The 144,179-nt window shown below is 36.1% G+C and overlaps 1 protein-coding gene and 1 long non-coding RNA gene across 2 annotated transcripts; both read left to right on the plus strand.

The window, feature by feature from the left end:
* The first annotated feature begins 4,287 nt into the window (after positions 1–4,287).
* On the plus strand, positions 4,288–119,178 carry LOC124642391. Its single transcript, XM_047180798.1, has 8 exons — positions 4,288–4,545; positions 85,601–85,941; positions 94,572–95,047; positions 97,110–97,211; positions 104,649–104,757; positions 106,284–106,430; positions 113,997–114,131; positions 116,507–119,178. The coding sequence occupies exons 2-8, from the start codon at positions 85,725–85,727 to the stop codon at positions 116,641–116,643; spliced, it is 1,323 nt and encodes a 440-aa protein (XP_047036754.1). The 5' UTR covers positions 4,288–4,545; positions 85,601–85,724; the 3' UTR covers positions 116,644–119,178.
* Positions 119,179–128,353: 9,175 nt separating this feature from the next.
* On the plus strand, positions 128,354–129,368 carry LOC124642398. Its single transcript, XR_006985762.1, has 3 exons — positions 128,354–128,523; positions 128,654–128,767; positions 128,852–129,368. It is a non-coding gene; the product is annotated as an uncharacterized LOC124642398 (long non-coding RNA).
* The last annotated feature ends 14,811 nt before the right edge of the window (positions 129,369–144,179 follow it).

Consider the following 144,179-nt stretch of genomic DNA (forward strand, 5'->3'; position numbering starts at 1 on the left):
ATTAGTAATTGCATTTGCTTTGAATTGAATTTGCGGTCAAATGCAGCGTGTGCGATTTTGCAACGTAAATTGGTTGCATTGACTTGGTAACTTTGGAGACACACAATTTGTATTACAATGGCATAAATTGCGTTTGTGATTGATTTTTAATAATATGAAATTAATAGTTGTAAATTTTCCACAGAACATTAGGTTCCTTTTGCTAATTCATTAGAGAAAATAAACTTTTTCTTGATATGCCCTAATATTCGTTACGTACATTGATGAATATTTTAAGTTTCTTTTTTGTACAATGATTTTCTTTTTAGTATAATGCTTTCCTAGAAGGTCAAATCTTTAAAAGGTTTTCTTTGAATAGCGTTGTAGGATTTTAAACCCAAAAATTCAACAGTGGTCAGGCGGAAAAGTCCGCGGTAGTACATAAAAAAGTGCCAAAAAACGGGTTCCCATACATTTTTAATACTATTAAAACAATAAACAAACCGAGTCGTATTGACAAAAGAAATATGAAACCGGGAAAAAACGATCGCATTAATAAAAACAAAAACAATTTTATTATTAAACGGTTTTATTTAGCTTACCCTGTTTGTTTTATTTATTATTTATTCTTTCTTGGGTCAAATTTAGTAATTCAAATTTAAGTACCTTGCTGTTGTCAGATTGATCTGAAATTTGGTACACACCTTTAATTCCGATGACAATACAATATAATAATATCAATAACATTGTAAATCCAAGATGGCCGCCGGTACAAAATGGCGGATTACATATTTTTTCCACAACTCCCTCAATATGGGTATCAAATGAAAGGGCAACTCAAGTAGAATACTGTCAGCAACCTCAGCGGGGCCCAACAGGGCAAAGGCCTGCCTGGGCTGCGGGATTGTCCTGGTACATAAAAGGCATACGACGAAACACAACTGTTTTTAGTCAGTAAGAGTCTGGCACTCCCTCAGCGCTGCTGACCCAAATATAGAATGAGGAATATTCGGTAGGCATTTTCATTAAATACTAAAAACTAGAAAATAAAAAATCGGTAAAAAAACTTTTAAGTTAAACGGTTTTATCTTATGTGCACTGAAAACTAGAAAATAAAAAAAACAGTTACTTACCTATAAACCTACATAGGTGGTCCCGGTCATATTAGACTAAAATAAAAACGTGGGGGCCCTCTGAAATCCTACCTATGGCAAAGCATATCTTTATACTTTGGTAGATCGTGAGCTCGGCGTTCGCTGGTGAAGCCGCTACGGCTGATTATTGATTGTCAAAATCTCCAGTTACGATTATAGTAAGAAGAAATCCACACCTATTATACCTCTAGAAGAAAGTATTACAGCAATAGTTACGGAATGGGCCCCACGTTTTTATTTTAGTCTAATATGACCGGGACCACCTATGTAGGTTTATAGGTAAGTAACTGTTTTTTTTATTTTCTAGTTTTTTTATAACAGAAACCATACCCAAATCAATCAATCAGATCATCAATATTTACTTAGAAGTAAAAAGAAAAAAATATAAACGAGACCAAAACTTGTTTGTGGAAAGCAATAAAAAAGTTTCAGAAACTTTCTAACAATTCCCTGAAAGAAATTCGCGCTTGTTATTTCACTAGATTTTTTGGGCATACTCAAGTACTAAAACCATATATTTCTGATGTTTATAAATGTACCTATATCTCACTTTTCTGACAGTTGTGTTGATAAATAAAGTGTTATATGAAAAAGTTTTCGTTTTTCTTCAAAGGAAAACAGACTGTTGGAAAATACGTGAACAATATTTTCCTGGTATTGTTTTGTTTACTCGTACATAAAGTTGGATAATAATATTCCCAAAACACATTAATTTTATTATTCACACATTTTTAGGTACTCTATAAGACCCATATGCTGAGTTGAATCTCACACTATGATGATAAAAAATCATCATGCACTTAAGACGCACTCGAAGACAAAGGGGTTGTATGCTAGGATCTGCGCATGGAAACATTGAGTGAATACACTCAAACTTGCTCTTGCAGTATTTTTTTGGTTCTGTTCCCAGTTTATTTGGGCATGTTTTCCGCTTCTATGTCTCTCTGTCAGCCATCATACTAATATTCACTCCCTTTTTGTTCATGTCTTCCAGCCAGTCTATCTACTTTTCCGTCTGTCTCTCCCTCTCCATCCATTCACTTTTATACTTAGCATTCTTATTGTTCCTCATACTTACTCCAGTTCTTCGAAATATAGCCTTCCAGGCATTGACTTTAGCTTCGTAAACCTAAGTCATTATTTATTATTAAATTATACAAGAAAATCAGTGTATCAAGTTGCCTAATAATTTGCTACATAAATGGTTTTGTTAACATGAAACACAATATCCCTAGAGAGTCTAAGCTACGCCTTATAGACTGCAAAGCATGATCTTAAGACCCTATTTTTAAGAAACCACGTAAGAAGACCTTTCAAGGAGCTCCTAAATAGAACGAATAATTTCGATAAACCCATTTTTAATAACGGATGCCGAAAACTGACCCTGATGGGTTAATCCTAATTTGATCCTTATTAAACCGGCTGTCATCACAATTTCTTCCACTAATAGACTTAAAACAGATCATTAAGATTATCATAACAGGAAAATGCTTTCCTGAAAACTCCATGGAGAAAATTCATTGCCATGAGACAGAATAAGCCCTTAAAAACATTTGCCATACAAGAATAAAAGTAAAAAATTAAATTGTATCAAGAAAGGCCCGCTTCCAAGTAATTGTAGGTACGAAGGTCTTTTTTGAGTTCCGGAGCGGGGACGAAAAAAATTGTTCAACGGAATCTTTTGTTGAAGATTTTGCTAAAGGCTCTAATGAACCATGCTCTCTGTAGACTGGGAGATAAAAATATGTTTATTTTTTCAGTAATAATACAGCCATTTTGGAACGTTTTTTCAGATGTAACTCGAAAGATTTTGTCAAGGTCCCCTTTGATGCTGGTATTCGTTTTTGTTGCTAAGCGATTTGAAAAATCTTCGGTTTTTGAAATATAGATTTTAGATTTTTACACTCTTGGCATACACATAATGCTAAACTTCATCTTTATCTGTATAGATTTTTATATTTTTAATTGCGTCGGTTTCCAGTCTAATGTCTAGTCGTATTTTTACCAGTGCTCAGCATGAAGCAACTAAAGTGAAATCACTTATTATAATGTTATATTTTTATTCATTCTTGCAATATAAAAAAAGGCGTTCAGAGAGAAGATGATTTTCTTTTCCCTAAAAATATAACGCTTTCAGCCCATTGCACCCTCTCCCCAATAAAATAAACACCATCCATTAGAATTAAATGACGGAACAGAAGCATTAGTAATACAAACATCGTTTAGAGAGCATAAACATGTAGAATGTTCCAAAAACTGCAATAGTTGGATATTTTCAAAAAACATGCTCTAGTTGCTATAAAAATAATACCGAAATAGTAAGTAATTAGTACAAAATTAAAAGAAAATATCCCTTAATTTATAATAAAAAATACGGAGCAGTACGAAACTACAAACAACGTCAAAACAATTTTGATTTTCATACTCAAACCTGAAGCAGTTAGTAAAATGACTGAACGAAAACAAAAAGCTACCCTTAAGTGAGCATCTTCCATTAAAAGAGTCGACACTAGTAAGAAAGCTTTTAGACAGGTAAAACGCAGTAACTTGTCTAGGAACAACATAAATGTGCACTGTCTTTCTCGCTAAGCGCTCTCCTAACCCTTGATCAAAGCGAGAAAACGAAACACGACAGAGTTAAGTGCACTCCTCAACTGGTCAAAGATATTAAACGCCACAAAGAATTTTCCTTAATATTTTCCCAAAGAAGTTACAGTTTTGAATTACAATTACCGAAAAATATCAATCGAGATTTCTGTAAAATATCACTCTGTATAAAATTTCATCTGGTCAGCTCAACAGCGCTTTGAGCTCCCAAAAATATTTTTTCCGCGGTTTAAACCTCTATAAATAATCTAAAGCTAAACTAAGGTAAAGTGTTAGTATACAATGGCGTTTAAAAGTAAATAAAATCGCCATTAGTAGTACCACAAGTCATGCATAACATAATGTAAGAAACCATTAGTACTGTCCAGAATATTCTTTAAGAACCTATTGATGTCCATACTGAATGGCCTGAGACTTCCGTAGTATTTTCGTGGCCAGTTTAGAAGCCCATATAGATTTCATGACTACCCCTCCTGCTTTAGTAATGTTCTCTCTGTCCCACGCTACTACGTAAAGATACCCCAGTGCGTTTTCGTAGCTCAATGCGAACGGACGCTAACGGTCGTCACCCCAAATTGTGGGAGATCGCGATAAAATTTTTACATCGAGTGTGCAAACCATTTTTTTGCGGAACAATTTATTATTGTGATTGTTAAAGCGAATGGTTTTTTTTTTCTTTATTTATTTTATAAATTGTGAAGCGTGTAAATAATTAATGGAGTAAGATTTTTGAATTATTAATTGCAAGTGAAGTGACAGGATAGTGGTGTAGTGGAATAATATTTTTCTAGTGGATTTTTCAGAGGTAAATATTTTTTTTTTATAATATATTTTTAAATTAAAAAACGAGTAATGTGTTTTTCGTCAATTACAATAATGTACCTACTTTTATTTTTTCGCGTGTTTTTTGCGATAAAATGGAAGTAAAAGAAGATAATTACAATGAAATGAAATTATTTTTTTTATGGTTTATTATGATCAATGGCGAGATTATAGTGATCGGTTTTATGGATTTTATATTTTTAAAACCTGATTAATGATAATTAAACATATCTTAATACTTAAATATAAATGAGTGTATTCTACATTAAAATATAATTAATAAAAAAAAAACTAAAACTTTTTCAGCAAAGACACGAAAGAAGAAAAATTATTTTAGCCTTAATTTTTAAGTAGGAACGCGTAAATTAATCTGTTATCTTCCCGTCGTGCTTAAATTCAACTTAAAGCAATTTAAGGTCGTCCTTTGTATAATTAGGAGTTTTCTCTTCTTTATCGCGAATTTTGACGGATCCAGCTCTTATTATCAAAGTTTTAGTTAAAATTCTCTTTCGTAATAATTTATCCTGGTTTATTTATTATTTTAATTTATCTGTTTTTAACCGACTTCAAAAAAGGATGTTTATGCGCGATTATCTTAAGTTTAGCTGTTCCAATTTTGATGCGGTTTTTATTTATCCCGACGTATTTTTATTACCTATTTTATTTTATACCGTTTTTGCCTGACTTAAAAAAAAATGATATTTATGCGCAATTATCTCATGTTTAACTGATCCGATTTTTATGCGTTTTTCAGCATAGTGTTTGTCAGACTTAGGAGAAGATTTTAGATAGGAATATTTATTGAATTTGAAATCACAATTTCGGTTTTTTTTTTTGTAAAATATTTTTTGCAACACTCGTCAATAAAACGAGAAGGTACCTACGTAACATGATTGTGATAATATATTATTCGTACAGTTATAATAATAGGTATGACGTCACGAAGCTGATGTGGTTATAAACCTTGAAGGTAAGGCGGTACTTTAACTGCGCATCATAACCATCAAACTTACTGTGTTTGACTTCGTTCCGCTCCCCCATGAACTTAAAAAAGCAGTAAAGAAATGTTACGGGGGTTGAATCTAGCAGTGCATTGTTCAATAAAACAAATCGTAGGACATGTAGTTGAGGTAAGAATTATGAAAAAACCGCAGATAATAGATAGTAATCATACATTATTATAATAAAAGATAGTAATAATACATTATTACTATCTATTATCTGCGGTTCCACCAGCGTTCTGGACCAAAAAATTCTACTGCGATAAATCAGTTACCTGATATTCATTGATTTCTTTACTCAGTCTTGATATTTATTTCTAGCAGATTAAAGTTAAGTCACGCGTTCGAACAAACAAAGAAACTCTCCGGCTTTATTACATTTGTATTGATATAAAAATTGTTTTTGGTTTAGTGGTTAAAGCATCTGCCTTTCAAGTACTATGTACGAATGAGTTTTCATTCCTTCTTTGTATGAGAGCCTATACTACCGCGGACTGTTCTTCCTGAAGACTGGTGAATTTTACGTTTAAAATCCTACGGCACTATTCAAAGAACACCCTTTATAACTTCCTAGAAAATCATATATATTATCGTTTACTTTAAGTCTTTAGGGCAAAGGAAGAAAGTGTTTTTTTTTTTTTCAAATAAAAAAACTAAAAAGAACCCAGTGGTGGTCAAGCGGGTGTATCCCCGATGGTCCGATATAAAACAAAAAACAATGATAGTAAAACAATTGAAGACGATACTGTTATTGGTAGGTATATGTATAAGGTGACACAATTGTCCTACGTTTTTACTCCTTATATTTTATTCTACTGCGATATCAAGATAGTTTTGTCTAGACCTGTAGTAATTGGCTTAGAAGCCGCCTCTAGTGGAACTAATGAACTTAGCTATTGCACGGTAATTGCAAACACATTGCTTGCAAACTGGGTTTTTATGGATTCGCCATTAAAAAAAGAGTGATAAAATAGAGACATATTGTTGGTATTTTAGGACTTTATAACCTTCTTTAGTTTCACCTTAAGGATTTTAAGTGGTGAATATTTTATTTATTTATTCTGACGCAGAAATTAAAACATGACTGTTATTGAAAGATAGTCACCCGAGTTACCCGAACGAACTATTTCTCGCACCCGTATAAAAAGTATATTTTTGTCCCTTCTTAGGCTCTTAAGTAGTCTATCTGTGTACCAAACGTTATAATCGGTTTGGTTTGAAAGCCGCACACATATGTAGTTCATTTAGTATTGTTATTAAGGATTACGATAACTTATCAAGAGTTTGAAGAACGCATTCGCAATCCTAAATCTTGCTTCATACTTCATCTTTGCATAAATTAAAAAACCTTTCATTTTAAATCGTAAAGCAGCTTTGTTTAAATGGTAATTTGAGCATAAAGACTTAAAAATAAGTTATGAATAAGATTGCAGATTCAAAATAAGATTGGTATAAATAACTTACTCTGCGTCTTTTATCTAATGAAAATCTTTTGCTCAGTCGAATACATTTTGTAGCTGATTGAGAAATGCTTTCAAAATAATAACAATTTCCAAATCATTTGTGTATCGCTTTAAGAGATGAACGACGTCCCATCAAAAAAAAAAGAAGAAGAAAAAGGGACGAATATTGACGAATTTTTAAGAAGTACATGAATACCAGATATTTTGGTAATGTTACCTAAACTTGTAATTTCGTTTCATCTTCAATTATGGACAATGTTTCTTTGACTTTGGCAATGAATCGTGTTTTGTTTTCTTTGTAAATATTAGCTTCATGTCATGACGTGGGGCTTTTGTTTTAAATAAAATGGTTTTTGTAAGTATCTTGGTAAAGGTTGTCGTTTTTTGAATGTTTCTTTTGACTGGCCACAAAGGTTGATTAGAATAAGAGTGATTTTTGATGTTCATACTTATACTTAGAAAGAAACATTTAAATGAATTTACGTAGCATTGCTACTCATCTTTTATCTTCCATTTTTTATTGAATATCTTTCATTGTGAATTGTAAATAAGGAATATGAATGTTAAATTGCCTGTGGCATCGTGTTTCCTTTTGTAGAACGTTGCTGGTACAAAGCAATACAAAAAAGAAATAACATTTTAATAAAAGAAATAACATTTTTCTACTGGCAACAATTTGACTTGATATTTTTTAAATAAATAATAAATGCGGTTTTTATCGAATCGACGGCCATTACAATAAGTATTCATTTACAAACATGTTAGTTCAAGCAAGTTGAGATTGCCATAGCTCTTAGGACAAGCTTGGTGATAGTTGACTATAGGTATTAAAATTAATTCTTTGACACAATTTATACTTCACTTTTCTTTATTTTTTGATGATAAAATTGTTTTTTTTTTTTTAATACAAAAACTAAGTACATACATGAGAAATATGTGACGTCACAGCAACATTTTGCGTTTTCATAGAAATTAAGTACTTAGAAAGTGACTGTTTTTGACAGTTCAATGAAAATATTGTATTTGTCTAGTTGTCTACCGTTTTGTTCACTAGTATGTATGAGAAGAGGCCTACAAACAGAAGTGGGACAGATTAGTAAAAGAAGAATGATGCGTTAGAACTACGATCGTCTTTTATTACAAGTTGAGGCAAAAATGTCGACACTTTCAAATATGGCGTGTGCCGAAACACTAAATTATATAATAAAATATCGTTATAAAAACAGTTTTCTTTTCATATTAGTCGAAAGCACCATTTTAATAGTAATTTTCTGCTATTCATTTATGTTACAAAAGGGAATAGGTATTTTGATCGGCGAGATTGATAGAGACGCAATTTATGCGGTATTTTTATGTAGGTAATAAAGTTTTTTACACATAATTTTTAAAAGAAAACTTTAGGCAATTCACTATGAAAACAATTATCTAATTTTTCATTTAGATACGCTTAGAAAAAATCTGAAAAGGCCTTAATAGATAGGAACATTCTAAATAAAATAGTACGTTGGCAATTCTATAATGCACACGCAGACGAAGTCGCGGGCAACAGCTAAAGTATTTCTAAATAAAACGTTAAAATTAGTACTTCATTCTCAACTCTATTAAATAAACCACTACCCACTTAAGAAAACCAGCAAACTTAGCAAAAATTTAAGTCTAAAACCGACCATGTTTGTTCCTAAAATTCACATTCCAGAATATTCTCGGAGCGACTATTCTCCGTATGAATAATAAGCTAGAAGCCTAACATATAACATCTCACATATCATTTATGCATACTGAGAAAATTCTAACCTGTAGAAATGGGCCTGTAATACTGTTTTATGTGGATGTAATGGCTAGGTCAAGAAGGGATAAGCCTAAAGGTGGATGCATATTTATTCGAGTCGAACTCACCGAGCGAATCAAAGTCAAAGCGCCTTCGGAGAAATCTTTAGAGTTTTTCTTTACAGCTGTCATTTAAACTGTCAGCGGTGTTGTCAATTTCATGACTTTGTCTGAATGCGTCCAAGATTTTTAGGTTTAGGTAGGTATAAGACGATGGATGGATTGTGTGAAAGTCAATACCTATGGCTAGAAAGAATGTTACTTCTCAGATGACGGCAGACAGAAGAGTATGGAAGAAGAAAGCATGCTGCATCGACTCCAAATAAAAAATTCGGATAAGAGCAGGAGGATGATGATAAAAATGACGCAGGCTTTCTATATTATAAAAGATTTCATGTAAATAAATCTAAACTACGTTTCGTTTTCCACATTTGGCTTGAATAAATGTGAGTCGACCTTTACTTTACCTGGCTGAATTTGTGACCATTGAATACGTTTGCAGATTATACCTTAATGTCGGTTAGAAGGCCAACATGGGCGAACTCAGGTCTTACAAATAAATAATAAATTATACTCGTTTGCTTTAATTCTGAAAACTGGTGACACGTTGACAGAGCATTTTTTATGAAGGTAAACAACTTTTAGTTGGTTCTAGAATTTAGGGATTAATGTGACATTTCTTGGACGTCAGATTACCTTTATTTTTCATTGAAATAGGCTTTACTTTATCGTGTTTTTAGGATTTATTTAGGTGTACGCCACAGGACTCGTGTCCTAGTGGATAAAAAAGTAGTGGTGGCCTAGTGGGTAAAGGACCAACCTCTCAAGTATGAGGGCGCGGGTTCGATCCCAGGTCAGGCAAGTACCAATACAACTTTTCTAAGTTTGTATGTACTTTCTAAGTATATCTTAGACACTATCTATTGGCTGTGTTTCGGATGGCACGTTAAACTGTAAGGCCCGGCTGTCATTGAACATCCTTGGCAGTCGTTACGGGTAGTCAGAAGCCAGTAAGTCTGACACCAGTCTAACCAAGGGGTATCGGGTTGCCCGGGCATCTGGGTTGAGGAGGTCAGTTAGGCAGTCGCTTCTTGTAAAGCACTGGTACTCAGCTGAATCTGGTTAGACTGGAAGCCGACCCCAACATGATTGGGAAAAGGCTCGGATGATGATGATGACGCCACAGGACTCTGGACTGAACTTCAAAAATATATTTTCTGCTCTATTTCTTAACGAAGATAGTGATTATGACGCCTACGTTTTTACGCTCTGTAGTTTTTTGTAGGCGGTAGAGATTAATTTCGGTTTCTTAAGCATGAAAATTTGACTTGAAAATTATTTATAATTTACAAATAATTTCTTCGCTATACCTATTATACAAGCTGTTGATTTGCATCCGTGCCATAGTCAAGGACGTAAATATGCTAATGATTCTCGACCCAAATCAACGAAAAAATGGGTAGGTAATTTTTTCATGTTTTTTTCTTATTTACGTATATCCGTCAGTGTAACCCAGCCGTACTTTAATTCGGCGCGTGTGTTACTAGCCTTACTACCGCGCTGCGCACTCACACAAACGCAAACGATACATGCACAAAGCATACGCAACGATCGTTCAATAAAAATCGTAGATCATCCAGCCTACCCAAATTCACCCAATCACAGTGCGAGTACTCCCACACACTCGCCTCGCCGCTCCCCGCGTGCCCTTGAAGCCGGAACAAACAAGCGCCGACGGCAAGCAGTGTGTTTGATGTCGCCGCCGCTGCTGCGTACGTGCGCTTTGAATTCCGCGACGTGTAGGTACAAAGTGCGAGATGACGGAAAACTACACGAACACGAGTTGGTGGCGATGGTCCGCCTGTATGCCATCAGTGACAACAGTGTACTAACAGCCATCCATCCTCCGAGCCTTTTCCCAATCATGTTGGGGTCGGCTTCCAGTCTAACCGGATTCAGCTGAGTACCAGTGCTTTACAAGAAGCGACTGCCTATCTGACCTCCTCAACCCAGTTACCCGGGCAACCCGATACCCCTTGGTTAGACTGGTGTCAGACTTACTGGCTTCTGACTACCCGTTACGACTGCCAAGGATGTGCAATGACAGCCGTACATACCTATGTTCCGGGAAATGTTTACCGACCGGGAACCCTCATCACGGAGGGTCATGCTGGTCATGTGACAGACTTATGTGCTAGGACCGTTAACTTAGTGCTTTCGACACATTAAAAACGAATGTGATAGTGTTATGTTAGCTGAAGGACAACCAGCTACTTCGTCGTGCTCGATTGTGCCAAGAGTGTGAAGGTGACAGCTTTGAACAGTACCTCCGGGTAACTAAACTAGGTAATTTATTTATTTGTACATTTTGTAAATACGTAGTCAGCTTAATCAATTTTATTAGTGTAAATAAGTTGATTTCTTAACCACGCCAATAATACCTACGAGCCCAAAGAATCACCTCGTGCCTACACTTAACTAACACATCTTTCAGTAATTTAATCGAAAAGTAAAAACAAAATTACTACGAAATCTTTACGCTGAATGTTAAAGCAAACCGAAAATGTTATCAATCAGCTGTTAACAGGTCAGTGAACTTTCCTTTAGCGCACTAGTATTACGTCATTAATAAGATTTCCGTGTTCCAAGGTCCTAAGACCGTTAAGAAGGAAGCAAAATTTCTAATTATTAACCAATTTAATTCAAAAATAAAAACTAAATCACTGCGAAAACTTTATGCTGAAAGATAAAGCAAAACGAACATTTTATCAATCAGCTGTTAACATGTTAGTGAACTTTCTTTCGCGCACTAGTATTGCTTATTACTGTAGTTAATAAGATATGTGTGTTAAAGGACATTGTTCAATTTTGGCCTAAGAACCGATGTGAATATAAATTATACTATAATTTTTATTTATTTTTATATTGTTTGAAACATATTTTAGTATTCCACGGACACTTCAAATAAATAAATTCCAAATAAAAAGTAGGGTCACAATTATTGATGCCTTATAAAATGTTTCCGTCAGCCAGTGCTGCCAGTTTCGGAAGTTTTCGGGATTTCGGTAAATACGGATCGAATTGAGAACCTACTTTCCGAAGTCGGTTATTAAAATTAGTTGGTAACACTTTATTCATTTAAATACCTAAACTGACTAGCTAGAAAAAAGCTAGTATTCTGTATAATGTTTTAAGATGGTTTTGAGCGAATCGCGAATTTCTAGCTTGGCATTCGAGTAGGATTATAGTTTTCGTAATTGGCAACACTGGTGTACTTCAGTCAGTTTGCTAGAAGTCAGTTTGATTGGTTTGATTGCTTTGCGACTATCGTTTCTTTTGTGATTTTCTATGCGTTTCATGGTTTTATTCTAACAACTTTGGCTTGATTACGGACTCCGATTAGATTGCGTACTTGGTAGACTCGGCTTTGTGTAAAGAACTGGATTTTACTAGCATTTTCGGATATTGCTGTGTCTGTGATCGAATTTAGTTATATTATAATTACAACAATGGATGCAGAATATAGTATATTGTATAAATTGTGGATCTGCTGGAGGTTCTTTGGTATTAGAAAACGAAGATATACTTCGTTGCATACAACAATGGACTGTTCCCCGTATGGTAAGTGGTCTACGAAAGTGTTTTTCTAATTTTGATAAGAATGTTACTACCTACTTATGTTTTCATAAGCACACAATTTCTCGGTTTTCAAATCAATTGCCACAATTGCAAGTTACTTGATATTTACTAATGATTTTTTGTATTTATTATTACAGGTTGAAGCTCATGACCTTATATGTACGACGTGTTGGTCTGAAGCAGTCGAGCATAATAAGATGCAATGCACTGTTGGACGCAATTGTGTACTTTGTAAGAAGCTCCTACCATCAGGCATACTGTTGCAATTGTATCGTTGGGCGTAGAACAGTGGGCTGTTGTGCCCACATAATGACTATTATCTGGTATTTAAGCTGGGCGAGATACCAAAGCTCAGTTCTTAGATATATTATTGAGAAATATTGATGATTAAAAACCTTTAATTGAATATAAATATTGTTTTTATTGCACATCCTCGAAAACCTCTTTCATTGTTATTGGTAAACCTTACTTTAACTGTTAAATTATTTTGTGTGGTAATGACATTTTTAGTATGGTCTGTGCCTTCTTGGTAATAGACCGCGGGTTCGATTCCCGCCTTATGGCATGTAGATAGCTAGGTAACTGTCTAATATAAAAGTAGTAACAATCATTTAAATAAATAATTCTCCATCGTAATAATATCGATATTTTATGAATTGTGGTGAATGGAACTCTTCCATTTTGGAAACTTATGCGTTTTATCACAAATCCAAAGTGGATTCACTATATATTAAGAAACGTAACGTTGAAAGCAAAAGCGTTTAGGTAGTTGTTTTTCATAAAAATTCTAAGCATTTATGAAAACTAGTCACACGCCCCGTCTTCGCACGGTGGCAATGTAAAACCTTGGTGTAAACCTTCCTCTTGACCTACTCTATCTATTAAAAAAAAATCGCACCCAAATCCATTGCGTAGTTTTAAAGATCTAAAGCATTCAAAGGGACAGACAGAAAATGCAACTTTATAAAATGATCATTGTCAAAGAATTATCTTAAACTTGACTATTTACTATCTCTTTTCCTAGTATCTAGTAGAGTAGTCTTTTCCTAGATCTAGAAGAGAACATATAGAGCTGTACATAGTATTGTTGATTTTTTGTATAGTGTAGTTTGATAATACTACTCTGATATTTCACGCAAGCTTGGTTATTTTTTATTTATAACCTCAAAATATTAACTTTTTTCGTAATTATTTTAGTTTCCTGAAGTGTCCGTTCGTGAAAACTTATTTCCTAGGATTCCATATAATTTTAAGAGTTTATAGAAGTCACTTTCCATTCGAACGGTTCTTAGGCAGAACATGTATGGAGCCGGAACAATGTCCTTTATGCTCAAAAATTAGTAAGTAAAGTAAATCGAAGTTATAAATGAAGGTGATTTTCGAAACTTTAGGTAAAATGATTGCTATCGCGTATCACTCGGTCTCGCTCGCTCGCGCTGTCATGTCGTAGATAAGACACTCACACATCGACACTCACGCACACACGTAGACATTAGTTTTCTCTGTCTACGCACACATAGCTGCCATCACGCACACACTGTGGCCGCGGGGCAATTCTGTTATGATTTGTGTTTAACCGTGGGCTAAATTCTGAAATACCATGAAATTACAACATCAAAAAAAGCAGCGCATATTAGCTTTTTCCCACCTACCGTAATTCAAATCGATTATTTACGTATTTAATTTTAACCTCCTTGACTATGGCACGGATGCAGATCAACAGCTTGTATTTAGATTTCAATATTGACCTGGTCATGAATTATTGACGCCATTTTTGTTTTGTTTGGTTCTGAGTTCCGCAGAAGCATTAGCAAACAAAAAATAAAAACACATTTTATACACGAAATAAGTCGTGTAACCAAATAATAAATCAATCAAAATGCCGTGGAAACTTAAAATGCAAACCAAAGAACTTAAACGCTAAATAATTTGCAAAATTAATACAATTTCGTGTTTCACTATGTGAGGCTATTACTTTTTTATTCTAACTATATGATTTCACCATCTTAACATTTTAGGTACCTATACCTTTTATTATACCTAAGAGCAGACTGCAAACTTTTAGTCGACCGACAGTTGGCAGATTATTTTTTAAAGAAAATCATGAGTTCAATCGAAGTTTTTAGTCGGTCTGATACCGGCCAAATATCTTACTCTGTAATGTGTGCACTACCATTCATCTTCGTACTGATTTGTGAGCCTAAACAAACTGTCGGCCGACTAAAAGTTTGCACTGTGTTGGTACTCTAAGGTATAATAAAAAGGGTGTTGGTTGTTAGAGTTATTACTTAGAGGCATTTCAGTTCAACGGCTTGTACTAAATTATGATTATCGCGTACTAATTCTTATAAATTGGCACCCGTTCTCACGCAAAGTTTTTAATAAGTTTTCCTTTATAAAGAAACAATTTTAAAGATTGAATCTTAATCGTTTATTTAATCTTTTATACTTAATTTTAGATAAAGTCTAATTTATCCAATATCTTCGATGGTATTTTCCGATTAGCAGAGTTAAAAATCCTGGTCCTCAGATCACTGTAAGAAAGTTATCAATCACTGTTATCGTATAAAATTACCATCAAAATTATCAAAAAAAGAAATACTCCAAAAACTCCTAGTTTTACTTCAATATCGGTCCTTCAAGACAGTTCACCCTTAAAACTCTAAGAGAAAGCATTAAGGCAACCCCTAACCAACTTGACTACCTTGGTACCAAGTTGGTCCCCTCATGTCCAGTAAGGGTCACAACCGGAGAGTCGCTCGGTAATTGCTCCGCCGTCGCCATCACGATCGTTAGGCTGATTGGTACCAGTTCAGGGATCATTAATTTTTGCCCCTGCATTTTATTTTTGCATTTTCTCTCCCCGAAATAAGAGGAGCATTACGCAATGTTGCCAGTTTTTAATGTATAAAATTAACGCTTGCTGTGTTGGGTAATGAAGTTCATGTGATTTTTTTTATTTTGTATTTTGTATAATTGGTTTTTCTCTTGAAGTGTGATTGGTAAACTGTATGCATCATATTATACTTATGCATATTGTGTACATACATTACTTAGTACTTCATTTTTGTGCCGGTTTTAAAAATATAAGATACCTACGTTTAATAGATTTTGCCAACGTTAAGAATTGTGATTCATGAGGAAAACAGAAAATTCCAAAAACTGCGTCAAAAATATCTACACGAAATGAGTAATGTGAATCGGTAACCCCTCTTTTATGTTGTACGTCAATAGGTTACATAATTATGTTTTTTTCCACGTCTAAATTTAAATTCGAAGCCGTTATGGAAAAAAAATTACTTTTACCTTCGTACCACAAAAACTTTTAAACGTCAGTTGAACACTTGTCTAAAATAATGTCAGATTATGTCGTTGAAATAATTTCTGTTTTGTAGCCACATTTTTCTAGACAATTGTTCAATAGATGTTTAAGTTTTTGTAGCAACTGGTCTATGTTATGTATTTGTCAACTCTTTCTCAAAAATACTACGCTATATAGTATTCTACGTAAATGCACTCAACAGTCTTCTCGAAACTGAGAAATAAAACGTGACCAAAGGCTTTTGCTTTGGTCACAAGATAAGCTTTGCTATCAAACGTGACAATGCTACCAGTGTTTAAACTTACTGCCCGAGAGCTTCACGGAGATAATATTTTGTTGTTTGTCTTTTGTTTTGGGCAGAAAAAGAATTGAATTTATTTTATACTAGCTTGCATCCGTATTTTGTTGCTACTACTTCGTGCACCTAGATTAAAATCTTCATTCTGTTAAGGGGCTTTTTAATACTGACAGATTCTTACAAAACATGTACCTCTTTAGTTTTAGTTTAGATTATATTACCTATTGCATAGTCAAACAAACAAACACTTCGATGTTTATAATAAAACAGACTTTTTGTTAGGTGTCAAGTTTATTCTATATTCTGAGAACTCCCTTAGTAGATACCCAGAATTATTCGATCCTTGTTTGAAAAGTTATCACCTGAGCTTACTCGTCCAAAATGCTTGAACACTTCACTTGATTTTAAATACTTCAGCGAGACTTTCAGCTTAGTAACACTAGGTAACTAAGTGAAGGTTTTTTTGTTACAAGTGAAGTATGTATAGATCAAAAACATATTTTTCTTCCCAAAACCCCTGAGATAACAGATATAATATCAACGTAATTACACTACCAAAAAAAAATAATATTACGGTTAAAACAAAACCCCTAGGAGGTGGAGCCTCCACAAAATTTACCGATACCCAATTACCCCAATTATTTCCAAAAATCATAAATACAGTTTTCGTTTCGTTCCACGTTGCAACGTGATATTGCTATAAAAACGTCACGCTCAACATTTTGCAGAACAAACGAACAATGGAATGCGTAAATTGGAGTACACTGCTGTGCAAGCAAAACGGGTCCTTCTATTTTACATGGCCGGTCCATTCTATGCATTCTTTAAATGGAAATGAACGACACACCTGTGTATCTCGGTGAAAAAAAATTGTTTTAGTTTGTGAATTTTAAAGGTGTACACTCGGAGGCAGTTTTTTTGTCCTAGCTGTGTATGGTTCTGTGTTACAATAATTGTTTATTTTAACGCAAAGAAGTGTATGTGACTCATCCAAATTATTTAGGTATTTCTGTTTTCTCAAAAAAGTTATCCCATTCTGAATTTCGTGCTCAAAGAATCACCTATATGCTAGAGTTTTGAATCTGTATTTGGGAATTCGATATTGAGTTCCGCTTTTCGAAACTACGTTGCTTATGTTGAAAATGTTTGTACCGTGAAAATCCTGATCAAAACTTTCGATAATTGGACTCCAGTCTACTTTAGTTCATTGCTGCACCAGTTTTTAGAGATCTGTACCAAATTCATTTTTTTCTATAACGACGACGATATCTGAGGGCACGGCAGTGCCCCAGCCGAGACTCGAGCAAAGCGGGCACGGCCGTACCATCTTTTCTCGAAGCGTTTCGCGGCTATTTCAGCCCCCTGTATCTTCCATGTGAACAAAGCTAGAAGTTTAGGTTTTCGATGACCAAGAGTAAGTATTAGAACAAGCTCAGTCTCAAAATTACAAGACATTTGAATAAATAGTTTACGAGTTATGAGCGATCAAAGTTACACCATTTTGTCACTGATTCACTCACTGACCGATCATCAAAAGTCTAAGGTACTTCTAGCAAACTTAGAACCTTAAAATTTGGCACCAAGATAGGTTATTAGCTACATATAAAGGGAAAATTATAAAAACCTTAAAACTTAATAAAAAAATAGGAAACAAATTTATATTTGCGGTTTTTCAAGAACATTGTGTATGAATTTTGACTGCATTGATAACTTTGTTATTTATTTATGTACAAAATGTTACTATTTGTTTTATTGTTACGTAGTGGTATATTGTTATTATGTATTAAATATACAACATATGAATAAAAAAGCTAGGTTTAAATGAAATGAATAATGATAAAATCTTTCATATTAATGCAGTGCGATAAACACTGCATGTTCGCTCGATAGATGGCGTTGTCCTGGTCTAAATCGCGCTATGGTTTCGTTACATAGCTTAGTATAAGTAGTACTTAAAAAAAAATCAAATAATTTCATGTGATAGCGTCATCTACCTCTGAAATAAATCTCTTTTATTCTAAAAGATATTCGATTAAAAAATTCGACAATTTCGAATTTTTTTAGGTTAAAAAAAAATATTGTTTACGTGCTACTTTAGGTGTACATATTTAGTTTGTTATATATTTAGTTAGTTGCATGTCAGTTAATTTAATTTGTTATACCTATACTTAGAGAAGAAAGAGACCTACAAAAAATAAATTAGATCCCACCAAAAACATTAAATGTAAAAAAAAGCCAATCCTCTACGCAATTCCTCCACCGTAAAAAGTTTTGAGATCGCATAGAAGCCAAGTCCTGTTCTACTTTATTTGTAATAATAAATCAATATTTTGTGACTATATCAATAGTTTTGTTCACATTACAATAATACTGTCTTGGCCATGAGCACAAGTTAAAAGTCGCTCCTTGTAATAATGTGTAAATACCATTGTATTGATAAATTCTATATGGACATGATTTTACTATTGGACTGATTATGGACTGATTGGAATTTGAGATCACCAAGGACTAAACATGCACCAAGGACTATACATGTGCAGTTCATTGATGTTGGATGATACCGACTGTCGGTCATTTAGGAACAATTGAATAAACTAAAAGCATTTAATTCTGTGATATTAAACTTCATGTTTGACTTTCACCTCTCCAAGATATGCTGTATTATATTTGTAGTTTATTGTGCTCATGGCCAAGTCAATATTATTATAAAGTGAACGAAACTATTGATATAGTCACAAAATATTGATTTATTATTACAAATAAAGTAGAACAGGACTTGGCTTCTATGCGATCTCAAAACTTTTTACTGTGGAGGAATTGCGTAGAGGATTGGCTTTTTTTTTACATTTAATGTTTTTGGTGGGATTCTTTCTACAACCAAAGAAAAGAGATATAAATCAAAGTAAAAATGGAAAATAACAGGAAGGTAAAATATCAGTTTTCCACACAGCACTATAGAAGAAACTAAGCATAATTTCGATTGCATATTTTATAAGGGGTCTGTAAAAGTAAAAAGGCATTCATTCATACTTATTCAAACGTATAGCATCAACATAAGAAAGAAAAATCGACATCAAAAATATTTTCAAATATAAATCAGCTAAAAAATATAGTGCGGAACCTTAAGCGTCCAATAAAATGACCGACTTTAGTCTTTCTTAAATGTTCAATACACTGCAACTCCGTATTCCGTATAATACGAACGTACGACGTTTTTTTGTTTTATTTTTTATTCGTTTTTCCTGCTTTTTCATACGACGTTGAGTGCAGATGGCTCCAAGCCAGTACGATGGTGACCACGACGGTTGCTTTTCAATATTCCGCGAGATGAAAAAACGTTAAAAAATATTTCGATTCAATAGTTTTGATGAGAATTCCGCCTTGTGGCATTCTTTGGTCAACAAGAATGAAATGTTTTAAAGATTTTTTTGATTTTGATTGAAACAGGGTTTTTTAAGGGGTCAGTTTATTTGTCCAGAATTTTCTGTACAGCCAAACTGATTTAAAAGTATATTTCCCACTTTTCTACATACGTGAAACTCGAATTGTATCTTGTTGTCCAGATCATTGCATTGCATGCATTGCAGAACATTTGGATCTGCAAATATGCTAAGCGAGCATATTATTATTATTAGGCCTTTCATAAAATTAACCAATAGAAGCTTAGATATATAACACATCTTGCTAAGGAAGGCATTTTTAATAAAATTAATCAATTGAAGGTTCGTTATATGCAGGGACCATTTTGGTTACCCATTGAAAGGGTTTTTGATAGGGTTTTGACAAAGTGTTGTTTTAGAACCAATTTCATATTTGTTACACTTTTTTACGAAAACCCTTATCAATGGATAACCTCTTTCAAACCCTTTCGATTTGATACCTGTGTATTCAAAAACCCATTCTTAATGGGTTACACTTTTTTGTCGTAAGACGTTTTGAACGGGTTACCCCTTCAACGACTGTAACACAGTAACCCATTGGGACTACAAATATTGTAATTTTATATCTCGTGCCTTTACTTTAAAGTTCTAAACTACAATACGGCCGTTGTGTCTTGGCGAGTCTGAACATAGGCTCTGCGAACTTTAGCGCATCAGATCGTCGCTTGAGCTGCTGAGGAGTCCGTCTGTCACACATCACCTGGCACTAAAGATAAAGAGATGCGTCCGAGACATCAGAGAGGAGGGCAGAGACGTGAAATTCTTCTGGCTGAGGGCCCACGTGGGATCTCCAGGGAATGAAAGAGCGGACCAGCTGGCCAAGGAGGACAGAAAATACAGCGGATTACAATGTACTCCGCTGTATTTTCAAAGTTCTCGTATCGTATCAGAATGTGGCAAGCGCGATATGAATCCTGCAGCACAGGAGCGGTCACAAAAGTGTTCTTTCCAAATGTCCTTGCGGCAAAAAGAAGACTTAAAGAAGCTGTCCTTACACCGACACACATCCAGATCCTAAGCGGGCATGGAGGATTCTCAGCGTATCTCCACAGATTCCAACTCAAAAACAGTCCCTCGTGCGTCTGTGACCCCAGCTGCGATGAAACAGTCTGGCACCTGCTTTTCGAGTGTCCAAGGTTCTGCCACGACAGAATGGAACTGGAATACACGATCGAAACCGAGTCAGTCCACAGTCCACACGATCATGGGGAAACCGGCTACTAGGAAACCATTAAACTAGCCATAGTCGCAGCTGCGGCCAACAAAACGGACCCTACACTACACTCGCTACGACCACTACACCTACAACCATACACACCACCACCATACAACCACATTTAACGTCAACAACAACACAGACAAGAACCACTCAACCGACAACCACAACACAATCGACAACAACACTAACAACAACCACTCAACCGATAACCACACAAACTACAACCATACACGAAACATCTACAGAACAGACACCTACAGAACTGACAACCAGACAAACGACTATCATACAATCAACACACACAGAATTAACAACCACACAAAGGACCTACTAACACCAACTCACAACCAGCGCAAACACAGAAATCACCCACCAGTCAACAGTCAGCTCCAAGTACCATGCCCATCGCACAGCTTTTGGCATTCGGAGGAGACGGAGTGCCAGGCATAAGACTGCGTGGAGTCGCCTTGTTTATGAACAGGGAAGCGGAAAAAATAGGCATAAGCTTCTGCATGGGCTCGAGTCGAGCTGGAGCTCGAATAACCATTGCACCAGGCCTCGCCGCCCCGTTCAACGGTTGCACCACCAAGACAACCAAAAAAGGCAGCAAGTACCATGCACTGCCTCAATTGAAAGTAGCCTCTCACCGATGCCGACTATTGCGATTCAAATGCAAGACGATCGCAATACTCGAGTGGAGAGAGGAGACTCCATTCATTCAGGTGTGCTCACTTCTGCAAAAGATCGCAGAGGCAGAAGAAGAAGAAGCGCCACCCACGGCTCGCACCATAAGCGTCGACGCGATGGCAGTTGAATAGAAAAGGGGTGACGTCGCAGACCGCTTCGGCTGTTTAAAAGCCTCGGAACACCATGAGGTGGTAGTATACGAGGACAGAGGGGAAACCTTGAATTTCCTTTAAGTCCGCGGAAACCCTACAGCGCTGCGGGGTTGTTCGAAAGAGATACCGCGGCCCTGGCACATGAAAGGCCTACGACGGAACACGACGGTTTTTAGTCAGTAAGAGTCTGACACTCCCTCGCCGCTGCTAACCCACAGCATTTGATGATTTTTGACGTCGTTAAAAAAAAAAAAAACAGCCAGCGTCCAACTGCGCAAAGCAGGTCTGAGAGAGCCAGCCCCGGATCTAGGGGGGGGGGGGGCAAGCCGGGGCCCATGCCCCGGGCGGCAAATTCAGGGGGCGGCAAAATCAGGCAGCTGCCTGATTTTAACCATAATAGTTACCTACAGGGCTGTCTTAACCTATGGTGCAGCGTGTGCGAATAACCCGGGCGCCTCGGTCTCAGGGGCGCCGCCGGACGCCCCACCCCACCACCAGGAAATTTCGATGAAATTACACCCGTAGTTTCAAAAAAAGTCGCCTTCGCTTTGTTTAATTGATCATTTTGATTATTTTTCACTTTTAACATCCTCCAACTAAGTGAAAAAATTCTCGCTCGCTACGCTCGCGGCTAAATGGCTATTTATGTACTGTTTTTCAGATGGTTTTTTATTTTTATTGACGCACCGAATCAACGAACGCAAATGGCACTCGCTCTAATCACGGTTTCTTTTTATTTGTACATAATTCCTTGTTTCATTTTGTGAGTCTTCAAACAAATAACTTAAAAAAGTTCGCGCTCGCTACGCACGCGGCTACTTGTTCCTTGACAATGTAGGTACTTTTGTGTCGTAAACTCAAAAAATTTGGCGCTCGCTTCGCTCGCGCAATATTATATAACCATTACCGGTTTACCTTGTTGACTCCATAAATCAAATCCACGCTGTATTACCTTTTATAAGTCAAATGTAGCAAAAAGATATTTATGGAGTCCTCAAAAACAAAAAAGTTTGCGCTTCCGATTGCTTGTTACTTTATTATAGCGCTTTTTAAAACTTATTAACTTTTTGTGTACCTACATTAATCTGTCTCGACTTTCATAAATTAATCTGGCCTACTGTTTGAGCCTACAATGATTTGGAAATTTTTTTTAAGCCCTTTACCTACCAAAAAAGTGACTTTCTTTGGTGAAAATAAACATAATTAGGTAGGCAGGCGGGGTGGCATTTTTCAGTATTTGCCCCGCCTAAAAAAAATTGAAGATCCGGGGCTGGAGAGAGCCCAGCAAAAACCGCAAAGGAGCAAAGGAATACCACCAGCAAAGAGGAGCACGCTCGTGCGCGGAATCGCCTTAAAGCTATCGGTTCTTTCCTGAGCACCATTCTCATCGGTCAGTCGCAAATCACCAACAGCGAAACAGGAATCAGCAGTGGAGCGGTTTTTCCGAAAAAAGCCCAAAGAGCCCGAGTCGCCGAAGCCTAAGCCTACAAGAGCGGACAAGGGGCAGGTCGCCCACCGACTCTCGCGATGTGTTTGGCATCACGGACCATGTCAAAAACGCTTTCCTGGAATACGTTGCACTTGTAAGGGCCACAAAGGAGGTAAACCTTAGAAATTGCAACAAGATCATGCTGACCTTCCGTCGAGAAAATGAGGGTCTGCTCCGGGTATTACTGAAGGACGCAGAGGCGGCGGTAGACGACAACGCCAACTCCCAAGTCATTGCAGGGGAAATGACGGGGTCGTACATGGCCGCCTACAGCGCAAAGAGCGGTTTCGTGGCCCTGGACGAAGAGGCAACGGAGCGAACCGGCAAAATAAAATTCCTGACGCCACACGATGACCCGATAGTGGTTACCGCCAAATGTACCAAAATCATGCTGGAGGATAGTATCCTTGAAATGGCACAGACCGTTTCTGGGACCTCAGACAGCTCAGCATCGATGGAAGCTTGGGCGGTACCCAATATCAGATGGGTAAATGGGGTGCCGGGGTGCGGCAAAACTACCTGGGTAGTGAAACACTTCGACGAGAGGAGGGATGTCGTAGCCACCACGACAACTGAAGCGGCCAAAGATCTAAGAGGAAAGCTTGCGCACCAATTGGGCGATAGAGCGAAGACAAAGGTGCGCACTATGGCCTCAATTTTAGCCATCGGGTTCAATCCAAATGAGAAATGTCACCGTTTGACGGTAGACGAAGCTCTCATGAACCACTTTGGGGCCATAGTCATGGCAGTAAAGTTGTCTGGTGCAAGCGAGGTGGTCCTCATCGGAGACGTGAATCAGCTACCAAATTTGGACAGGGAAAATCTTTTCCCTTTAAAGTATACCCGTCCATATCTGGTGGCTGGCATCACACAGGAGCTGCTCTGCACCCACCGTAACCCAGTGGATGTGGCCTTCGCACTCAGCGTCGTTCACTCCAAAACGTCGCTGTCTCATGTTCATTCCCTGAGCTTGAAGGGTTTAACAGGAGCGCAAGTATTACAAAACACCCTATTCCTGGCTCATACGCAAGAAGAGAAATCTTTTTTTATTAGCCAGGGATACGGGTCCGGTGAAGGGTCGCGTACCTTAACCATTTACGAGGCTCAGGGACTGACATACGACAACGTCGTCATCATAAACACTAAGTCCAGGAGGCTCCAAATTCATGACCGCGTCTCTCACGCGGTAGTCCCTAGTCGCTAGCGGGAAATGAGACCAATCCCCAATCCGTTCCTGTCCCATAATCTTGTGAAACTAAGTCCATGCGTATAGTGTTAAGTATTGTGTAATAATAATATATACATAAATACGTGGTGGACTCACATAGTCTTAAGACTAGAAGTCAGTAGACATAAGTTTTTGTGAGGCCAAGACGGCGAAAATTATAATTAAGTAAAAAATGTAAATAAAAGCGCGGACCCCCAAGTCTGCGGTAAGGTTTTATTAATAAAAAAATAAAAAACTTTAGCGCATTTACAATCGTGAAAAAAACTGTTATTTTCATTTTTCAATTAACCCATGTATTTATACACAAAACAATCATAAGCACTAAATAAAAAACTAAACATTACTAATAAAACTCAACAACAGTAACAACGAAAACTTTTGTAACCGACTACGCTCAAGACAATATTATAGACGAGTAAGAAACAGTTATGAAAAATTGTAAATGATTCCAAGCTTTCAAGGTCAAAATCTATTCCCCTTCTCCTATGTAGTTTAAAATAATTTGATTTAAAACCCTTTGAAAACCCCGAAAAACCCTTTCAAAGGGTTATCTACTTCAATTGGATATCATACATGAGCCGGTAACATCTTGTACTAGTTAACTTATTGAAGGGTTACCCTAACGTTAGGGTTTTGAAAAGGTTAACACTACCAAGAGATAACACTTTTATTGACTGCAGCCATATAACCTGTAACACTTTCGAAATAATTAACTTATATTCGGGGTTGTACGGTCCCTGGTTATATGACACATCTCTGCTTGACCTTCCTAAATTTCAAAACAAGCTGCAAACACCAAATAATTTGTTTGTCTTTTTTTACTACCGAAACAATCTTCCATGTCCATGCAATAAACGCTAAAGTATTTTCGTCTTCATATTCCGCTGTCAAATAACAGTCTAATATACGTCTTTCATACAAAATAAGCCAAAAGTCAGAAGGTCACTCAGTCTAGCTGTTATTAGCAAAAAAGTCATACGCGCTCTCGTAGTTGCGTGGGTAGTAATATAATCATGATATTATTCTTCTTGTGACTGTGCCTATTATAATATAATCAAGAAACAAAATGTTTTTTGGACTCTAACGTCGCGTTCACAATAGTTGATTTTTGTCAGGTACTGAGAGTATACCTGTGACATATTCCGATTGGAAAATCTGCCATGCAGTTTCAAAGCCTCTTGTTGTCAATTGTTTGCTGAACACGCGACACCACTCGAAAAATCGAGTCGATGTCGATAATCGATGTCGTTCGGAAAAACTGAGCGGAAAACCCACTAGTGTGAAAACGCTGAAAATTTTGACGTTTATCTATACATATAATAAATCTGTAGAAAAGTAATTTTTGTACATTGAAGAAATTGACAAAAAAAATAGCCAGCATGTTAAAGGATAACTAACAGAACCCATTTCCATCATTTTTGTAATTTTTGTCTGTTTGTCTGTTTGTCTGTTTGTCTGTTTGTCTGTTTGTCTGTTTATCTGTTTGTTTGTTCGGGATTCACGTAAAATCTACGAATTAATGCAGACAATGCTTATATACAAAAATTCTACGTAACTTGGGGTATTATTTAGTTTTTGTTTCATCGAAATCGATTCACTCTATCAAAAGATATGATTAATTTTGTGAGTTCAACATGTAAAATATTACGACACGCAATCTATTTGTCAAAACTGTACATTTGAATGTTGTACTTATATTAGTTGATCGGCCTATTATTAATCTTTACACAGAAAATCACACCTTTATAAGTAACTTCGGAAGAAAAAAAAAAAGAAAATTTTGTTTAGCCAAGGTTAAAGTAGCTCCATCTGTGGTAAATAAAATACATCATCAATTTGTCAAAGGAGCGAGGTGGTAAATGACAATATTACCATACATTCTTTATAGAGAATTATTATTTTAACAGATGGAGTTGTGTATTTTCCGTAATTCACCATATTTTAACACGAAGTGTAATTTTTCGATAGACATTTCAATTGTGTTTGTCAGTTTGCCGTGCCACATCAAAATCCAACTATAATTATTACCTTGATGAAAGGAAAATTAATAGTTCTCGGCCAAATTTAAAACGGTGCCATCTAAATTATTTTTTGAACATTATGTCAAAAATGATGACTTTAGTGGAACAATTACTTATCATTTAAAGTTACAGATGGAGTTCATATCAGGATTTTTTCATAAACATAGTTTAGCCTATCTTCCACTAATGTGGTGGCCTTAAAACAAATTACTTTGAGTGAGTAGTATTAAGTAGACCTTAATTATTTTTTCTGATGCAAAATATGTAAAATTAATCCTAGAAGAAATGAGGATCTATCTCTCGCAGGCGCTGCTAAGCGTGAGGTAGGTAATGTAGGATTCTGTAGCTTTAAAAACAAGCCCAGATACAAAGTGCAGATAAGAAATGGGAGCTTTCTCTATTTAATACCATACACACGTAAAATGCTTTATGCGTCTGAAAACGTACAAATTACGCGCCGCATACCAGAGACAAGTTTACTTTCAACTTCTGATCGCAAATACACTGTTCACGATTACGAACAGTCTCAGTAAGACCCGAGCCAAGTCTAAAAAAACACCTTTTATATAAAACTACGTTTGATGTCATTTAATCACAAAGACAGAATTGTTCTCTGTTGCAAATCCTATCCACCTATATCCTATCCTAATCCAGAATGCATTGCAGGTGTGCATTGCACAAAAACCAATGGTATCCTATTCGAGAAGTCAAAAGACTTGAACTGCTAACGTCAGCTTCTGCGCTAAGCAAGTGTTCTTAATAGTACCATCAGAATTACATTCATCGTTGAATGAGGTGATTAAATTTTCAGAAACCACAATAACAGTAGGAGCCAAAGCGTATGATCGCTTCATAGAGCTCTGATTGGCCCCAGATGAGCAAGTCAGGTCTGATTTGTTTGTTCATCAGATCTTTGACAGTGTTTCGGTGGATACTTACTGTCGTCCTGTTTACGTGTGACACAAAATATGGTATATAAACGTCCTCCGCAATAGCGACATTTTCCCGGTGTGCGGTAGTGACGCACAGTATACAACACTTATGTTTCTTTTGATTTGCTGGCTCCACCAAGAAATGGCAAATTGCGAGCGTACATTTTGAAAATCTTGGCAAAACTGCAGGTTTCAAGTACGAACACATGAAGTGGACTCGCACAGATACGTACATTTTGCCTATTCGTGAACTAATGCAAACATTTCGGTGGAGTCCCGGCTTAGGCCACCACATTAGGCGTGCGCGATCCTCGGGCGTGTGAGTAGCGCGGGCGCCGCGCGTTCGTCGCGAGCGCGTTGCGTGACCGTCGTGTTTTGCTGCCCTGCGGCATTTGCAGCGCGCTCGCGGCTTGCACGCGCCGCTCTCCTTGACGTTTAACTGCTAAGGCGTTTAGCGGGCGGCGGGGATAACGGGCGAAGGGGTAAGAACGCAACTCGAGCGCCGCGTGCTCGCCGCGAGCGCGTCGCTTGCACTCTTCACACAGGCCGCAGGGCAGCAAAACGCGACGTTCACGCAGCGCGCTCGCGACGCCCGCGCTACTCACACGCCCGAGGATCACGCACGCCTAATGTGGGGTCTGCCTTATCATAGTGAGTAAGTGCACAGAAAATCCCCGTCATACAAGTGTTTCTCCCCAGTAGTGAAACTATCCTACCCTATGCGCCTGCTGATGATGATGACTCATTTTATCATCCATCCAGCTATTCCCCAACTATGTTGGCGAATCTGTTTGAGTACCAATATTTTCCTTGGAGCGACTACCTATCTACCTATCTTCAATCCAGTCAACTACACAAGACGATATCCATGGTAAGACTGACAGACTTTCTGGCTTCTGATTAGTCGCAGCAGCTGCAGAAAATGTACAAATGACAGCTTTGTCAGACTCAAAGCATATAGACATAGATTATAGCTGTTTCCTGTGAAAATTACTTACGCACCATACGTAATAATTTTCCAAATTGGCTGACTAGATCCAGAGATATTCACAACGTCACAAACTTTACTTCTTTTGTTTAGATAAATGGTCACATCCACAACACAACCTTGATCAATGAATCTATGCGACTGCTAAGTGCTAATCCTAATTATACTGTCACGTGAAAGAATGCACCTACGGGATAAGCAGTATTTTGACTATTCTATATTGCCCACGCAGACGAAGTTGCGGGCAACAGCTAGTCTTAAAATATAATGTCGAAATAGTACCATCCGTAAGCAATACGAATTGTTTCTTTTATAAAGACCGAGTACAAACTTGTAAGTCGGATTTTTCCTGATATAAATTCAGTGAAGTAGGCAATCTGGACCAATTAAGTGAGGGATGTAGTGTTTGCTGGAGTTATTTCCTTAATATTAGCGGGAGCTGGCAGAGTACCAAGCTTTTTTTGTTGGCTGTCTGAAACATTGGGTTAATTTTCATAGAAATTGTTATTTTTTTGTGAATTTGGGAATGTTACACTCTCAACAGTAAACCCAATAATTTATCGACTAGAGCGTTGTACTTATTATAGATTGTTTTTTTTTTTTACTTTTCAGTCTCAAGAAGTCTGTGATTTTTTGTAAAAGAGTTGTAATGTTTTATGATCAGATTTTCAATAACCCTGCAAACGTTTGAAATGTCACAATTTTTTTTAAGTTAATAAGTATATTAATGAGGTATGTTCCAATAAAATAATACTCTATTTTTTGTTACCAATTTTCGTAGGTACTTACAGCATTAGTGTAAGACCACACGTTACTTCGATAAATCACACAATCTCGGTGCAGTGGTTGGAATTTTGATTTCAGTAACTATTGGGCAGGATTCCAATCCAGATAGTTGTCGACCAGTTAAATAGTATATTATACGTTTGTGTAGTAAAAGCTGGGTAGAAGGTTTAGTTTTGCTAGCTTAACATGAAATGACTGTAAAACGATTTATGTTAATAATAGATGTATTTTCTGTGAGTTACTTTTCCTAGCTTTAACTTACTGGTCTCTGGTACTCAACTGAATCCGGTTAGACTGGAAGCCGACCCCCACATAGTTGGGAAAAGGCTAGGGAGATGATGATGAGTTTTCCTAGCTTTAACTTACCAAAATTTCTGGTTCAATTTTCATTGGTAGATATTCTGAAGCCTGATATAGGAGTAAAGATTAATTTTTACTGGATTGCAAGAAGTTGGTCCGCCAGGATTCTGCCAGGAATCTGTAGTACCTATATTATAGCCAAATTCAAATGAAAATGATTACAAGAAACTCTGTTTAGAATGCCTACGTGAAATGAGCACCACAAATACTGAAACTTGTCCTTACAAAATACGACCCTATATTTTCGTTGCTAAATAAAAATCTTCTGCCTACACTTATTCGCTAATCTTATTCTTAAAAAGGTCAAGGTTTAGGTAGATTTATTTTTGCTAGAAATTATTTGATCTTTACATTTTAAGTCTTAGGTATGCTCACTAAACATTCAACCGCTATTCTAGGACATTTTAGGTCTCTTTGCTATTTCTAGAAGTGATTGAAGCTCCTTTTTCTGAAATTGGGAATAATATGTTTTCATTTCTTTGAAGCATAGCTGGCTCAAAATGTATGGCCAGTTAACGAAAGTATGTGTATTATGTATGTATTGTAAACTCAAGCTAAAAATATATCTATCACTAAGCCTAGTATTAATCAATGTGGTTTGATACTAATTAAAAACATGACGGTTGTGTGAGTGTCTCTTAGGCAATAACTGCTAAACCGAGATTAAAGAATTAGCAGCCATAGTTTTTACATCAGAATAACACATAAACTACTTTTTACCAGGGCTAAATTCCATTGGAACACTAGTAGGTACCATAAGCTTCTCTAAAAACATCGCACTATGTAAATTCCACTAAAGAACTTACAACTGACGCGGTCCTACAAAATGAGGTACTCTATCAGACTTAACCCGTTTACCTCAACACGCGTACACAGTATACCGGGTCTTAACGACCAAACATGATAAAATATTCAAAAATTCATCAGTTCGACACACACAAGCTTTAAAGGAGAGGGTTGGACTAAATTTCACTGGTACGCAACGCAATTTTCATGTTTTGGGTCCAAGTTCACTGTTTTGATTTGGACCACATGAAATTCGCATCTGGGTTCACATAACTTTCCGGTATTTTTTCTTTGTACCTATGCTTTTTTGTTAATAGCCAATTTTATTAAATCTACTAGTCATGCCGCCGATGTGGTCCTTTTGCCACCAGGTTAAAATCTGATGATGAAAAGCCTGACAAATCGAAGGCAACTCTCATAAATTTTATCAGTGATTTTGGACCCGTTTTTTTTGTAAAAGCTTTTCTTGTGTATTTAGAATACCGTGAAGAAATTTATCTATCTTTGAGACTAGGCTTTCGAGAAGCAAATGGATGAGAGAACTGTATCTATATACTCTATCCTATCTAAGCTTGTCTAGATCTTCGTACGTATTCCATATAAGTCCCGCAGACCTAGACAAATGGCTACCAATTATCGTGAACGCTAGCGGATAGAATGATAAATGTCACGTGATCTAGCGTAACAAACGAGTGTCATTCGATTCATTTATCAGTCGTACCCTAGCTTTGGCGATATCGATTGTAGGTATCGACTTGTGTAGTTCTGCTAGTTTTTCTAATCGCCTTTATTTGTCTCAGAATTGTAAGCAAAGAACGCTACTAAAAAATTTTGGAACCTTAATTTATAAAACGATGTAACGCAATTGGAAGAATTAATAGCTTTCGCTGAATTTTATTCAGATTTGAGCCTAACAGCGGAGTTAGACCAACAGGTCTATAAATAGTGTGGTTATTTCTTTTTTCAATTATAAATACGGAATTGTGCAAGTGATATATTTTACACATACACATACTTAACTAAGATACTACAGCAAGATTTTTTAATTAAGTATATATCCCGACCTTTTTTTTTTTTTTAGCGACGTAAAATCATCAAATGACCCCTCCCGCTGTGGGTTAGCAGCGGTGAGGGAGTGTCAGACTCTTACTGACTAAAATCGTCGTGTTCCGTCATAGGCCTTTTATGTACCAGGGCCGCGGTATCTCTTTCGAACAACCCGCAGCCCCGGCAGGCCTTGGCCCTGCTGGGCCCCGCTGGGGTTGCTGACATCTCTTTGAGGAGCGCGTGGAACAACGCGCGCCGTCGACACGGGTCTGTCGTCTAAGTAGACAGAGGGACGATGAGCCACCCGAACTCACCGCCCACAGACCCACGCCTACGGTGGCCGGGAGTCATCTCGCGACACCCGGCGCCCATGGTGTCTACCTGGTCCAGCGCGACGGCCGGGATGAGAGGTGCGAACTCTCTGGCGTTCCGCCTCCTCCTTCTCGAGCATGACCGCTTCGCAGAAGGAGGCGACGGCATCCCATTCCCTCTCGCCCCGGACCATGGCCTGAACCAGGACCGGACGCGAGAGGTCGCCGCCGCCCAAAGCCTCGACGAGGACCCGGCGGTGCCCTTCCCATGCGGGGCACACCTGGACTGTGTGGTCCACCGTGTCCTCGGGGCTGTCCGCACAATGGTGACACCCGGGCGCCTCCTCACGACCGATGCGGTGCAGGTACCTCCCGAAACAACCGTGTCCGGTGAGGACCTGCGTCATGCGGTACGTGAGGGCGCCGTGACTCCTCCCGAGCCACTCCTGAAAGAGGGGACTTACCGCCACGATGGTGGCGTGCCCTCCACGATGGTGGCGTGCCCTATATATCCCGACCTAAAATCCAAGTCTCTTCTTCATGCCAATCGATAAGTAAAAATGGAGTAACCTGTTAACAATAGCATAAAGGTATAATATTATCACGGAAACATAACCATCCAGCACTCATATACGATACCGCAACTTCGCACGGCCCAATACATCCATTCATTGAGGCCAGGGCCGAACCGAAATTGTAATAAATTTATTGCTTCATGAAAAAAGAATAATCTAGACTCACTCGTTCGGACACAGTCGTGTATTGAATCGTGCGGTTTGCCACGGATCACTGGTTTTTTTCCACTTTTTCAATTTATGTCCGAGCTCAACCCTGCTTTTGGTTTTTATTTATGTTTCTTTATTACCTTACTACGTCCCTGTGTTAAGTATTTTATATTGTGTGTTTTTAATTCCGTTGAGCTTTGATTCCAAAGGATTTTATTTTTGTATTTCAATATTTTTGTTTTTGTTCGTTCAAAAGGGTTATTTCTGTCATGCTTTGGCAAAGCTGGTATTTTTATGATACATTTTTGAACGGTATATTTTTGGGTTAACCTTTGTGTTACGTAACAAATATAATCTATATCTATACATATAATAAATCTGTAGAAAAGTATTTTTTGTACATTGAAGAAATTGGCAAAAAAAATAGCCAGCATGTTAAAGGATAACTAACAGAACCCATTTCCATCATTTTTGTCATTTTTGTCTGTTTGTCTGTTTATCTGTTTGTTTGTTCGGGATTCACGTAAAATCTACGAATTCAATGCAGACAATGCTTATATATAAAAATTCTACGTAACTTGGGGTATTACTTAGTTTTTGTTTCATCGAAATCGATTCACTCTATCAAAAGATATGATTAATTTTGTGAATTCAAGATGTAAATACACGCAATCTGTTTGTCAAAACTGTACATTTGAATGTTGCACTTATATTAGTTGATCGGCCTATTATTAACCTTTACACAGAAAATCACACCTTCATAAGTAACTTCGGAAGAAAAAAAAAATGAAATTGTTGTTTAGCCAAGGTTAAAGTAGCTCCATCTGTGGTAATATGTGTTAAATGAAATACATAAAATTTGTCAAAGGAGCGAGGTGGTATATGACAATAAATTACCATACATTCTTTATAGAGGATTATTATTTCAACAGATGGAGTTGTGTATTTTCCGTAATTCACCATATTTTAACACGTAGTGTAATTTTTCGATAGACATTTCAATAGTGTTTGTCAGTTTGCCGTGCCACATCAAAATCCAATTATAATTATTACCTTGATGAAAAGAAAATTAATAGTTCTCAGCCAAATTTAAAACGGTGCCATCTAAATTATTTTTTGAACATTATGTCAAAAATGATGACTTTAGTGGAACAATTAATTATCATTTAAAGTTACAGATGGAGTTCATATCAGGATTTTTTCATAAACATAGTTTAGCTTATCTTCCACTAATGTGGTGGCCTTAAAACAAATTACTTTGAGTGAGTAGTATTAAGTAGACCTTAATTATTTTTTCTGATGCAAAATATGTAAACTTAATCCTAGAAGAAAGGAGGATCTGTCTCTCGCAAGCGCTGCTTTAAAAACAAGCCCAGATACAAAGTGCAGATAAGAAATGGGAGCTTTCTCGATTTAATACCATACACACGTAAAATGCTTTATGCGTCTGAAAACGTCCAAATTGCGCGTCGCATACCAGAGACATGCTTACTTTCAACTTCTGATCGCAAATACACTGGTCACGATTACGAACAGTCTCAGTAAGACCCGAGCCAAGTCTAAAAAAACACCTTTTATATAAAACTACGTTTGATGTCATTCAATCACAAAGACAGAATTGTTTTCTGTTGCAAATCCTATCCACCTATATCCTATCCTAATCCAGAATGCATTGCAGGTGTGCATTGCACAAAAACCAATGGTATCCTATTCGAGAAGTCAAAAGAGTCGACCTGCCAACGTCAGCTTCTGCGCTAAGCAAGTGTTCTTAATAGTACCATCAGAATTACATTCATCGTTGAATGAGGTGAATAAATTTTCAGAAACCACAATAACAGTAGGAGCCAAAGCATATGATCGCTTCATAGAGCTCTGATTGGCCCCAGGTGACCAAGTCAGGTCTGATTTGTTCGTTCATCAGATCTTTGAAAGTGTTTCGATGGATACTTACTGTCGTCCTGTGTGACACAAAATATGGTATATAAACGTCCTCCGCAAGAGAAAGAAGAAGAAAGAAAAACCATTTATTTAACACACAAATGACGCAGAAAACAAACACACACAAATACAAACAAATAAAACAATGGACAAAACAAACAGTGAAACAAAAAAGAAAAGCGCTGCAGCTGCGTCACTTATGCGTGAAAAGGGGCAACGCTCAGCATAATGCTGTGTCTCGCACACGCAGGCACGAGACAACAGCGCTGGTTTTCAGCGCTGACCTACAAAGAGCGAAATTTTCCCGGTGTGCGGTAGTGACGCACAGTATACAACACTTATGTTTCTTTCGATTTGCTGGCTCCACCAAGAAATGACAAATTGCAAGCGTACATTTTGAAAATCTTGGCAAAACTGCAGGTTTCAAGTACGAACACATGAAGTGGACTCTCAGAGATACGTACATTTTGCCTATTCGTGAACTAATGCAAACATTTCGGTGGAGTCCCGGCTTAGGCCACCACATTAGGCGTGCGCGATCCTCGGGCGTGTGAGTAGCGCGGGCGCCGCGCGTGCGTCGCGAGCGCGCTGCGTGAGCGTCGCGTTCTGCTGCCCTGCGGCATTTACTTACAGCGCGCTCGCGGCGCGCACGTGCCGCTCTCCTTGACGTTTAACTGCTAAGGCGTTTAGCGGGCGGCGGGGATGGCGGGCGAAGGGGTAAGAACGCAACTCAAGCGCCGCGTGCTCGCCGCGAGCGCGTCGCTTGCACTCTTCACACATGCCGCAGGGCAGCAAAACGCGATGTTCATGCAGCGTGCTCGCGACGCCCGCGCTACGCACACGCCCGAGGATCGCGCACGCCTAACGTGGGGTCAGCCTTACCATAGTGAGTAAGTGCACAGAAAATCCCCGTCATACAAGTGTTTCTCCCCAGTAGTGAAACTATCCTACCCTATGCGCCTGCTGATGATGATGACTCATTTTATCATCCATCCAGCTATTCCCCAACTATGTTGGTGTTGGCTTCCAGTCACCGAATCTGTTTGAGTACCAATATTTTGCTTGGAGCGACTACCTATCTACCTATCTTCAATCCAGTCTCACTACACAAGACGATATCCATGGTGAAACTGACAGACTTTCTGGCTTCTGCTTAGTCGCAGCAGCTGCAGAAAATGTACAAATGACAGCTTTGTCAGACTCAAAGCATATAGACATAGATTATAACTGTTTCCTGTGAAAATTACTTACGCACCATACATACGTAATAATTTTCCAAATTGGCTGACTAGATCCAGAGATATTCACAACGTCACAAACTTTACTTCTTTTGTTTAGATAAATGGTCACATCCACAACACAACCTTGATCAATGAATCTATGCGACTGCTAAGTGCTAATCCTAATTATACTGTCACGTGAAAGAATGCACCTACGGGATAAGTAGTATTTTGCCTATTCTATATTGCCTACGCAGACGAAGTTGCGGGCAACAGCTAGTATAATATAAATTTTGTATGTCTATTTGACTCTTTACAGTACATTTTAAGGTTCAAGGTCGTTAGGTTTACACCTATAAATATTTCAAGTTTATGAAACGCCTCACTAATGGGAGCGATAACAAAGAAATTTGATGGAAGTTTTAACCATTTTAATCATCAAAGTGTTTGTAACCATCGACACTGTAATTGGTCGGTGAAGTCACACAATACCCATTTACAGTGTTAGGACTTGAACTTCTATTTTGAAACTAAAATTACACTAAGTTCTATCTAATATTTTTCTATGGTTTTAGCCTCTTATAGGTGAAGTAAAGCAAAGCATGGCACGGCACGGCCCAGCTATTATTATAAGAAGTTGCAAGCTCGCTGTCACCCTGTTGGACTTTTTATATGATTCAATCTCTGTGAAAAATTTGTAAGTATTTAGTATTACGAGGTATTAATGGAAATGTAGAGTTAGAGCTAAGGAAAAGATGAATTAATTGCTTTATAGTTGGATATGCACAAAAAGGGATATCTAATCGCTTTTCATGAAATTAAAATGAAATGCAATGATTTATTTGCTATGAATGTATGTACAAAAATATGGTGTTAAGTAAATAATCAAATGTATGGTTGTATAACGATTGAAAGAAAGGATTAGAAGTGGAATTCATTGCTCCGAACCTAAAATGCTTGGGATCAGGGCAGGGAGACCTAAAACGCTTGGGGTCAGGGCAGGGAGAAGACAAGAAGTAGAAAGTACCATACCTTTATCATATTAAACGACAAAATCATTAAAGACCCAAAATTGATTTCTGACTAATTAAACGGCAGTTTAACTTTCGCAATATTAACATCAGTCAGGATTTAGTGGTTTGACAATATTTGCCTAGACTAGATGTTAGTTTCTTTGTTTAGAGAGTATTTTGACCTTTAGGTACATTCGTGTGGGAAGATGATTGAGGCACCTTTGTCCCATCTATAGAGCACAGGATTATTTGTAGAATTTTAGTTTTGTAAAAAGGCTTTATAGGTACATTTGGAGGCTGGAAAAAGACTGAGCTTTTAGTAGGTGTAAGGCACTTTTAGAGCAATATTTTCTTGTTATACCTATAGTATAGTGATGATATAGAGTTATTGCTATAGATAGATACCTAGAGAGAGAAAATTAATTTCGATCGATTCCCATTATACTTAAGAACTGCGTATTTCTTTACCATTGTTGCTATTTTCAGTAAAGTTGATAAAGAAAAACCGGTATGTAATCTTGATTTTACGCATTCAGATGGTAACATAAACTTATTTAAGAAAGAATTTTATCAAAAATACTCTTCTATTTGTCAAGAATGTCTTATGTAAAGAGACTATTTGCGGATTCGATAATCGATTTATGATTCGATAACTCTTATTCAAATAGTTTTAAAAGGAAAAAGAATCGTTTCCCGCAAACACTTAAAAGTTTCCTTTCGATTTTCTCGATAAAAATAAAAGATGACGGTGGGTGTACAAATATATATCTGGATTGTTTGCTGTTGATAAAAATATAATGGTGGGACAGTTGCCATGGAAACGGTAAGGGTTTGTTTGTAACTCAATCTTAAGGGTTCCTTAAGGGTGAAGGTCCGTAGAGGTAGGTTAAAATAGGATTGTACAAAAATAAATTTTATTTTTATTTTTTTATTTTTATGATGTCGGGACACCTTTTCACACACGGTCGGTTAGCCCCATGGTAAGTTATTAATTAACTTGTGTTATGGGTGCTAACACAACTGATAAACTACTTATAGCTACATATTATATACATATTTATAAATACATATTGTAATACCCAGACCACGGCCAACAAGCATGCTCATCACTCAAATGTCGACCGAACCGGGAATCGAACCCGGGACCTCAGGTTCGGCTGTCCGGCATGATGACCATTGCGCCATACTTGCAAATATGACCGAAAAAACATCTCGAGTTACTCACCATAGTTCAATTAAATGTAATATAACGAATTATTAATGAACTAGCTGTTGCCCGCAACTTCGTCTGCGTAGGCAATATAGAATAGGCAAAATACTACTTATCCCGTAGGTGCATTCTTTCACGTGACAGTATAATTAGGATTAGCACTTAGCAGTCGCATAGATTCATTGATCAAGGTTGTGTTGTGGATGTGACCATTTATCTAAACAAAAGAAGTAAAGTTTGTGACGTTGTGAATATCTCTGGATCTAGTCAGCCAATTTGGAAAATTATTACGTATGTATGGTGCGTAAGTAATTTTCACAGGAAACAGTTATAATCTATGTCTATATGCTTTGAGTCTGACAAAGCTGTCATTTGTACATTTTCTGCAGCTGCTGCGACTAAGCAGAAGCCAGAAAGTCTGTCAGTTTCACCATGGATATCGTCTTGTGTAGTGAGACTGGATTGAAGATAGGTAGATAGGTAGTCGCTCCAAGCAAAATATTGGTACTCAAACAGATTCGGTGACTGGAAGCCAACACCAACATAGTTGGGGAATAGCTGGATGGATGATAAAATGAGTCATCATCATCAGCAGGCGCATAGGGTAGGATAGTTTCACTACTGGGGAGAAACACTTGTATGACGGGGATTTTCTGTGCACTTACTCACTATGGTAAGGCTGACCCCACGTTAGGCGTGCGCGATCCTCGGGCGTGTGCGTAGCGCGGGCGTCGCGAGCACGCTGCATGAACATCGCGTTTTGCTGCCCTGCGGCATGTGTGAAGAGTGCAAGCGACGCGCTCGCGGCGAGCACGCGGCGCTTGAGTTGCGTTCTTACCCCTTCGCCCGCCATCCCCGCCGCCCGCTAAACGCCTTAGCAGTTAAACGTCAAGGAGAGCGGCACGTGCGCGCCGCGAGCGCGCTGTAAGTAAATGCCGCAGGGCAGCAGAACGCGACGCTCACGCAGCGCGCTCGCGACGCACGCGCGGCGCCCGCGCTACTCACACGCCCGAGGATCGCGCACGCCTAATGTGGTGGCCTAAGCCGGGACTCCACCGAAATGTTTGCATTAGTTCACGAATAGGCAAAATGTACGTATCTCTGAGAGTCCACTTCATGTGTTCGTACTTGAAACCTGCAGTTTTGCCAAGATTTTCAAAATGTACGCTTGCAATTTGTCATTTCTTGGTGGAGCCAGCAAATCGAAAGAAACATAAGTGTTGTATACTGTGCGTCACTACCGCACACCGGGAAAATTTCGCTCTTTGTAGGTCAGCGCTGAAAACCAGCGCTGTTGTCTCGTGCCTGCGTGTGCGAGACACAGCATTATGCTGAGCGTTGCCCCTTTTCACGCATAAGTGACGCAGCTGCAGCGCTTTTCTTTTTTGTTTCACTGTTTGTTTTGTCCATTGTTTTATTTGTTTGTATTTGTGTGTGTTTGTTTTCTGCGTCATTTGTGTGTTAAATAAATGGTTTTTCTTTCTTCTTCTTTCTCTTGCGGAGGACGTTTATATACCATATTTTGTGTCACACAGGACGACAGTAAGTATCCATCGAAACACTTTCAAAGATCTGATGAACGAACAAATCAGACCTGACTTGGTCACCTGGGGCCAATCAGAGCTCTATGAAGCGATCATATGCTTTGGCTCCTACTGTTATTGTGGTTTCTGAAAATTTATTCACCTCATTCAACGATGAATGTAATTCTGATGGTACTATTAAGAACACTTGCTTAGCGCAGAAGCTGACGTTGGCAGGTCGACTCTTTTGACTTCTCGAATAGGATACCATTGGTTTTTGTGCAATGCACACCTGCAATGCATTCTGGATTAGGATAGGATATAGGTGGATAGGATTTGCAACAGAAAACAATTCTGTCTTTGTGATTGAATGACATCAAACGTAGTTTTATATAAAAGGTGTTTTTTTAGACTTGGCTCGGGTCTTACTGAGACTGTTCGTAATCGTGACCAGTGTATTTGCGATCAGAAGTTGAAAGTAAGCATGTCTCTGGTATGCGACGCGCAATTTAGACGTTTTCAGACGCATAAAGCATTTTACGTGTGTATGGTATTAAATCGAGAAAGCTCCCATTTCTTATCTGCACTTTGTATCTGGGCTTGTTTTTAAAGCAGCGCTTGCGAGAGACAGATCCTCCTTTCTTCTAGGATTAAGTTTACATATTTTGCATCAGAAAAAATAATTAAGGTCTACTTAATACTACTCACTCAAAGTAATTTGTTTTAAGGCCACCACATTAGTGGAAGATAAGCTAAACTATGTTTATGAAAAAATCCTGATATGAACTCCATCTGTAACTTTAAATGATAATTAATTGTTCCACTAAAGTCATCATTTTTGACATAATGTTCAAAAAATAATTTAGATGGCACCGTTTTAAATTTGGCTGAGAACTATTAATTTTCTTTTCATCAAGGTAATAATTATAATTGGATTTTGATGTGGCACGGCAAACTGACAAACACTATTGAAATGTCTATCGAAAAATTACACTACGTGTTAAAATATGGTGAATTACGGAAAATACACAACTCCATCTGTTGAAATAATAATCCTCTATAAAGAATGTATGGTAATTTATTGTCATATACCACCTCGCTCCTTTGACAAATTTTATGTATTTCATTTAACACATATTACCACAGATGGAGCTACTTTAACCTTGGCTAAACAACAATTTCATTTTTTTTTTCTTCCGAAGTTACTTATGAAGGTGTGATTTTCTGTGTAAAGGTTAATAATAGGCCGATCAACTAATATAAGTGCAACATTCAAATGTACAGTTTTGACAAACAGATTGCGTGTATTTACATCTTGAATTCACAAAATTAATCATATCTTTTGATAGAGTGAATCGATTTCGATGAAACAAAAACTAAGTAATACCCCAAGTTACGTAGAATTTTTATATATAAGCATTGTCTGCATTGAATTCGTAGATTTTACGTGAATCCCGAACAAACAAACAGATAAACAGACAAACAGACAAAAATGACAAAAATGATGGAAATGGGTTCTGTTAGTTATCCTTTAACATGCTGGCTATTTTTTTTGCCAATTTCTTCAATGTACAAAAAATACTTTTCTACAGATTTATTATATGTATAGATTATATAAGCATACCAAAAGGCAATATTTTAAGCAATCAATAGCAAGAGCTACTTCAATAACCTTACAATGATATAACAAATGACATCACTTGGTCTTTTTTTACCAACTGAGTCAGACTTAGGGTTATGTTTTTTCTTAACAAGTCGATCGAGATAGCCAAAGTAATTAAGTTTTTTGGCAAGAAAAGTTTTACCTACTGTCCCAAAATTGGAACAGTGCCTAAGGAAATATATGATAATATCACTGCCCAATTGTGGACTACCACTAAATCAATGTTTAAATGGTCATTTTCGTGACTGAATGGCTGTTTATGAGAATTTGGCAGCTAAATATAAAAAGATTATAGTAAAACATGCTAGTACTACAATAATAAGGACTTAAATAAGGTTCAGTTTACACAGTCTATCCACTCTTCTCTATTCTAACTCCGATAGCGGGCCTGCTGGAAGAGATTTCTTAAGAAATAAGTAGTGTCTTTATGCTTAATTGTTCTATTTTTTCTTATCTTATCAACTCTGTACCTACATAAACTGTAAAATTTAGTGCAGAAAAAAAATAAGTTTCCTGTTCAGTAAGATCTATAATTTAATCGATGTCACACAACCACATCCCACCTCTTAATGATACCTATTATTCCAGTTATGTTATTTAAAGGTAAAATATTCCTTTCCATGACAACAATAATAAACAACAAGCTGTATACTAATTGGTTTACCCTAAACCCTTGAACGTGTTTCTGTAACAAAACAAAATGTTCCACAGATCAACAGCGCGTGACCAGACATCGTTACAGATAATTATAATTATTATACCCACTGTTCACGAAACTTTTAAACTTCACCTATTCATTAATTAAGTACTCTTTTATAATATAATTTAATCGGCATTTATTAAAACCTACATTTTTTTAATTTTTATAATTAGTTTTCGGATCCATGTTCCAGTTTTTTCTTGTCTCCTTTGTAAAGTCTGTCAAAGGCATTTTAGATTCTAGTACGGTTAAATAATTTACTTATTTTTTTTTAATTTTAGGCACTGAAAATATGACAAGAAAAACTAAGAATTGGATATGTTTAAGAGACGAGTTAAGGAACATTATTTATCATTATGACCTGTGTATATATTTGTATATATTATATTGTATATATTTTATATAATTATAAAAGGTATATATTTAATTTATTAAGATATTATACATATATATTATTGTTATTAGTATAACGTTGCACATTCGCCCTACCCCATCAAATCACTCTTTCACTCTAAGGTTGGCTGTAAGAGAACCCAACACTGGGTTAAGCTCGCCGTTGTACATAATGTCTCCGTTTTCAGTGTGTCAAATGTATTTATGTGTGCAATAAAGAATAATAATAATAAGAAAATAAAGTACAAAGGCACTGTACATTTCTTAAGAAATGTCTGCCATTCATACATTTTAAACCAGACAAGAGGTTGTCTGCGTAAAAAATATTGTTGAGTTGTTCCTTTATCTTAAGTTGTTGCCAAGCAAGAACTTACCTTTGTTTTATTTATAGCCTTTTCACATTGGCGGATTCATTCAGGCGATGTCGCTCATATGATGATGTCCTCCTAGCCGATTATCGGCTACGGTGGCTGTTCTCATGTAAGGAGATTAGCCAACTGCGCAGGACATATTATAAGTGCACAAGCATTTGCACAGACACAGGTGCACTCCCGATTCCTTCACTCTCATAGCGCGATGGAACGGCAATCCGACAAGACCGAGAAGAGATCAGGCGCAGGACCGACACTTACGTGCTCTCCGAAGCACGGGTGTATCAATCGCGCATATAGGTACGCGACAGGAAACAATTGACAACTGCCAGTACGAGAATGATGATGAAATTCTCGGAATAGATTTTTGCCGCTCGAATAGCTCAGTTCTACTACGCACGTCAATACCTACTTCTATGTGAAAAAGCTTTTATGGTTAGATTTTTATGGATACCACTAATTTTACCATTCGAATTTCAATAAAAATAATACCAATTTCTCTTACTCGCATATCCATTATTGTATCACCATAAAAATACTAAAAAGAACAATAAAACATAGGTACAGCGATACAGCTTCTAACAATAAAATACTATATTCTTTTCACCAAAATACGGTTGGTGCTTTTACGAATTTTTATAGGCATCCGAGCCGAATGGGCTAGAACATTCCTTCGCGTAAAGTAAATTATTTGTAGCAGAAAAACTGCGCAGAAATAAAACACAAACGGAATGACAGGGAGTACATGCCTCCGCTTGTTGTGTAAAGGTTCTAACTCACGGGATATAAATTACAGTTTTGATTTTCTGTGTGTGGATTTTTTTACGTTTCGTTTAGTTTCGATGTTAATAGCTTCATCCTACTGCAATCTTCCCAATTTATATTCACGTCCCTCTATCAGTCGTTAAACTAATTTCACCCCCATTTTTTATTAATGTCCTCTTTCAAGCAATCTATTAAGTTTTTCGCCGGTCTGCATCTTCCTACCCATCTATTCATAGTCTACTTAATTTACACATTGAAGCTTGTGTTTGATTCCTTATCATGACAAACGCTAGATTCTATTTTTCTGGTTATTGACGTCACTCTCAGACTCCCTCTAACACACTCATTTTTGAACTTATCCATCCAAGTTACACCACACATCCATCTTAACATTCTTACCTCTGCTACAAGCACTTTTGCAACACACCCTGATACATTCAGGTCTGATCACAGTTTATATTTTAATAGTATTCCCTAAGAAAAAATATTTAAAATAATACAATTACGCTTTAGTGTAGAATCGCCTTAATCCGTCTCACATAGCAGGCATGCCTTCCAGATGTTGGGAACACGTGCCTCTATAAAACTGTTCGCTGAGCCTCTCTGAGAATCAATGCCAGCGTAACTGATATACGGTTTGTAACGGGTAAATATTTAAGTTGTATTAGCTTTCTTTTGTACCTTCTATTACTTAGCGTTATTCTGTCAATCAGTAAGTAAAGAAAGTCAAATGGGGTCATGAGTTTTAACACATACTATTTATTTATAGTTATTGGGGGAGGCCCATCTCCAGCAGTGGATGGCAATTGGCTGACATGATAATGATGCTAGTAGTAAATCACGGATTTTCCCGCATCCTGAGGGAAGTAGGTACCTCCCGTTCATGGATGGGGAAAAAGTATTCTATGTCCATTTCCTGATTTTAAGCTACTGCCAAACCATTTTTGAGTTATAATTATACATGTAATGTTGCTAACACAACTTTAATTTATATAAAAAGTCCTTCTATAAAAGTGTGTGCTAAGCCTCTGACAATTCTAGCCGCGTTACTGATATACGGTTTGTGTTACGGGTAAATATTTAAGTCTTACGATCTTTTTGTTGTTAGTACTATGTCTTTCTTTGTCAGAAAGAAGGGTTATAGAAAGTTAAGAAATCAAAAGGGAGATACAAGTTTGTAATCTATAATATAATATAATATTTCCCTATCATAAGATCATTTGTAAAACTTTTGAATAAAGTATAGTAAGTTCAACTCAGTCGTGCGCGCGGCCTTATGTGTGGGTAACCCTTGTACATATGCAGTGACTTTGTGTGCGTGACAAGAGGTACAGTCGGGTACAAATACAGTTATTTAGGGGTTGTATACGGCTGTTTAAAGAAAAACAGTTATTACGTAATTTAATGTTTATTTATTTATAATGATTCTGAATCGCTACTTGAAAAATCAAATGATGAATTTTCGGATTCGCTACTCTTCAAGGTGAATTATAAATTCTGACTCCATGTCAAAATGTCTATAGTATTCTTCTTTTTTCTTTTGTACATGTCGACAAGTAGTATTATACCACATCCCTTCATCAATTTGACTTAAACGTTAATTTATGAGTTTCATTATTTCCGTCTTATTTTGGTCGACATTATGCGAAGCAATATTATTTTTTAAAATTCCCCACACATTTTGTTTACATTATTATACTAGATTATACGTTTTTTGTGTGATCAAGTGGAGATCAAAGGGGGAGGCCTATGTTCAGCAATGGACGTCCTATGGCTGAGATGATGATGATACGTTTTTTTACATTCTTAGTCCACACTTTTATATATTGTCCGCGTACCCCGAGCTAGAAAATATGTAAGGAGTATTTAATTCATCTTAGATGTTTCACCTCATTTATTTCTTAGATACTGTCAATGTCAATTTGAAAAAACGTATGAGAAAATAATGAAAAACTATATTTAGGTAATAATAAAAAGCTTTGAATGTTGTTTAATTTTTTGAAACGCTTTACCTGACTCCTTAATAATTTCTTCGTGAATAACTAGTAATTTCGTAAACGACTGTACCCATAACAAAAAGCGATAAGAACACGTCATCCTCGGACGACGTCACTGTCACACGAATGAAAGTTGTATATTTACAAGCCAACGCACACATAGGGCCGCGCGCAAATCTGAGTTGAACTATCTATACATCTATACATATAATAAATCTGTAGAAAAGTATTTTTTGTACATTGAAGAAATTGGCAAAAAAAATAGCCAGCATGTTAAAGGATAACTAACAGAACCCATTTCCATCATTTTTGTCATTTTTGTCTGTTTGTCTGTTTATCTGTTTGTTTGTTCGGGATTCACGTAAAATCTACGAATTCAATGCAGACAATGCTTATATATAAAAATTCTACGTAACTTGGGGTATTACTTAGTTTTTGTTTCATCGAAATCGATTCACTCTATCAAAAGATATGATTAATTTTGTGAATTCAAGATGTAAATACACGCAATCTGTTTGTCAAAACTGTACATTTGAATGTTGCACTTATATTAGTTGATCGGCCTATTATTAACCTTTACACAGAAAATCACACCTTCATAAGTAACTTCGGAAGAAAAAAAAAATGAAATTGTTGTTTAGCCAAGGTTAAAGTAGCTCCATCTGTGGTAATATGTGTTAAATGAAATACATAAAATTTGTCAAAGGAGCGAGGTGGTATATGACAATAAATTACCATACATTCTTTATAGAGGATTATTATTTCAACAGATGGAGTTGTGTATTTTCCGTAATTCACCATATTTTAACACGTAGTGTAATTTTTCGATAGACATTTCAATAGTGTTTGTCAGTTTGCCGTGCCACATCAAAATCCAATTATAATTATTACCTTGATGAAAAGAAAATTAATAGTTCTCAGCCAAATTTAAAACGGTGCCATCTAAATTATTTTTTGAACATTATGTCAAAAATGATGACTTTAGTGGAACAATTAATTATCATTTAAAGTTACAGATGGAGTTCATATCAGGATTTTTTCATAAACATAGTTTAGCTTATCTTCCACTAATGTGGTGGCCTTAAAACAAATTACTTTGAGTGAGTAGTATTAAGTAGACCTTAATTATTTTTTCTGATGCAAAATATGTAAACTTAATCCTAGAAGAAAGGAGGATCTGTCTCTCGCAAGCGCTGCTTTAAAAACAAGCCCAGATACAAAGTGCAGATAAGAAATGGGAGCTTTCTCGATTTAATACCATACACACGTAAAATGCTTTATGCGTCTGAAAACGTCCAAATTGCGCGTCGCATACCAGAGACATGCTTACTTTCAACTTCTGATCGCAAATACACTGGTCACGATTACGAACAGTCTCAGTAAGACCCGAGCCAAGTCTAAAAAAACACCTTTTATATAAAACTACGTTTGATGTCATTCAATCACAAAGACAGAATTGTTTTCTGTTGCAAATCCTATCCACCTATATCCTATCCTAATCCAGAATGCATTGCAGGTGTGCATTGCACAAAAACCAATGGTATCCTATTCGAGAAGTCAAAAGAGTCGACCTGCCAACGTCAGCTTCTGCGCTAAGCAAGTGTTCTTAATAGTACCATCAGAATTACATTCATCGTTGAATGAGGTGAATAAATTTTCAGAAACCACAATAACAGTAGGAGCCAAAGCATATGATCGCTTCATAGAGCTCTGATTGGCCCCAGGTGACCAAGTCAGGTCTGATTTGTTCGTTCATCAGATCTTTGAAAGTGTTTCGATGGATACTTACTGTCGTCCTGTGTGACACAAAATATGGTATATAAACGTCCTCCGCAAGAGAAAGAAGAAGAAAGAAAAACCATTTATTTAACACACAAATGACGCAGAAAACAAACACACACAAATACAAACAAATAAAACAATGGACAAAACAAACAGTGAAACAAAAAAGAAAAGCGCTGCAGCTGCGTCACTTATGCGTGAAAAGGGGCAACGCTCAGCATAATGCTGTGTCTCGCACACGCAGGCACGAGACAACAGCGCTGGTTTTCAGCGCTGACCTACAAAGAGCGAAATTTTCCCGGTGTGCGGTAGTGACGCACAGTATACAACACTTATGTTTCTTTCGATTTGCTGGCTCCACCAAGAAATGACAAATTGCAAGCGTACATTTTGAAAATCTTGGCAAAACTGCAGGTTTCAAGTACGAACACATGAAGTGGACTCTCAGAGATACGTACATTTTGCCTATTCGTGAACTAATGCAAACATTTCGGTGGAGTCCCGGCTTAGGCCACCACATTAGGCGTGCGCGATCCTCGGGCGTGTGAGTAGCGCGGGCGCCGCGCGTGCGTCGCGAGCGCGCTGCGTGAGCGTCGCGTTCTGCTGCCCTGCGGCATTTACTTACAGCGCGCTCGCGGCGCGCACGTGCCGCTCTCCTTGACGTTTAACTGCTAAGGCGTTTAGCGGGCGGCGGGGATGGCGGGCGAAGGGGTAAGAACGCAACTCAAGCGCCGCGTGCTCGCCGCGAGCGCGTCGCTTGCACTCTTCACACATGCCGCAGGGCAGCAAAACGCGATGTTCATGCAGCGTGCTCGCGACGCCCGCGCTACGCACACGCCCGAGGATCGCGCACGCCTAACGTGGGGTCAGCCTTACCATAGTGAGTAAGTGCACAGAAAATCCCCGTCATACAAGTGTTTCTCCCCAGTAGTGAAACTATCCTACCCTATGCGCCTGCTGATGATGATGACTCATTTTATCATCCATCCAGCTATTCCCCAACTATGTTGGTGTTGGCTTCCAGTCACCGAATCTGTTTGAGTACCAATATTTTGCTTGGAGCGACTACCTATCTACCTATCTTCAATCCAGTCTCACTACACAAGACGATATCCATGGTGAAACTGACAGACTTTCTGGCTTCTGCTTAGTCGCAGCAGCTGCAGAAAATGTACAAATGACAGCTTTGTCAGACTCAAAGCATATAGACATAGATTATAACTGTTTCCTGTGAAAATTACTTACGCACCATACATACGTAATAATTTTCCAAATTGGCTGACTAGATCCAGAGATATTCACAACGTCACAAACTTTACTTCTTTTGTTTAGATAAATGGTCACATCCACAACACAACCTTGATCAATGAATCTATGCGACTGCTAAGTGCTAATCCTAATTATACTGTCACGTGAAAGAATGCACCTACGGGATAAGTAGTATTTTGCCTATTCTATATTGCCTACGCAGACGAAGTTGCGGGCAACAGCTAGTTAATATAATAAACCGGCCAAGTGCGAGTCGGACTCGCGCACCGAGGGTTCCGTACAAATGCTGTATAGATAAAAAGTGAGTTTCGCGCCAACCGTTCAGTTTAGAACAATCATAGTTATGGTAATTTCGTGAGAGTCAAAATAGTTAATATTTTTTATTTTATAATATAACTAAAATAGTAGGCCAGTACCTTGTAAAAGTTATTTTATTGAAGTTATTTATATACAACATTTTATAGTCATCATTCAGAAATCTGATTGAAAATAACTAATTATGTCTTAAAGGTCATGGGGCATATCTGACCCGCTTTGTAAAAAGTGACGGACATGAATCAAAGTAGTTTTAAATCGTGGAGAATGGTATGACGTTTCTTTGAATATAAATATTTTATTAAAACCCATGGAGACGAATGTCCAGGATCGTTTGAAAAATATAAAAGACAAGCAGTTTCAGAGGATTGTACAGGTTGCAATGCTAGTTTTTATTGTTAAAGACATTTCATAAAGAAGGAAGGTGCCAATCCGGATGACCAGGATCTGATGAGGATCTGGAAACCCTGAGAAATCGAGGGCAACTCTTGAATATTGTAGGCACACATCGAGTCATAACCAGACATGTGAGTGTATTTTTGAGGGTACTGGTAAACAGTGAAGGTTTGGAGCTGATTTGATTATGGAGACTACAGAGAGTCAAGGGAACTCCCGAACGGTATGTTGCAACTACCACGTGTTTGGGCTTATTTTATTCGTATTGGCGAAGACTTTCCACAAAGATAGGTTTGACTGCCATTGTGGGATCGACAGCTAAGATCAGATATAGTTATGGGAACTCCTTTACAATTTTTAACGTAACCTTGTGTTGGAGCTTATTTTATTTTAGGTGATGAGAATTCACTACTAACTTAGGTTAAAGCAGACCGCCTGACGACTTGTAGCTGTCGAATTGTAACAACGACTTCTAGAGAGTAGGATTCGGGGCTGCTGGCTTTACGTTTCTAGAGCCTTGACAAAAGTGTAATTCTGTCCCTTTCTTTGTTTTATAAAGTCGGCATTATTTTATTTTGTAGCATTTTACAAACAAATCCAACTTCAAACATATAAAAAAGCAACAAGAAAACAAAAGCAAGAAAGAAATTAAAAAGATGTTATGTGCATCGGTCTAGAAGTCGGTGTCTAGAGAATGCATCTATATTTATTTAACCACCGAGATCTAGACCGATGCATATAAACAGTTTTCTTGTTGTTGTAGAAGTTGTTTTTTTTTTGTAAAAAGTTTTTATTTTTAACTTTTGTGAAAAGTTCTCGTCAATACGAATAATATAAGCCCAAACACGACGTAACTAAAACATACCGAGTTCTCTCGACTTTCTCACGTCTCCATCATCAGACCAGACCAGACATACATCTGAGAATCAAGTTTTAATCCTATGCATGCCTACAATTTCTGATAGTTGCCCTCGATTTCTCAGGATTTCCATCATCAGATCCTGACCTGATGACAATGGAAATAAACGGCGAGTATACTCTTTCACTACAAAGAAATGATTTCTCAAATCCGTCAAACTTGGTCGTTTAAATTCCCCATTGAAATGAGGAAAATATTTGATGTTTACACCTGATTTTCTCTAGATTCCCATGGTTCACATTGATGCGACTAATGCCATAGTAAATCAGAGCCTTTATCATTATACTGTGCTATATTTCGTTCGTATCCGCCGTGGGTATGGTTTTCATACTAAGGTGCCCAATGACCTTTGAATGATTTAAAATTTTTCACAGTTTAGAGGCCATTATATTTAAGAAGTGTTTGATATGAATTTCACTTTTTATTCAAAACTTTAATATCTCTACGCGTTCATGTGAAAAAGGGTAGGTAGTAAGTTTATAATTATTAAAAAAATATTTTATGTCATGTAAGCAAAAATAATATTTTAATATTTTATGTAACTTCAAATTTATCATTTTCGCAATTTTTCCTTTATCTGTACTATATAACGTTGCTTCATGCCGAATTTTAAGATTCTGAGTTCACGGGAAGTACCTTGTAGGTTTTGATTCCCTAGCGTGTGACGGAAATTCGTGAGAAATAAGGTAGTAAGTTTCATTTTATTAAAATATTTTTATTATATTATATAACAAAAAAAAATGAGATTTTCGCAATTTTTCCTATATTTGCATTATATAACAATGCTTCATGCCAAATTTCAAGATTCTGAGTTTACGGGAAGTACCCTGTAGGTTTTGATTCCTTTGCGAGTGTCGAGAATTTGTTGAAAATATCGACATAATCGGTTGTATCTTTTGATTGGCTTGGCTTAGAAGCTTGATATTTTCACAGCCTAAAGGGACAATAGACCCGAGTATTTCATGTGAATTTCAGCTTGATACGTCCACGCGTTCTTAAGATAAAGGGTCTTGACAGACAGACAGACAGACAGACAGACAGACGGACAACAAAGTGATCCTATAAGGGTTCCGTTTTTTCCTTTCGAGGTACGGAACCCTAAAAATGAATCGCAAAATGTGTTGGTAAGCGCATAACTCAACAACGCCTGGATCAATTTGGCAAATTCTTTTTTTGTTGTGTTTGTTATTGTCAGGAGAAGGTTCTTATGAAAAAAAAAAATAGGGTAAAGTAGAGAAGTCAGTTGACGGGAGCGAAGCCGCGGGCAAAAGCTAGTACAATATGTATCTAACTACATTTTATTACACTAGCCTCCGCCCACGTTTTCAACCGCGTTCCAAGGGGACTACTTCCCGCACCTGGATAAAGTATTTTTCCTCAGGCTTTTATGATGAACCAAACATCTTTATCAGTTCGGTAGTTTTGGCGTTGAAGCCGGGCAAAACCTTCCTCAAATAAATATACTCTTTCACATCCAGTACCAATCCCAAGACTTTAGTAGGAATCCTAACTAAACGGAACCCTGAAAATAGTTATAATCCTCTCAGAACGCGGTAGAAATCATGGCATGTTGCTTGTATAGGTATTTGTAATTATCACTGACATTTACCTATAGGTAATCAATTTAATATTCGATTTCAGTGTCGATTCTGCGTATCTATTTTCAATTCGTGTTAATTGGCGCTATGATTGATGAATGCCGACATTTAAGAATATTTAATGGTTCAATAATTTGTTAGTGGAAATGTTAATGTTAAGCTTTAAAATTCGTCGTAGTAAGGTTTTAGAATCAGAAATATGTAAAGGTCAAAATTAATATGGCTGACTAATTTCAGGCCACAAAACTTTTTCATTAGAACCGGATTTTCATAAAGTTGCAATGAGCTTGTATATCTATTATACGAAGTAATTATTTGCGCTATCTTTGTGTCTTGTGTAGACGAAATTAATCAAAAAACCTAGGTTTTTATTACGAGTGTGTTACTAAAATAAAGCGCTAATGAGTTTCAGACAAAAGAAAAGGTGCTTACATACAACTAATTAGCGTTTAAACAAAGTCATAATCATAAAACATTTAAACAAAAGATGAAATTAGCAAATAAATTACTACAGCAGCCATTAAAGTTGACTGACAAAGTATCATTGAAATGAAAGATGACAAAATAAGTTTCAAAATGGAGACATCAAGTTTGTTCGAGAAACTTGAGGAGGTCAACAAATTGGGAATGTTTCTCTTTTATGCTGTTCTTCCAAGACAAGTGGCAGAATCGCACGACCGTCGGACAGCGGCTCGTGAGAGCTGCGCGCCCCAATGTCATAGCCTGGAAATATATGGGCTGACATGGTTTCAGCGGCCGCGTGTATCTGTTGCATGCCTTGGAAACAGCGCCAAAACATTCTCATTTCACATACATACTGTTACGGGACGGCTGTCGTACTTTGTACAGAAATGTATGAGAAAGTTGCGGCGCGGTCGCCGTGCTATGTGAAAATTTTCTACGTAGGTCATATATTTCTTCTTTACACGGTATGGTAGCCGAGCTGTGAGTGTATGCATGTCCAAAGGGCCATACTCTGACAAGTCTCTGTCAAGTCTTTAGACTTGCCGCGTGCGACAGCCGCCTGTGTCGGAAAGGTACCTTTACATTGTTTCTCCTTTATATTGTCTTCACCTTTTCTGAGACATTATCACAAATTAATTAGACCATCACCTTTAACGGACAAAGTTTTTGATGAACTTTTAACTTCTGAAGTACCTAGTTCGTAATTTAGCTTTGATTTTTAATGCAGTTAAAATCATTGGTTAATTTAGTACTGTAGATTTATTATTTGCTTTTTGATTAATGGTTTGATATTGATCACATTAATTGGAATAATGATACTAATTGTAATTGAATCATGTGGTCATCCGGATTTTATCTGTAGTTAATTTATTGGGAAACATTATATCCTATGTTATTTAATTAGTCCTGTTTATCACTGTGTGTTATTTATTTTTTATTAATTTATCACGATTCCATGTAAAATTAGGTAACTCAGTACCTTCTCAGTACGTACACGTGGAAAAAAATGTCTGACTAGGTAATAGATAATTTTTCGGTTAACTCGTGTCAGAAAAAAAGCAATCAAAAAAGGGATTACTTTGTTCGTATAAACATACTCTTTTTTTGTCAAAATATAATACCTAGAAGAATAATACATACAGACCTACAAATAAATCAAACACATTTTAATAGGTACTGTTTTCCTCACTTGAGCAGTTTCTCAAGGAAATTGCAACCTAAAATGTTTTTTTTATTCAATGTTTTAAGCTAAAAAATGTTTTTTTTTTGTTTGCTAAAACGCGCTTTATCCCAGCAAATACTAGTAAAATTTTATACGTCATGTTATACATAAGTTACGTAGGCTTTTCATCCAGGTGAACGAAGCAGTTCTTATGGATCGCGGGTAAAACCGCTGGCAGAAGCTAAGTAATTTTGTGATAGCAGTGAATGAATTTTTGATAAAATGAATATTTCAACGCGGTTTACTTTGATATAAAATACAGATAATTATGATGGTTAACCATCAAATTATAGTCGTTTGGTTTATACAAACCGCACCACTTATGTTACAGTGGAAAGCATTTATATTTTATATGTTTTTATAAAGCATTTATATTTTGGTTTATACAAACCGCACCACTTATGTTACAGTGGAAAGCATTTATATGTTTTGGTAAAAAAAAAATATTTTCTGTATTTATTTTACATGGAAAATATTTAATTATGTATTACGATTGACACGAGTTCAAGAATTTTTTTATGGTTAAATGCTTGTGCACAATAATATGTCCTGCGCAGTTGGCTGATCTCCCTAAACGAGAACAGCTGCCGTAGCCGATAATCGGCTAGGAGAAGTATTTTTATTAAAACTCGTGTCAAACGTCTGTTTATTTTTTGTGATAATACGCTGCATAACTTTCGACACTAATTAAATTGTTACTGCTCTTTCGCATTTTTGTTGCGAGTTGCAATACCGAGCGTATAATTAATTATGCGCGAAAAATTCCGATCGGAATAAAATGTCGCGGTGTTCCGAACGGCATATTGTTTTCTGTAGCTCATACGTGCGAAACCGTCCGTGCAAACCCAGCATTGCCGCTCAAAATAAAGTGGGCGGAGAATCCGCTAGTGTGAAAACTTAGTAGGTAATAGTTTTATTACAGTTGAAAGATATAACATGCATCGTTTTACAAAACGTTCAACAGCTACATAACATTAAATATAACACACGACCTTCATAAAATACCATTCATAATATTCATGATCACATGTCAAACGTATGTCTGACTTTTTTGTACTAAATAATAACATTGCATAATTCAAAACATTATCTAAATAAAAGCGCTTACAGTTTTACAACAGTTGAACAGTTTGTTCGGAACTTTGTTAAAGCATCTAACTAGTCTTAAATTTCAGTGAACGTGAAAGTAAATCCTTGTACCTGCTATATTATTTACTAATACTGCTGGAGTTTATTTTCAAAAGTTCAGGTCATCTCACTAGACGGTAAATAACATAGAGTATGGTTTTATAGTCTTTGGTAAATAATCATTGAGGGTTTATCATTTAACACAAATCTCACTGGGGCTTTATTGTTTATCATGTATTCCATAATTTGAGCCATAAGCCTAGGAACAAAAATCAAACGTTTCTAATCTTCTTAAATCTTGATATAATATAGTCCACCCTCTGTCATTTTCTAAAGAATGTTGCACCAACCTATGTTAAACCAATAACCGATGACTTACGCCTTAAGCCAGAAATTGAAACCCAACACCTCAACTCGATTCACGAATAAGAACTCCAACGAGGCGTTCTAACTAAATTAACAGATAAAAAGATAAAAGAAAAAGGGTCAGGCACAAAACAATGTTAAGTATTCCAAAAACAAAAAAACAGCAAAATTTCTTTTGTACGTAATTCCTTGTAAAGCGCATCCCTTAATTTGAAGCTTAATTAAACTCTGTAACTGATCCAAAGTTTGCCGTGTCTGCTAGATAAACTTCTCTTACGTAAGCAGTCAATCAGAATAAGTGAGGTTTAACAATATGGGAACAGCTTTCTAATGTAGGTATTACGTCTTTTATTGTGAGGTAAAATGGACAATTTATTCTACTAAAAATAGGACTTTAGGAAAGGTCATAAGGAGCTTGGGTATTGAGTCTAGGGTAAATCCGTCTTCTTTGAATATTTTTGTATTTTGTGAAGCCCTTATATGGCCCAAAATCAGTCTGACCCTGGCTCTTTGTAGTACGCAAGTACTACAAGCCCACCTAGACTACAAGACCTGAATTTAGGGTCCTAATTGTTATTGCAAAGTTTAATTGATTTTCCCTACTAAGAATTTCTAAAGGAATGTAGGCACCATCTCAAATAATGTTGGAACAAGAGCCTACATTGAATTCAAGTTTACACATAACTGAGGAAATCTGACTGTATTGAGTATTAATGTAACAGATATTATTCACGTGACCACCAGTGTGTAGTCTCTGCAGATGAATCTTTAATATTGCCATATATTGTAAACATGTATATGATAAAGCTTCTTTTTCCTAACAAATTGTTCTTAAATACATTGGTAAAAAACACATAGCAGTCCGTGCAGCAGTTTTGAGTTTCTTGTAAATACACAGACAGACACGGTAGCAATTAAATTTAGTCATTTAATAAACGCGCAAGTGAAATCAAAGTCAATCAAATAGCAGCTTTAACCAGATGACTGCGACATATGCATACATAGGTAGGCACATAGATTGCGATGAATGAAGTTGAATCCAGAAATACCTCATACAATCAAGCACTAAAACGATCAAGAAAAGCTGCTTCAGGGAATGAAGAATCCTTCATTCCAGCAAGTCATTTCAGAAGACGAAACGTTATATTTACTTCACAACAAACACTAGCGATGTATCATTCAGGCCAAACAAGAACAAAACACACTCCGTCTTAGTTAAGCTTAAGTTAGTTAGCTGGGGCTAATTGGGCTACCTCGGCCAGCATCCAATTAAGCCATAAGGCTATCTCATTTGAAATTTGGCCAAAAACATCTCTCAAAAATTCCATGTTTGGTTTTCAACGTTGGTTAATTGTGAATACAATTTGTGGAGATGGCTTTCCCTGTTCTGTTAACTTTTTACTTGTTTTGGTCTACATTTCACGTCCACCATTTTTTTTTTCTGTTTTGCCTACTATTTTAACCCTTTTCTAGGAGTTATGTTTTTTTTTAACACGCTTATATTAGCTTAATTGTAACTATGTATGAAAGAAAATCTTGGAATCCTAATTTTACCCACTTCTTTTTCTTCGATTAGGATGAAATTTTGCAGGCTCTAGGTTCTGATGACAATAAAATTTTTTTGTTTTTTTTTTTTTTTACTTTTGAGAACATGTACCATGTATTTAGTATTAATAATACACCCCTAAACTGAGTTTTAAAAGTGAAAAACAAGTTCGTAATTATTATTATTCTTTCCCAGTTCATTATTGAGCATTAAACATGATGGCTAAACAAAGTCAACACCTCTATTAGTATAGATGACAGTGATATTTCAATAATAGTTTTGCTATCGGCGTGTAGAACCCATGGCGTGATTGAAGAGATTAGCCATTCAACATGACTGACAGCCAAACAGACAGCGAGGGTTGTTTTAATTTACACCTAGCCGTTGTCTATGGAAGGTAAACCTGATGGGCATGTAGCTTTAGAAGGATTTGATGTGATCATTTTAGCAGAATAACATTTTCTATGTAGGTGTCTTTCTTTTGAATGCAAAAAAAAAACTAGTTACTTATCACTCGGAGCAGTGCAGGCAAGGGGTATTTAAAATATAAAAATGAAGATAAAGACGAAATAGGTATCAATATTGAACTCATTATACTCTGTAAGTGCAAAAAAATATATACGCGTTGAATTAAGATTGTACTCCTTGATTTGTATATCGGTTATGATGAGCTGACAGATATAAAGAAGTAGTGACAACCCTCATAGACTCACAAAATAATAATTTGATCTAGAATTATTGTTTTTTTACCTCTTTCAAAGTACCACATTTTTGTCATCTCCATCTAAGCTTACCTAGCTTAGCTGGTACCAAGTAAGACCACCGCAGCATGACCCCAACTGCAAACCGCAAAGCATACGACCGTAGGAATACTAACCAAAATTACCTGACTACCACTAGCTGTCCGTGACAATTTATTATCGCAGTGAGCCATCAAACGGACTTGTACTAACGTGGACAATATTTCAGAGCTGGAGCGTCGGGTGACATTTTCATTAAAATTAATAGAGGCAAGATAAAACTGAAGGTAGTTTGTAAAAGTCGGGAGTTTCGCATTAAGCATGCATGCGGATGGTAATAAGGTTGGTGCTGTGTGTTTTGGTAATTTTAATAAATTTTAAAGTGGTAATGTGGACATACGGATAAGTAGCAGATATGGATGGATATCGTCGAATGACCAATGAATTAAATAGTGCAAAAGATTTTGTTGCTGAGATTATATTGCCAATTGAAGACACTGGATCAAATAAATAAATAAACTTAACAATAAATGAAACTGACTACTGGAAGTCGCCAATAAATACGATTTTACCTATTTTGGCTGCGATAGAAAACAGAGCGCAAATCTGCAAGCATGAAATCGCTGATAACAGACTAAATTATGCTTTACAACACTATCACAAATCAATCATTGTTGGCATACCCTCAATAGTTTCAACATCGGAACAACAAAGTACTTAGCTTAATCGATTTCCTTCGGGGGTTGATGTGATTACGTACCCTCCGGAACCAAATTAAGGCTTAAGTTTACAATAATGCTCTTAGGTTCTATTTACCTCCCCTATTTTACCCCTCTTACCTCCTGATAACTATAACCCTTTTCGTCTACGAATTTTACGATCCTTTCAAGATTTATAAGCCAATTATGTATGTGCCCTAAATCTTTTTAGGTATCCCGTGGCAACGGTAAATATATTTTCTTACTGCGGACATTTTAATAATCTGCTTAACTTATCGAAGGCTACGGTGAATCGAAAAAGCTTGTTTTATTTCTTTTAACGTATATTTTTATATTGGAGCTTCTTTTTGAGGCAAGTACATTATTATTTGTCCAAAATCCTACGTTTATTTGTGCTTAAAATGTATCTTCTACATGGCCAATCAAAAGCAGGTATTACATTGTTTAAACTCACATACATGAAACCATGCGTGGGGTGTAAGCTTGAGCTCAACTTGCACACAGTTCGTGCAAACCTATAACTTTTGGAAGGTCAAGGTCACAAAAGGTCAACATAACTTATTGATGAACATAAAAGATCCAACCAACATTTTGGTATACACCTACATAGATGTCTCAAGTCGATGTTGGCTTTATAAGTCGCTAAGTCATAAAGCCAGCTGTAATTTTTATGAACAAAATCAGCCATTGAACAGCAAATGGTATGTAAATGAAGCACAATACAGACACAATAGGGAAATCTAAACAAATGCGTAAACACCAAGCCTTATAATCTCGTAATGAGCTTACACACATTATACTCTGGGAATCCGCTTACGATTTATTAGGGCCGTTAGGCATTCCGCACATGACGTCGTAGAGTTAGCGTATCGTGAGCATATTGGTACTACGCGTAGTCTACATGTAGTCTCGTACGCGTAGCACAGACGTATCGTAAACATATTGGTGCAACAATGCTAAGATTATGCGTATTCTCGTACGCGTAGTACCCTCATAGCGTAAGCATTCCCTTACTACACTTGTTAAAGAAATATAACTTTAATTCTCGTATTATTCATTCGATTCGTAGTCTAAGTACCTAACACAAACATGTTGAGGAGTTTATCAATTGTTTTTGCACGTAAGTACCCCGTTTTTCTTGATAATAAAAGTTATTATAAACGTTTATCTGTGTTAATGCCAACAAATAGGCATAGGACCCTCGCCTTTGTATTTAGTATATTTTTTGTTTTATTTATCTCTTTTTTATTTTACTCGTAGCAATACGCTAACACTACGACGCCGTGTGTGAACAGCCTTAGACGAACGAACTTGAGTTCTGTATTTAATTTTATGCTTGTGTAAAACGGACTTATAAACTTTGACGTTTCTGGCGTCAAGTCAAAGCTGAGAGAATTGAGTCGTTGAGATTGTCTTGAGTTTTAAACTGATGTTCTAAAACGGTGATTGTTATTTCCTACTTTAGGAGGTTTATTTGACGATTGGCTCCTGCGGTGGTTTCATTCGCTTTTTGAGAGAACTGCTTCCTCGCGCTAGGAGAAATAGTAGCCTATAGTTTTCGTCTATAAGTAACCATCTCAACTCTATCCATTACATCCTGATCATAGCATGTTCAAATCAATAAACTCTTCGGCCGTATGATATTAGTATAAGTATACCTAAGTATAAAAGTATATCAAGTGTTGGTATGAGAATAGCTACCTAGCTAGATGAGAAAAATATTAAAATTCAAATTATAGCTACATCAAAAGTCGTGTTTATATTTTCGATGTCATCTTTAGACTTTTGAATAAATGACAAACGTAAAACACATCTTGTTTCAGACAGATATTATTTCAATATTTTCATACAAGTGTATGATAATATTTATGTAGATTAGATTATATTATTTCAGACATGTTGAAAATATATATCTGTCTATCTATAAATAAAATGAACCGTCTGTTAGTGATGGCAAAATAACAGCCTTTTAGTAAATGCAGAATTTAATGCATAATTTATTTATGATTGATTTATTGAAATCGATGCATAATAAATATATATATTTTCAAATAATGACATTCATACCATAACTACATTTATTTTTTAAACTAGCTATTATTTCTGAATTAATTTCATAGCTTATTGTGGGAACTTTTGAATATGTAAACTAATATAACAAAGGGTGCTTTTCTTTTTTTTTCTTTTCGTTTCGTTTGTTTTGCTGAACGATATGAATGATATGAAACATTCTTTCAATGTTGAGAATACATGATCGCCGTGTGACATAGGTTATATTTTATCCAGGTACGGAAAGAAGTTCTCCCCGACACGCAGATAAAACCGCGAAAAACAGCGGATTAACCCTCTAAATATAAATAAATCACAACATTTTTCATCATTAAGATAAAATCTTACCATTTTTAACAAAAATATCCAGACGTGTCGCCGCAAGGCACATGATTGATCGCCGTAAACTAACGTTTGACTCACATGTCCTATAATGGTAGGTACAGACAGGTCATAAGTGAAAGTCTTTAGGGTACGTTCCTATGAATATTTAGGTATTCGAATAGAGTTAGAAATGATACGACAGTCGGTTGTTTTTTCGATTGTACGTTGTTTTTAATCGACTGCGCTAGTAAGAGGCTTATGTTTTTAAAAATGCTGTGAAAAAAATTCAAAATGCTCAACTAATACAAATAAAATAATACAAATATGTGTGATATTTCTATGGAAGCGAAAAGATTTTACACCATGATTCATAGAACTCAGTATATGTTGAGTTTTACGTTCTATCTTTTGTATTTTTTTATGCGTTGTTGGGTATTATGTTTTCTTTTAATAGGTAATAAAAATACGATTAATTACACAGAAAAATAAAATTGTCACAGAATTACAGTATTATACGTGCAAAATACTTAAATACAGTAGGTAGTTTACCGCTAGTGGGAACGCGACTTTAGGCTAAATATTAGAACAGTCTCTCTGCCACACTCAGAATGGATACTTAAATTAGTCCTAACGAGTCCTTAACTAATTATCATTAAATCTGTTAATGAACGATACATCCCAGAGACGAAATTTAAGGGTTCATTAGTTAATGACAGCTTTAAGTATCCGTAGGGCAGAGTATCGTCAAATTGTCTTTGATAAATGCTTATCGATAAACGAAAGATGTAGCCGCACCTTAAAATGTGAAATTATTAAGTAGCAAAAACTGTTATTTAAATACATTAAAACCTTGTATATCAACAATAGAAATAAGAATTTGTTAATTTCGGCAACGTTTTTACGTAAAAACACCTATTTTCATGTAAATGATATAAAGTACATGGAAACTTTTTTCTGGTATCACTGTCAATATTGTACTGTCAGTGTCAAGGTTACGTTTAAAATTCTTGTTCCGTTAACCGTCACGAAAGAAAAGTGTGTGGAAAAGTGTGATAAGCTCTGAAATAAATAGCTTTATCTTAACATATTATCATGGTAAGTTTTGTTTCTATGTACATTAGTAGCTGCACATATGTATTTGAAGAATTTAACTTGTGCTTGTTTCATTTTAGGAGTCTTCAGGAACAAGAGCCCCACGCAAACGTGTGGCTAATTTCACGGCGGACGAAAAAGCTTTGTTAGCACAATTAGATAAAAAGAGACCAATCGTGGAATCTAAAATAACAGATGGCAAGTCAGTCGCCAAGAAACAAGCAGCATGGGATAGTATAAATCAGGAATCAATCACCAACTTCCAGACTACGGGCTGCTTTGTGAAAGTTTAAGAAAACCCTCGAGAGACCTCGAGCACAGCAGCCGCGCTTGCGACCACTAGACCAACAAGGCAGTCAAATAAACTTTGTACTACATAATTGTTCAACAATTAAAAAAGTATTCGTCTTATTTTATGGATTTTTATTTATTAAAAATTATATTATGAGAAAAACCTATCAACTATAGATGGTCGCACCAAAAATCCATTGCTGTTGGTTGTGCTTTCACGCCTTTCACTCATAAGGATAACATCATTATTCTCAATATGAGGAGATTCCCAGTTCATTGGAACCAAATCATCAACCTGTAAAGAAATATTATGCAGTGTCGCACAAGCACATATAACAGCCACAACTGTATCCATCTATGCCCATTCCAAGTTGGAGACAAGGAAACCTTCTTTTCCAAATGCCAAAGCGTCTTTCCACAGTATTCCACATTATATTTTATTTGGCTTCTGTTGTAGTTTTCTTGTGCAGTTGAATTTGGTGATAAAAACGGCGCCAGTAGCACATTGCTAACTGCATACCCGCTGTCCCCTAAAGTTATCCCTTTTAACACACCAGTATTCAGTCTTTGTTTAATTGCACTGCTGTTATAAATAAAACTATCATGGGTACTGCCAGGCCACCGGGCTACTAGATCATAACATTCCAAGTTTGTCCCAGTGACTGCTTGAACATTGATAGAAAAATACCCTTTTATATTCCTATAGACTTCTAATGTTACTCCTCCTAGGCTTCTTATTTGGCCCCACTACTCTAAACCTTCTGGTATAGTCTACAAAATCAATAAAGTCAAGCAAATCACTCATCTTTACTTTATTGTTAAAACATTCCTATTCCTGAGACTTTTTAAAATATTTTATTTACTTTTATAACCTTAAACATAAATGTCAAAATCAATCATTAGAAAGTTAAGTAAAGGTTTTGCTGTACTTAACTTTAATTGTCATTAAGGGATGCTAACGGATCATTAATTGTCTCTGAGAGTGAGCTTTTTTAAATCTATACTAAAGAGCCACTTAAGTAACCATTAACTGACTCTGAGTGTGGCAGTCTTTTGAATAAATAAATATCTGTCTGACATTCTGTTGTTTCTTACGTCAGACGCGTCTCGATACAAATCTCTTAAATTATTTATAAGTAAAAGAAAATGTGAAGGTTGTTTTACATTTAGTACTAAAACTGCTAAGAGGGTAATTTTTTGTTCTAAGAATTGTATATTTAGATAATATGGTAAATGGCCCGTTTCTTGGTCTTTCTTGAGTTAGTATATTTCTTTCGACAAATGGACCATTTTAAGGGAGGACAAACTGTTGTTTCTGAGCACTCTAATGACCCAGAGTTTTGTTTCTTTTATACTTGCGGATTTTGTCTTGTGTGATCTGCAACACATTCTAAGTACCTACGATACATTCCGCTGGGCAAAAAAACTATCGTGCGGTTTCAGTTGACATTGTTTGTACTGGTAGTAATCAATTGTTTGCCGTCTTACAAACCAGTGTATTACCTTGCGAAGAGAGGAACCGATTGGAAAATCCGCTAGTTTGAATGCATTATAAGTCTCCGAAATAAAGTGTTTGGCGACATATACGTTTGTATATACTCTATCAATGTGTCTTGTAATAGATAGTTGTTTAGAAATCAAAATCAGTGGGTTACAAAGACTTGAGTGTCCGCAGAAAACGACAGACTAAAAGTACATAATTTATGTGAGGATTTTTCTATTTTTTCTATCATTAGTGATAGTTTTAGTTCCAACGACGTTGCATATAATATTAAGTATTCTAGTTGTATAAAAACTCTTGTAAAACATTCCAAATGGTGTTTTTAACTCCAAGTGCTCATTCAAAACTGTCACGTAGATAGTTTCAAAGAAGTTTTGTCAAAACTTAAATCACAAATTCTACTTGTAAAAACTTTAGAATTCTGTAAATTATCAAATTATTTAAAAGTTTTAAAAGAACTTTATTGAATTTAAAACCAAAGTTTAAATCATTTATTACATTATGCGAAACAAAGGTATTGGTACCATTATTTTAAAGTTTCTAATTATTTAAATTTCATTTTAATAATAAGTACAGAATTTTGACATAAACATGACGTTAATAAATAATGAAGTAAATGTGATTATGTGAAATCTACTTAAACATTTTTAATTCTGTTGTCATTTTCTGACACATGAAAATTATTAAGTTTAATTTAATAATAATTTGATTTAAGCTTACCACGCGGTTCACTTTAAACATGAACCTTGTAATATTTCGACATAAACGTGTATAATGATTTTTTATGCATGCTCTTTGAAAAATATTCCTTGCATAAAAATAAATCAACAGATAGAAATACGCACTAAATTATAGAGAAAAAAAAACGATTATAGTCTCTCAGTCAAGGAAATTTTAGAATTGTAAAGTTATTTGGTGCGAACTTTAAAACCAAATTAAAAAAAAGAAACTTCGAACAACAAACCTTTAAAATAACATTTTTACCCAATCTTTGAAAATACAATATCTACTGCATCACATACTTACACCCAAAATATCAACCCATTGATCCTACAAAACGAAAGTTTCTAATTAGTCATGTCCCGAATACAACATGCTGACTTAATGCTACCTGTTTCTAAGAACGGCCGGATTACAGCCCCAACTCAATTTGTCTTCAGCCCGCCTTAAAGTATTAATAAGTCAAGCTAAGACGAAAATACTCCTACTGTAGCTAAAGTATGAAATATACATGAATTAATTTTACTTGAGGAGTTGAAATTTAAGAGATATCACAGTAAGTGTGGTTTGTAATGTTGTAGTTGTGTTTTAATCTTATTCGTGCAGATCTTGAAACTACCGTAGTACCTAGTAAAAGAAGCTACAAAGAGAATCTGTAATTTACATATATAAAAATAAAACCCGCTTTCCGTTGTCACGACATAACATGAAAACGGCTTGACCAATTTAGCTGAAAATTAGAGGGGAGGTAACTTAGTCCCGGAAGAAGGTTTTAGTTTTCGGGAAAAACCGCGGGCGAAAGCTAGTTTATGATAAACTTGAATACCTTTCTTATTGCTGAAAGTAACTTCTTTTTGTTGGAGCATTTATTAGTTATTTTCACATTGTGAAAGAGGCGTAAACTACTTAGGCTAAATCTTTTCTTTGTTTTTTCTGACTGTCTCAAGTACACCACGGTTTGTTTAGCACGTATATTTTTGTAACCCACTCAAAATTACTTTTTTTTCACATGCCACATTAAAAGCTATTTATCATCCATTACTTTGTCCAATCTATACCCAAAAGCCTTCCTTAAACAGCCTATACTTGAACCAAACAAACACATCAATTGAGCCGACATATACCATCCGTGTGACCGTATCGCATTTGTTTTTCTTTAACAAAGAATATGGCTGGCTTTGGGAGCAGTTGTGTGGCTCAATAAAATACTAGACATTGAGTTCTTTTCATACCAAACCGTATAGCAGTTTTAGCTACTCATCTTTCGTGACATTTTTTCTTGTACGTCTTATGAAAATGTAGGTACATGCGTACTTGCTTTGTATGTGTTTATAAGGTTCTATTTTTGAAAATACTGAAATTCATAACTACATATTTCTTAATTTTTAAAGAGGACCCGTGTTGTCATTAACAGCCAGTTTCTTCATCAAAAGTTAAAGCCAAAGTAAAAGTCAAAGTAATGTCTAAAGTAAAAGTAACGGTCAAATTCAATTTTTCTGTTAGTTTTGCTGTCACTTTAGCCTTGAAAAAACGTATTTGACCATTACTTTTACTTTAGACATTACTTTAACTTTAACTTTTGATGAAGAAACTGGCCGTAAGTATCCATAATTTTGTAATGAGTTCTCATTTGTTTTCTTTCTACCTTTTTTAAAGTGAACTAAATGCATAACGCATTGTCAGGTCAAGTGTTATGACACTACGATTTTCAATTCTTATTATCAATCCAGAGTTGGTAAAAGTCTGTCCAGAAAATAAACTCCCATCTTTAACCATCAAAAACGAAAGTTGTTTCGTAATCTGCGTGAAAGTAACATATATACACATTCACCTTTCAGGTTAAACGATATTACATTTCGCACCCTTAGAATGAAAGTGACTTAATTCAAAATTCCTGTAATACTCGTTTTTACAATAAACTGACCTTAAAAAGCATAATCTATAACCCTGTAAATAAAAAGAGACCTATTTCTAACTATAACAGAGACTACGCTTATTTCGGTCTCTTTCACTGGTTCCGCTATTCGTTTACGCATATTGTGTGAAAGAGCCAGAACTAGTATTACGTCAGATGCGCTTGCGAGTGAACATGTAAAACATCGGCGAATCTCAAAAAGTGTCCGTTTATTGCGAATACTGCCACGGTAAGTTACACAATATTTTTTGCCATAAAGTGACATTTTGATTAATACGTCTTTATAAAGCAAAATATGTAGGTAGTATTCAGTGACCTTTTAAGGATTAGGTCTATTTAGTAAAAAATAATTATAAAAGACAAACGACACTTATAATAATAGGTCTGTCTATGACTAAAGGCATATTCATTATTTTTGTTATTCTTAATATTGAACCTGTTTATTACTAAAATTAAAAAGTTTAAGTTGTAACTTTTTTGGAATATGCCCCTATAATATTAAAGTTGTGTGGTATGTTAAGATATTTAGGTACACAGAGCCACACATCAGTGTATTCAGATCTGTGAATTTCTACAATTTATTGATCGATGCTCACCTTAAACTTTTCCAACACGTTATGATAAGATTTTATTAACCTGATGTGGCTTTTTTCCTACACCTTTTTACCGCACTCCAACCCGTATGCATCCGACAGGACACAAGCCCACTAAACATAATTGTATTGGTTTTTATACCAATACTTTAGCATCCTAATGATATCGCTTGGGAAGTTCTTGATATTTTCTCCATTTTCACCTCAATTTTCTCCATAGGCAGTCGTAAGATACGAGGTCGAAAGCCTTGGAGAGGTCCAGAAAATATGCACATACAGGTGGCTCTGTCACCCCATGTTACTTTGTTACATTTAGGAAGTGCAACTTTTGGCCTTAATAACTTAAGATCACATTTTATAATTAGAGGTAAATGGTCCGACCAAGACACGTCATAGAGCACACCAGCGTCTCTAACAGTGTTCCACGCCGCGTCTGTCACTACGCAGTGGTCTAACCAACTAGTAGAACCATCTCAACTAGCACACTAGTGGAAATAGCAGCCTATTTGGCAACTGTTAGCTGTACAGTAGTGCTTTAGGGGTTCCGAAAGTATCCTTAAGTTCTATTATTGCTCCCGTAGCTGCTCATAGCTGTAAATATCACTAAAGGCAGCAGAAACTGAACCAAATGTCACTCTGGGTTTGACAAGAGATCATTCTACAACCCATTTGCAGCCTACATCTTTAAAAGAGAGTTCAAACAATTATGTTAAAGGTTAAAGCTGCTAAAAAGTTTCTATTGCCGCTGATGTACGCGTTAGAACTGCATAAAGACGCTAATTGTAGACTTTTTAACGGAACTGTTTAAAAGATATATTTATCACTTTTCTGCCACTAAAGGTTTCATTGCAGAAGTGATTTGTTATTTTGTGCAAACTTAAGTAGGAATTTGATCCTCTGTTCTACTTATAGCCAACACAAGGCTCCACAATAGAAGCAGGAGGTTAATAGACATTGCCTGCTCATTTGGATACATTCTGTTATTTTATTCACAAACACAAGCAAAGGTCCCGTAGATTTTGTTTTCTCAATTACTGATAACGAATCAGTTACTTGAATAAATGTTATTAAGACTGAAATAAATAAATACATTCAGATTTTTATAACATTGCATTTTAATTTAATACCCTATGTCCAAATAACTTTCAGTATGACAGTGTCTTATTATTTATTGTGTCTACGGAATTATTACCAATATGTGTCATAAACAGACTTAATTCTTAAAAAAACATAGAATGGAAAACATAATTTTGAAATAAAGTGACTTAATTTGAAACTACTTTATATTTTATGTTAAAATATATATAAAAAAATACTATAAACATAAATTTGCATTGTCATTGTGATCTCAAAAGGCTAATCCACAAATCTGGTAAAAATCAATAGTAAGCCATTAAAAACGGAAGAGATATATTAAGATGTATTAAGTAATATAATTTTTTGATGACGATTTTGCTCATTTCCCACAAATTGAATTTTTTGGATTCGGTCACTTTCATTCTAAGGGTGCGATTTGAACCCCAAATCCATCCCATAAACACACTAATTATGAAACATTACAAATCTCTTTAGTAAAATATTCAAGCTTGTTCGGTGTTTATGCAAAATACCCGCATTTTTTGCCATGATACGTGCAAACACGGGGTAATGTGAAAAAGATAAAATGATTACCACACGCGGGGAGCAAAGTGAGACGTATTGGGGAAACTCTGGCTTTTTTTCATAATATATTCAGAGCACGGCTTGAAGACTTCTGATTTCAGCGAGTTGAGTCACAAGTTTTATGATGATAGGTTGATTTTGAAATGTCTCGCTTGGTTTTGATTGACTGGCTCGAGTCTGTTATGCTGGATGAAGAGTTTTTAATCATGTTTAATTCTATGTAGTTAGAAATCTTGATTTCTGGACATGAGGTTTACAAAATATAGATTTTTGACCAGGCTCAGACATCTAAGAAGTCTGTTATAACTGGCAGCTTGTTGTTACGTTCCACATAAGTTTCTCAGTACCTCTTGTAGTTTAGATTGTCATCTGTGAGAAGGTATAGCATTCGCTTATTTAAATGTTCCAATACTGATTTTGGATGGGCCAACTTATGTATTGTAGCTAAAATTCCTTAATCGCTGTAAAAAAAAAACGTTCTGAACTTTGAATATAAACACAATCAAAATACAAATTATCTAGGAATGTTTTGAAAAAAAATAATCAAATTAATTTTGAAATCGAGGCGTTTCGATTTAGATATTTCTAACTTTGATACGTGTCCAGCGTGCATCAGTCGTTCTGCATAGTTGTTCTATTTTTGTCGAGTTATTCATTCAGTTGCATTCAAATAACTTGATGTAGATTGTGGAGAATTGGAACGCCGCATAATAATACAAGTGCCAAAATATGTTGTGAATAATATGGCGTTTTTGGTAAAATTTGATTTTTGTACTAGTTCCATATTATTTTTTACTTTATGCAAAGATTTCTCTAAACATTTGTGTCACAAAATGTATTTTTTCTCATCAGGTTTAGAAAGGTTCCGGGCATTAAAAAACCATACTTAAAACAACGGATTCATATAATCATAAGTTTACTTGTTACACTTAGATTTATTTAACATAGTGGTCAACTTCCAGGGTTGTTTTCTTAAGAAACTACAGTCCATATACTCAATCAAAGGTCATACCATAAAATAAAACCGAACACTCAAATAAACCCATTCGAATTCATAATCGGAAAACCCTTTTCAATACACTTTACATTGATCAATCAGACTTCGCATTTAAAGATGAAACTTCAAGGTTATGCAATTAGGAATAACGAAGCAAGTCTTTGACAGTCTGAACAGTTCCGAAGTCCATTTGATATAAACGTTTTCAGTTTTGCCTTAAATTGGATCGGAGACAGCCGTTCTGTTTTGATTGTATGTTTTTGGGTCAGTGAATGAACCTTTTGATTACTTCGTTGACCGTCTACCTGTAAGTTTAAAGGTAAAGAAGCTAGGTAGCCTAAAGTGCATACTTTTCAAGGGATTTCCCAAAGTGTTGCCCAAAGGATCCTGGGTTGAGGGTTAAAACCCTGAAACTCAAATGCATCAGGTTAGACTAGAAGCAGATTCCAAAGTTAAGAAAAGGCCAGGCAGAAGAATAAGCACAATTAAAGAGCTGTCGTGTTAGTCTAACTCAGAGAAACAAAAAAAATAGAATATTTTCATTAATAAATAAAAAACAAAAGAACGTAGCAAAAGTATTTTATTTAAAATCCATGTTTCCAAGCTCTTATCACGAGAATGACTTGTTAACCGCCCCACAAATGAGAAACAAGTGCCCGAATAATTTCAGAATAATTTTAATGAGTGAGCTTGACAAAAATAATCCGTTCACCAACTTTGTCATGACCCGGCGGAGCCCTAGCTGAGTAAACCCGTATTTTATACAAAATAATTCAAAATTTCCAGTGACAAGACACGCACAAATTAAAATATAATTGCTTACTCGTACATGTTTTCCTTTGCCAGAGTTATTTGGTAGCAGAAAATTTGCCTTTAAAATGGTGGGCTCGCGTTACGGTAAAGATGTTTGTCATTTTATAATGACTGTATATTGGTGCTGGAGATTTGTAATTTTATAGTGCTTGGACCAGAAAATTAATGCTTTCGGATGGACACTTTCATTGTAATTGAATGAAGCTGAATATAGTTTATGTTATCTGATTAACTTTTAAAAGCATTTGATCGATAGAACAGTTTATCGAATACATACTGTTTTCCCACTGTGTTACCCGCGCCCATGCCCAATGTCCATGCGGATAAAAAAAGTGAATAGTATAGTTTGCTAATAGTGAGAGAATTTTTCGAATTGGTACAAACAATAAATGTTTCCGCTTTATTATATCAGAGAAGAAGTCAAGATTAGTATACATTTCGCAATATGTATTTACAATGAAAAAAAAGAAGCAAAGTCCAAGCTAGATAAACTACTAACTAAAGCTTGATACACGTGCCGTTATTTTTGCTCGCAATACAAAATCTATTTCAGTTTGTCGACCAAAACTGAAACGTGTAACATATTTCTCGGAATAATTAGCCAACATCATAATTAATCCTACTGTGGTTTATGTGGGTACAGGAATACCTTTAACCTGACTAGTGAATTTTCTAAATATGCTGTCCTATTTAAGGCTTCTACTTTCACTGTTACCAGTTACAATAGAAAAACTATTGGTTATTGGTTATTACCAGTCAACGTCATTGTAAAATTGTATCCACGAAAAAAATATAATTGAACTAACACAAAGATATAGTTTAAAAAATAAGCAACCAACCAAGTTTTACCTCTCAAAAAGGACACAATAGAGAATAAAAAATCTTTGATTACAAACTAAAGTCACACACGTAAACATAACCTCTATTTACAATAAAAGCAAGATCCAAAATGTAATAAAAACATGACCCTTAACAATATTTATATCGGTAACATTTATAAACCAGAAACATACGATTATCTTAAGCCCTAATGCGCGCTCGCTTCAATTTTCACAAGGCCTCCACAAAATCGGTCACGTACTCCAAAGGTCCAAAATATGAGCAGTCTTACGAAGATTTTAGATTGGACCTATGTACCCAAGGTTTCTTATTGGAGGAATTGCGGGATTACATGGGTATTACAAGAGTAATTCTGAGGGGATTATGAATAATTGAATGTGTAGGTCAAGTTGGTGTGCGTTCTAGCGGCACTAATTACTGTGGTAGACTTAAAGTTGGATTATTTATTAGAGCTTGTGTGTGTTAACGTAAATAACTTTATGGTTTATGGTAACTTACTTCTCTGTCAATGATTTGATGTCCACAGAAATACTATAGCAAAATAAACAAATAGGACTTCAAATTTAACTGCCTCATATGATAGACGGACCGACAAACTGCTCACGAAATCTAAGTAACAGTGTCTCATCTTACCCTTTTTATACAGAAACCTTAAAAAACAAAATAGTGAACAAGTGAGCAATAATCAACTATGGCTGCCCACAAAATTCAAGCTTATAAATTATATTTTGTCACCTCATTCTCACCTTCCCGCATCTGACTTCTACGTATTCCCTTAATAAATATATCAAGCTTATATTTCGTCTACCTAATATATCTCTGGTATATCTGAGTCGTCCCAAGTAAACAAATAATACAAGTAGCACCCGTCACTTTGCTCTCAGACGCTTAAATAAGTCACGAATTTTGACTCGTTGAATTGCTAATAGGTCGGACCTGGTTACGACATCTTTAGAATTGTTCTTTTTTGACAGATGTCAGAGGTTTTTAAAGTAGTGGAGAAGACAAGTAGATTTTGTTGCCACGTAAAAAATAAACTTTTGAGAAGTAGAAACTATTTTAGGTAATGAAGTTGAAAAGAAGAAAGGAGCATCTTGAGTTTCTTGCGGGTTCTTCTCCATAAGACCTATTTGGAACCATGCTCTTAGCTATTGACGTTTCGTAAGAATCTGTAAATAGGTTTTTGTAAAATGAAAACCATAGACTTTGACTTCTAATAAAGCTACAGCTATAGCCCCATAATAAAGCTACATAATTTAGTGTTTTATATGGCTTAGTACATTTTGAACGGTCACGTGTGTTTTGTCTGACATATTTTCATTAGCTCCTAATATTAACTGTACAATGAAAATTCATATGTTAAGTATAATCACCAGATTTGCTAGCTATCGCTTAGCAAAATTTCAAGTTTGCAGTTATGATTATAATGTTCACCAATACCGCCCCAAACTGGTATTTGATTATAACTAAACCTCAGCTAAATCATAGCAAAACTATTTGTAGTTTGTGCTTTAGTTGCATTTATGGTAACTATTTCATTATCTAAACCTAGATATTTCCTAAATACTAAATACAATATAGTGGGGTTGCTAGTATTTGCAGCTGAATACAAGTAAAAATTTTATGTGGGAATACCTGCATTGGGTATGATCGGTTGGCAGTGCTTTAGAATTTTTGTATAAACTGGCCAATTTTATGACGTCATTGTATTGAAAGAAAATATTTTTTTAGAACTTTAAGGTACTTATTTAAAAGAGAAATAAGCGTCCATGTAAAAATGCAGTATTACTTGAGTGAGTCAACATATTTGGCTAATCATAAGCTTAAGAAACCTTTCATTGGAATTAAAGCCGAGGATATTCATACATCTAGATATAATTTAATATTTTAATTTAACAGATAATAAGTATATTGTATAATTCCATTAGCTTTAAAGAACCATATATTGCATACCCGTAATACGAGTGAAATATGTTTTGTACACTACAATTTACATAATTGTTAACACCTTATGTAAAACCATATTTCAAGCAAATAAATGATTTATTATTATTATAATTTATAATTGTAATTCTTTCGCTAATTAGTCTTCTGGGCTTCGCCGTAGTAAGCCCAAAAGATCAATAAACAAACAGACATTTTGCTTTAACATTAATAACTAAGAATTCTCTTTGTAAGATCACGCAATGTCCCTACGCAATTTACTTTACTGTAACTTTAGCCTGAAACCTTGAATAAATAGTGCCTAGTCTAGACCAAATTTTGTCTTTTATGTTGATTTATTCTGCCGTAGAATAAATATTTAGTTACCAAAATTCTTTATGTTACCGACCTTTTTGGAAAGTAAGTACTAGAACAACGTGGAAAGATCAAAGGAATAGCAGATAGTTTTACTTGGTTTGTGAGAGTAACCACAGAGAGTCTGGACGACCCGAGATTTGTATCTATGTTTGGTTTGAATGCGTTAATGTCGTAAAATATGGCTACGATTTGCAAAAAAAAAGAACTGCTAGATAACCCGATTTATCAAGGCTACTTTTTATCTGGATATCCCAAATAATTTCTTTAGGACAAAATGTACCAAAACGAATCTTTCAAATGCTAGATTTTAGCTGGGTGAATACAAATAGTGGTATTAAGCATTTCTTCATGTGCCACATAGCTCAACAGCAAGTTTTGCTTTTATGTTAAGCACATGCATAGTACAGTCAACTTCAGGTCAGTGATAATAGTTTTATAGGATAATCGTACTTATTACTATTGAGTTAAGGTACATGACAGTTACCACTAATGTGCAGTTTACTGTACAAGCCTTTTCTTCTTCAACATACGCAAAATTCCGAAAAATAACCCAATCATGCTCAAAAGCTTCATCAAAAATTTTAATATTCTCAGCACCTACTCCACAATGTCCTGTTCGTTCACCAAGCAAAACGAAAAAACTTTCTTCTTTGTTTTAAAGAAATTATGCTCTAAAATTAAAGTTTAATTCTTGTTGCTGTCACTCAGAAACTTTCTTAGTCTTTCAACCTTAGTGATAGTGTGTCAAATAACCCTGTCATTTATAATGGCTTAAACTTTTCGAACTTGCCATGTATCTCGATATAATTGACATAATTTGTCGTCCAACTTAGTTATAAGTTGCTGCTTTCGAAATATGACACCGGCAATCATATTTTTTAAGGCTGAATAAACTTATGTTTAAACGATTTCTTGAGTCATTATTAGGGACTTCACATTAACGACTAATTAAGTAAGAAACCGTTTTGAAAAGTAAAATCAATGAAACCTGTATTATGCCGAATGTAACTGGCATTATTGAATTAAACAAATAATGAACGAAAACCCGATACCAACATAAGAACAAATAAATAATAATCATCACAATTTATTCCTCAACATTTCCGAAACAAATATGTATCGAGTGAAATCCATCTGACTACTACTCTCAATTAAGCAGGCGATGAGATCAGAGCATGGAGAACAAAATGACTAGCGGAGATGTCATAACGCAAAATCTCCTCAGAAGACAGCGCGCCCAAATACGGGTATTCAACGGGAACGAGGAACGTTACTAGCTACCTTTACATGCCTCCTATGCTACCCGCCCTTTATTTTCAAAATCAATCACGACCAATCTTTGACCAAGGAACCCGAACGCCTCTTTACTTCTAATAACTGGTTTCACCGTACGTCACTTGACCTATCAGAAAGCGCCTGATTTAGGTACTTTGGCGTCTCCGCTATTTTTCCTTCCTCCATGGATCAGAGTCAAACATTTTACTCCTACAATAGAACCGATATCATATGGCTAATGGATAGTGCTGAAATTTATAAGGGTAATGGAAGACTTGTTTATCCCGTAAAGCTAATTGTGAAACATTTCTTTGTAAGAAGGAAGTTTTGGATCTGTCTGAGGCGTTTGATACTGTTGACTTGGGTAATGGAGTTGGATTGATGGTAATGCAGTTAGAATGTGTTTGTTTTCTTGTTATATCTGCTCAAATATCCTAATGTAGTGTCTAAAGGTATGTAACAGGATGTAAAAGTTCATAATCTTGGAAACATATTATTCTGGACATTTAAAAATTCCTTTGAAAGTGTAACTATGAATTTGAACCATATAAAATTGAATGAAGTTTTAGTGGTATTAAAAGAAAATAACCTTCATCTGAAGTATGCTACATTTTTGTTACTTTTAGTACCTCCTATACAAGTAAGGTTTCGCACAACGCAAAAACTAGAGAGCGAAAAATTCCTTTCAAAATAGAAACATGGATACTATTGACAGTGTTTCATTTCAAAGGTCTTTGTCAAAGCTCAATTTATGATTTTTAGTTTCTGCTATCACACAGAGAATTCTCAATTGAATTCCGGAAGAATCTTTGGCAATTAAAAAAAATGGAAGAGTGTGAGTCGGACTCGCGCACGTACGGTTCCGTACCGTCAACTATAGAATGGCCAAATTTGCTGTATGGCTAACATATTTATTTTATTCTAGTGTTCAGTGTTTGTTTACTGTCTTACTAACACGGTTCATGAGATACGACCCGGTGACAGACGAACAGCGAAGTCTCGGTATTAGGGTCCCGCTTAACCCTCTGTATACAGAACCTTAAAAATATATACAATATTTTTTTCATACCGTATCTGTACGATTTTTGATTTTCACATTGAATTCCAAAAGGTTTTTAATTTTGTATGGACGATGTTTTATTTGTGTATCAGGTAATATTTTTACTGTACCCCTTTCACATTTAAATGTATGCCATTTTTGTCCAATTCATCAAAGTGTGTTTCGGGTGTATATCTTTTTATATCTGTTACTGATGTATTATAAACTGATTAATTTTCAATTTGCAAGGATACATTGCAGTGTTCGGAAACTCCGCAAAATCCATCTGAAACTTCAATTGAAAATACGAAACTAAGAAATGAAGCCACAAAAATATCTCCGGAGCAATTCTCAATATTTCAACAAATCAGCAAAGGAAGCGACCTAGAAATATTCAACAAACGCTCAATCCTAAGCGTCTCGTCTGTTAAAACTCTTACAAAAATACAACTTCCTACGTACCGCTAAGTTTCCGATACGAGAATCGGAATAAGAAATTTTTGCACCAATGAATACAGAAATTGAAGCGACTTTGTAAGATTTTCATTTTTTGTCAGCTTCCCCAGACGTCCGTATTCTGAGCTTATCTTAAGATATCGGAAAGGAATTATTTCAATGGCCTCACTTTATTTGTGTCTGTTTTATTAGAACCTATAATATTTTTGAAATGATTTTACAAACATCTGAATGGCATAATGAAGAAGATCATGTTACGAAAATTTCAATTACCAAAACACGAAACGATACTAAATATCCATACACACAACCAATAAACACATTTAATAATCTCACTGAAGAGAATAGAGCAGAATTGCCAATTAGACGAAATCGAATCGACCCAAACTCAGGCCAATAGATCAAGTACCTGAATATTCAAAAACCTCTGGCTAGGGACTCGTTAGCTTACCTTTTGGATCTAGATTGGGTCTGCCTAGCTGATGTAGGAATAAGGCCGTCGGGATTACAATTTCTGCAATGAGATTCGGAAAGTCGCATATTTTTAAGCCTTGCTTTGATTTATGACATCCCTTATCTGTAAAGAGTACTTGCATATTGCCCCTAAACGGTTGGCCCGATGGTTGTAATTTTTTTTAAAGGAAATCTTGAAGTCATTCACATGTTTTAGTCAGCCTAATATCTACCGGCCAAATATTTGATCGTTGTTATGTGCGTACTACCATTCATTTTCATACTAATACAAGCTGTTGATTTGCATGCGTGCCATAGTCAAGGACGTAATTATACTAATGATTCTCAACCCAAATCAACAAAAAAATTGGTACGAAAAGTTTTGATTTTAATTTTTTTCCCGAAATTCGTCAACGTCAACTACCCGTTTTCAAACTCGGCGCGTATGTTACTGGCCTCAAAACCGTGCTCCTCCCTCACACAAACGCAAACACAAAGCATACGCAACGATTATTCATTAATTTCATTCATAAAATTGGATTAGTTCTGAAATACTACGACATTATAATGACAAAAAAAGCAGTGCATATTAGCTATTTCCCGTCTACTGTAATTCCAATCGATTATTTACGTATTTTTTGTCCTCCTCCTGAAGTATGGCACAAATGCAAATCAACACCTTGTATATGAGCCCAAACGAACAGTCAGCCGACTAAAAGCGTTAGTTGTTCTACTCATGTCTTTTATTGTTTTTTAATGAATGAATACACCTACCATATTATCTCTGTATCGCCCTAAAGTTGACTAGAGAGAATGCCTGTGGCATTAAGTCCGCCTGTGTAATGAGATTTGCATAAAGTTAAATAAATAAATAAAAGCTTGTTGTGTGTAGGTACTCTCAAGAATAACGTTTGATTCTGCTTGAACGTAGAATTTACATGGTGAAGGTTTTAATCGAGAATAAAAACAAAAAGGACGCCTGACGTTCATTGAGTTATTCCCAGTAGCTAAACGGAATTGCAAAACGCAAAATTTGCATTATTGATTTAAAATGGAATATGAAAATATTTCCAGCTGTGCCAACGCAAGTTTTACTGCCGTTGAGAGAATATTTTTTAAATGATAGCAAAGATGCTTCTCACAAGCAAAAATATTTACTTAAGTCATGATCTTTCAGACTTTGAGAAGCTATACAACACACATAATCTTCCATTTGAAACCATTTAAGTATCTTAAGTCCTAAACAATTGAACCATCTTTCGGAACCTAAAATGACGATGAAATTAAACAAACTATGTATATTTACACACCTAGAAACAGTAAAGCCGTCAAAATGTTGATTCAAATTCAAATCAAAATTATTGTTGCTACCCACTTGCTACCCAGTCGTCGAGAACCCTTTCTTGTCATTGAACTATGTTGAATAAGGTTAAATTATAATCTCGACCTTCGTCATCTCGAGGGCTTACTTGAGTCAGGAAGGTTGTATCCTGCCTAACCTTTTTAGGTATTCCAGGCGAAATCTTTAAAGGTAAACTAGACGTTATTGTGGCGTTTCCACATGATTAAAGTTCTTTGTTGGCCTTTCCATCTCGTATGATTAGGGATGTTGGATATGTCGGTTACGTAAGGGTAGGTACTCGTTGACGGTTGGTCTAGCTAGATAACGATTCGTTTTCCTTTTTTTGGTTATTTTTAGATATGGACTTTTTTACGTTATGTAAACTATTTAGGTATTCGAAATTTTGCTGTTTTATGTAGTTATGCAACTATTCTTGCATTAGTATGAAGTTAGGTAGATATATAAATGGATACTGGTGTTCTATCTTGAAAATAGATTTCATTTTATCGTTGCCGCTAATTTACCGTGAAATATTCACAGAATGAGTAGACTTACATCACAAATTATAAATAAGGAAAGGTTAATGTTGCACCTATAATTATCACCCAATAGTCGATCAAAAAACTGCGTTATTCTCTCCTCATACACAATACACTATTTCAGTTTTTTCATCGCGAAAACAATAGCACAATGTCAGCCGTTTTTCAATAACGAACCCCCATAAGAAATAGAAAATGTTAGGAGAAACTCTATTATTTCTTATCCGGTAATACACCATACTTTTTTGCCTCCCTACGCAGAAATAGTACAATTTGTACGTACAGTCAGCTACAAAAGTTCTACATTTTCTTTTCGACTTATATTTTAATATCCATTTTTTCATAAGTTTTCTTTTTTTTTTCATGTAAATGTAGATTTAGTTTATTTTAAAATATAATGTACAGATTTTGAGGTATTAATTCTTTAGTCTCTGAAAATTAATTTTATTAGTAGCTTTATTACTTTGAAATAGTCATTACATATTTGTGTTTATATCATAAATCCCGCGGATTTTTCTGGGACGATTTTTTAGATATCAAAATCAACAGAAAAACTACCTAAAAAAATATTTGGTTAATATATTATACCTGTCATAATAAGCCCCAAAAAGCACCAATAAATATAAAACAACGTGATATGACAGTACGCTTTACAAAACGATGTGTATGGAGTACGCTGTATTGTTATAATTGGGTCAAATATTCGATTAAAAGGGTCGTTCCGTGGCTTTACTCTGTAATCAAAATGACAGGACGTACCTAGTGGGTACCTACTGAAATATTTTATTCATGCTCTGAAGGGTAGCTTCTGTATAAAAAATACTGGGGAATAATTATTATTTTGTTTTTCTTTTAATACTGGGTGAAAATTGCTTAATTTAATAATATTGAATTAAAGTTGTGGACCAATCTCTCAAGAATGAGTGTGGGTTCGTTCGATTTCAGGACAGGAAAGTATCAGTGCAACTTTTCAAAGTGTGTTCTTTCTAAGTAAATTTTGGACACCAATGAGTGATTAAAAGGATACCTAGACTTTAATGTCTGAAATCACTAACCTGCATTGAGCAAGCGTGGTGATTCACGCTCAATCCTTCTCTGTTGAGAGGAGGCCGCAGCCCAGCAGTGAAATGATATTAAGGTTAATTATGATGATATTTTTTCTCATACACCAATGTCACCTTGACAATTGACGTAACTAAAATATCACGAAAATAAATATATCTATAGAAAATTGTTTTAGCAAAAGAAAACAAAAGTCTTACTTTGACAAATAGGTTGTTTTTATTACAAGTTTATCCTTTCAGACAGTAAAACGATGTCGTGCTCACAATTATACGATTAAACCTGTCTAACTAAGTAACCTCCGCCCACCGCTTTGTAAGTTTATCTTTTTAACGTATTTTTTATTTTTTTTCTTATTTGTTTAGTCTTCATATTGATGAGAGACAACTTTAATGAATTGTTTTTAAACAGAACTGAAGGAGATTCTCAAATTACAGCAACTATACTTTGAAGGATAAGCTCAGGACAAATTAAATTAGCTATGCCAAATTTTTATATTTTTAGAAAGTAAATTGCCAAAATGAGAGTGCATATTATGGTCTTATAAATATGGTTTTGAATTAAAATTACGTGAAAAAAATAAATATTCGTATACGCAATTTCTTTGCAGTATTTTTTTTCGATTGTATTTGTCGTGGTAATGCTATCCTTTTTTATAACAGTACTTAAACGAAACTGACGAAATGGCATGTTCAACTTAAGTACCTGCTTTACCTTTCGAGAAAAACAGCCATTAATAAGTGTAACAGTATCATAAGCCAAAACAAAAACACCCATTTACCCCTTTAGCTCTAAAGAAAAATACCCTAAAAACGGCCTAATATTTTTTTTACCCGATTGTACAAACCTCGGAGTAATCAAAGATGAGCGGAGATGCCATAATGCAGGTAGGTCAGGCGCCTTATTCTAGGTCAAATTTGTACGGTGGGCATGACCAAAATGATCAGTTACGAGTGAACTAACGAGGCGTTCGGGTTCTTTGAGACATCTGTCAACGATTGTTGGTATTAAAAAAAAATATCGCGTCCAAAGAAGACGCATAAGGGCAAAGATAGTAACGTTCCTCGGCTCTCGCACACCCGCATTTTGGCGCGCTATTTTCTTAAGTGATTTTCCGTTATGGCACCTCCGCTAGTCATTTTATTCTCCATGCCACAAACTCAACTTGTACCTCGCACGATATGGTACTCGAATACGTTTGACTCATATTTCCTCATCTTACTACCAAGCATGAATAATTCATAAGCATATTCTTTACAACGGACAATTTTTTGTACAAAGATGTTGCTTCCGACCTCGCCGATAAGAATCTAGATTGTGCTTTTTTTACAGTGTAACAACATGTAATTTTTATTTCTCGAGGAAATTTTTCGATGTCCGTTCGGCATTGAGCGTCATTTTCGTGGTATTTGTAACTTGGAAGGCAGTAGGCACATTTAATTCTGTAGACGTAGTTAGGTATCGAAACTTAGTACAAATGGTTAAAATCCTGACTTTGTACAGTTGGTTGGTCAGTACAGTTTATAATTTGATTGAATTTTTATAGTTTTTAGCCACCAAATATATTAGCAATTTTCAATCTGAGTAGTGAAAGAATATTATGAATTATTTTTTCTTATTCTTAGAAAGTGATAAAGAATCGAAAGTGAGTAAATAAAAATGTTTGTCACCGAAAAGACATTATTCATCAGGGCATAGATTGATTCGGAAATCACCTATGTTTTGAAACATAATTTCTCAACACCCATTGTTATTCCACGTCCACCCAAAAATTCATACGAAGGCTTCCACATAATTCCAAAATTATATTCGAGCAGGCTTATATGATAAAGCTGAAACGAGACGCGTGACGTAAATAGTGAAACATGACGTCACTGTCCGTTGACGAATATATGGCTTTTACTGGCTTGTTCCCTTTTACTCTAAACTCATTGTTTTCTGTTAGCAAAGTTTTCATACATTTGTTCCAGTTGGGTCCAAAAGTAGAACAAAATAAATGAATTAAAGTCATCATCAACATCATCCTCCTGCCCTTATCCCAACGTTATTTGGGGTCGGCGCAGCATGTTTTCTCTTTCCATACTCTTATCTGCCGTCATCTCGCAAGTAACATTCTTTCTTACCCTATCGACTTTCACATAATCTATCCATCGTTTCTTTGGTCGTCCTCTTCCCCTATACCCGTCCACGTTCAAATTCCTTCCTCATAGCTCCAAAAAATTGTGTATATTGTCAGCAAAATATCAAAATTATGTCTCTGTACTTAAAATCTTGTGGAGCTCGGGGGAAGCGTTTATTTTTTAAGAATTGTTGTTTTCGCTTTGAACCCGTTGGGAAGGAATTTATGGAGCAGGTGGGAAGAAGCCCTTTCGAACAATGGTTCGAATGATAGGCACGGCGAATATCTCGTTATAGTGACGCTGTCAATTTGAAATAGGTTTTTAGGCCTTTTATAGGACAACGTTTGGATGATCAACGTTTTTTATTGCAATGTTTTTTGATGAATAATATACAAAACCATTGAGATTTTATAATATTTCTATTGAAGGTTTGTTTTAACATTGAATTTACATTTTCCATGTTTCAACGATTTTTCTTTCAGTGGTTTTGCTTTGTATCCCTGAACAACAGCATCATGAATGTACCTAATATGTAGCCCCTCGACCTTACGATATTACATTAATAATAATCGGTTCAACGCATGCAAAAACAACATATTCCTTATTTGGAAGTTACGAAATCATAAAATGCTATGGGCACAGCGAAAGAGAGTGTCAGACTTTTACTGACTGAAACCACCTCTTTCTAAAGCCGAAGGTGTTCTCAGACCTCGAGAACTCTTTCTAATAGCACCATTTTGCACCTGACAAGCATAACGACACACTACGAACATTATTATAAAAATATTATTTAAAAAATCTCTAATAATAAAAACAAAAGGTACTTCTTCATAAGAGCAGAACATACAGATATTATCTTGGTGCATCTGCGCACTGCACCTGAGTGCACCATTACATGGAATTGAACATAAAGATAAGCTGCCACTTCGCACTTTAGCTTGTCATAAGATTTTCTGTTAAGAATGGAGATGGTATGGGGAAAATGGCTTGTTTTAGCCGACAATGTAAGGATGAGTTTTGTATGAAAGTTACTGGTACTTACTAACTTAATGAGGTGTCTTAATTGAATTTAAGTCTATGTTATTAGCAGTTCTCCACGGTTCTGTTCTGATGTGTTCCATACCCTATACATGGATATAAGTAGAAAATTTACTTCCTCAGGCTATAGATATGTGTTGGTACCAAATATTTAAATCGGTTCAACGTGAAAGACCAGATATATGTAGTTATTTTTACATTTATAATATTAGTGATGATATAAAAAGCGTTTTTCGAGGGAACTACGGATCTGCTGGAAGAGATTTCATTGGAAATAAGTAGTGCCTTTGCACTACTTTATGTTACTTCTGCTTCTTTCGCATGTTTACTGTGTACATAAATGGTTAAATAAATATAACAAAATTTGGGGTAAAATTATTGCCCAAAAGCACACCAATCATATTTTTACCAACAAAGAATCTTACATTAATTGCCCACTTTACTTTTAATACTATCACAAACATGACGAGAATTTCCATAAGAGCACCTTTTATTTCAATAATCCTAACGTTATGAATAGTAAGGAGCTTAGAAAATATTGCAAATATAAAATGGAATAACAGACAATATATTCTAGAAGTACCACTGCTAAAAGATTATGACGTAACTATGTCCGCTTGATGGCTCGTCCACTAGAAAGCACTCAACTCTTGTAAAAATATTTTAAAACATAAATGGCCTTGCTTCAAAATCTTAAACATCTGTTGAACACTCGTCTAAAAATATGTGGCTGCAAAACCGACCTTATTTCAACGTCATAATTTGTCAAATGTCCTAATTTGAAATAAGGTCCGTTTTGCAGCCACACTTTTATAGACAAGTGTTCAACAGATGTTTAAGTTTTGAAGTAATTCTGTTAACATTTTATTTTTTCATCGACAAAATTCATTGTAGTCAAGTTCTTTAAGTAGTGGTTGACCTCACGCTCGTAATTTTCATTTAATAAGTAACGCAGGGTGTTTTTATTCACACGTTCCACTTTCTATTCTGGAGGGTATTAAATTTGTAGAAGCTGAAGTTGCTCAAACAGAAATGAACCAATAATTAAATAGCCAGTGTAAGAAAAATCGGCTGGCTGTAAGAAAAATTGGCTGTTCTAATATAGAGGAAATATATTTTTGTTTGTACCGATTTGAAAAAATCTTACACTGTTAGGTAGACACACTATTGCCGAGTAACACAGGCTATTTGATCCATGACCGGGCAGTAGTTCCTGGTACTAAATCGCGGAAAAACATTTAGTCTGAAACATACCGTAGGTATTTTAAAATTAAGAGATATATAATATAGTCTCCAATAAGTTTTTTAACAGTCTACTCTTCAAAAAAAAAATATAAATAATTTTTGACCTTTCAGCCAAATATTCATCGGTAATCAACGCTAATCAGTATGATTTTTAATCGTGAAATGTTAAACGCTATAAAATTCATGAACATATTTTTAACTATAAAAAGCATAAACAAAATACATAGTTAATTACTACTTACTTAGCATTCATTTTTAGTTCAAAAACGGCCTAATTTATAATTAACGTTACAATTTATTTTCACTGAGTGACATTTTTCGAGGTAGGAACTTTATATAGAAAAATATTGTGAATATGGTGAATTTTTAGGATGTAGCCGTGTCGTATTTCAAGAATGATACATAATTGGTTCCACGTATCGACAAGCAAAACGGTAACGAGATACCTGGAAGTGTGACTTGTTTTCAGTGCTGAAAACTGATTGGACTGAATTCAGTGTTGTTTTAAACAACCCTCTTCGTTTTTGCTTGCTCATTTGCATTGAATATACCTACTCAGAAACAATGTGTTTAATGTGGTTCTCAACCCTGCATATTGTGGTTGATAAGATTTTTATTTTCGGTCATTTTTAATAATGATAATTTCTAGAACTACGAAACATATATATATATATTTTTTTTAATTTATTTATTTATCTTCATATATTTACAATTACAGGTTAATGGTTATTAACATTAAAGAGTAAGGTTCACGTACATATATCATTTATAGGCATTTTTAGATGGCATCGTAATTCTTGACCTAATTTGTACGCAGGTGAATTAGTAGGTACACAATGAAAATGATTCTCAGAACTGAAAAACAACTCGACTTTACAATGATATCGATTTAAATCGAAATAGAACGAAGGTTTTTCTAAAACGTATTACAACGAAGGTTCCACATTCGTTTCTTGGTATAAACGATAAAGATATAGGTACTGTTACTGTTACTGGTACAGCCTTGTTATCGTCCCACTGCTGGACACAGGCCTCTCTCATGGAGAAGGATTGAGCATTAATCACCACGCTTGCTCAATGCGGGTTGGTGATTTCAGACTTCACAGTCCAGGTTTCCTCAAGATGTTTTCCTTCACCTTTTTATCAGCCATTGGTGTCCAAGATATACTTAGAAAGTACATACAAACTTAGAAAAGTTGCATTGGTACTTGCCTGACCTGGAATCGAACCCACGCCCTCGTACTCGAGAGGTTGGTTCTTTACCCACCAGGCCACCACAACTTTTATCGAAATAGTACGAAGGTTTTTCTAAAACGTAATACAAGGAAGGTTCCACATTCGTTTCTTAGTATAAGCGATAAAGATATATCGATTTTCAATCTAGGTTAGCATGAAGTTTCGTTCGGAAAATGTAAGTAAAAGAGATTAGACTTTCTAAGGTAAATATACTTCGAGTAGATTGAAGGGAAATCTGGTTTATTGGAAAATTATGGCCTTATCTTTCACTTATGGAAAATATAAGCTGCTTCGCTTATGATGAAGTGAATAATAATGTCTAGTTGTAACACGAAATTAACTAAACCTACATTATAAAAACTTTACTTAATGAAGATTTTAATAGCACTTTGATATAATATTTCTACGAACTTTGAGATATCTGTCGTGCATAAGCGTGGTGACCAGACACATTTTTTCTGTGTTTGGTATTATATTAGACGTGTCTATTTATACATATATGTGTGCCTGTCTGTGGCATATTTTTTTAAGGTTCCGTACTCAAAGGATAAAACGGGACCCTATTGTTTTCGCTCCTCTGTGTGATTTTTTTGTCTGTTTTATAAATAATCGTACGGAACCCTTCGTGCGCGAGTCCGACTCGCACTTTTTATTATTTAATCAATGCTCTGTGTATCGTTATACAAGCTGTTGATTTGCATCCGTGCCATATTCAAGGACGTAATTATGCTAATGATTCTCGACCCAAATCGTATTTTTTTTTTTTTCGGAATTCCATCAATGTCATCTAGCCGTATTTAAACTTGGCGCGTGTGTTACTGGCCTTAAAACCGTGCTGCGCCCTCACACAAACGCAAACACAAAGCATACGCATCGATTATTCATAAATTTCATTCATAAAATTGGATTACTTCTGAAATACTACGACATTACAATGACAAAAAAAGCAGTGCATATTAGCTATTTCCCGTCTACTGTAATTCCAATCGATTATTTACGTATTTTATGTCCTCCTCCTGACGTATGGCACAAATGCAAATCAACAGCTTGTATATTTCACACATTTATGACAGTACCTTTAGTTACTCTTGATCTTGTCTTTACGATGACTTACTTCTACACAAAATATTAACGATCAATGTTTCTTTCTTTCCAGAATGCGACATCCCCCACAACTTCCAAAACTCAACAAAAGAAGATAGCAGTCACCTAAAATGACTATTAATTTAAGTATATCATGTAAAGTGCTACAAATGTGACCACGAATTAGTGCCAAAACAATGCTTTGCTGTAGAGAACTTAAACTACTCTACGCCACTATAGTTCTGTTACTTGAAGCCGAGTTGTTAGTGAACATAGGTGCTATGGAGTCGAAAAGGTCTTCCATTTTGGTTGCGCAAAACGCGGATGACTTAAAGTCTTTAGAATTATGCACGACAAGGAATCAACAGCGGCTTGGGAGCGTGTTTGGAAATTTTACAAGGCACCACAAAAAAGGTAAGAAAGATTTTTTTTACAGAAGACTTTCATCATACTGTTTGGTATTTTTAAATTATAGTAATAATAATAAAAAAATATTGCAGTACAGCTTTCAGTATGTAAGAAGAATACGCTAATACAGAGGTATGCTAGATACATATAGGTAATACATGTCTCAAATGTGTCCCGGGTAAACCACTTTTTGGAACCGGTTAAAATGCCCCTTCTGAAGCTTTAGACTATCTGTATACCAATCGGTTTGGTAGTTTCGGCATGTAAGTGAGACAAACAGACAGAGCTACTTACGCATTCATAATAATGGTAAGGCTAGATCCAGACATAGGGTAGTCAATTGAATCAAGGATATTATGTCTTGCCCCTTCACATGTTGTTCTCGTGGTTAGTAATCAGAGAAACATAATTATTGTCTACGTTAGCTAATTGAACAGTATTCTATGACTAGGCAACTTAGGTTAAGTTGAAACTTAATAGCTCTTCCAAATAATCGGAACTTAAAGGTGACTATAGCAACTCCTCAAACACACAACATCACAGGACTGTTACAGGATTTTGAACCTTAACATTTAGATTTTAAAGTTCATTTTAAAGTATCAAGATTAGGCGTTCGATACATTATTCATGCATTTAAAATAAGCCTTTGTTGATTATAGGTTAAGGTTTAAAATAACGATCTAAGGCCTTAACATTAACGCCTTCGAAATTCAGTTTTAATGATAGTATTTGTGTCTTGTCTTCTTTGAAATATGTGGGCACTCTTAACTTTTGGCCTAACCTACTGCTTACAGACAGTTATTTGTCCAAGAATAGTCTAACAATTAAATAATCATTATTTAAATAAACTTTTAGGTATTAGGTATGTCTTTTAGGTATGTGTGTGGTTATTGACTTGAAGATTTGACACACGCATAGACAGAGAAATCCTTGCATTAACACAAGACATAGGTACATACTTGTATCTACCTAAACGTGAAATATTTTCTACGTCATACCTTCCTACGTTTCTAAGTCCTACGAATCTTTAGATAACATTTCTTTTAGAAATACTAAGCTTTCTTTGCTGAAAGCACATACAACTAAATAATTTCTATGAAAAAAAACCAAGGGACCTAATTTCTATCCTTTATAGCACTATATCAAAGTTTGCAAGAAAACTAGTAACAGTCCAATATTGAATTTGTAGAAATTTCCACAATGTTCTAGAAAAGATTCGATCGTTCCTGATTCAGCGGTTCTTATCTATATAATATGTCATAGGAATGGACATTTGGGACTCCGCGAACGACGCTAGTGGAAGTTATATGAAATGAAACTTTCTATCTAGACTAAGTTGAAAGCACATACAGCTAAATCATTTCCAAGAAGTATACCAACGGGGCCCAGCAAGGCCACGGTCTGCCGGGGCTTCGGGATTGTTCGAAAGAGTTACCGCGGCCCTGATACATAAAAGGCCTATGACGGAACACGACGGCTTTTAGTCAGTAAGAGTCTGACACTCCCTCACCGCTGCTAACCCACAGCAAGAGGGGTCATTTGATGATTTTTGACGTCGTTAAAAAAAAAAGAAAAAGGTCACTTTTTCTCCAAAATCTCTTTTTGCACTATACCAAAGCTAGCAATAAAACTACCAAATAACTTCAACAACGATTAAGTTGAAAGCACATACTAAGTACTTAATAATTTCCGAGAAACATATCAAAGGTTCTAATTTCTCCAAAATCCTTTATTGCACTATACCAAAGTTTGCAAGAAAACTAGCAACAGTACAATATTGAATTTGTAGAATTTTCCACCATGTTCTAGAGAAGATTCGATCGGTCCTGACACAGCAGTTCTTATCTATGTAATAGGTACGTCATAGGAGAACCAAATGACTAGCGGAGGTGCCATAACGGAAAATCTCATTAAAAAGTAGCGCGCCAAAATGCGGGTAAGAGGGGGCCGAGGAACTTTTCTGTTTGTCCCTTACACGCCTTCTTTGAACCTGATAATTTTTTTGTAATACCAAAAATCGTTGGCAGATGTGTCAAAGAACCCGAATGCCTCGTTAATCATCTCGTAACTGATCGTTTTGGTCATGCCCACCGTCCGTATTTGACCTAGAAGAAGGCGCCTGACCTACCTGCATTATGGTATCTCCGTTTATCATTCCTTGCTCCGTGGTAACACGTCATAGAAATGGACATTCGGAACTCTGCGAACGACGTTAGTGGAAGTTATTTGAAATGAAACTCAAATAAAAGAATATTAAGGAAAATTGCGATAAAAGTTTGTCCTCGTTTGTTTTTTGTTTTGTTATTATTGTGAAATTGGGTTATGTGATGTGAGGTTCTTATGTGTTGGATAGTTAAGCTATAGTTCGATAATATGGTTTGTAAAATACCTACTTAATATCAATTAAAAGCGTTTCAATAATCATCAATTAACCTTAGTCCTTCAATGAAAGTGTATTGAGAGATTTCAAATATTTAAACTCGAGCGTGTGTGTCTGAGTATGAGTATTATCATCTATGTCTATTGGCATCTTAACTCCCAAACAGATCAACCAATATTGTTTTTATTTTGTTTCAGTGTAGTAAAAAAATCGTGATACTAAAAAGGGTCCAAAAGTCCACTACCTACTAATATAGGGTATATTACATCCGTCTCTAAATACAATGTACACCTGATGGTATACTGACAACTTTTAGCTACATCTTTACTTAGTATTCCACCCAAGTAAATCCAAGTAAACACTTCAACATCGACATCAATTAAATCAAACGTTTTCTGATTGCAATCTCTCCACTTAATACAATCCTATAATCGCATCGCCGGAGTCCCCCGTGAATGGGGACTGCGGTCTATTTCCAACGGGAAACACGACCTACTGACACACTATGCGCTAGCTTGTACACTACTAGTGTTTAGCTGTGACTCCGTATTGGTATAATTGTAGATTATTAGAGAACTAGCTTGTGCCAGCAGTTTGATCGGCATCTCGTGATTATTCTTTCGTGGGCTAGGGTAAAAGTGTGTAGACTTCCTCGATATCTAAGGCTGAAAGAATGTCCAAAACGGTCCATACGTTCCTAAGATTAGCTATGTTTGTGTTTCGTCATTTAGTCCCTTATCATCATCATTTGATTTTTATTGCAGTTTTACAAACTTTTAAATCTTAATTGCAACCAAATAAAATAAATATATCAGCTTATTTGTTATCGTACTACAGAGCACAGTCCTGCGATTCTATAAAATTCGATCAACAACTCGCATTTCACTTCGATTCGTAATGTCATTTCATACTTTAGGGGAGGTAGGGGAGGGATGGGCACTTTTTCACATTTATTGCATAAAAAATCAGATTTTACAGATAATCAATTTTATTGCCATTTCTTATGTTTGGCTAGATAAAATCAAAGAGCTATCCTAAAAATTACAATCAGTTTCAACATTACGAGATATTTAAATGGTTTAAATAAAACCGTCGACACGTCAAAATTTTGTTTAGTCTGACATGCTTTAGTTGGTACTTACGTAGTGTTTAAAGTTACTTTTTGCTTTTTATAGGGTTTATCGTTTATAACATTTTGTCATAATAATTGCGTACTTTTTTGGGTCGGGGTTTTTTTTAAATTTATAATTTTATTTTATTTCATGGTTTTTTAAAGGAGCTCCTTAATTTTTCCTTCTTTTTATGATGGGTTCGCTATAATTATGCGATCTCAGCCAAATGAAGCTGTTTAACAATCCTCATGACAAACTGGCTCTGGGAGAATTGCACAGATTGAGAAACAATAAAGATGGACCTTTGTTGATCCAGGGTTATATACCATTCTAGGGTTTCATCCGCCACATCCCATTTCCAGCATTAGGTTCTCGTCAATTAGAAACATGAAGAAAACTAGTCAAGACAAATTAAACGAGCCCAAACTCGATGGGTTTACTAAAAGGCAGTTCAGGGTTACGTCTCCTATCTTCGTGTCCTAACAGCAGACCAGCTCAGTGGTTTCAGAAGACATTAGTATTTCAAATTTTAGATCCCACATATGCTTGCAAGTAAACTGAGCGTGTAACATTCCTATCACACCTAACAAACGAGCTGATGACCTTGAAGACCTGAACCGATTTCCACCAAACATAGCTAAGAACACTCCCGAATGACATTCCTTTTAAACAAAAAAAACCGCATTACAATCGGATCATCCGTTTGGGAGCTACGATGCCACATACACACACACACACACACAGACACGTCAAACTTATAACACCCCGTCGTTTTTGCGTCGGGGGTTAAAAAGAATGGTTTGCGACGGGAAATTCCTAAAGATTTAATATAACGAGCAATACAAGAGGTATCAAAAGGTTAAAAAATAAAATTAACAGCTGATAAATATGGAGTCCCTAGATCAAGTTGGCAACGGTACCTGAAACAAGATTCTATAAAGGATTTTTAGCGCAGATTTATAACCTCACAAATTTTCACTGAAGAAGAAGAACAAAAATTTACAAATTATACATTACATGGTATGTCCAAGCCTCCCTACCATAGGGAGCATTGGACACTTTTGACTTAGTTTATAAAAAAAAAATCGGTAATAAAACTTAAGTAAAACGGTTTTATCTTATGTGCACTGAAAACTAGAAAATAAAAAATAGTTACTTACCTGTCAACCTACGTAGGTGGTCCCGGTCATATTAGACTAAAATAAAAACGTGGGGCCCATAAACTATTGCTGTAGTACCTCTTCTAGAGGTATAATAGGTGTGGATTGCATCGACTTACTATAATCATAACTGGAGATTTTGACAATCAATCATAAATAATAGAAAATACACATACCTTTCATTAGTTTTCTCTTTATAACGATCCGAAACCGCAACAAAATATTTAAGTACTTTTACGAGTGTTTGTTCTTGACAACTCACAGAAATGACAGATAGTCTATGGATGAACACCGTTACCAGTCGGTAACGTAAACTACCCAATAAAAAAAAAAAACTATGATCAAATCAGAATAAACACACACACACATTACAGTACACACAGTACAGTAGTTCATTTTTCTTACCATCTTCTCCTACATTCTCCTGGATACAGTTGTACATATATATAGTTATATATATATATATATATATATTATATTTATTTAAGCATAAATATATATTTTTATTATCTTCCACTGATGCTCAAATTGTGTTGCACCTACCACTTCTATTTCACCACCACCCTAAGGTAGACTGGCAGAGAACGCCTAAGGCGTTAAGTCCGCCGTTGTACAATGTGCAAAAAGTATTTTAAATAAATAAATAAAATAAATTAAATAAAAGGACCCCCCTTTTATTCTGATTTGATCATGTCTCCCAACTGCCCATCTCTCCCCTACCTCCCCTATAGATAGACAGATTTTGGCAGATCTGTCAAAATCTCGAGTTTAATTTAGTTCAACTTGTCAACACGCTCGATAGTGTAGCGCTAGTGTAGTTTGACAATGTCAATCACGAAACTTTAAGGTAGAATTCCGTGGGTCACGATTGTCGCAGCCGCGCGCGACAAAAGTCAACCTATGAAAATGTATGGCACCGCTGCCGAGGGCCGTGACAGTCGCGCGCGGACGACGAATTTCGTGAGCCGCTCGCGGCCGTACGCTTCTCAACATGGTCTAGCGCTTAATAACATCTATAGAATTTTAGTAAAACCAGAATTAAATTGTTGACAATGCCGCGAGCAGCTTACGAAATTCGTCGGCCGCGTGCGACTGTCACGGGCCTCGGCAACGGTGCCATACATTTTCATAGGTTGACTATTGTCGCGTCCATGGAATTCTACCTTTAGATCGAAGTCGAAGTGAGAGTGATGTCGAAGTGAGTTGTGATATTTTATAGAATCGACATGCTGGTCTCTTCTCGTACATAAAAGGAATGAGTGTTAATCACCACGCTTGTTGAACTTTTATGTCAAAGATTCACAATATTTTCTTCAATTAGTCAGCCATTGAAGTCTAAGATACACTTTGAAAGCTACATTTACTAAACTTAAGCTACTTTTCTATGACTGGAATCGAACGTACACACTCGTGCTTTAACAACTAGGCCACCACAACTCCAAATAAACTTTATTGTATTAATTCATTTCTATATTGTATTAATTTCTAGCTTTATCTACTCTCGTTACTCCTCACATCTATTTCACAAAGTCTATCAAACAATTATTCTCTAAAGTGCTACTGCTATTGCGCAATATGCTTTGTTCTGTGTTTGAACTTAACTAGGAAAGGTCACTTCTCATGTAACACAAGGTATGCCAATAAAGCAAACATAATTTGATACTTTGATGTTCATAGAAGTGAAGTAATTAATAATGTGTTTTGTGAGACTAAGGATTCGATCAATGAACTTTGGCTTACCGATACCTAAATCGAGATTAACCACGTGTAACAGTTTGTAAAGAGTTCTAAAAATAAATACATCTTATTCTAATTATATACATCATATTACGGCCCTGGTACCTACCGTTGTATATTCTACAGAAATTGAGGCTTGCAGCTTTATAAAAAACCTGCTTAATTATAAAAATACTTTCATCACGATATTATTACTTAAGGAATCTTGTTCCTTGTTAAAGATTTAAGGACTATCATAAGATAGGTATTGAGTTCCTATATAATGAATCGCATACACAGTGCGCTCACCAACATGCATACCCAGTGCGGTGAGTTTGGGCAAATACCCCCAATTTGGAAGAGACCTTTGTCCAGCAGTGGAAGTTCTTAGGTTGTGACGACAACATGATACCAGATCTTACGGATATTTGAATTATCTAAGCACCATAAAAAAACCCAATAAGATACTTTGACTTTGATCAATCATTTCTTTGAAACGTTAATCCAAAGTCAGATAGCGATAAAAGTCGCTTAACCTATAAAACATCGCCATTCAAATTGCCTACCTTTCAACACTTCTACACAACACGCAGATTGACAAAAAGCCCGAACAACGATGACACAATATTGATCGTACGACAAATAGTCGGTCACGCGATTGGTCCGTCTTTACCCGGGTAATCCGGGTCTGATTGCCAACCGGATTACCTGGAAGCTGCCTTTGTATTACTGTTATGCTATTAGGCCTTGATATTAAGGGGATGGCGTCATTTATAGAGGTCATTCGAAGTAAACAATGGATTGTGTTCAGTCTTCGAATGGTAGGATTAATGTTGGTAGAAATTAAGGAAGTATGATTGTTCTGTTGAGATTGATGATTACTTATATACTTACTATTCTTAATAACTATTAACTGCCTCGTTACTGTTATTATTCTTATTAACTGCCTCGTTGGTCTAGCTGTCGCAAGTGTGGCTGCTGAGCACGAGGTCTCGGGTTCGATTCCCGAGTCGGGCCGAAATCGCTTTGTGGGTTTTAGAAGACTTTCACAAAGCAGCCCGGAGCCTGGAAACTGGTGATTGATACACCCGTGCATCGGAGAGCACGTAAATGTCGGTCCTGCGCCTGATCTCTCGGTCTTCGGTCGTGTCGGATTACCGTCCCATCGGGCTATGAGAGTTAAGGAATAGTGAGTGCACCTGTGTCTGCGCAAATGCTCGTGCACTATAATATGTCCTGCGTAGTTGGCTAATCTCCTTACATGAGAACAGCCGCCGTAGCCGATAATCGGCTAGGAGGACATCATCATCATCATCATTCTTAATAGAATAAATGCGAAGTAAGTCTGTCTGTTGCGTTTTCACGCGAAAGGTATTAAACTGACTGCAATTACATTTGGTATAGAGCCTGAGAATGGACAAGGCTACGTTTTTTCCTGCTACAGCAAATTGTCCCAAGGGGGACACGGGAAAACCGCAAGTTATAAATAAATCTATACCACGTATTTGATCAATTTGATAAGTTACAAAACAAAACATAAAATTGAAGTCGATTGCCTACTTTTTGGGGTTTGTTTTAGAAATACTTCTCGAAACACTTTTCTATTTATAACGTTTCAATAAGGCCATTCAGAAAAATTAAAAGCCTTTAAATCACGAATCAAAATTTAAATCCAGTCACAAGTGAAATGATTCTGCTCAAAATTTATTTAATTTTCGGCTTAAACCCCATTCAAAAATGATTAAATGTATCTCGTATCCAATTATTTGCTGAAAGCTCGTATGAAACAATAATTAAAGGCAAAGGTTTAGATGATAAACGAACTTAATTGAAATCTGAGATGAAATTCAATATTTTTGCATCAAAAGTCTTAACATAAGCTATTAATAGTTCATGAATAGTTTGGATTGTTTTTGTATCAATTTCGATTCTGGACGAATTCGTTAAGTGAACTGTAGTAAATACATAAGTCATAATTTAGCAATTTCATGTTACTATAACAAGAAACTTGCCCAGACCTTTCTAAAGCAAATCGTTCAAATTCAATTTCAGTAGTGGTTAAACTTCAACGAATAAAATTACCTCAATATCGTTAAAATACCACATACACGGCATACCACTCAAGCATTATTTTAATTTAAACATTAAAACTCAATATGAGAGCCCATTACAAATTCCGCGGTATTACGAAGGTCGTAAAAATTATGCCTGACACATTTACCTTTCCAGAATATTTTAAAATTTAAAACAAACTTTTTATTTTCACAGGTCACAGGAGAAGAACAACAACAACTTCTCCAACCCCAACAACGGTAACATTCTCAACAACAAATGGAGAAGAATCAACTCAAGTGTACACAACAACGGAATATGTTCTAACAACATATCCGAAGTTGCCGAAACCACTTCGCCTCTCCTCGCTATTAGATAAAGAATATAATGATGATGTACATAATATAGATAACATTATAGATGAAGTAACTTTAGGTAGAGGGAGACACACTAAACACGATAGAATAACAGACAAAGAAATAATACAAGAACTAGAAGAAACTTCGCTATCTAAGACTATGAATAAAGTTAAGAAAATGTACAGAGATTCGACGGGTTCGACCGTTAATAAATTAAGTGGGAAAGGCGGTAAAGCTGGTATATTTTTGACTGAAAACTGTACAACAGTTATAGCTCAAATAGGAACGACAGCAATACTGCATTGTGAAGTTAGTGATATCACTGAAAATACGGTAAGTAACAATTTTAATAACTATTTCTCCTTTTACAAACTGACCAACAAACAGCATAGCAACACAGTCAATCAAAATATGGTGCAATATCTGTGCAAGTTAGAGCTTTCAAAAAGATTTCTGAGAAAATAGGATTTCAAAACTTTCAAACATAAACGAACTAACCAACCCAAATTCAGTTGTGCCAAAGATAATCGAAAAACAAAATTGAAAGCTACGAGTTCCCATAACAATTTTGTTCTACGGACGTAGAACAAAGTATAACAATCAAAATGGAATTCTTCAAAAAGTTTGCAACAAACACGCACGGAACTTGAGTCGTAACCTCTGTAAACTCTCGAATGACTTCTAAAACTCCGACCAAAATGTTTGTTGTTCCGTTTTGAGAGAAAATTACAAAAATTTGTTTAGGCAAATTGACTAACATAACCGGTTCACACATATGGGTTGCGATCTCTTCGCGTATGTTAGCGTGATTGTTATAAATGGCGCTTGAAAATTGTTAATGGGTTTATTATGATTCTTTTTGAGTATCATAAGCTTCATAATTTAAATGTGGTGGTGCAGAAGTACTGATCATTTCCTTAAATAATCGGGGGTTTTTACTGAGATACCATTCCAATTTTGAATATTTTATTTTCGTACTACATTTAGTTCAAATCAAATCAAATCAAATCAAATCATTTATTCATTTTTCAAAGTACACATTAAAATACAACATTATTTCTTAGAATCTAGACATATGTGCTAACATTATAATTGCTTGAACTAGGTTAAACCTGTGTCTCAAGCGAAAAAAGACCTTATTTGCTAATTTGACAATATAAATTGACAGGCTAACATACAAAAAATTAAATAGCATCAAAAAAAAAAAAAAAATTAGCTAACATCATGTTAAGTGTTAAATATACTCTAAAACATAAATGGGATATAATATAATAGCTTAAAAATTATGATTAAAAGTCAATATTATTATAATCTCCGGCATAAGTTTTCACGATTTCCTTCAGAAGTTTTACTTTGATGATTATACACCAGTCAATGTTGTTCTATTACTTTGACTGGACTCTTTAAATAATAAATACTGTTTTCATTTGTTTGAACGCTATAATTTTAATGTCATCAATGTCGATATTTAAAGAATTGTTATTGGTACTTATAACAGCAGTTTAATACTATTCTTTATTACCAATGGTCAAACATTTGGCTATTAATATTACACTTTAGGCTTTTAACGATATGGCTTATCATTTGTTATGTCACTGTCATAAATAGTGTATGAATTAATCTAGCTAATGATGTTTGGGAAAAGGTGATAATAATGAACATGAAAACATTGTTGTTTGTCTGTATGTCACGCTCTTATGGCTGCCACTAAAAACGATGAAATTAAGAAAATGGCAAAGGATCAGTTTTATTAACATTTTAGGTAATATTTTCTTGTTAAATATATATAACTTATGAAATTACAAATCTTAACAAAAAACTACGAAGAAAATAAGATGTCTTGTTAAAAATCTAAAATTCTGAGCAATGATTGATAATAAACCTATCAGTTTGGCAACTCAAAACTCGAAGTGACAATATCATTACGTTTAACAAGTTTATGCTTTGCCAAATTTTGACTCAATACAAAACTTTTATTGGAGAACTTAGTCAAGACTTTTTGGCCTGATAAAATTTAAAGTAAATTATCAAAACTTAACTGGTATGGCCCAGGCACAAGATATGATAAGCATATCTGTGATGCATGTTAAACAGTGGTACTTAGCTGCATCTGATTAGACTTTAAGTCGACTCCAACCTAGGATAAATCTAGGCAGATGATGTTTGGTTCAAATAGGTAATCGCTCCATGCAAAATACCAATACTTTGCTGCTGCATTCGATTTGGAAGCCGACCCCAACTAAGGAAAAGGCTAGGCAGATGATGTTGAGTTCTTGTAGGTAGTCGTTCTATGCAAAATAATAATACTTTTACGCATCCAATTAGGCTTGAACCCAACGCCAATTCACTAAAAGGCTAGGCAGATGATGATTATTGAAATTAATTATTTTACCAGGTGACATGGATAAGAAGAAAAGACTACTCTCTGCTATCAGTCGGGTTGGTCACGTACAGTGCTGACAGCAGATTCTTCTCAGCTCACGGCCGACATGTAAAGGTAAGACAAAGTGAGAAATGCTACCATTACGGTAGTAAGCTGTTTTCTGTACTGCTCCTTTGGGGTATATTAAAGAGCTAGTAAGGATATTACTTTAATGTTTCAAATGTCTAGTGTGCAATAGCCTACCTGAGTATTACGGTTTTTACCCAACTTCGAGGAGGAAGGTACTTTTACTTGTTAGTGTACCCTTTGCGAAAATTATTTTGAATTGTTATGTTAATGGTACGATAGTTTTTTTTTGGATCTTCACATTTTGGAAACCTCTTCTTTCGAGAACCAATTCTCTGGGTTCTATCTTCTCAATAAAATCTTCCCAAATGTAGTAGGTTTGAACTAAATACGAATAAAAGGTAATCCCCACTGTCCCCAAATTCAATTAAGCCCTAATTAATATCCATGTAAAGCACGGCTGTGGTTTTATTTTCATAATAATTACTTTGTTAATGGGCGAATGCATCGCGTAGTGGGCTGGGCTTTCATTGTGTGGTTGTAACTCGGTGTAAAGGAATTAATAGCTGGAAACCAAATTCATTTTTTATTCAGGCGAATTTTTCTGGAATGTGATTTTAGGTGTTAATGGATAGTATTAGATTAATCGTATTTAGAAGGGATTTGAATAATGCAAGATATATCGGAAATTTCATTATTACGTATAGAAACAGAAACTTAAATTCTTGCGGCATCCGACTATCCAATTATAAGTAACAAAATAAAATAAATCTGTATAACTTAAAAATACTCGAATTTCAATGCAAATTATCTATAATAGTATATATAAAAATAAAACCCGCTTTCCGTTGTCACGGCATAACATGAAAACGGCTTGACCGATTTGGCTGAAAATTAGAGGGGAGGTAACTTAGACCCGGGAGAACGTTTTATGAGTTTTTGTCACCATCCGGCTGAGGGGCGCGGGTGAAACCGTGGGCGAAAACTAGTACTAAATAAAATAATATTCGAAATTCAAATTGAAAAAAAAAACCGATCTCAAAATAATTACATGCCAAAAATAAAAATTGTAGACGTTAACTAACTACAGACGCATTTAAAATATAAACAAATGAACGTCCATTCCAAACCCATGTATCGCTTTCATAGGTAACAAACACCAAAAAGGTGTAAAAAATAGGTTCTACCTCTAACTGTTTATCTCCTACTCATAGTTTAGAGAAACAGCCTCCCCGTTTATTACATAAAACAAATCGATCGACTACAGGTCAATGAGTTCGACCCCGGTCAGCGCTATCTAAAACCGTTTGTAAGAAGAATCTGTTAAATTCTCCGTTGCTTTAAAATCTCTTCTTCAGTAGATTTTGTTCTATGGAGGAATTACTTCAGGTTGAATGAGTATAAGGGATGTGTTAAACTGGGTCAAAAACTTAAATAAGTTTGTGTAGTATCTGTTTACATATGCATACTTATATCTACATTTTATTGTGTTAAATTAAAAAACTCATGATTATTTATACACTAACTTTTAATCTGTCTTAGTTTTTGAATAAACTGTTTTACTACTTTGATGATTTTGCTGAGTGAACAATCTTCCTTGATTACACCGTTTTGCATTTTTCTAACAATTTTTCATAGCACAATTATTATTTTTTTCTCACATTACATCTTAGCTTAATAGGCACAATAACTGTTTAAGACCAAAACCTCTAAATGATTGCCTAAAATTCTTCACAGAATTCACAAAATCAGCGAACGTTCGCAACTTCTCAAAGTTACGTAGGTACTGACTCTAATCTGAGGAAATTTGTAAAATATTCGTTCGTTGCGGTTAGCGGAAGCAATTAATCGCTGGGAGGTCGATAAATGAGCTTCTGATAGTTCACGTTGATCGTGACTAATGATAGTTCTTTCCATGCGAGAAAGTCCCCAGAGAGTTGGGTCCTGCTGTTCAAGTTTATCCATTTTTTGCCTTATTACGCGGTTCGGTTCTACGCAAGTTGTCTGTAATCAATGTAGTTTATTTATTTATTAAACTTCTACCGTCTTACCACAAAAACTTTTAAACGTCAGTTTATGCCTTGTCTAAAAAAATGTCAAATTATGACGTTGACATATGGTTCATTTTGCAGCCAAAATTTTATTAGACAAGTGTAAAACAGGGTTTAAAGTTTTTGTAGTAAGGCCCCTAATATACATGATAATATTCGATGTGTAAAATAAGTAATAGATTCGCCATTTGCCAGAGACTGGTAGTGTGTTAGTTAAGACATTAGCTTTGTAAATACGCACACACGACGACATAAAAAATATGCAATCCCTTGATTAGTTTCTTTTGAAAATGTACCTTTATTCGTATCAAAAATGAACCAGATTTTTTCAACCTTCCAAATGATCTAAGCACTAAAAAACCTATTTTGATTTCTTGGAAATCATGTATACAACACACGTTCCACAAACTAATTTTAAATTTACGAGGGCTGTGCCCTTATCGATATTAGAAGTATCGATTCTATTATAAGAAATGGGGACATTGGAAGTAGGTGAAACTTGAGGACTTAAGTGGGTGGTAATCAACTGTCATATCGTATTCCGCGAGAAAGTTATTGATTTGGACCTGTAATTTAGTTGTGGTGACAAGAGAAAATTTTGAAGCAAATTACTGTTGTAACAATGGCTGATGTATTACGCTGCTTATTCGCGTCTATTTTTCTGGGTAGGTACTTGGATAGAAAGTACTCTATGGAGATTTGCAGGTTCTAAACTGTCTTCTTTATGTCACCTAATTTGGTCTAATCAAATCGAAATTGGAATTGGATGTGTTGTCTCGTATGCAGAAATCCAAAACTAACGTTGTTAACAATCTATGCGCTGTGATGATGATAATGGTCGATGATAAGCAGACTTCGTCGACGCAATATGTCATTCTCTTCCATTTTCACCTGTTACTCGTCATACTGACACTCACTCCCTTCCTATTCATATCATCTGTCGATGATAAGCAGACGCTTATGTCAATATGCCTTGTAGAAGTAGCTTTGTCTCTACGACAAACATGAAAACTATTGCAAAGGTTAAGAACCCGTCAAAAGGCAATCAGATTTCCCCACAAACAGTTGACTACCATCAACTTTTGTAGCCAATAAAAGGTGCCGTCAAATCAGGCTGTTATAATAAAATTTACCGACTGCAAAATTAACTTTGAATAAGACCATAGTGCCTAATAAAATAGGGTCAAATAACCAGACTGAAAGACTGATAAGTAAAAGGTCTTGTAAGGGGTTTCAGTATCTTTTGTGTGGTTTCAATGTTGTCTCGAAGTTTTGGTCCTAACAATAAGAGTATGTTTTCATTAATATTAATGGATGAAACTATGATTGTATTGTGTACTGATGTTGTCGATATTTGATTGAATCAAAGATTGATTGAATTCTGTTCTATTTTGAGCGCGAAATAAATAATATGAATAAGAAATTGAGTGGTCACATGATTAAGAGTTATTCTTAGTCAATAACATACTTAAACAATCTGGGAGTTTTTGACCCTAAAGAAACTGGTACTTCTATCTATCCATTTCATAATACCATAAATGAAAATGATGGTATTATGATGAAATGATGGATGGACAAAATGTTCATTTTGTTTCCATGCCACTTTTGGCACTTTTGCCACTTTTTCCCAGCAAAACATATGGGATGTGGTGAAAGTAGGGTGTTTTGGGTGCTGTCTTTTGTAAAATTTTAACTTTCAAAACTTGCTGTTTTACAGTCAAGTTTGAATAGATGATTTTGAGTTTGAAACTATTCACATGCTTCCAAAAGTCACAGGTCACCATTTTTGTATCTCATGAGACCCATAAAATCGATATTGTCAAAGTTATAAAAGTTGCCGCAGATACCAAATGTAACTTCAGCACGAAATACAAAATATTACATAATATTAATATTATTTTATAACATGTGTATGTACTAAGCTTTGTTCAAATAAACACCCCAATTTCGGGGAAAAGCGTTTTACTTAATGTTGTTTTGATTAAAAATGTATGTTTAATTTAGATTTGTTCATTATAATTGTATGTTTAGTATTTTTAGATAATTTTTTGAACCGTTATATTAATGTAACTAATTTATAGGTGTTGCTTTTACATACATATTTTTAAGCGACTTCTCAAAAAAGAAGAAGTTCACAATTCATCAAATCATGTTTTTGTCCTTCACCCCAGGTGTTTCCCAATAGAGTTGGCGATTACAAGCTTTCTCCTTACATGTTGAGATTAACTACGTGTTTCTACTTATTTGGATCAATCCCACTAATCAAAAGATTAGCCTAGCTCTAATGTGGTGTAAAATCGTCCTTTCAAATCAGCATTCGCATCTATCTAGACTAGTATTTCCATGTGACCGATCGTCAATCGTTTCATGAGCTGTTAAGCGTTCCGTACACTGGATCTGGGTTCCATTCAGAGTGGAAGTGACCGATCTGGTATTTTGTGAAGAATAAAATAATATGTATTACAGAAAATAGTGTGAAGGAATTAATGTGTGGATCAGTCTTTATGGATGATCAGAAAAACTGTTTACTTGTGAGATGTGTATGAGTTTCTGTCTTTTATCATAGATAAATAGAATGTGGTATTGTATTGTGGTATACACGTATTCGAAATACAAGCTCAGTATTTTTGATACTTTATGTAGCAAATGCGGACGACGTAGTACGAAATACTTCACTTTAACTATACTTACGTTTATATGTATCCAAATAAATATGCTAGTTACAATTTCTTTACTTTGTAATTTCAAGACAGTTTATTTGTCTTTCGCATGACTTATGTAATGACACATTGAAGAAAGTTGATCCTGTCTGAAATGGTAGAAATTTTATAAAGCATCCCGCATAAGATCTTAGTATGCAATTATCCATGTTGTAGACTTAAAACATAAAAAATAAAACTATAACCAAAGGTAAAATTAAACACCTCTACATAAAAATATGAATACCACGGATAACGCAAATGAACAATATCAAAGCCTGACAGCCAAGCTTATTAGCATGCAACTAACAATAGATTTGATTCGTAGAAATAATTACCAAAATGAATTCGTTCACGAACATATCGATGCGGCAAACATAACTGAATTTTCGAGTGACATATTGCCAATTTAATATTGCAGTAACCAAAAAGCATTTTGGTTTCTATTATGCCCACATAATGCTTATAAATTATTGTCAGCATTTTAACTATACCACAGTACACCGGCCTCTTCTCTTACAGAAAAGAAATTATCGTTAATCACCATAACTTGCTCAAGTCGAATTTGAAATTTCAGACTTTAAAGTCCAGGTTTCATATATGCCTATGTTATAGTTAACATTCACTCAGTTTTTGGTATCCAAAACATCTTTAAGAAGCACATATTACAAGTAAGAAAAGTTACATTGGTACTTGTTTGACCTGGAGTCCAACTCGAAAATCCGTACTTGAGAAGAGTCACTACAACTAAGCCAGCAAGACTTCTGACTCGAGCTAAGAAAGGGATAAAATTGAAAACGGTAGGGAGACACTTAAGTAGGTAAATTTGCGGATCCTGCAAATTCTAAAAGCATGAGAAAAGAAAAATGGTATCCACATCGTACGCTAGACTAAACCAATGAGGAATAAAAACGAGGCATGCATACAAAATGTACCATAAATGTGTTATAGTCTGCATTTCCTTTGTCCATGGACATTATAAAACGTCTTTGTCTGTCAAGAAATATCCGCTTGTACCCGCTGATTCAATTTTCTTGCGGTTCTCCTACTGTTCAGTCTAGCTTTTTATTAAAGTGTTACAGTGTGTTAGAAGAGTACTTTTCTTATTAAGATGTTGGCTCACAATTATGGGGTCGCTTGCATCAAGTTTAATGGACAGTTGAAGTAGTTAGTGAAGTGCTTGGGAATATTTTGAGCTGTAAAAATGTATTAATTAGTACTTTAAATAGTCTAGTCTTGTGTTATCATTTTTGATGGGTAGTTAGTGTTGTTAAGGTCACATTTTACATGTTCTCCTTTAAAAGTAAAGTCATATTTTTTGTTGAAATTTTGGTACTTTTACATGTTTTAACGTGCGTGTAATAAAAACAAAAAACAACCACTTATTTTCTTCAACGTCACATTCACTCCAACGGGTAAACCGTCATTCCGTGAAGGGCATAAAAATAAAGCTTCCATAACACACCCACCTCAAAACCAGCCTATTTTTCCCTGATTAAAATCATCAACACCAGTGCCTTTACACAAACACTTTTTATACCCCATACATCTCATGTCCCGGGCTTCAAGAGCTCTCGAAATATCTCGGTGAAGAACCCACGATTAATTTAATCTTGCGTCGATCTCGCTCCATGCGCCATTTCAAAAGTTACGTTCCATTTGAATTTTCTGCCTCCATTCTTTGCACCGACATAATGAGAGAGTCTGGATTTTGTAGTCTTTGTTTACATTTCTGGTTCATTTAGTTTTTGAAATGTATTACGTAAGCTTGGTGTAAATTAAAGTGTATGCTGAATGGGGACTGGATTTAGAGATTTTTAATCATAAGTTATATGACTGAATGTAGGTAGGGTAACAATAATGTACGTACATACTAACTTCTGATTAATAAAAAGATAGGACAAATAACAAGAGTACTAGAAGTAGAACATGGAACAAAGAAAGACCAGGTGTTAATGATAATGACTAGGTTTACATAATAGATAGAAATCTCGAGAAAGTAGAATACGATTTGATTGAAGTATTAAGCAAACAATTCAAAGTTAATTGTCCAATATTAACTTAGGTACCGCAAGAAGATACATGAAGATAATAAAGTAAACGAGCCCTTCGATTCAACGTTAGAGCGAATTTGAGTTTAAGAACAGCCATTATTGTCAAATTCCTTCCAATTGTTCCTCGCGGTTTACTCCACAGTCTTCTATACTGTTTGTTTTTGTTTAATTTACTGATTACAACACAGTTCAGTGGATTTGGATTGAAATCGAAAATTGTTTTGGATTTGTTTGGTTAGATCTTTCTGTACTGTTTCCATGAATTACCGTAGGTCGTTGTTTATTCGTCTTCTTTGTCTCATTCGATTGTATCGATTAGATTTAAGTACCTGGTAGTATCGATTACTGCTGCTTCTATTTATAATTTGTTTTCTAGGGAAGCTATATTTCTGAGTAGTCGATTGTAATTTGCTCAACACAAATTTCGTGGAATCACCTATAACTTTATCAAAAAAAAAAAAAAAAAAAATGCTCATTATCTACATAATTACCCTTTGTTTCTACTTTGTTATTTTTTTCGCAACCCACATCAAGTTCTCCGAAATTGAATTATCTTTTGCCTTTAACATACGTATCCACCTTTTGGCTGTTCCATTCGATTCTTATAATGCCCTTACTGGAACTTTCTATAACTGCTAGTTACCGCTGTTCGAGACCGTTAACGTGATTTATTTCCACCAGGACTGGGCGTTACACATTAGATTTGCAACGTCAGCCGATGCGGGGTACTACGAGTGTCAAGTTCCCACGCACCCTCCTACCAGTATTTTCTTCAAGCTAGTTCTTGTTGGTAAGTGTTGTATCAGCTTTTATTTTACTTGTTACATTTAGTTTAGAAACTTCTTTATCTTTATTTTTTGCTTCTGTATCAGATTATAAGTAGACATTATAAGTAGACTTTGATAAATGTAGGGATGTTTACTTCAACTAACATTAGTAATTCTTTTTTTTTGTGTTTGTTTATAGGTTGAAGTAAAACATATATTCTTAATGATTTTACTAAAGATTTATGTACTCACAAGTTGTTCATTTTTTTGCTGTGGTTTGTTCACGCCGCAATAAATATTTAAATGAGGATTTACTACTAAATGATTCAATTTCCGATCCAGATGCTCATTTAAAACTGAAAATGTCGTTAGCTTTAAATTGATTACACTGATTTATTTTAAAACCTTTGTTAAAATTATCATTATAAATTCATTGATCTGCTTTTCAATTTGCGGAGCTTTTACAACAGAATTAATTCCTGCGGTTTTGTTTTATTGTTCGGTGTTTCCATTATTTTGTGTACTGTTGTCTTATTATTTATTTATGAAAAGTGGCACTGGTTGTTGAACGTTGTACCAATTTCTGTTAGTGATTGCTAATTAGCTCCAAGGCCTTTTCTGATGGTTGTTTCAGCAGCCATATTAAATTTGTTTATTAGGTAAATATTAACTGAATAGATAACCAAAGAACAATATTGACTCAACGTTGTCGATATTAAATAATGTACTTATTTTAAGAGTTTTGCATACTTAGATTGAATAGATTAAAGACATATCGTGGATTTTGAGTGCCATGTTTCATATTTCACGTTTCATATTTCCAGTATCGATACTATCATAATTGTAATTACTAACTTTATCTTTTTTTATAGAAATCAATATGAATATGCATAATCTGCTTTCTTAAGTTCTACAACTTCTTCCAAATTCACAAAATTTTAATTTTTTATTTAGCCACGAGATGCAGTGTTTTATTTCCATATTTTACGTAAGAAGCTTGTAGCATATTTGTTCATTTTTCTGCCGCAAAAAGTGCTGGGACTACAAAACTAGGTTAAGACCGTCGCCATATTAAGAGTGCTATGTTTATAATGACTCATGTGCCTTCACCCTTTTCATTGTTGTGTCGTAACTTGCAATGCGATTATGACAATGAGCTTAGGTACATATGATATTGTTTAAGGATTTGTTTTGGTGTGAATTTTTTTTTATTTGAGATTAGAATATTTCAGAGGTTATGTATAGAGAAAACTGAATGATATGAATACATTATACAGATAAATGTATCAATAAAAGGAAAAATATAGAATAACATTTGGAAAAAGTTAACGTATCTAAACAATGAATGAGTTTCAATTATTGATTCATCATCTTTAATCACATAACATTGTAGTAACCATTTCCACCGACACCTGTTTACAGAGAAGAAGCAGGTTTATTTACTAACGCAAGATAGAAACCCAAACGTTATCTACACCCATTACCACTTCTGACTGTTCAAAAGATATTCTATCGATCCATTTAAACGAACACAAACTTTTTCCAACAGCGGCCTACGCGGAGATAGTGGGAGAGTCAGAGAAGATTATCCACGAAGGATCGATGCTGAGGCTCGTCTGTGTGGTCAAGAGGTCCACGGAGCCGCCATCTTACGTCTTCTGGTACTTCGAGAACAGAATGATCAACTATGATTTAAGTGAGTATTCGATATTTGCTAATCGTTGGTAGTCATTACATGTAGTCAGAAGCGGATAGGAAAAAGTCTGACAGCTGGGTAAATAATTGGGTTGAGGAGATCAAATACGCTGGTACTCAGCTTTATCAAGCTAGACTAGAGGCTGATAGAAGCTGACTTCAATATATCAAGAAAAAGGCTAGGCAGGTGTGATGATTTTGATCATTTATCAATCCACTGCTTTACACTGGTGAACATACAAAAATTAAAAATATTTGCATAAGTTTAAGGCGTCGTCCTAATTGGCAGCGATCGCAGCAGTGAGATAGTGAGATCTCACGATCTCACTATCTCACTTGCGAGGTTCAAATAGGACACTCTGATGAAATCTGTATGTTTGAACTCATCGAACGAAGAGAACGCATCGTGTCATCGTACAATCGCTGTTAATTAGGACGACGTCTTAGATGAAAAACGCATCGCGCCATCGCACGATCGCTCCCAATTAGGACGACGCCTAATACGATTTCGCAGCTCAAAGTGTACCCCTCGAATTTAGTTCCATGTCAAAATTTTAACGAATTTGAATTTAATGGGTACCTATGATATGTATTTTATACAAAAATAATAATAATGTACATTTTAAAGCCAGCTTTAAAATATTTTGATGTAATTGCCTTACATCTTCAATTCAATATTCTTCAATTATTCACATCTGTTACCTCCTTTGACTGTATTAAATAATAAAAATATTCTTCATCTAGTATTTAAAAACATCAAAGAACTACTGATTTATATTCAAAATATCATCATCAAATAATTTCCTCAATTATCAAAATTTTTTACTACTCAAAAACTCAACAAAATTTTATTCCCCTACAAAATCAGAAAAGTCGTTCTAACCAAAAAAAAAAAAAAAAACAGTACAAGAAAAAAACTCGGTACGTATGCAGTATGCACTCAATTAAAACTTACCATATTTCCATCTGCAACTATAATAAACAAGCGAATACGAATAAAAAGTTAACCCGTTCCTTTTTAAGTGGAATTGTAATTAGTGCTATTTCTACTTCGAGTTTCTGAACGAGTTTCGCATAGGTTCTGCTTAAAACGAAACACTTATTGAGATGGTTTTCAACTGTACTGTAGTAAGTAAAGAGGATTATTCGCAGTACTGGTTATTACAGTTTAAACTGGTTAAAACAGTAAATAGGTCATAATTTACAAAGCGGTTTTGAGTTAGAATCTCGCACACACGACTAAACAGTTGGCCCAATGGTTGTTTTTTTTTTTTTTTAAGAAAATCGTATCAATCATTCGAATCAATCAAAGACTTTAGCCTGTCTGATACTGGCCAAATACTTGATCGTTGTTATAAGCGTACTAATATTCATTTCTATACTGATTTACGAGTCCGAACTGACTGTCGGCCGACTAACAATCGACAGTTTGTAGTTTAAAAATATGTGTTTGTATTGCATGTGTCCAATTTGGAAATTGTCTAAACAGCTAGAGCCGGAACTTTGATAAATCCTCCAAAAGCTTTTAAATAAACCTTAAACAATTTTATATCAAAAATTCCCAATAAACCAAGAACCGAAAACGAAGAATTAATTAAAATAAAATAACTGGAACCCACAAAATATCTGACAAAACTACTTTTTACAATCGGTCGCGGCCATTTTGGAGAACTCTTTACAAAGCTATAAGCTGAGGTAATCCCAGAGGTCCCGTACTTCGTTAGTAGTCAGGTGGGTACTGCTAAAGAAATGTACAAAAGGATAATAGTACCTACCTTATTTCCCAAGCGATGCAGGGAAGTAGAAATAGATTTATTGTAGGGTATCTTATTCGTTTTAATGCCTTAGTGATAGCGTTGGAGAATGAATTTGGGCTGTGTTAATAGTTGGAGAAAAGGCTGTAATTGTTGAGATATTGTTATGTCGACATTAAATGACTATTGAAACTAAGAAAGAAGAACATCTTAAAGCAATAAGATATTTAACAAATGACACCGCGCTCCGCCGCGGTGGGCGGTGAGACAGATCTAATGTTGTTCTTACACAAACATCGGCCCGACCGCGCGGAGAATCGATTTGAAATCATTTGTGTAAGTTCGTGTGCGAATTATCTAAGTTTACTCATGTTAATTCATTGTACATAATCTCGAATTAAAATGGTTGTTTGATTATAAATACAGCATTGAAACTAATAATTGAAGCTAACCTGAGAAGTATTGTAATTACGGTTAAGTTGGACAGTCTTATTAACTGTGTAAATGAATACAAAGATTCAAACAAACGTAACCCTTACAAAAAGTAACGCAAAACAAAACCAGTTGACAACAAAAAGGTTTTGCTTGCACACAACTATTTCAATAGCAAATACATAAAAACCTCGGACTACTTTTATAAAGCCCAGAGTAATATCCAACATCCGTTGTCGCGGAGGCTTTTTCTCGAGAACTTCTAGAGAATTCCACCGAATGGTAAACAAAAGGATTGTGAAGTGCTGACCTAATTTGCGAGGAGATCTCGAAGTGGACGCAAGAGCACGCAGTTGTCTTATTTCAATCTCGAGAGTGGAGGCTGGAGAAATAAATAATTTATGATACAGATTTGATTATTGGCTGGTTTGCCATTGGGCATAAAAGTTATGGTTGTGGGAGCTATACTGTGGTAAGAAATGAACTGCCTCGTTGGTCTGGCGGTGGACGGCTGTGCAGGAGGACTCGGGTTCGATTCCCGGGTCGGGTTGTTGTCGCGGGAAATGGTGGACTTTAGAGGATAGCCTCGGACGCCATTATTATTAAAAAGGAATAGAAGAAATGAAATGTAGTCCATACTAAAAAAAATATGTATATACCTATATGATTTTTAAAATATTTTTATGGTTAGAAAGACAAACAGCACGATCTAAAATACCAGAGTGACCTAAATGTCCACTGTTTTATTTATAAAGCTTTTATTTTACTCTTTTCCAGTATGGATTATAACGTTATATTCCACGCAAAAAATACTGAAGGATATGAATAAAAAATTGCTCACATAATATACTTACACAGCATGTACCTACTGGAATAACATAAAAGAAGAAAAAGAAGGCCCGTATTTCGAATCTCAAAGTCAGACAAAGTCAAGGACATAAACTAGTGACAATACAAATATTGATCTTTACCGAAAACAGCTAAAACTCGGTCATAACTTGTAAACAAACGACAATGAATGTTTGTACAGATAATATCAAAACACATATTTTTTATTCAGAAATATTGAAGAAGTTGTTCTTTCTATTATAATATTGTTTACTTAGAGTACCCAGCTGCAAACTGCAGACTAAAAAGTCGGCCGACGGTTGACATGATGGTTGGCAAAATGTATTTTTTAAAGAAAATATAAAAACTATTCTATTAAACCTATCTATTTATACAGCTTAAAAAAATAATAATTACAAAATCGTATCAAAAATTCCTTCTCATCTCTGCCCATCGGGAGTGTACCCAAGAGGCTGACAGCATTTTCACGTTGGGTGGCGATGCTTAATTTTTTTTCTTGACCAAAGTAAAAAAAGACCAAGAAAATATTGATTCCAATCAAAGTGTTCAGTCGATATACCGGCTAAATACCTGATCATTGCAATGTGCGTACTACCATTCATCTTCATACTGATTTATGAGCCCAAAAAAAAACTATCGGCCGACTAAAAGTTTGCAGTGTGTGATATTCTTAAGGAAAATGTTTATTTAGTACCCTACAACCTTGGGCAGCTTCTTGTTTACCGATCACGACAAATATGAAGTTAATTGATTTATGGTTGTTCGTGGATGATTTGCGCAATATGTATGAGGGATAGATATCTCTATAAAGGGGTTTTGGGAATTTGGTATAGACTGGGGAATCAAAACAATTTCGTTTGCATTTTTGACCCAACCCGCATTGAGCATTGAGCAATGTGGTGATTAACGCTCAATCCTTCTCCGTGTGAGAGGAGGCCTGTGCCCAGCAGTGGGATGATAAAAAAGCTGTAACTGCATTTTTAACATCATTAGAAGAGTAATTATGAGAATGGTACTGAAATTGTTTCTAATTATATTAAGTAGTTGGTTTATTCCGCTTATTACATCATATTAGTTAGAAGTATGACGACTAAACCATCACCATTAACACAAAAACGACCACATAGTGGTATGCTTATTATTGATGACTTAATATTCTAACGGCAACATAACTTATCAATTAGGTATACTATTACGTATATTACCTGTCTACGTATAGGAGCACCGTGCTGCTCCCCTCATCGCTGCCACTGTGGTGAGGCTGTCACCAGCCTCGGACACCACGGCCTGTCGTGCAGCCGTAGTGCGGGCCGTATTGCGCGGCATGCAAACATCAATGACATTATACGTCGAGCTCTTGTTGCCGTCGGGGTACCAGCTGTATTAGAACCAAACGGCTTGGCACGCGACGACGGTAAGAGACCAGACGGCATGTCGTTATTCCCTTGGAAGATGGGTAGGCCTTTAGTATGGGACGCAACCTGTGTCGATACTCTTGCGCCATCACACCTTCCAAGTTCTGCGTGCTGTGCTGCTGCTGCCGCTGCGGCTGCGGAGAACCTCAAGCGGCGGAAATATAGTGGCCTTGTCGGAAACTATATTTTCACACCGTTTGGGGTTGAAACCCTCGGGTCGTGGGGTCCGAATGCCCACATTCTATTTAAAGATCTCTCTAGGCGGCTGGTTGACGCTTCTCGTGACCAGAAGGCTGGCTATTACCTTTTTTTTTTTTTTTTTTTTTTTTGTTGTCGCTGGGTTAAAAATGCTATTACGCATCCCCTTCCCGTCGGGGGACGGGAGAGGGGTATGTGGGACTCCCCGGTAAAGACGTTCCCGGTATACCCACTAAAAAGGCCCAGCGGCACTCCGACCTCGCCTGAGTGGAGGGGGTCTGGGAATCCATGGCATCCAGTCCCCCACCGGCGATTGCCCGCCTTACGGCAGGCCCCTCATGCCTCCCCCCAGTGGGGAGGGGGTCCCTATGATGGCCGGAGCACAAGGGGCGGTCCTTGTGGTGCAGGCGGTGGCACCCCCGTGCCTGTCGCCCGCTGATCACCCCCCGGGGCGGATGGGGACGGACGTTGTGTTCGCCGTCTTCCACCCCTTCTTCGTCTGCTGGCATCCAACGTCCGGCGACCGAACGTTGCTGAGGCAAGGTCCTCGGCCCAGTGCCCAGTTATTACCTCCCTCGCTTCCTCCCGAACTTCTTCCCGTTCTATTGGGTCCGGGTGCCGGTCTAGAGCCCTCTGTGCCGCCTTCCAGTCGTACACTCTGGCGAGCACCCAAGCCTCGAGCTCCCATGGAGGGGTTCCCGCCAGAACGCACGCCGCCGCAAAGCTCACTGTACGGTACGCCCTCGCCACCCGCTGCGCAATGACCCTCTGTGGCCTTCGGATGGCAGCGGCGTTTCTCCGTCTGCACAGTGAGTCTGCCCAGATTGGGGCCCCGTACAAGGCCATACTCTTGAGTATGCCGGCGTATAGACGACGGCATTGGTCGCCGGGCCTCCCGATGTTCGGGAGGAGCCATGAGAGGGCGCCCGCGGTCTTCATTAAGCGCGTCGACAACCCGCTGAAGTGGGCGCTGAAGTGCCACCTGCTGTCGAGGACTATGCCCAGATATTTCATCTGGGGCTGCACCCCAATGCGGACTCCCTCCACATGGATATGAGCGTCGGGCGGTTGGTGTTGCCGAGGCCCGTGGAAAAACACGGCTTCGGTCTTTTGCAGCGCCACCGTCAGCCCTAAGCGGGAGATTCTGTCCACCACTAGTGAACCGCCCGCCGAGGCCAAGCTGGCCGCCTCTGCAAAATTTCTCCCCCGGGCAGTCAGAAGGGTGTCGTCTGCATAGCAGATGACAGACGTGCCACGGGGGAGGTTTTCCCGCAAGAGCCAGTCGAATCCGATGTTCCACAGGAGTGGCCCCAGAACAGAGCCCTGTGGGACACCGGACTCGACGCCGTAACGTCGGAGCTGTCCCGTCTTGTCCACAAGGAGGACAGTGCGGTCCCTCAGGTAGTCCGCCAAAAGTCCCCGCAAATACGGAGGCACCCCATGGAAGCGGAGGGCCTCCAGTATGGTAGAGTGGGGAATAGAGTTGAAGGCGTTGGCTATGTCGAATGACACAGCCAACAGTCCATCCCCCGCATCCATCGCCTCCTTCACCTGATCCTTGAGTCGAGATAGTGCATCAACTGTCGAACGCTCAGCTCGAAAACCGAACTGGGCGTCCGCTAGATCTGGGCCGATTGTACTCAGGTGCCTGTTGATTCGGGCGGCGAGGACCCTCTCGAACATTTTACCGACTTCATCCAGTAAAACGATGGGTCGGTATGCCGATGGGGAGTCCGCCGGCCGCCCTTCCTTACGAAGAAGGCACAATTGGCCCTCCTTCCATGGCTTCGGGAACCTCTCAGACGTGAGGCACGCACTGAAGAGGTCCCGAAGCCTTTCTCCCATCTGGGAGGTGGCGATGGCCATCACCTTTGCGGGGACGCCGTCTGGACCTGGGGCCGTCTTTTTCCCCCTGAGGCAGAAAGCTGCCCTTTCTATCTCGTTCTCCGTAACCAGCGGGACCTCCTCGGCCGACGACAGAGCCGCACCCCGCGGGGCGCTCATCACTGGTGGGGTGAAGTTGTCCCTGCCCGGAAACAGGGACTGGACCACCCCATCCAGCAAAGACGGCTCGAGGGTTTCGGCAACGGGGGGACCGTACGGGCGCAGTTTGTTGCATGCAGCCTTGTACGGCCTCCCAAAGGGGTCAATGTCCAAACCTTCAAACATTTCCGCCCTCGCGCGATCCTGGGCTGTGCCCATTCGCGCCGTCAGTGTCGACTTAGCCTCTATGTAGGCTGCATAGAGGCGGTCTTCGTTGTCAAGGTCGCGAAGGCGCCGCCGCCGGCTTCTCGTGTAGGCCCGCCTGGCTGCCACACAGGCGGCCCGTAGATCCCCCAATTCCTCTGACCACCAATAAACGGCACGTCTAGGTTCCGGACGATGAGACCGAGGCATGTTACCTGGGACAAAGAATCAGCATGGCGATCCAACGAGGTAATGCTGCCAGCCTCTTGGGCACGCTCCCAGTTGACAGCGATGGGGATGAATTTTTTGACGCTTTTTACTTGTTTGTTTTACTAGGATAGTTTTTGATATTTATTGTAAACATGTATTGTAAATATCTATGTAAATAAATAAAGGAGTTTTCAATTACGTATATTATTGATGACATTACAATTATCTCTGTCCAACCTTTTAAGATCTATATTGTGGTCGGATTTCGGCCTAGTCCAAGTCCCAAGTCGGTTGAGTACAGGATTTTACAAAGGACTGCCAATCTAAACTTCTCAACCCAGTTGACCCAATTCTTACGGTGGGAACACCATTTAACTTAAACGAAAACCGAACCATTTTCAGTTGTCAAATCATCAATTTGACCAATGGGCGGCAAATATTCGGTTGGTTATAGTTTAGTAGTAGTGGTGCAACTCACCCTTAGTGTTATGACTGACTTAACATTTAATTTCTTCTACACAGATGGCGTAAGTGTCCACAATGGGCGTCAAACCAGTGAGCTGGTGATTGGCAAAGCAGAACCCCGTCACGCTGGTAACTACACTTGCGTGCCTGCAAATGCTAAAGCTGCTTCGGTGACTGTTCATGTTGTACAAAGTAAGTATATTATAATATTAACATCGTATTCCTATGTTTTATCACCTATAGAACAAAAGCCAGTAACCTGCTCCTAAAAAAGGTATAAACAAACACAATGTGCAAATGTTTGTTTTTAATAAAATAAAATAACCACGCCTACTCAACGTACAAATGAAGATTAAAGTAAAACTGATAACATTTTGATTAAAAATGGACTGGCTGGATAAACTATAGAGTATTTTTAAACAAAAATAAACGATGAACTACATAAAACATTCGAATTGAAAAGCCAGCATTCATCGGATCATTTTATTGACATTGACAATACAAATAAAATAACACGAGCGCACATAAACTAAGCAAACACGAAACCTGAGTTCTATGATACGAGAATAACAGATAATAACAACATTAAACGTATATATTTGTTTTCATTCCTTACCGAACAAGCAGCAAACAAAACATTACTTGTATTAACATGGATTGTAGAGGTACATTATTTTAAAGGTACAGGTTCACACGTTTCTAAGAAACTCAATCTGGGCACACAAAGAGTTCCACAAAAGCATTGAGCAGGGAAACCTATCAATGGACGTCGTTTGAGCAACGTAAGCTTTTAAACGAGCAAGCTAAACCTAACCCACAAATAGATTGAATAATATACCTAACACTAGGTATAGAAGATTGTGTAATACCCAAAGTATAGACATTATAGCTCCTATTCAATTTTCCGCCTGTGCAGTAAGCGGAGATGGGATCTTTGTAAATAGACATTAGCGTAACAGATTTAAAGATTATAGTCCTTTATAAGATGAGGAGACACGAAAAAATCTATTTGATTTTGTCGTAAGTAGCGTAGATACTGAATTTTAATTTCGTTTTCGTTGGTTATTCGATGTCTTTAGTCAAGGAACAGATTAAAATTATAGAAAAATAAGGAAAATAATCTTTGATCTTTGAACTGTTTTAGAGAACAGGAAAAATCTTATGTTAAATTGTAAAGCCGTTTCGTAATTAAATTATTTTAGAACGTGTAAAGTACATTGACGTACAAGGAAAGTTCTCTAAAAAACATTTTACGAAATATTAGTTCCAATTTTCGAAAGATTCTATTTTAGAATTTGGAATATTTGCAAAATTAAATTTTCATTTAGCCAAAAATATCTTTAAAAACATAACTTGGACCACCAGGAATTTTATTCAATAACCCAAATAGCGAATATCCTAAAGTTGATTAAATACTTGGCATAAATTCATTTTGTGAAGAGAATTTTGTTTTTGCTACAATGCCTTTACAAGATTTAGGAGACGTTGCTACAAAAGCTAATGAATATAATGTAATAGACAAACAAAGGTAAAATGACATTTCGAGACAGAATACAGTCACAGAAACAAAGTCCTTTTCCTTAATTAGATTTGGTGGAAGGCCTTAATTCTTTAAGAGCCTCGTAAAAACGTGAAAAATTAGCCAAGTTTAATGTACACCCAATTCTTCTGCGGATAAATTAGGCACTTAATAATTACAAAGTTTTTGTTGTTTACTCTGTCAGGATAATTGCTTTATTGTCATTTGTTTTGTTCTTCAAGCTGTTAAGTTACTTGAGGCGTGTAAAGACACTTTGAATAAAGATTAGAATGTAATTAGTTTGCGGCGTAGACAACTAAATAACCTAAGAAGAGAATTGTGAGTAGATGACTACTATTCTCATGAGAAAATAAAGCAGTATGATAAATGAAAGATACCTGCAATAATTTCTAGGTCAAATAGAAACAGAAAGATCTTTACTCAATCCAAACTCCCCGCTTAAATTAAAATCATATTAATTTTTATTTCGACTCTGAAGCTAAAATTTATTCAATGATTCTATAAAGTAAATCAATAATCTCCCCTTTTGAAGTGAGCAAATTGAAATTCGGCTGGTAGATAAAGATGGAACGTGACTGATAGATTCTAGATAAGTTTTAAAAGGAGAAGCTATAGTTATGAAATAGGATTCTGATATTGAACTGTGTTCGAAAGATGAAGACTTTTAAGCCATAAAGTCGAATGAAGTTGTGAGTTTAAAAGACTTAGAAGAAGTGCTTTCCGTGTTACGTTCGAGAGCTGAGAATAGTGATAATACATCGGATAGATTTTCTTTTGAATTGTTAGATGAAGTTTTATTTATTGAATCTAAGTTTCTTGGTGTTTAATCCTTTATATTAAAGCGCCGTTCCTCAAACAATTTTAATTTTGATAACTCCTCAGCGTGTTTTGCCGTCCCTTACTACTTTTTGAATTTGATCAAAATCAACAACCTTATCAAGAGGACTTACATTGTCTCCCTTTCCATCATTATCGAAAAATTCATTGTTAAGTTGTTTTTTAGTGTTATTATTTCCTTTGTCAACAGGTGAAACTCCAGCAGCGATGCAACATGGTAATAACTCATCAGGGGCCTCTTCCCAAACTCATCTAATCGTACATTTACTGGTAGTACTGTTTGCTCTAAGAATGCTCTCCGTACAAAATCATCAGGAGTTTGGATAACGTCACTTGTATTAAAAGTAGTATGTATTGTATAATTGTAACTAATTTTCTGTGTATAAACAATACTCTCTGATGTTAATTGTTTTCAGCTGTAGGTATTTCAATATTGTCAAGTCTGAGAAGTCCTAAATTGCTAGGGTTTTTAATTAAGGACTTGGGTTGGTTAAAAATATAAGCATTATTTTTTTTAAATTGACAATTTGTTCTACGAGATAACAAATGAAAATAATGATTTTAATAATTTGAAGTAAAAACTTCTCTTAACAATTTTCTTAAACCGTTCAATATAGTTTAAGTATTTGTTTTGAAGCCCACCATATGCAAATGTTTAGCCAATTCGTAGAATCTGATACCGTTGTACCTATAGCTATATATAATGAATTGGCAATATGCCATACCGTATCAACATTTTAACAAATTCTGAAATTGAGGTTATTCAAAATGCGATAACTGATAGCACTTAAGTTATTTGGAACTTTTATCATTAATTTTTGATATGAAGTTATGCGCCGGTTTATCCCAAAGTTACTATTTATAAGTATATAAGGTATTTGAATGAAGCACTTTTTTATAGTAAGTTGTTTTATAAGCTCAAGTACACACATTTTAGAATTGTATTTGCCTTAATTTGCCCCAAAATGTAATTCAAAACAGCAAAACTGTTCAAGCAAGTCCATACAGATAAAAAACTTGGGCTAAGACTAGTCTACAAATACATAAATGAATACGTCTTTTGATTCACGAAGAATTGACGAACATAAAAGTAAGTATCTCCATTACAAGTCGAATATTAATATCAGTAACGTTAATAATACGTAAAAGGAAATACCAGGACCACAGCGGGAGACGAAAGTCTAAGAGAACAAACACACTACAAACTTTTAGTCGGCCGATAGTTTGTTTGGGCTCTTAAGTATGGAGATGATTGGTAGTACGCACATTACAAAGATCACGTATTTAACCGGTACCGGACCGACTGAAGACATTCATCATCATCATCATCATCATCTCAGCCATAGGACGTCCACTGCTGAACATAGGCCTCCCCCTTAGATCTCCACAGATACCGATATCTGAAGACATTGATTGGAAGATTTTCGTTAAATAAAATTACTTCTGTCGGGACAACTGTCGGCCGACTGTTTAGTTAGCAGTTTGTGGGTACTCTTATTGAAGCGAAAAGCAATACTTTTATGAGATTTTTTCTTCTCACGAGTCAGACGAACTAAGTTATTATATTCTTTTGTAATTTCTTGTGTGTTTACTTGTATGAGAGATGACTGAAGCTTTTCATATCTGTTATGATGGCTGTTACTGTATTGTGAATAAAACATATGGTTTATATGTCAATAGGATGTGCTTTGTGACGTTATCTTCCTAAAAATGCGAAGAATAGAGCAAAACTGTTTTTCTAAGGTTTTCACTCTGAGATGAGAATATGGGATGAGTAATTGAGCAAATTGAAAGAAGTTGGTGTCATATCGGCCTAGTGCCATATTTTGCTGAACATAATCGACTTTTCTACCAAAAAATCCCATGCTGAGATATCATTTTAAAATCATTGGGAAATATAATTTTGTCAACACTTAATCCATCGTTAAAGATGGGTCAAATTCTAGACTTATTTTTACTTTTAAGTTATTGGTTTAGAAGTTTTTACTCCTGATGCAATATGAATATAAACGGTACTTTCTAGTAAGTACATTATTGTACTTACAACGAATACGTATTCATTATTAATACAGTAGAAACTGTCCGACTATTATGATGACGTTTACAGCCCTCTCCGAACATATTTGAGAAGGAAATAGCACGTTTACTGCACTCAATTTATTATGTTGCTTTGTGTAATAATATATGTGTCTCTTTTATAAAGAAAATATATATCAGCTGTTTTTCGCTTTTTCACCCATGTCTCTGGAGTAATAGTTTCCAGAAACAGCTAAAAAGTAGCCTATGTCCTTCCTCAGTCTCAAGTCGAGAACTGTATCATTTATTATACAAGTATTTCAAAAAATGATGTTTTCATATGTGTAACAAATAAAATAATGACAATAGATTTTAACGAAAAGTACAAATATTGCTTTGGTTAAACCGTAATTATATTTGTACACTTTATTACAAATGATATCCATTTATTAATTCACAATAACAAATATTATCATGACATTACATTTTATTAGCTTAATGATATCGGTAACATTGGCTTTTAAAGTAATTATATTATATTTATATTATTATGTACCAACAAAATTTTATGTATTTTGTAATCACTGCTAATAACCACTATGTATAATAATTTCATATTGTTCCAAATATTTCATACCTACAGCTGAAAAATACGTTAAAAAATTATCAAGGTTGATAAATAAAAATTAATAAAAAAGTATACCAATTGAGTACAATAATGTTAAATGTAAATAAAAATAATGTGAAATATATTCTTACGTATGTAAGTAAGTGATGTATAAGAAACTGTAATTATCTGTCATTTGAAATTAAGAATAAATAACGATTTTGAATTTAACGTGCCAAGTTTGATTGTTTTATTTCTGTTGTTTTGTCCCCGAAAACAAACTGTTGAATGTTTTAAGAAAGAAAAAGGCATCAGGATGGATCTAAGGTTGCTGAGGTAAGATGTCTTAAAAGGAGGTATTGTATCTGATTGGTAAATACATTTTATTTATGTAGCAAATGAGCTTTTCTCCGCGGTTTTTCCGCGTCTCATGTCAAAGTTAAATGTTTTTATTTCAAACTAGCTTCCGCCAGTGGCTTCGCCCGCGTGGTGTGTTGATAAAAAGTAGCCTATGAGTTAATCCATTGTATCACCTATCTACATACCAAATTTCAATCAAATCGGTCCAACCGTTTTCACGTGATTGAATAACAAAGATACATCCATACATTCTCACAAACTTTCACATTTATAATATACTAGCTTCCGCCAGCGGCTTCGCCCGCATGGTGTGTTGAGAAAAAGAAGCCTATGTGTTAATCCAGGGTATCACCTATCTACATACCAAATTTCAATCAAATCGGTCCAGCCTAGGGCATGCAATACCAGTTTACCGGTTTCGGTTTTACCGGTAAAACCGCCCATTTTCGCGATTTTTAATTTACCGGTAAAAATAATATGTAACCGGTAATTTACCGGTTTTTACGTTTTTGTGATAATATATAGCAATTGTTCATTTAACGTCAAATCTTCATTATGTAGCCTGAACATAATGTAATATTGCATACATTGCATATTGTAAGAGTGTTAAAGTTGCTGTTTTTTAGGAAAGTAAACTTATGTGGCTCCTTAACTATCTCTAGGTTAGATACAAATCTTCATTCTCATCTTAATTTATAATATCTAACTAAACAAATTTTATTCATTCGGTTATTCTGAATTTCCTCATAGCTTTCAGCTCCTATTAGGTAAAAATGTAGCTTATGCTTATTTTACCTACTCTATGACCTTATTGAGCAAGGGCTTTTACTGCACTGCCATGCGGACAGCTCTGAGGACACGGTGGAGCACACAGTCTAGGTGTGCACTGCCTATGAAGGGTACCGAAGTATCGTCGTCGAGCCAATAGGCAGCGGCGACCTCTCGCGTCCGGCCCTGGTTCAAGCCATAGCCATAGTCCGAGCGAGAGGGAATCGGAAGGTGTCGCCTTCTTCTGCGAAGCAGTCATGCTCGAGAAGGAGACGGCGGAGTGCGAACTCGCAGTCGCACCTCTCATCCCAGCCGCTGTAGTTTACCAGGAAGACACCACGGGCGCCGAGTGTCGAGAGACGACTCCCGGCCACCGTAGGCGTCGGTCTGTGGAGTGTGGACAGTGAGTTCGGGTGGCTCATCGTTCCTCCGTCTGCATAGACAACAGACCCGTGTCGGCGGCCCGACTTGTTCCACGCGCAGGGCCAAGGCCTGCCGGGGCTGCGGGATTGTTCGAAAGAGTTACCGCGACCCTGGTCCATAAAATGCTTACGATTTACCATAAAAAAGGGCTTTCACTTCAATGAAAAAAATGTTTTTTTTTTTTCACTGTAATTCTTAGCGTTTATGCCGTCTTGTGACGGGGTCCGCTTTCCGTATCTTCTTCTTTCACTTCAATATATCCAGGACATCTTCCTTTTCGAGTTCGTAGATTTTCATGACATTCATTACGACACTCAACCACCACCGTTTCGGCCTGCCTCTGCGCCTTTGACTGGGTATACCTATTGAGATTGAGTACACAACATTGGCGATGTATTCAGGTGGTCTCCTTTTTACATGGCCGAACCATCGCAGCCGTTTCTCTTGCATTTAGTCGACGACATCGCGTACGGATGGTACTGACATGTTTTTTTGTTACGGCCCACGTCACAAAAAATGTTTACCACCTTATACCTTGTATTTTTAATTATTTTTTGCTTTTAGACTACCCAATCTTATTGATATAATATCACATTTTTTTTTAAATACAAAAATTACCGTTTTACCGGTTTACCGGTAAAAATATTTTATTTACCGAATTTTTACCGGTAATTTTTATTTTACCGAAATTGCATGCCCTAGTCCAGCCGTTTTTGCGTGATTGAATAACAAACATACATCTATACATTTTCACAAACTTTCACATTTATAATATAAGTAGGACTAGGACTAGGATAGGCCTTTGCAAGCTCCTATGAAAATGTGTGAATTGCTTTTCGCAACTGCATAAAAAGTAGGTTATAGCTTTCCTTCCTTCTTAAAACTGACATCTTGATTAATCATAGACATATGCTATGAAAACACACATATTAACGAAAACATAAAAATATCAAAGCTTTGACTTAGCCGAGAGCTCTTCGTTCTATAAATAACTGTGTATTGAAAAATATAATCCTAGCTTTTTAAAATATGCTACTAAATTCAATTAGATACATATTAATATTTGTCACTATCCCTTTGTTTTATCTATTCATAGAATTCACAGCTACTATTTTTTATTGTTGGTAATACGTTTGTAAATTCAATATTGTGGAAGCGCGTGTGAGAGATTGTATAGGATTATTGTTATGGTATTCTGATTAATGTTATGTCGCTCTGTTTTTTTGTGTTATAAACAAAATATGAGATAATAGGATACCATATAATAATATACGATAGTGTTAATCATCACGGTTTTTTTGGTTAGGTCTTCAAATATAATGTGCCTGCTGGAGAAGAGTTAACTTCTGTGATTCAATTTGACACAATAAAAATAAGAAATGACTACTAGTATTATTGTTACTAAGGGGTGCCCAGGTAAAAAGTTTGAGGAGTAGCTTCTTGTACCGACTCTGAACATTGGTGCCGACTGAACTATTTACAGTTGGATTTTAGAATCCGACCCCAAATTGGTTGGGAAAAGGCTAGACAGATAATGATTATACTTAATCTAGAGCCTACAATAGGTACTGCTGTTCTAACTCTTCCTACAGCATGAGTAAAATTCTTTTATTTGTAGCTTGATACTGGAATTCAACTTTCAAGAAGACGAAAAAATCGATCAATGCTATTCACGCTCATTTGTTTTACTTTACATCTAAAACGTCACACCAATATCAGTTTCATTCCAATTAAGACCTTAAACCGAAGCTCATAAATCTTCTTTTCCTTTGCTTAAAATGTATCAAATTGTACGATACGAAGGGACATTTTACCGGCTTTTTTTTAATTAGCCTTGTGAATGTGATCAAGGAGTCCAATTGCATTGGACAGCAAGTAACACAATTAGCTCTCGACTGCATAATTAAATGGGAGTCGTGTTAAGACCTACTTGAAAAGCTTTAAGTGTATATTGGTTCTTTATAGAAGATATTGATCACGAATTATAAGGTTCTAGGTATTTTTCCGTGGTTTCACCTGCGTTCCGGGGGAAGTACTGCCCTTATTCTGGATAAAATATAGCCTACGATACTCGGAAAGAGAGAAGCTTTCCAACAGTGGAAGAGTAAAATAATTTTTCAAATCGTTTCTGTAGTTTCGGAGTCTTTAGTGTACAGACAAACGAATACAATAGGCATGATGACAAATTTTTAAATTCCTTTGTATGATGTAGGTATACGTCTATTTTATATGAAAAATTAATAATTTTAAGAAAATGCGAAGTTTTTTTATCAAATAATTGCATTTTTGTCCACTTTGAACCCGGCGCGAAAACGCTTGTCAGTGTCATGTCGTCACTTGTGACGTCACGACTGAAATTACAAGACGCAAGTAAACAACGCTCGTGCAATAATTAAGTTTTTTGTGTTATTAAATATGAATTCGAAAGTGCATAGGTGTTGTGGGGTCCCCCAGTGTAAGAACACATCCAAAACAACTCCTGATAAGTTATTTGTGTAGGTACGTTCCTCACAATAAAAAAATACGAAACAAGTGGCTTAAACTTGCAAGGCGAGATTCAAAAGCAATATTGCCCAGGGTACAACTTTTTTTTTGTGAAGATCACTTTGATGTAAGTTATTACATAGTTCTCTAGATTCTAGCATAGTTTATAATGTAAATAACTATTTCGAGGTTAGGTTTCATCTCTCATTGTTTTTTAATTAAACTAGTATACTTACATGGAAGTTTTAACATTTCTAAATTCAGCTGAACAAAAATCTTTATTTGATGCCAAAAACTTTCCCAGCATTATGATATCAATTCTAGGCAAATTAGCGCTGTTTGCCTTGATAAATCCGGGCTCCATAACTCGTGTTATAAACAATTAATTAATTAAAAACAAAGATCGCAGTGGAAGTTCACAATAACGAAATGTGACGTTCGCGCGCTTTCGCGCGAGTTGTTTTGAGAAATGACGTCACGATCTCTGATTGGTGTTCAAGATATCATGGCGGATTGCCTTATTTCGTAATTTTATTTTATAAAAATACATATTAATCACATTATTAACAAAGAAAACAATGCGCGTTTTATATTCCAAGCTTCAAGTTTAATTTAATAAATATATTTTTTTAATGATTTTTGATTACTGTCATCATGCCTATTAACACCAAATTACCTACAGCTTTACAAATATATACTGTGCTACCTAAGATAACTATTTCTTGTACCCAGATAATTTGCTTGTGCGTTATTCTTATGTGTAAACTATATTATTGTCAACTTTCATCAAAATCCGTTATCCCATGTTATTCTAATGTATTAACTATGTAACTGCCACATCAATATCCATGCATCCATTCAGCTGCTTTCGTATGAAGAAGTAACAAACTTTCACCTTTAAAATTAGTGTGATGATGTGACGCAATGTGATTAAAGACCACATATTGTATTCTACCATGCACCAGTGTACTCTGAAAGCGACCAAAACCATACGCAACAGTACCACCTAATATACCCAATATTACATACCATACCTGTTGTAGTGTACATTCGCACAATAGTGCTGCGGTGATTCGCGTCCCACTGCGGTCGGCTCGAACCGATAATCTTCCATTATGTTCAACCACTAATTTGCCTTAAAGAGCACCTGTTTTGCGGTTAAACCCATTACTAGGTGCACTAGCTCTGATTAAAGTTGCCATTCGATTTAATTTTGTTCGTTGATTCGAGAATTGTTTTGTGTTTGTGATAGGTATCGAGATAACTACCAAAGTTTATGTGAAAGATATGGGTGGAAATAATGTTAATTGTGTGATGATGTAGGACAGATAACTATGGCAGAACAAGACAAGGAATAGGATGGCGTCCTGTGCTGATTCCAAATAGGTATAAAGACAGGAGGATTATAATGTTGATCGTGATAACTTTGGGTTAAATTATGTATTACTTATATATTTAGTGTGTGAATGGGAATATCTTTTTATGTTTTAACAGTTATTTTACTTTATGTTAATTATGTATGACAGTTCTATGGAAGAAACATTATTGGTGTCTGTGTAACACAAGTTTCAAAACATGACGTAATGATAATACTTTTTAATAATTTGCAATAAAAAGCACTCTCTGATGATCAACTTGATTTAAAATGTTCGAGTTATGTTTTTGGTAATGCAAATGACGGTCAACACTTTTTCAAAAAGCACATCATTTTGTAACCTACAAGAAGAGGAAGAGTCATCATAATTCAACTGTTTTTATGAACTTCATAAACCATCATACAATACTGTTACACTCCAGTACTCACTTAACTGCTAAAGTTAAAGCGGTAAGTACAAAGGGCGCTTTTAAGAACTTATAGAAAACTATGCAAGTTCGTGTTATCAGTTACTAACTTTTGTCGCAGTTAAAGTTACGTGGTTTATGTTCGAAACAAATTGTTTAGCGTTTAGTTTATTTTGTAGGAACTTGCTTAAATGGTTTTATAGATCGATAAGGGAGATTATAGTTTATGGATATTGATGAATTTTATGTGATATACAACGTGGTTAAGACTTTTTGGTTGATTCTTGCATGAAAAGTTGTACATATTTACGTCACCATCTGCCTAGCCTTTCTTAACCATGGTGGCGTTGGTTTCCAGTCTAACTGGATGCAGCTGAGTACCAGTGTTTTACAAGAAGCGACTGCCCTATCTGACCCCCTCAACCCAGTTACCCGAGCAACCCAATATAACTTGGTAAGACTTACTGGCTTCTGACTACCCGTAATGACTGCCAAAGATGTTAAACGACAGCCGGCGCCTACAGTTTAACGTGCCATCCGAAACACAGTTATTGATGTCCAAGATATACATTATACATACTTAGAAAGTAAATGTTTTTTACATAATGTTCGGTGTAAGCGCACTGTTAATAAGTTTGAATAGTATTTAATAATACGTTACACATAACAAATTCATTATGATTTATCATTTAATTGATATAATTGCATAGATGACTATCAAATGTACCAATTTGAAACAAATTAACCGATTCATAGTAAGTACGTTTAACGTGCAAATAGAAATGAATTGATTGCCGTACTTTAATTTGTTAAATAGTTTAGTATTTAAGGGCTGAAGGCTGAAGCAATTCTTTGTTATATATTGATTGATTTACTAGAATAACCCCAACCTAGTTTCTAAAAAGCTAGGTTATTTTCAAACGATTTTTTTTACATTTTTATAGCTTGTTGTTGCTTTACAGATACATGGTTTGATTGATCGCAGGTCAAGCTATATTTAGCACGGTCATTCTGTGGATGGTTGACCATTTTTATCACAGGGTCTACGTGCTTCGCACATTAAATATTGGGTCCTGGATGAAGGTAATTTGTAGACCATTGGCTGTTGACAGAAGTCAAGAGTCAGAAATCAGAAAGTTTTACATCTAGTCCTTCCCAGGAGTTGTTCGTATGACAGAGCTGAGGAGATCAAATAGACTGTTGCCTCGCATCATATACCCAGTTATAACATGGGAAAAGACTAGGAAGAAAATTTAATAACTAACTAATATCAGTTACATATAATAAAATAAATGTTTAACACTCTAATTACTACAAACAATACCCACGTATTGCAAACACAATTTTAATATAAAACACGACATTAATTAGGTATTTCATAACGTGTGAAATAAACGCATGACGTGCTCGTAATTGCTACGGCGTAGCAACGCGTAGCTATTCGTAGCGAAGCGAACGTAGCACTTGCTACGGGTTTACACCGGTTCATTAGTGAGTGTCAATTTGACAATTAAAATAAATAGTGTTGTAATACAGGGTGTGTAATTTGTGTTATTGCTTGATTTGTGTGATGTTTGATTATAGTGGGTGTTTCCTGCGAATTGGCTACTGAAATAGATGTTAGTTCGTGTTATGTAAAGCTGTTTGGTAAACCAATGTTTATTTTTCTTTTCATACCAATAATAGTAGATGTATCTGTATTATTGACTGTGTGATGTATGTGTCAGGTATGTGACAGAATGTATTTCATGTCATTTCTGGCTACTTAGACCCAAGTCTGACATACATCTGTACATAATAATAAGTCTGTCAATCAGTCTTACTAAGGGGTATCATTGCCCGGATAACTGGGTTGAGGAGGTCACATAGGTGGTCGCTCCTTGTAAAATAATAGTTCTCAGTTGTGTCTGGACTGGAAGCTGACCCCATAGCAATAAGGAAAAATCTAGGCAGATGATGAGGTACATACAACTTTCAAGGAACTTTTTAATTACTTAACCATCGAAAAAGAAAAATCAGAAAAGCTGTAAAAAAGTACCATCTAATGAGATGTCGAAAAGCCTCTTCACTCAACTTGAGACAAGTTAAACCAAATCTGTATTTAAAAGTTCAATTGACATTTATTTGAAGTGGCAACCCGATGCTCAGACTCAAGAGCAAACCAAACACTTTGGTTAATATCCGAATCTCTTGGAAACGTAAACCTTCACATTTACTTACCAAAGCAGTATATTTTATAACTTCACCAACAAAGGAGATGGCCAAATTTTCATAGAAAAAAAACCCAGAATCGACAGCAATGAAATGGTTACCAATAGGTTCTTTATGATAGACCTTTGATGGTGCCAAAAAATCCAGACTGAAATCCATGGGGTATAGGAGCTATTTCATATTATCGCAAAAATAGGTTATGTTGAATATATGTTGATTTTAAAGATTATTAACATCAAGGGACATAAAAAAGCAAAGTAAACTAACATTATACAAGCCACTAGTAACAACCCCATAGTTTCAGAGTTGGCCTGGTGATTAAAAGGTCTTGTATTTAACCACTCCAGATACGATTAAGCACCGACCTTACCTACTTGGAGAGGTTTCGCAGTTACATGCAACCTTCACAACTGGCTATGAAATGTTTTTGGAGAAATTGTCTTTGAAAATCGCGCCATGTGACATTGTCAAATATAACAAATGACTTAGCAATGTAAAACGGTCCAATCACGAGTCTGCATTCAACTTCTAACGAACATCAAACAGTAAAAGTAAACTTTTTTGTGAACTAAAATCTTGATCGAAAAAACGTTATAAAAAGAGAACCCCATGGTTTTTAGATGTTTTGAAATACTTTTTAAAATCCACAAATTAAACTGAATCCAATCATACATATGAAGTTCCTGTCGACTCTGGGTTTTTTTTTGGCCATCTCCTTTATGGGAGCTAACGATACATTCTACGTTTTAGACGGATCTCAGACTGTCACGCGCGTTTTTTAAGCGTTTCTTAACAGATGACTCCACCTATTGAAGCAATATAGAAAGAAAAGAAAGAAGAAAAGAAAAACCATTTTATTTAACACACAAATGACGCAGAAAACAAACACACAAATACAAACAAATATAACAATGGACAAAACAAACAGTGAAACAAAAAAGAAAAGCGCTGCAGCTGCGTCACTTATGCGTGAAAAGGGGCAACGCTCAGCATAATGCTGTGTCTCGCACACGCAGGCACGAGACAACAGCGCTGGTTTTCAGCGCTGACCCACCACATGACTTGCCTCGGGACTATACAATGAAGACGCCGTTTCGGCACGAATCCAGTAAATTAATAAATATATATATATATATATATAATTAGTAAAATAACAGAAAAGTAGTAAAAGTTAATAGTAACAATGAATACAAAACAAACCATAGACAAAACAAAACACAATACGAGAATATCAAGAAAAGACATAGACAAAAACTTGTGAATATTAGATAGTGAGCGGCTCAGACCATAGACAGCGCGGCAAGTAAAATGTCAGAAATGTCAAAGATCTAGGTTAACCGGCCAATTGCACGAGAGATATTTTGTTATACAATTATGATGGCGGAAATTGTATCGAGTGATGTAATATGTGTATTGTGTTGTGATGTTGTGAGTGGATATGTTTATTGTGTGAATCATGAGTATTAGTGTGGTGTGGGGCGAACATGTCAAAGCTAACCCATAGCGGATGTCCATGCGATACATATTTATGATATGCTTTCCAAGGATAATTCAAGGTAAGAACAAAATAGGAAACAATGTCAAGACAATTAAATCAATTAAAACAAATATTGTGAAAATAAAATAATGTAAAGTTGAATTTAAAAGTAAGAATTTGTAGTGATACCATCTTTTGCCTATGAACAGGTCCAGAAGTGATACTACTTAGGATGAATATGGAGTGAAGCAGACAGGAGGCAGCCAAACCACTCCACAACACTGCTGGGGAACCCCCAAGGACTGTGGGCCATAACTCATAAGGTATGTGAATATCTATTGTTGAGAATATTGCTCGAGTAATAATTTCTTTTTTAGATGGAGTTTAAAAGTTTTTATTGTTTTCAGGCCCCTTATAGGTGGAGGAAGGTCATTCCAGCAGTGTGTGGCTGCAAATCTGAAGCTACCCCTGAAGGCTGCAGTTTTGTGAAGTGGGACCCTCAGCGGAGCAACTATGGAGCGAAGACCATGTCTGTAGCATGTTTCTTTCCATATAAGTTTTTCAAATAAGTAGTGCGGCTTGTGGGTTGAAACGATTCCAAACATCAGGCTGGCAAGATGCAGTTTTCGCCTGGCAGCCATTTTTAACATTTTGATTTGGTTGATGTATGGCGTTACATGGTGTCTGCGGGGGACTTTTGTGCAGAATCGGACACATGCATTCTGTACACGCTGTATCAGCCTATCTGACCTAGCAAGCAGGCACGGCCCGTATACAGTATCGCAGTAATTTAGCTTGGATAAGACTAGCGTGTCTACAATTTGTTTTCTAAGAGGTAGACTTAGAAAGTTACGAATACTGTACAGTACCTTAAGCCTATAGAAGCAGTTTCTTACTACGTTGTTTAAATGAGCCTCAAAGCGCAGCTCCGAATCCAGATACTGGTTGCAGAAAGCATTACACAATACTATCTTATTACTCAGATGTGTATCTGATAACATTATATCTTGTATGTCTCTACCAGACCTCGGGACTATAGAGTCCCGGATTTTTGGAAGGCGAACGTGGGGCCGAAGCCAACACGCTGAAGCCCTTTTGAGACAACTTTAATGAAATGGTGACACAAAACCGACGATTATCCCTGTATACACTATAGAAATGTACCCAAGGACAATCCCCGGTTCTGTGCTAAACTATTGCTAACTATGGATGAAAACTACTTGGGCTATTGTGATGGGATACTAGTGGACTAGGAATGGGGAAACTACGGGAACTATGGCACCTGCCGATAACAATGTAATAAATACACGTAAAAATGGCAGGTGGAGACTCGCCAACTCACTTACTGGGCCCCCGGGAATCAGTCACTGAAAAGCAACAAGAGGGCAACAGGGACATGAGCGGCTGAGAAGGGTGAGGATACCTCGGCGGACTTTAAACGCAGATCACGCGCTCCCTGTGGGTCCAGCATCACCGGCCCACTCGCCACTTACCACGAGGCACCTACCCTCCGAGTGGGCTGTTAACCCTGCTCTAGCGACTCCACTCTGACCGGCCGATGAAGGCAAGCCAAGAGGCGGGAGACCTATCCCCCGTCATGCTTCACTCCGGCAGGCCGGAGATGGGGGACAGTATACTCTCCCTGGAGCACTCGGATATATAGCCCCGCGGGGTCGCTACTCCCCGTCATCCGCCTCAGATGCCCTGAGTATTTTATATGAAAAGCTAAAAAAATACTTTCGATGTATCAAACTAGAAGTCTGTGGCGAAATAAACATAGCTGCATCGACTCGACACAGATTTCTGTCTTCTTTCTGAATTCACCGATGCACGTGAATATTCTTTGTTTGAACCTCAAGATACTTTTTGTATTAGTTAATAATAATAAACGAGTATTGTTGACACACAGTTAAGATATGTACAGTTGACAATCACATCTTAGACTCTTTATGAAAGGCCTAAGCGACAATCAACCTTAATAAAACGCACGCGCGTCAAAGCGTCAGGCGTCGTCCTAATTGGGAGCGATCGCACGATGGCGCGATGCGTTTTTCATCTCACGATCTGACTATCTCACTAGCGAGGTTCAAATAGGACACTCTGATGAAATCTGTATGTTTGAACTCATCGAACGACGAGAACGCATCGTGTCATCGTACAATCGCTGTCAATTAGGACGACGTCTTAGATGAAAAACGCATCGCGCCATAGCACGATCGCTCCCAATTAGGACGACGCCTCATTCATTAGTGCGGCAGTGTGAGGTACCCCTAACGAAGGCCGTTGAAAACTTTTTACAACTCAATCGCCTCAACCTAAATTTATTACAAAACCATAAAAAGACAATCCAAGTTGAATTCTGTTTGGTTCGTTTAATTTTAAGAGCTATTAAATATCGTAAAACGAGTGACGATGTGCCAGTAAAGATAGATACTAACCTTTTATTGATGGACAGACAAACATAAACAAAGTGAGGACGTTTTAAGGAAGAGCTTTCAAAGATTTTGTGCGAAGAGATTCTATTTTGGTTCGTTGGTCGCGTGACATGAAACGTTTTATTACAGTTTTGAGCGAGGAAGTCTGAAATAGAAGTTATATACTGCCAATACAAGAACATAAAAAAATGTTACAAATAAAATTGTCCTTTCTTATTTACCTAATGTTATACTGCATATATATATTTTTTTTTTTTTGCAAAAGTCTGAAATAGACCACCAGCCTCTCAAGTACAAGCACGACTTCCAATCAATCAAAACCCAATGTAACTTTTCTATGTAATATGAACCTCCTAAGTGTATCTTGAACACCAATGACCGAGTAAAGGTGAAGGGAAACATTTTGAGGAAACCTGGTCTTTAAAGTCTGAAATCACCGATCCGTCTTGTGCAAGCGTGGTGATTAACGCTCATTATTTTTCTGTTTTAAGAAAGGCCTATCCTATCCTGCAGTGGGATAATTTAAAGGTGAAAAGCCACTAACCAAATCAATCCAATTATATTTCTGTTGTGATACATGTAAAGCATTTTCTGAATAATTTGAAAATGCACAGACCACTCTACTAATATTTCCTCACAAACTCAGTATTAAACTTAGCTTTGAACTCATCAGAACTGTGTATGGCACTTCGTTCACTGGCAACGGTTCATGATTGCGTCTCTTTGAACTCGACTCATTTGCCGACAAATATCAAATTGAATTTCTTCCCTTCGTTTATCTTTTATAGAACAAGTTTTATGTGTTGGGAGGACATGATTGAGTTTGGTTTTGCTTTTAGAAGGATTGTAGGAGGGTTGTATTAGGTCGATGGCCGAATCGCACAAAAATGAGCTTGTGTCTTGTAGATACCTCAATGTTACTACGATATTAGTGCTTATATACTTTATTTTATGTAATGCATACGTATAAATACTTCCATAATAATTTACTGGTCTTAAGCTCTGCTGAATGGAACATAATTAAAGCAACCGTTGATGTTTTGCGAAGAAAGCAGAGCACAGTGCATGCAAAAATAAAATGGAGTGCATACTTGAGTGTTAAGGAGAATAATACAGTCAAAATACCTTTTTTTAACATATGAAGATAACACTAATACTTATAAAGACTATCAAAAATCTACTAATTAAATCTACAGCCAGTGAGTTAAAGAGGTAAAATTTTAATGTGAAAGTTCTAAACTGAAACGATTTCTGCTCATTTTTCAAAGAATCGGTACTTAAACGCTATTTTAAATATTACTATTAAAGTACGATACTTTTATCTTTACGATTCGATCGACTAGCACCGGCCGTGGTCACGGGGTACCATTCATGCAAGTGTAGCCTAACCTTCACGTTATCTTTCTAAAAAATATTGACCGTCTACACAAAAATATTTTATCCGTTTTAATTATCTAAAGTTATCAGGTCAAAAGGTCCAGTTATGCATTAATTAATACAGCATGAATTTACACATTGGGTAAATCTATAGGGGATTAGCCCAGTACGTCTGACCTTGGGCTTTTAGGGTTGATTATGTATGAAAATGTATTTTATAACGAATGCTCAAAGGGAACAATAGGATTTGATCTGAATGTGTGGGTGATGTGGATTTGAAAAGGTATATTTTTTTAAATTATGGTTGATCTTGTTCGGGTTAATTATTTATTGATTTGCTAAAGTAATAGCGTAATGAAATGTATATTTTTATTGGTTGATATTTGGTTGAGTCGGTTTGGGTCACATCCACCTAGGAATCTAGCTTTAGCTCAACTATGTATATTGGGGTCGGCTTCCATTCTCACCGAAAGCATCAGACTATACCCGTCTTACCACAAAAACTTTTAAACGTCAGTTTAAGCCTTGTCTAAAAAAATGTCAAATTATGACGTTGACATATGGTTCATTTTGCAGCCACAATTTTTTTAGACAAGTGTAAAACAGGCGTTTAAGTTTTTGTAGTAAGGCCATCAGTGTTTTATATAGAACGACTGTCGCGCTGCTCTTTTATTAGAAAATACAAGTAAAATATTTTTCAAATTAATTTGATTGTTCGTCTACAGAATTTAATTACTTTAATAGATGTTTCTGTGTGTAATTATATTAATTTTACTTCTTAGGCCTTGTAAATTATTAAGACTGCCTACTAGAATTTTCTTACCTTGTAAATTATTAAATATTGAGGCCAACTATTTAGCATTTTAAGTAGTCAGTAGCTAGTAACTGTCAAAGAGTAGTTAGGTGTAGACGCGACACTTAGGTACATAAGTCATCATAGAATATTTTACATTGTTAAGTATGTCACTTATACTTAATGTACATATCCTACAAAATATCTTATTTTGTACATGTTCGGATTATATTTCCTTCTTAAAAGTACGACAATGTCGCTAACAAGAAAACTCTTAGGTATAAAATAAGAAAATATACTGTCAAATTTCGTTGAAAAAAAATATGTATTATACATTAGGTTTATTAATGGAATTCATAAGAAAAGTGTGATTCCATAAATAATATTTTGTTCCTAGATGTTTTCCTTGAAACCCAGTAAGTAATTTCTAGAACCACATTATGCGTAATTTAGGTAAATAAAGATTTTCAAATAAGTTAATTTACAAAAATACCTTTTCCTTCCTTTTAAAGGAAAGCAAAATAGAATTGCGAACATAATTACATCAGGATACGCAAATTCAAATAAGTAGGATGAGCCTAAAAGATGTACGCCTTAAAAGAAATATTCATCCTTTTTTGCTAAGAATTTGATTTGAAGATCTATTTATTGGATAAAAAACAGTTTATCTAAGAAAAGAACTTTATTACAATCCTGGGACTTTGAAGATATTCAAATATTGGGACGTCGTAGGAGCACATTGCTCACCTTCCATAATACTGGGTACCGGAGAAGTCTGTGGAGACACTGAACTAATGTAACTAAAAAAAATTCAAGGTCATTTTTAATTGACCTATGTCCAAAATGTGTGTAAATTTTTCCTTCCTTAGCGATATGAATTCGGACAAAGTCACGTACAGAAACTAAACAGCTATCACAAATTGCGAACCAGTCCCCTCTTTCATACATGGTCTATATTAGAAACCTTTGAGGCCACAACCTGATGACGTTGGCCAATAAATCATGTATTGTTGTTGACGACAAAAGAAGTCATTTTTGGTTGGAAAGTGCCCCATTGAGGAAGGTGGCCTATAATATTTGTGTACACAAAGCTTTGCTTGTGCTAAGGTCAGACTGGTACAATGGTGAAGGTTTAGAACAAGCTTTTTGCAGATTGGTTTTTGTAGGTTTAGCATGTATTTGGATTTTTAGTTTAAAGTTTAATATTTCGATAAGGAACAAGCCTGAAGAACTTGAACATGGTGAACTTGTTACATGGTTTGTAAGTATTCTAGAAATATATTATTATACTTGAAACAGGACCAAGTATGCATCATCTCCCTAGCCTTTTCCTATCTATATTGGGGATGGCTTCCAGTCTAACTGCATGTAGCTGAGTACTAGTTCTTTATGTACATGTAACAGTTGCCTATATGATGTCGTCAACATAGTTACCCGGACCCGTTTATGAGACTGGTTGTCAGATTTTCTGTCTGACTACCAGTAACGATTGCCGAAGATGTTGACATGACAGCCGAGATCTACAAATTTAACGTGACTTTCAAAAGACGGAGAACTAGACTAAGTATTATCGTTTCAAATACAGATAACATGAAATCTAAGAAAAGACTTCAGAAATAAAAGAAAAAGACTTGAACTCACGTACTTAGGCATAAAGGAGAGGTGATTCAAAATAATTTTTATTCGAGTGTCGCAACAATAACAAGGAATGGGACAGTTTACAATGATCCAGTTGGTTTGGTGAAGCGCAAACGCGCATCCCTTACTATTGAAAACTTGAGATTTTTGGTTCTAGTGTTAAGTGTAATAGAGTTGAAAATTGCATAATTATCAAAACATGGTATATATCACGATGTAAACCGACGCAAAAAGGGTGGCGTAGGAGAGTTTGAGAGCTATCTTTGTGTGTCTGTGGTATCTCTAAAATGGATAAATCGATTTGGATGCGGATTTGTTTACAAAGATAGTTGAGAAGGGCAGGAGGATGATGGAGGATAAGCTGAGAAGCCATGGTTTACTAGATCTTAACGGAACTTTATAGGATCAACTCCAACCGACTACATGGGACCCAAATAAAATATGAATTCATACATAGGTATTACAAAACAGAGTTCTATCCCGTCTGTCTGTTTCGTGCGTTTTTCATCAATATGTAAAATTATGACTATTTAATAAAAAAATGTTTGAAAAACCAAAAAAACAGGCTTTTTGTAGCGTTTCTTAGCTGGTCATGTATTGTCATCAGAACTCAGAGCGTGTGCAAAATTCCATCCGAATCGGAGGCCGGAAAATGGGCCAAATTAAGATGCTAAGATTTTCTTATAAACACTGTTACAAGTGAAGGTAATATAAGCTTGTTAAAAAATATACTAACTATCATGCCGAATAGTCGAAGAGGCAAAGTTAATACATATGAACGTCAACTTAATAACATCTCATTTGTAACTCAATTAAAAATTATCTAACAAACTACCTCCTGTTGTGAAGTTTATAACGCTTACCCTTCAGATGTAATTGAGCTTCAAAATGTTTGTTAATATATTAACGTGTACTTTACGCTTTCAAAGTTTTCTCATTTAACTTATTTCATGTAGTAAGTCTTTCTTGTTTTAAAGTACTGCCGCTGTCTTTTAGTGTTTACAAGTTTGATATTTTTATGAAGAGACCAGTTTGTGATTGCAATCTGTAGCTTTTTTAACGACGTCAAAAATCATCAAATGACCCCTTCCGCTGTGGGTTAGCAACGGTGAGGGAGTGTTAGACTCTTACTGACTAAAAACCGTCGTGTTCCGTCGTAGGCCTTTTATGTACCAGGACCGCGGTAACTATTTCGAACAATCCCGTAGCCCCGGCCTTGCAATCAGTAGCTTGTTTTAAGGTTTGAAAGTGGCGAAAAAATATCACGAATTCAATTTATTTAATCAAATTGATTTGTTACCTATATAAGCAATAGTAAACTTAACAGTGTTAAAATCGATTAAATGCCAAATTAATAGAGAGACAAAAGAACCTTCAACGTGTTTTATTCATGAAAATTGGGTCTTTAATCTAATCCACATTTATCAATGGTCCCACTTTTCTATGTACGAAATGACCTTTACCTACCAGGATAATTAATATAATTAGGTCAGTGCTGAGTTCATTACAAAAGGCGGAAAACCGTACGGAAACAACACCTGTATTTTCCTTGTTTTTCTTCAAATAATTAGGAACACCAATGTGAGGTGAATGCCATTTATTTTCATATCAAATAAGATGTTTCTTTTTTGACCTTGACCTTCGTCATATGTGAAATGTCAAGGTCAAAAATTACATTTTAATTTTGCACGATATTTAATCTAAAAAGGTCGGTTACATGGAAAAGCTTCTTGTATGTAGGTCAAACCAATTTAGTAACAGATTTGGTTTGTAACGTAAGGGCTGGATAACTCAAACAGTGCGGTAACATACCCTCTTAGGCAAAGTAGTAGCCATACCCTCTTTATTAAGTTTGTGTATATGTTATGGACCAAGTGATAAATTGAGCAGTATACATAATGCCCGGTCATTATGAAAAATGCCCAATATGAGAGCGCAATTTGATAATAATTATTCAAATAATCAAATTGACCGGGCACTATACATATTGCCCGTGACCTTTTGGGCAAAGTAATACAAGCAAAGTAATAACATATTTATATTCATTTTTTTATTGTTATTGCCATTTAATTTAAAATAAACTAAATATTAAACCACTTAAATAATCAGCCTCATGATTTGGATTAATTATGAAGGACTTCTGCCTTAAAAATCCACTAGTTTTTGCATTTGAAAGTTAAGGAAAGTCATATTTAAAGGGTGCTTATTAAACAGGCTCCTTTTTAATATAATTATTCGCCCCGAATAATGTATGTTGCCTTCTAAATTACTAAGTCAGCCACAATTAACGAGCATCTAAATAATACTATCTCAGCCACTCGTTATCTTCTAAGTAAACCGCTCTAAATACAACTCCGCATGATGGTTATTTTTTAGCATCTAAATTTGTAGCATGCATTCTAACAGTAAACTTCTAAAATACTATTAAATGACATCATAAAATTTATTTATTTAGCTTCTAATTTTTTAACTCAGTACGTTTAAAATGTAAGCAAGCAACATGCAGCAAGCATGGCTTCTGTCACGGCTCCGGTGCTGCGGGGCTCCGGCGGTCCCATGCGAGCTTATCGTCGCAGATGGTTTTCACGCTCACCGCCGCAGCTTCGGCTTGCTGGCCGGCTCTGCCGGCCAGCCTCAGCCGCGTCGGCGAGCGTTAAAACTACCTGCGCCTCAGCTCGCAGGCCGCCTCGCCCCTCCACACTTACGCGGTTTTGAATTGCACTCTAGGGGTAGGACAGACAAGACTACGTGGAGTCGGTTTTGCAGCGATACGTTTTCGTCACATCATCCTCCGAGCCTTTTTCCCAAACTATGTTGGGGTCGGCTTCCAGTCTAACCGGATGTAGCTGAGTACCAGTGCTTTACAAGGAGCGACTGCCTATCTGACCTCCTCAACCCAGTTACCCGGGCAACCGTTACGTGGGATACGTTTTCGTCACTAACTTCAATTTTTTGCTTTATTATCAAATTGCCCAACTGTCATGTAGCAATATAATAATGCCCGTGCAATGTGATAAATAATGAAGTTAAGATAGTTATTAATCACTTGGCCCGATAAAGCTAGACATTATTCATAATGCTCGGGCATTATTAATAATGCCCGAATTAATCACATGGTCCATAACATATATATAGAACTGGCTTTGCATGGAGGTTTTTTATCTGGTTTGGATTTCCGTACCAAAAAGTGTGTGTTATACCTTAATAATGTCAACATGAAAAAAATAACAATTTATGGTAGGACATAAATGGGAGTCTTCAAGTCACTTCTAGTGAAACGTGTAGTGCCTATCCGTTATTATAATTTCTTTCCATCGATCGAGTTAGTGGTTAAGAGCGTGCTTATTAAAATGAAAAAATAATATAAATTGTTATAAGAGTATTACATACCAATGAACGTCGGTTTTATCACATTCATTTAACGATATTTAGGAGCTACTTTCAGAAACCATTAAAACTAATCTCCAGTGTACTATGCCAAACTCTCCCCAAACATATTGACACGATATTTTTCATTGTGTCAGGTACAAAGTGAAATAAAAATGACTTCTAGAACCTTAGTAGCACCTACAAGCGAATCGTAAAGCCGTCTTTATTGTCAATTCGTTTTCACTGATACGGAAAAAGACCCGGTTTTTCAGGCTTTCCTACCTGTTTGAGATTTTTTATAGGATTGAGAGGAGGTATCAAGTTCAAATAACCCGTGGTTCATATGTATGTATAGAGGTATAATAAGCTTGAAAGAACAATTGTTTTAAGAAGGATGTCATCAGAAGTGGTTTTGTGTTTGTCATCAAAGAAGACAATATGTTTAAGGTTTCTGGTCTACAGAAACCTTATGAGAGTTATGAGATGGCACAGTTTGTCAAATAGGTAATATTATAAGTTTAAATGTAAATAACAAGGCTGTTTCGTAAGAACCTGTAATAATTCCATTTGAAATAAAAACCGTTGGCTTTAACTAATCTCAAGTTCTGTTAGAAAATGGGACTTTAGCAAATTATGCTATAGATCACATTGTTTAGAAATATACCACTTTATTGTCTGACTGTATCCTACTACGTATTCAAAGTTCATCATAAGTTTCAATTATAAACAATTTTGATTCTTCTTAAACGGTAATATTTTACATTCTAAACAATAATATCGGTACCATCCAGTTCATTACCTAGTGACCAATAAAATACCCAAAATTTTATATAACTCTTATCTTGAATACACACAAAATAAGCCAATGTCAATATTAAAAGAAGTTACGTATTAACTTGTCTGCCTAGAACAGGCAAAGTTTTATATGGCTGTAATTTCAATATTTCAGAGTTGGTCCCATAGCAAAAGCTATTTATATTCATGACTACCTTTCATCCTTGGTAGAGGCTTGAGATTTAAATTTCAACCTAACCATAACATAACCCGACTTTGCAGCTCAGGAGAAAAATATACTATATTTTATACTAGATTTCTCCTGCTATTTTGTCTGTATCTTATTGTCTGTTACCAATGCAACTTTTCTAAGTTTGTATGTACTTTCTGAGTATATCTTGGACACCAATGACTGTGTTTCGGAGGGCAAGTTAAACTGTAGGTCCCGGCTGACATTGAACATCTTTGGCAGTCGTTACGGGTAGTCAGAAGCCAGTAAGTCTGACACCAGTCTAACCAAGGGGTGCCCCGGTAACTGGGTTGAGGAGGTCAGATAGGCAGTCGCTCCTTGTGAAACACTGGTACTCAGCTGCATTCAGTTATACTGGAAGCCGACCCCAATATAGTTGGAAAAGGCTTAGGAAATGATGATTTCATCTGTGTCTGTGTTACTGTATGAATATAAAAGCTGTTTCCCAATTATTTTTTCTTCGTTCCTAGGCAATACAAGTAACAAAAGTACTCTACCCTTGTCGAATCACTGTCACCGTAAGGTTGGCTGTTAGAAAACCCAATTCTAGGTTAAGCTTGCCTTTGTATGTAAACTGTGTTGACGTGTGACCTACCTACCTATCTAAAGATTGCACCAAGATGATATAAATCAAAATCAAATCAAAATCAAATCAAAACGTTTATTCGCGTTCGTGACGCACACACAAACGAATACATATAAAAGCTCACAAAAATAAAAATATCTTTACACCTACATGTTATGTTTTAGAAGCCAAGGTTGCATCTACACGGTGCAAGTAGCTCGCGCATGTTAAGGCACAAAAAACGTGCGGGTCCAGCGACTCGCACATGTACCAAAGCAAAATACCCTCTTACATGCTCTTGTCAATTGTCACTTGCGCATGTTAACTTGCTCCACGCACGGTGTAGACGCACCCTGAAAGCGGAGATTTTTGTTGAGCCTTGAAAACCGTCTATACTCCTTATTTGTCACAATTTCACTAAAGATTCTTTTGAAAAATTCGAACTGACATAGAATTACATCGGCTTTGACCGTATTTTTTCCATAGTAATTTCTGAAATCACCTCAGTCACAAATGAAAATCCATAAGCGTAGAAAATCCTTGTAAAATATTCACATACACATACCAAAGAATTTAACTGTCCATTGTCGAGTGTATGTATGTCAATGTGTTTTATTCAGCACTTATATTGTTCGTTAGTACAGGTGACAACAAAAGTTTTTTCGCACAATTATTTACTGTGAACTGACAGCGACACAGCGTAAATAAAAATCAGCAGATATTTTTTTTATAAAAAGTTGACAGCATTTTATTTAATGTCAACGGTTTACGTAATGTTTCCGTTTATTTTTATATTCAAATAAAAATGAAAACTGTATTGGTTTAAACTTTATTTTCGTAAAAAGTAATTTCAATCATTGTGAAGGCTTATTCAAAAACTAACCATTTTTACGCTGAATGTGAACTCTATGATGTGTGAATGAAACGAATACTTTCGAATATAATAGCATAGAATTTCTATTTAATAATATAAAATTATAAATACGTTCCAATTTCAATTTCGACTCGAGCCAGCTTCCCAGAAACTTGAAATTAGGCTTACGCAAGTCAAGCGTCAAAACGGTAGACTTATGTTGTCGACAGTCCCAAAAACCTTTATGACTGCAAAATTCATTGAATTGCTCGCGAATATTTTAAACAATTTCCCATTCAGGTACCTACCAGTATGTATGGTTCGTTTATTTCGTTCGTTCGAATTAATGTAAAATGCTAAATGCTTTTATATTTATGGCTATAATTTATGTAATGTACTGTCGGAGGTAGGTGTAAATTGTCCAAAAGTGTTCGAATTTAATACTTGGAATAATAAAGTTGGAACTATACCTATCGTGTTTCGGAAACATTGTTTCATGTGTCGGATTGTTTCATAATGTTTTTAGTGACCAATTTTTGTAGTTGGTTAAAATAAAATATGATCAAAATTTTATGTCATTGACAGTCAAATAATAAATGTAAGGGTAAAATTCTGTTAATGGTAAAAGTGCAAATAAAAAGGCAAAGATAGACAGCAATTCCCAGTGGGACCCATCAGGGCTACCGGAGCCCACCATGCCTACCGGGGCTGCGGGATTGTTCGAAAAAGTTACCGCGCCCCTTGTACATAAAGGGCTCAAGAACGAGGTAGGTTTTAGTCAATCATTTGGTAATTTCCCACAAAAAATATACTTACCTAACAAACAAAATTTTCGTCCAAATAACACCCAAACTCAACCAAACTTCCTTTAACAATTTCTTCATTCTCAGAACGCAGTGCCGAAAACCGTCGTTGCAAACGTTCAAGCGTTAACCGCATGCAATACCAGTTACTTTGACGACACCACAGGCCGAATGTCAATCATGTGTCTAACTCAGAGACGAGTAAGAGAGGTTTGAGCAAGTAGAATAAAATCACAAGCAGAGGTGCCATTGAAAGAGTTACCGCGGCCCTGGTACAGTTAACTTCAGGTCAGTGGTAACAGTTTTATAGGAAAATCGTACTTATTACTATTGAGTTAAGGTGCATGACAGTTACCACGGATGTGCAGCCTACCGTACATAAAAGGCTTAAGAAGGAACATGATGGGTTTTAGTTAGTAAGAGTCTGACACGCCCTCACGCTGCTAACCCACAGCGGGAAGGGTCTTTTGATGATTTCCTATGGTGACATATCGGATAATGTCTTAAGAATGTAGCGCGCCGAAATGCGGATGTGCGGGAGACAAAGAACGTTACTGTCTTCGCCCTATACGCCTTCTTTGGATCCGACCATTTTTTTGTTATATCAAAAATCGTTGACAGATGTCTCAAAAATCCTCACGCCTGGGGAGTTTGTTACATTACTTCTTCTTCCCATCAAAAACACATAGGAATTGATGAAGTGTGGGCGTTTTGGGAGCTCTTGTAAATTTTGACGTTTAAAAATTGTTGTTTCGCAGACAAAGAATAAATGAATTTTGATTTTGCCTCGTTCGCACCTGATTTTTTAGTTATGCTCAGCGTACCAATTTGACCTAGAAGAAGGCGCCTGACCTACCGGCATCTCCGTTTATCTTACTTTACTCCGTGGGTTTGAGGTGAAAGCTAGGCAAAAGCGGAGCGAATGCGGAAATCAAATCGAGAGGAAGTTCAATGTGGAATATGAGTTTATTTTGGTATTTCTTGGTGCGAAATATCTGTTGGTGAATGTTTAGAATGTTTGAATGTTGATATTTTATTTTTGTGTGTACGTGAAAATGAAATAGGTTTAATTTTAATATTGGAAACGATTGCTGCGTAACATTTAAAACATTAAACTTGCTGACTCATATTTTTGTTGAATCATTAATTGTCTAATTGTTTAATATAAACAAAAGTTTTTATCATTGTTGATGTGGTGTGCTTCAACATTTTGATACCAATGACGTCTTTTTGCATTTGTCGTGATCAAAGATTTCAGGTGGATGTTTTAACAGTGTTAAACACAGTTCGCCTCGCCTCGAGGATTATAAGTACTTTGATAAATAAAACATACACTGAATGTGCATTCACGAAGAAAATACACGTAATATGAATAACATTACAACTACAAATAAAACTGCATTTTCTGGACTTTTTGGAAGGCCTTTTTATAAGCCTCTCAAGATTAATTACCTTGAATTCTAGTACAAGTTACTTTTAAAGTTTTTTTTTAAGTAACGTTTCATTGACTGACTTTAATTGATTGTACAATTTATCAAGTTTCATACCGCGTGACTGATCGATTGGGATAGATGCGATCCCTAAAAGCGTTATCGGATTTTTCTATGCTGCTATTTTTAAATGGGCAGAGAGCCAATTAATAACGTAGCACCCAATTAAATCCCCCAATTAAGTCCTGGTTGAAGGTGCAGCGTTTGTTTTTTATCCTAGGGTGTACTCTTCTGCAGATGGTTAAAGGCCGCCCTATTTCATCATAACTATATATTATGCCCTGGCGGTGCGTATAGTCGAAATACGCATAAATACTAAGACAACAAAATGTTTAAGTAAGCACGGCTTTGTTTGAATGCGCTTATTTCAGAACCAAATTGACTGACTTAAAAAAAAACAGTATTAGATAGCTTCAGCTACATGCGCTTATCTCAGGAATTAATTGATTGACCTAAAACATTTCAGTATTAGATACGAGTTACTTTTTATTAAAAAGTCGTGGTGGCCTAGTGGGCAAAGAACCAACCTCTCGAGTATGAGGGCGCGGGTTCGATTCCAGGTCAGGCAAGTACCAATGCAACTTTTCTAAGTTTGTATGTACTTTCTAAGTATATCTTAGACACCAATGACTGTGTTTCGGATGGCACGTTAAACTGTAGGTCCCGGCTGTCATTGAACATCGTTGGCAGTCGTTACTGGTAGTCAGAAGCCAGTAAGTCTGACACCAGTCTAACCAAGGGGTATCGGGTTGCCCGGGTAATTGGGTTGAGGAGGTCAGATAGGCAGTCGCTTCTTGTAAAGCACTGGTACTCAGCTGAATCCGGTTAGACTGGAAGCCGACCCCAACATAGTTTGGGAAAAAGGCTCGGAGGATGATGATACGAGTTACTTTTTACCCGGATGCACGAAGTAGTTCCCGTAGGACGCAGGTAAACCTCAGGCTAGCTCGATGATGTAAGAATTATGTGACTTTAAAAAAAAATACTCATATGATTGCAGAATTACACCAGAATTACACACAATTTAATCAAACACACGAGGCGTCCTACAGCCTCACTTAAAGGTGTAAAACACTGTATTCTTCAAGAAATTGGTCTCGATTTAAGACCTAGTCATAATGGCGGCGTCTAATTGAGTTTGTGTTGTAGTTCTGAGTGGTCAGACGAGAAACCGTCGCGAAGGTTGTTAGCAATTGGGTCAAGAGTTCATATGGGTACACTGAGATACTTTGGGTATTAATAGTGCAAGGTATAGTATAGTAATAGAACCGAGCTATGTAAAGGAGATCAAAACCTGATAAAAAATATACGATAAGATGGAGCGACGATTTGGTAGAGGTCACAGGTGTAAGATACCTATATTAATAGGTAAAGCACGTTAAACTGTT

This window comes from Helicoverpa zea, chromosome 24 (genome assembly GCF_022581195.2).
Source record: "Helicoverpa zea isolate HzStark_Cry1AcR chromosome 24, ilHelZeax1.1, whole genome shotgun sequence".
Classification (NCBI taxonomy): domain Eukaryota; kingdom Metazoa; phylum Arthropoda; class Insecta; order Lepidoptera; family Noctuidae; genus Helicoverpa; species Helicoverpa zea.

Bases quoted from the DNA above. Each gene is read 5' to 3' on its own strand.
- LOC124642391 (XM_047180798.1), top strand. From the start codon at position 85,725: ATGCTTTGCTGTAGAGAACTTAAACTACTCTACGCCACTATAGTTCTG. The intron at 95,048-97,109 runs GTAAGTAACAAT...TTATTTTACCAG, and splicing joins GTGATATCACTGAAAATACG to GTGACATGGATAAGAAGAAA. The intron at 106,431-113,996 runs GTGAGTATTCGA...TCTTCTACACAG, and splicing joins AATGATCAACTATGATTTAA to ATGGCGTAAGTGTCCACAAT.